Source organism: Tinamus guttatus, unplaced genomic scaffold (genome assembly GCF_059628265.1).
Source record: "Tinamus guttatus ecotype Peru unplaced genomic scaffold, ASM5962826v1 Tinamus_guttatus_pri_ptg000381l, whole genome shotgun sequence".
Lineage (NCBI taxonomy): Eukaryota > Metazoa > Chordata > Aves > Tinamiformes > Tinamidae > Tinamus > Tinamus guttatus.
Genome location: NW_028288915.1, coordinates 588056 through 732234, shown reverse-complemented (window position 1 = coordinate 732234; position 144179 = coordinate 588056). Strand labels below are relative to the sequence as shown.

The window sequence follows — 144179 nt, the reverse complement described above, 5'->3', positions numbered from 1 at the left end:
CCTGCATGTCCTTTCAGATGTCCTTTGCAGGCGCACTCCACATGGGGCTGTGCACTTCACCCCTGCTCTAAGCCTAACCCTAACGCTAGGAAATGGGGTGACGTGGACCCGGACTCATCAAGCCAATGAAAGACGAGATAGAAAAGTTGCCGTAAGGGCACACTGGGTATTGCCGCGTATGTCCTTTCCAAAGTGCTTTATAGCCACAATCCACATGGGGCTCCGTGCTTCATCACTGCTCTAACCCTAACCCTAACCCTACCCCTAACCCTAGGAAAGCAGGTGACATGGGCCTATATTCATCAAGGCAACAGAAGACAGAGAGAGAAGAGTTGTCGTATGGGCAGACTTTGTGTTTTCCCGCGTGTGCTTTGGCAGGTCTTTTGCATCCACATTCCACATGGGCCTCTGCACTTTCTCCCTGCTCTAACCCTAAGGCTAACCTTAAGCCTAGCAAAGGGGGTGAAGTGGACACGGATTCACCAAGCCAATGGATTACTAAAATCAGGAAGTGGCCGTACGGGCAGACTTTGCGCTGCCCCGCATGTCCTTTCAGATGTCCTTTGCAGGCGCACTCCACATGGGGTTGTGCACTTCACCCCTGCTCTAAGCCTAACCCTAATGCTAGGAAATGGGGTGACGTGGACCCGGACTCATCAAGCCAATGAAAGACGAGATAGAAAAGTTGCCGTAAGGGCACACTGGCTATTGCCCCGTATGTCCTTTCCAAAGTGCTTTACAGCCACAATCCACATGGGGCTCTGTGCTTCATCACTGCTCTAACCCTAACCCTAACCCTACCCCTAACCCTAGGAAAGCAGGTGACATGGGCCTGCATTCATCAAGGCAACAGAAGACAGAGAGAGACGAGTTGTCGTATGGGCAGACTTTGTGTTGTCCCGCGTGTGCTTTGGCAGGTCTTTTGCATCCACATTCCACATGGACCTCTGCACTTTCTCCCTGCTCCAACCCTAACCCTAACCCTAAGCCTAGCAAAGGGGGTGAAGTGGACACGGATTCATCAAGCCAATGGATTACTAAAATCACGAAGTGGTCGTACGGGCAGACTTTGCGCTGCCCCGCATGTCCTTTCAGATGTCCTTTGCAGGCGCACTCCACATGGGGTTGTGCACTTCACCCCTGCTCTAAGCCTAACCCTAACGCTAGGAAATGGGGTGACGTGGACCCGGACTCATCAAGCCAATGAAAGACGAGATAGAAATGTTGCCGTAAGGGCACACCGGGTATTGCCCCGTATGTCCTTTCCAAAGTGCTTTACAGCCACAATCCACATGGGGCTCTGTGCTTCATCACTGCTCTAACCCTAACCCTAACCCTACCGCTAACCCTAGGAAAAGAGGTGACATGGGCCTGCATTCATCAAGGCAACAGAAGACAGAGAGAGAAGAGTTGTCGTATGGGCAGACTTTGTGTTTTCCCGCGTGTGCTTTGGCAGGTCTTTTGCATCCACATTCCACATGGGCCTCTGCACTTTCTCCCTGCTCTAACCCTAAGGCTAACCTTAAGCCTAGCAAAGGGGGTGAAGTGGACACGGATTCACCAAGCCAATGGATTACTAAAATCAGGAAGTGACCGTACGGGCAGACTTTGCGCTGCCCCGCATGTCCTTTCAGATGTCCTTTGCAGGCGCACTCCACATGGGGTTGTGCACTTCACCCCTGCTCTAAGCCTAACCCTAATGCTAGGAAATGGGGTGACGTGGACCCGGACTCATCAAGCCAATGAAAGACGAGATAGAAAAGTTGCCGTAAGGGCACACTGGGTATTGCCCCGTATGTCCTTTCCAAAGTGCTTTACAGCCACAATCCACATGGGGCTCTGTGCTTCATCACTGCTCTAACCCTAACCCTAACCCTACCGCTAACCCTAGGAAAGCAGGTGACATGGGCCTGCATTCATCAAGGCAACAGAAGACAGAGAGAGAAGAGTTGTCGTATGGGCAGACTTTGTGTTGTCCCGCGTGTGCTTTGGCAGGTCTTTTGCATCTACATTCCACATGGGCCTCTGCACTTTCTCCCTGCTCTAACCCTAAGGCTAACCTTAAGCCTAGCAAAGGGGGTGAAGTGGACACGGATTCACCAAGCCAATGGATTACTAAAATCAGGAAGTGGCCGTACGGGCAGACTTTGCGCTGCCCCGCATGTCCTTTCAGATGTCCTTTGCAGGCGCACTCCACATGGGGCTGTGCACTTCACCCCTGTTCTAAGCCTAACCCTAATGCTAGGAAATGGGGTGACGTGGACCCGGACTCATCAAGCCAATGAAAGACGAGATAGAAAAGTTGCCGTAAGGGCACACTGGCTATTGCCCCGTATGTCCTTTCCAAAGTGCTTTACAGCCACAATCCACATGGGGCTCTGTGCTTCATCACTGCTCTAAACCTAACCCTAACCCTACCGCTAACCCTAGGAAAGCGGGTGACATGGGCCTGCATTCATCAAGGCAACAGAAGACAGAGAGAGACGAGTTGTCGTATTGGCAGACTTTGTGTTGTCCCGCGTGTGCTTTGGCAGGTCTTTTGCATCCACATTCCACATGGGCCTCTGCACTTTCTCCCTGCTCCAACCCTAACCCTAACCCTAAGCCTAGCTAAGGGGGTGAAGTGGACACGGATTCATCAAGCCAATGGATTACTAAAATCATGAAGTGGTCGTACGGGCAGACTTTGCGCTGCCCCGCATGTCCTTTCAGATGTCCTTTGCAGGCGCACTCCACATGGGGCTGTGCACTTCACCCCTGCTCTAAGCCTAACCCTAACGCTAGGAAATGGGGTGACGTGGACCCGGACTCATCAAGCCAATGAAAGACGAGATAGAAAAGTTGCCGTAAGGGCACACTGGCTATTGCCCCGTATGTCCTTTCCAAAGTGCTTTACAGCCACAATCCACATGGGGCTCTGTGCTTCATCACTGCTCTAACCCTAACCCTAACCCTACCGCTAACCCTAGGAAAGCAGGTGACATGGGCCTGCATTCATCAAGGCAACAGAAGACAGAGAGAGAAGAGTTGTCGTATGGGCAGACTTTGTGTTGTCCCGCGTGAGCTTTGGCAGGTCTTTTGCATCCACATTCCACATGGGCCTCTGCACTTTCTCCCTGCTCCAACCCTAACCCTAACCCTAAGCCTAGCAAAGGGGGTGAAGTGGACACGGATTCATCAAGCCAATGCATTACTAAAATCATGAAGTGGCTGGACGGGCAGACTTTGCGCTGCCCCGCATGTCCTTTCAGATGTCCTTTGCAGGCGCACTCCACATGGGGTTGTGCACTTCACCCCTGCTCTAAGCCTAACCCTAACGCTAGGAAATGGGGTGACGTGGACCCGGACTCATCAAGCCAATGAAAGACGAGATAGAAAAGTTGCCGTAAGGGCACACTGGGTATTGCCCCGTATGTCCTTTCCAAAGTGCTTTACAGCCACAATCCACATGGGGCTCTGTGCTTCATCACTGCTCTAACCCTAACCCTAACCCTACCGCTAACCCTAGGAAAGCAGGTGACATGGGCCTGCATTCATCAAGGCAACAGAAGACAGAGACAGACGAGTTGTCGTATGGGCAGACTTTGTGTTGTCCCGCGTGAGCTTTGGCAGGTCTTTTGCATCCACATTCCACATGGGCCTCTGCACTTTCTCCCTACTCTAACCCTAACCCTAACCCTAAGCCTAGCAAAGGGGGTGAAGTGGACACGGATTCACCAAGCCAATGGATTACTAAAATCATGAAGTGGCCGTACGGGCAGACTTTGCGCGGCCCTGCATGTCCTTTCAGATGTCCTTTGCAGGCGCACTCCACATGGGGCTGTGCACTTCACCCCTGCTCTAAGCCTAACCCTAATGCTAGGAAATGGGGTGACGTGGACCCGGACTCATCAAGCCAATGAAAGACGAGATAGAAAAGTTGCCGTAAGGGCACACTGGCTATTGCCCCGTATGTCCTTTCCAAAGTGCTTTGCAGCCACAATCCACATGGGGCTCTGTGCTTCATCACTGCTCTAACCCTAACCCTAACCCTACCGCTAACCCTAGGAAAGCGGGTGACATGGGCCTGCATTCATCAAGGCAACAGAAGACAGAGAGAGACGAGTTGTCGTATTGGCAGACGTTGTGTTTTCCCGCGTGAGCTTTGGCAGGTCTTTTGCATCCACATTCCACATGAGCCTCTGCACTTTCTCACTGCTCCAACCCTAACCCTAACCCTAAGCCTAGCAAAGGGGGTGAAGTGGACACGGATTCATCAAGCCAATGGATTACTAAAATCACGAAGTGGTCGTACGGGCAGACTTTGCACTGCCCCGCATGTCCTTTCAGATGTCCTTTGCAGGCGCACTCCACATGGGGTTGTGCACTTCACGCCTGCTCTAAGCCTAACCCTAACGCTAGGAAATGGGGTGAGGTGGACCCGGACTCATCAAGCCAATGAAAGACGAGATAGAAAAGTTGCCGTAAGGGCACACTGGCTATTGCCCCGTATGTCCTTTCCAAAGTGCTTTACAGCCACAATCCACATGGGGCTCTGTGCTTCATCACTGCTCTAACCCTAACCCTAAGCCTACCCCTAACCCTAGGAAAGCAGGTGACATGGGCTTATATTCATCAAGGCAACAGAAGACAGAGAGAGAAGAGTTGTCGTATGGGCAGACTTTGTGTTTTCCCGCGTGTGCTTTGGCAGGTCTTTTGCATCCACATTCCACATGGGCCTCTGCACTTTCTCCCTGCTCTAACCCTAAGGCTAACCTTAAGCCTAGCAAAGGGGGTGAAGTGGACACGGATTCACCAAGCCAATGGATTACTAAAATCAGGAAGTGGCCGTACGGGCAGACTTTGCACTGCCCCGCATGTCCTTTCAGATGTCCTTTGCAGGCGCACTCCACATGGGGTTGTGCACTTGACCCCTGCTCTAAGCCTAACCCTAACGCTAGGAAATGGGGTGACGTGGACCCGGACTCATCAAGCCAATGAAAGACGAGATAGAAAAGTTGCCGTAAGGGCACACTGGGTATTGCCCCGTATGTCCTTTCCAAAGTGCTTTACAGCCACAATCCACATGGGGCTCTGTGCTTCATCACTGCTCTAACCCTAACCCTAACCCTACCGCTAACCCTAGGAAAGCAGGTGACATGGGCCTATATTCATCAAGGCAACAGAAGACAGAGAGAGAAGAGTTGTCGTATGGGCAGACTTTGTGTTTTCCCGCGTGTGGTTTGGCAGGTCTTTTGCATCCACATTCCACATGGGCCTCTGCACTTTCTCCCTGCTCAAACCCTAACCCTAACCCTAAGCCTAGCAAAGGGGGTGAAGTGGACACGGATTCATCAAGCCAATGGATTACTAAAATCACGAAGTGGTCGTACGGGCAGACTTTGCGCTGCCCCGCATGTCCTTTCAGATGTCCTTTGCAGGCGCACTCCACATGGGGCTGTGCACTTCACCCCTGCTCTAAGCCTAACCCTAACGCTAGGAAATGGGGTGACGTGGACCCGGACTCATCAAGCCAATGAAAGACGAGATAGAAAAGTTGCCGTAAGGGCACACTGGGTATTGCCCCATATGTCCTTTCCAAAGTGCTTTACAGCCACAATCCACATGGGGCTCTGTGCTTCATCACTGCTCTAACCCTAACCCTACCGCTAACCCTAGGAAAGCAGGTGACATGGGCCTGCATTCATCAAGGCAACAGAAGACAGAGAGAGAAGAGTTGTCGTATGGGCAGACTTTGTGTTGTCCCGCGTGAGCTTTGGCAGGTCTTTTGCATCCACATTCCACATGGGCCTCTGCACTTTCTCCCTGCTCTAACCCTAACCCTAACCCTAAGCCTAGCAAAGGGGGTGAAGTGGACACGGATTCACCAAGCCAATGGATTACTAAAATCATGAAGTGGCTGGACGGGCAGACTTTGCGCGGCCCCGCATGTCCTTTCAGATGTCCTTTGCAGGCGCACTCCACATGGGGCTGTGCACTTCACCCCTGTTCTAAGCCTAACCCTAACGCTAGGAAATGGGGTGACGTGGACCCGGACTCATCAAGCCAATGAAAGACGAGATAGAAAAGTTGCCGTAAGGGCACACTGGCTATTGCCCCGTATGTCCTTTCCAAAGTGCTTTACAGCCACAATCCACATGGGGCTCTGTGCTTCATCACTGCTCTAACCCTAACCCTAACCCTACCGCTAACCCTAGGAAAGCAGGTGACATGGGCCTATATTCATCAAGGCAACAGAAGACAGAGAGAGAAGAGTTGTCGTATGGGCAGACTTTGTGTTTTCCCGCGTGTGCTTTGGCAGGTCTTTTGCATCCACATTCCACATGGGCCTCTGCACTTTCTCCCTGCTCTAACCCTAAGGCTAACCTTAAGCCTAGCAAAGGGGGTGAAGTGGACACGGATTCACCAAGCCAATGGATTACTAAAATCAGGAAGTGGCCGTACGGGCAGACTTTGCACTGCCCCGCATGTCCTTTCAGATGTCCTTTGCAGGCGCACTCCACATGGGGCTGTGCACTTCACCCCTGCTCTAAGCCTAACCCTAACGCTAGGAAATGGGGTGACGTGGACCCGGACTCATCAAGCCAATGAAAGACGAGATAGAAAAGTTGCTGTAAGGGCACACTGGCTATTGCCCCGTATGTCCTTTCCAAAGTGCTTTACAGCCACAATCCACGTCGGGCTCTGTGCTTCATCACTGCTCTAGCCCTAACCCTAACCCTACCCCTAACCCTAGGAAAGCAGGTGACATGGGCCTGCATTCATCAAGGCAACAGAAGACAGAGAGAGAAGAGTTGTCGTATGGGCAGACTTTGTGTTGTCCCGCGTGAGCTTTGGCAGGTCTTTTGCATCCACATTCCACATGGGCCTCTGCACTTTCTCCCTGCTCCAACCCTAACCCTAACCCTAAGCCTAGCAAAGGGGGTGAAGTGGACACGGATTCATCAAGCCAATGGATTACTAAAATCACGAAGTGGTCGTACGGGCAGACTTTGCGCTGCCCCGCATGTCCTTTCAGATGTCCTTTGCAGGCGCACTCCACATGGGGTTGTGCACTTCACCCCTGCTCTAAGCCTAACCCTAACGCTAGGAAATGGGGTGACGTGGACCCGGACTCATCAAGCCAATGAAAGACGAGATAGAAAAGTTGCCGTAAGGGCACACTGGGTATTGCCCCGTATGTCCTTTCCAAAGTGCTTTACAGCCACAATCCACATGGGGCTCTGTGCTTCATCACTGCTCTAACCCTAACCCTAACCCTACCGCTAACCCTAGGAAAGCAGGTGACATGGGCCTATATTCATCAAGGCAACAGAAGACAGAGAGAGAAGAGTTGTCGTATGGGCAGACTTTGTGTTGTCCCGCGTGAGCTTTGGCAGGTCTTTTGCATCCACATTCCACATGGGCCTCTGCACTTTCTCCCTGCTCCAACCCTAACCCTAACCCTAAGTCTAGCAAAGGGGGTGAAGTGGACACGTATTCATCAAGCCAATGGATTACTAAAATCACGAAGTGGTCGTACGGGCAGACTTTGCGCTGCCCCGCATGTCCTTTCAGATGTCCTTTGCAGGCGCACTCCACATGGGGCTGTGCACTTCACCCCTGCTCTAAGCCTAACCCTAATGCTAGGAAATGGGGTGACGTGGACCCGGACTCATCAAGCCAATGAAAGACGAGATAGAAAAGTTGCCGTAAGGGCACACTGGCTATTGCCCCGTATGTCCTTTCCAAAGTGCTTTACAGCCACAATCCACATGGAGCTCTGTGCTTCATCACTGCTCTAACCCTAACCCTAACCCTACCGCTAACCCTAGGAAAGCAGGTGACATGGGCCTGCATTCATCAAGGCAACAGAAGACAGAGAGAGACGAGTTGTCGTATGGGCAGACTTTGTGTTGTCCCGCGTGTGCTTTGGCAGGTCTTTTGCATCCACATTCCACATGGGCCTCTGCACTTTCTCCCTGCTCCAACCCTAACCCTAACCCTAAGCCTAGCAAAGGGGGTGAAGTGGACACGGATTCATCAAGCCAATGGATTACTAAAATCAGGAAGTGGCCGTACGGGCAGACTTTGCGCTGCCCCGCATGTCCTTTCAGATGTCCTTTGCAGGCGCACTCCACATGGGGTTGTGCACTTCACCCCTGCTCTAAGCCTAACCCTAACGCTAGGAAATGGGGTGACGTGGACCCGGACTCATCAAGCCAATGAAAGACAAGATAGAAAAGTTGCCGTAAGGGCACACTGGCTATTGCCCCGTATGTCCTTTCCAAAGTGCTTTGCAGCCACAATCCACATGGGGCTCTGTGCTTCATCACTGCTCTAACCCTAACCCTAACCCTACCGCTAACCCTAGGAAAGCGGGTGACATGGGCCTGCATTCATCAAGGCAACAGAAGACAGAGAGAGACGAGTTGTCGTATGGGCAGACTTTGTGTTGTCCTGCGTGAGGTTTGGCAGGTCTTTTGCATCCACATTCCACATGAGCCTCTGCACTTTCTCACTGCTCCAACCCTAACCCTAACCCTAAGCCTAGCAAAGGGGGTGAAGTGGACACGGATTCATCAAGCTAATGGATTACTAAAATCACGAAGTGGTCGTACGGGCAGACTTTGCACTGCCCCGCATGTCCTTTCAGATGTCCTTTGCAGGCGTACTCCACATGGGGTTGTGCACTTGACCCCTGCTCTAAGCCTAACCCTAACGCTAGGAAATGGGGTGACGTGGACCCGGACTCATCAAGCCAATGAAAGACGAGATAGAAAAGTTGCCGTAAGGGCACACTGGCTATTGCCCCGTATGTCCTTTCCAAAGTGCTTTACAGCCACAATCCACATGGGGCTCTGTGCTTCATCACTGCTCTAACCCTAACCCTAACCCTACCGCTAACCCTAGGAAAGCAGGTGACATGGGCCTGCATTCATCAAGGCAACAGAAGACAGAGAGAGAAGAGTTGTCGTATGGGCAGACTTTGTGTTGTCCCGCGTGAGCTTTGGCAGGTCTTTTGCATCCACATTCCACATGGGCCTCTGCACTTTCTCCCTGCTCCAACCCTAACCCTAACCCTAAGCCTAGCAAAGGGGGTGAAGTGGACACGTATTCATCAAGCCAATGGATTACTAAAATCACGAAGTGGTCGTACGGGCAGACTTTGCGCTGCCCCGCATGTCCTTTCAGATGTCCTTTGCAGGCGCACTCCACATGGGGCTGTGCACTTCACCCCTGCTCTAAGCCTAACCCTAATGCTAGGAAATGGGGTGACGTGGACCCGGACTCATCAAGCCAATGAAAGACGAGATAGAAAAGTTGCTGTAAGGGCACACTGGCTATTGCCCCGTATGTCCTTTCCAAAGTGCTTTACAGCCACAATCCACGTCGGGCTCTGTGCTTCATCACTGCTCTAACCCTAACCCTAACCCTACCCCTAACCCTAGGAAAGCAGGTGACATGGGCCTGCATTCATCAAGGCAACAGAAGACAGAGAGAGAAGAGTTGTCGTATGGGCAGACTTTGTGTTGTCCCGCGTGAGCATTGGCAGGTCTTTTGCATCCACATTCCACATGGGCCTCTGCACTTTCTCCCTGCTCCAACCCTAACCCTAACCCTAAGCCTAGCAAAGAGGGTGAAGTGGACACGGATTCATCAAGCCAATGGATTACTAAAATCACGAAGTGGTCGTATGGGCAGACTTTGCACTGCCCCGCATGTCCTTTCAGATGTCCTTTGCAGGCACACTCCACATGGGGTTGTGCACTTCACCCCTGCTCTAAGCCTAACCCTAACGCTAGGAAATGGGGTGACGTGGACCCGGACTCATCAAGCCAATGAAAGACGAGATAGAAAAGTTGCCATAAGGGCACACTGGGTATTGCCCCGTATGTCCTTTCCAAAGTGCTTTACAGCCACAATCCACATGGGGCTCTGTGCTTCATCACTGCTCTAACCCTAACCCTAACCCTACCGCTAACCCTAGGAAAGCAGGTGACATGGGCCTATATTCATCAAGGCAACAGAAGACAGAGAGAGAAGAGTTGTCGTATGGGCAGACTTTGTGTTGTCCCGCGTGTGCTTTGGCAGGTCTTTTGCATCCACATTCCACATGGGCCTCTGCACTTTCTCCCTGCTCTAACCCTAAGGCTAACCTTAAGCCTAGCAAAGGGGGTGAAGTGGACACGGATTCACCAAGCCAATGGATTACTAAAATCATGAAGTGACCGTACGGGCAGACTTTGCGCTGCCGTGCATGTCCTTTCAGATGTCCTTTGCAGGCGCACTCCACATGGGGTTGTGCACTTCACCCCTGCTCTAAGCCTAACCCTAATGCTAGGAAATGGGGTGACGTGGACCCGGACTCATCAAGCCAATGAAAGACGAGATAGAAAAGTTGCCGTAAGGGCACACTGGCTATTGCCCCGTATGTCCTTTCCAAAGTGCTTTACAGCCACAATCCACATGGGGCTCTGTGCTTCATCACTGCTCTAACCCTAACCCTAACCCTACCGCTAACCCTAGGAAAGCAGGTGACATGGGCCTGCATTCATCAAGGCAACAGAAGACAGAGAGAGACGAGTTGTCGTATGGGCAGACTTTGTGTTGTCCCGCGTGTGCTTTGGCAGGTCTTTTGCATCCACATTCCACATGGGCCTCTGCACTTTCTCCCTGCTCCAACCCTAACCCTAACCCTAAGCCTAGCAAAGGGGGTGAAGTGGACACGGATTCATCAAGCTAATGGATTACTAAAATCACGAAGTGGTCGTACGGGCAGACTTTGCACTGCCCCGCATGTCCTTTCAGATGTCCTTTGCAGGCGCACTCCACATGGGGTTGTGCACTTCACGCCTGCTCTAAGCCTAACCCTAACGCTAGGAAATGGGGTGACGTGGACCCGGACTCATCAAGCCAATGAAAGACGAGATAGAAAAGTTGCCGTAAGGGCACACTGGGTATTGCCCCGTATGTCCTTTCCAAAGTGCTTTACAGCCACAATCCACATGGGGCTCTGTGCTTCATCACTGCTCTAACCCTAACCCTAACCCTACCCCTAACCCTAGGAAAGCAGGTGACATGGACCTATATTCATCAAGGCAACAGAAGACAGAGAGAGAAGAGTTGTCGTATGGGCAGACTTTGTGTTTTCCCGCGTGTGCTTTGGCAGGTCTTTTGCATCCACATTCCACATGGGCCTCTGCACTTTCTCCCTGCTCTAACCCTAAGGCTAACCTTAAGCCTAGCAAAGGGGGTGAAGTGGACACGGATTCACCAAGCCAATGGATTACTAAAATCAGGAAGTGGCCGTACGGGCAGACTTTGCACTGCCCCGCATGTCCTTTCAGATGTCCTTTGCAGGCGCACTCCACATGGGGCTGTGCACTTCACCCCTGCTCTAAGCCTAACCCTAATGCTAGGAAATGGGGTGACGTGGACCCGGACTCATCAAGCCAATGAAAGACGAGATAGAAAAGTTGCTGTAAGGGCACACTGGCTATTGCCCCGTATGTCCTTTCCAAAGTGCTTTACAGCCACAATCCACGTCGGGCTCTGTGCTTCATCACTGCTCTAACCCTAACCCTAACCCTACCGCTAACCCTAGGAAAGCAGGTGACATGGGCCTGCATTCATCAAGGCAACAGAAGACAGAGAGAGAAGAGTTGTCGTATGGGCAGACTTTGTGTTGTCCCGCGTGTGCTTTCGCAGGTCTTTTGCATCCACATTCCACATGGGCCTCTGCACTTTCTCCCTGCTCTAACCCTAACCCTAACCCTAAACCTAGAAACGGGGGTGAAGTGGACACGGATTCACCAAGCCAATGGATTACTAAAATCATGAAGTGGCCGTACGGGCAGACTTTGCGCTGCCCCGCATGTCCTTTCAGATGTCCTTTGCAGGCGCACTCCACATGGGGCTGTGCACTTCACCCCTGCTCTAAGCCTAACCCTAACGCTAGGAAATGGGGTGACGTGGACCCGGACTCATCAAGCCAATGAAAGACGAGATAGAAAAAATGCCGTAAGGGCACACTGGCTATTGCCCCGTATGTCCTTTCCAAAGTGCTTTACAGCCACAATCCACATGGGGCTCTGTGCTTCATCACTGCTCTAACCCTAACCCTAACCCTACCGCTAACCCTAGGAAAGCAGGTGACATGGGCCTGCATTCATCAAGGCAACAGAAGACAGAGAGAGAAGAGTTGTCATATGGGCAGACTTTGTGTTGTCCCGCGTGAGCTTTGGCAGGTCTTTTGCATCCACATTCCACATGGGCCTCTGCACTTTCTCCCTGCTCCAACCCTAACCCTAACCCTAAGTCTAGCAAAGGGGGTGAAGTGGACACGGATTCATCAAGCCAATGGATTACTAAAATCACGAAGTGGTCGTACGGGCAGACTTTGCGCTGCCCCGCATGTCCTTTCAGATGTCCTTTGCAGGCGCACTCCACATGGGGTTGTGCACTTGACCCCTGCTCTAAGCCTAACCCTAACGCTAGGAAATGGGGTGACGTGGACCCGGACTCATCAAGCCAATGAAAGACGAGATAGAAAAGTTGCCGTAAGGGCACACTGGCTATTGCCCCGTATGTCCTTTCCAAAGTGCTTTACAGCCACAATCCACATGGGGCTCTGTGCTTCATCACTGCTCTAACCCTAACCCTAACCCTACCGCTAACCCTAGGAAAGCAGGTGACATGGGCCTGCATTCATCAAGGCAACAGAAGACAGAGAGAGAAGAGTTGTCGTATGGGCAGACTTTGTGTTGTCCCGCGTGAGCTTTGGCAGGTCTTTTGCATCCACATTCCACATGGGCCTCTGCACTTTCTCCCTGCTCCAACCCTAACCCTAACCCTAAGCCTAGCAAAGGGGGTGAAGTGGACACGTATTCATCAAGCCAATGGATTACTAAAATCACGAAGTGGTCGTACGGGCAGACTTTGCGCTGCCCCGCATGTCCTTTCAGATGTCCTTCGCAGGCGCACTCCACATGGGGCTGTGCACTTCACCCCTGCTCTAAGCCTAACCCTAATGCTAGGAAATGGGGTGACGTGGACCTGGACTCATCAAGCCAATGAAAGACGAGATAGAAAAGTTGCTGTAAGGGCACACTGGCTATTGCCCCGTATGTCCTTTCCAAAGTGCTTTACAGCCACAATCCACATGGGGCTCTGTGCTTCATCACTGCTCTAACCCTAACCCTAACCCTACCCCTAACCCTAGGAAAGCAGGTGACATGGGCCTGCATTCATCAAGGCAACAGAAGACAGAGAGAGAAGAGTTGTCGTATGGGCAGACTTTGTGTTGTCCCGCGTGAGCTTTGGCAGGTCTTTTGCATCCACATTCCACATGGGCCTCTGCACTTTCTCCCTGCTCCAACCCTAACCCTAACCCTAAGCCTAGCAAAGAGGGTGAAGTGGACACGGATTCATCAAGCCAATGGATTACTAAAATCACGAAGTGGTCGTATGGGCAGACTTTGCACTGCCCCGCATGTCCTTTCAGATGTCCTTTGCAGGCACACTCCACATGGGGTTGTGCACTTCACCCCTGCTCTAAGCCTAACCCTAACGCTAGGAAATGGGGTGACGTGGACCCGGACTCATCAAGCCAATGAAAGACGAGATAGAAAAGTTGCCATAAGGGCACACTGGGTATTGCCCCGTATGTCCTTTCCAAAGTGCTTTACAGCCACAATCCACATGGGGCTCTGTGCTTCATCACTGCTCTAACCCTAACCCTAACCCTACCGCTAACCCTAGGAAAGCAGGTGACATGGGCCTATATTCATCAAGGCAACAGAAGACAGAGAGAGAAGAGTTGTCGTATGGGCAGACTTTGTGTTGTCCCGCGTGTGCTTTGGCAGGTCTTTTGCATCCACATTCCACATGGGCCTCTGCACTTTCTCCCTGCTCTAACCCTAAGGCTAACCTTAAGCCTAGCAAAGGGGGTGAAGTGGACACGGATTCACCAAGCCAATGGATTACTAAAATCATGAAGTGACCGTACGGGCAGACTTTGCGCTGCCGTGCATGTCCTTTCAGATGTCCTTTGCAGGCGCACTCCACATGGGGTTGTGCACTTCACCCCTGCTCTAAGCCTAACCCTAATGCTAGGAAATGGGGTGACGTGGACCCGGACTCATCAAGCCAATGAAAGACGAGATAGAAAAGTTGCCGTAAGGGCACACTGGCTATTGCCCCGTATGTCCTTTCCAAAGTGCTTTACAGCCACAATCCACATGGGGCTCTGTGCTTCATCACTGCTCTAACCCTAACCCTAACCCTACCGCTAACCCTAGGAAAGCAGGTGACATGGGCCTGCATTCATCAAGGCAACAGAAGACAGAGAGAGACGAGTTGTCGTATGGGCAGACTTTGTGTTGTCCCGCGTGTGCTTTGGCAGGTCTTTTGCATCCACATTCCACATGGGCCTCTGCACTTTCTCCCTGCTCCAACCCTAACCCTAACCCTAAGCCTAGCAAAGGGGGTGAAGTGGACACGGATTCATCAAGCCAATGGATTACTAAAATCACGAAGTGGCCGTACGGGCAGACTTTGCGCTGCCCCGCATGTCCTTTCAGATGTCCTTTGCAGGCGCACTCCACATGGGGTTGTGCACTTCACCCCTGCTCTAAGCCTAACCCTAACGCTAGGAAATGGGGTGACGTGGACCCGGACTCATCAAGCCAATGAAAGACGAGATAGAAAAGTTGCCGTAAGGGCACACTGGCTATTGCCCCGTATGTCCTTTCCAAAGTGCTTTGCAGCCACAATCCACATGGGGCTCTGTGCTTCATCACTGCTCTAACCCTAACCCTAACCCTACCGCTAACCCTAGGAAAGCGGGTGACATGGGCCTGCATTCATCAAGGCAACAGAAGACAGAGAGAGACGAGTTGTCGTATGGGCAGACTTTGTGTTGTCCTGCGTGAGCTTTGGCAGGTCTTTTGCATCCACATTCCACATGAGCCTCTGCACTTTCTCACTGCTCCAACCCTAACCCTAACCCTAAGCCTAGCAAAGGGGGTGAAGTGGACACGGATTCATCAAGCTAATGGATTACTAAAATCACGAAGTGGTCGTACGGGCAGACTTTGCACTGCCCCGCATGTCCTTTCAGATGTCCTTTGCAGGCGTACTCCACATGGGGTTGTGCACTTCACGCCTGCTCTAAGCCTAACCCTAACGCTAGGAAATGGGGTGACGTGGACCCGGACTCATCAAGCCAATGAAAGACGAGATAGAAAAGTTGCCGTAAGGGCACACTGGGTATTGCCCCGTATGTCCTTTCCAAAGTGCTTTACAGCCACAATCCACATGGGGCTCTGTGCTTCATCACTGCTCTAACCCTAACCCTAACCCTACCCCTAACCCTAGGAAAGCAGGTGACATGGACCTATATTCATCAAGGCAACAGAAGACAGAGAGAGAAGAGTTGTCGTATGGGCAGACTTTGTGTTTTCCCGCGTGTGCTTTGGCAGGTCTTTTGCATCCACATTCCACATGGGCCTCTGCACTTTCTCCCTGCTCTAACCCTAAGGCTAACCTTAAGCCTAGCAAAGGGGGTGAAGTGGACACGGATTCACCAAGCCAATGGATTACTAAAATCAGGAAGTGGCCTTACGGGCAGACTTTGCGCTGCCCCGCATGTCCTTTCAGATGTCCTTTGCAGGCGCACTCCACATGGGGCTGTGCACTTCACCCCTGCTCTAAGCCTAACCCTAATGCTAGGAAATGGGGTGACGTGGACCCGGACTCATCAAGCCAATGAAAGACGAGATAGAAAAGTTGCTGTAAGGGCACACTGGCTATTGCCCCGTATGTCCTTTCCAAAGTGCTTTACAGCCACAATCCACGTCGGGCTCTGTGCTTCATCACTGCTCTAACCCTAACCCTAACCCTACCGCTAACCCTAGGAAAGCAGGTGACATGGGCCTGCATTCATCAAGGCAACAGAAGACAGAGAGAGAAGAGTTGTCGTATGGGCAGACTTTGTGTTGTCCCGCGTGTGCTTTCGCAGGTCTTTTGCATCCACATTCCACATGGGCCTCTGCACTTTCTCCCTGCTCTAACCCTAACCCTAACCCTAAACCTAGAAACGGGGGTGAAGTGGACACGGATTCACCAAGCCAATGGATTACTAAAATCATGAAGTGGCCGTACGGGCAGACTTTGCGCTGCCCCGCATGTCCTTTCAGATGTCCTTTGCAGGCGCACTCCACATGGGGTTGTGCACTTCACCCCTGCTCTAAGCCTAACCCTAACGCTAGGAAATGGGGTGACGTGGACCCGGACTCATCAAGCCAATGAAAGACGAGATAGAAAAAATGCCGTAAGGGCACACTGGCTATTGCCCCGTATGTCCTTTCCAAAGTGCTTTACAGCCACAATCCACATGGGGCTCTGTGCTTCATCACTGCTCTAACCCTAACCCTAACCCTACCGCTAACCCTAGGAAAGCAGGTGACATGGGCCTGCATTCATCAAGGCAACAGAAGACAGAGAGAGAAGAGTTGTCATATGGGCAGACTTTGTGTTGTCCCGCGTGAACTTTGGCAGGTCTTTTGCATCCACATTCCACATGGGCCTCTGCACTTTCTCCCTGCTCCAACCCTAACCCTAACCCTAAGTCTAGCAAAGGGGGTGAAGTGGACACGGATTCATCAAGCCAATGGATTACTAAAATCACGAAGTGGTCGTACGGGCAGACTTTGCGCTGCCCCGCATGTCCTTTCAGATGTCCTTTGCAGGCGCACTCCACATGGGGCTGTGCACTTCACCCCTGCTCTAAGCCTAACCCTAATGCTAGGAAATGGGGTGACGTGGACCCGGACTCATCAAGCCAATGAAAGACGAGATAGAAAAAATGCCGTAAGGGCACACTGGCTATTGCCCCGTATGTCCTTTCCAAAGTGCTTTACAGCCACAATCCACATGGGGCTCTGTGCTTCATCACTGCTCTAACCCTAACCCTAACACTACCGCTAACCCTAGGAAAGCAGGTGACAAGGGCCTGCATTCATCAAGGCAACAGAAGACAGAGAGAGAAGAGTTGTCATATGGGCAGACTTTGTGTTGTCCCGCGTGAGCTTTGGCAGGTCTTTTGCATCCACATTCCACATGGGCCTCTGCACTTTCTCCCTGCTCCAACCCTAACCCTAACCCTAAGTCTAGCAAAGGGGGTGAAGTGGACACGGATTCATCAAGCCAATGGATTACTAAAATCACGAAGTGGTCGTACGGGCAGACTTTGCGCTGCCCCGCATGTCCTTTCAGATGTCCTTTGCAGGCGCACTCCACATGGGGCTGTGCACTTCACCCCTGCTCTAAGCCTAACCCTAATGCTAGGAAATGGGGTGACGTGGACCCGGACTCATCAAGCCAATGAAAGACAAGATAGAAAAGTTGCTGTAAGGGCACACTGGCTATTGCCCCGTATGTCCTTTCCAAAGTGCTTTACAGCCACAATCCACGTCGGGTTCTGTGCTTCATCACTGCTCTAACCCTAACCCTAACCCTACCGCTAACCCTAGGAAAGCAGGTGACATGGGCCTGCATTCATCAAGGCAACAGAAGACAGAGAGAGAAGAGTTGTCGTATGGGCAGACTTTGTGTTGTCCCGCGTGAGCTTTGGCAGGTCTTTTGCATCCACATTCCACATGGGCCTCTGCACTTTCTCCCTGCTCCAACCCTAACCCTAACCCTAAGACTAGCAAAGGGGGTGAAGTGGACACGGATTCATCAAGCCAATGGATTACTAAAATCACGAAGTGGTCGTATGGGCAGACTTTGCGCTGCCCCGCATGTCCTTTCAGATGTCCTTTGCAGGCGCACTCCACATGGGGTTGTGCACTTCACCCCTGCTCTAAGCCTAACCCTAACGCTAGGAAATGGGGTGACGTGGACCCGGACTCATCAAGCCAATGAAAGACGAGATAGAAAAGTTGCCGTAAGGGCACACTGGGTATTGCCCCGTATGTCCTTTCCAAAGTGCTTTACAGCCACAATCCACATGGGGCTCTGTGCTTCATCACTGCTCTAACCCTAACCCTAACCCTACCGCTAACCCTAGGAAAGCAGGTGACATGGGCCTATATTCATCAAGGCAACAGAAGACAGAGAGAGAAGAGTTGTCGTATGGGCAGACTTTGTGTTGTCCCGCGTGAGCTTTGGCAGGTCTTTTGCATCCACATTCCACATGGGCCTCTGCACTTTCTCCCCGCTCCAACCCTAACCCTAACCCTAAGTCTAGCAAAGGGGGTGAAGTGGACACGTATTCATCAAGCCAATGGATTACTAAAATCACGAAGTGGTCGTACGGGCAGACTTTGCGCTGCCCCGCATGTCCTTTCAGATGTCCTTTGCAGGCGCACTCCACATGGGGCTGTGCACTTCACCCCTGCTCTAAGCCTAACCCTAATGCTAGGAAATGGGTGACGTGGACCCGGACTCATCAAGCCAATGAAAGACGAGATAGAAAAGTTGCCGTAAGGGCACACTGGCTATTGCCCCGTATGTCCTTTCCAAAGTGCTTTACAGCCACAATCCACATGGGGCTCTGTGCTTCATCACTGCTCTAACCCTAACCCTAACCCTACCGCTAACCCTAGGAAAGCAGGTGACATGGGCCTATATTCATCAAGGCAACAGAAGACAGAGAGAGAAGAGTTGTCGTATGGGCAGACTTTGTGTTGTCCCGCGTGTGCTTTCGCAGGTCTTTTGCATCCACATTCCACATGGGCCTCTGCACTTTCTCCCTGCTCTAACCCTAACCCTAACCCTAAGCCTAGAAACGGGGGTGAAGTGGACACGTATTCATCTAGCCAATGGATTACTAAAATCACGAAGTGGTCGTACGGGCAGACTTTGCGCTGCCCCGCATGTCCTTTCAGATGTCCTTTGCAGGCGCACTCCACATGGGGCTGTGCACTTCACCCCTGCTCTAAGCCTAACCCTAATGCTAGGAAATGGGGTGACGTGGACCCGGACTCATCAAGCCAATGAAAGACGAGATAGAAAAGTTGCCGTAAGGGCACACTGGCTATTGCCCCGTATGTCCTTTCCAAAGTGCTTTACAGCCACAATCCACATGGGGCTCTGTGCTTCATCACTGCTCTAACCCTAACCCTAACCCTACCGCTAACCCTAGGAAAGCAGGTGACATGGGCCTGCATTCATCAAGGCAACAGAAGACAGAGAGAGAAGAGTTGTCGTATGGGCAGACTTTGTGTTGTCCCGCGTGTGCTTTGGCAGGTCTTTTGCATCCACATTCCACATGGGCCTCTGCACTTTCTCCCTGCTCCAACCCTAACCCTAACCCTAAGCCTAGCAAAGGGGGTGAAGTGGACACGGATTCACCAAGCCAATGGATTACTAAAATCATGAAGTGGCCGTACGGGCAGACTTTGCGCTGCCGTGCATGTCCTTTCAGATGTCCTTTGCAGGCGCACTCCACATGGGGTTGTGCACTTCACCCCTGCTCTAAGCCTAACCCTAATGCTAGGAAATGGGGTTACGTGGACCCGGACTCATCAAGCCAATGAAAGACGAGATAGAAAAGTTGCCGTAAGGGCACACTGGGTATTGCCCCGTATGTCCTTTCCAAAGTGCTTTACAGCCACAATCCACATGGGGCTCTGTGCTTCATCACTGCTCTAACCCTAACCCTAACCCTACCGCTAACCCTAGGAAAGCAGGTGACATGGGCCTGCATTCATCAAGGCAACAGAAGACAGAGAGAGAAGAGTTGTCGTATGGGCAGACTTTGTGTTGTCCCGTGTGTGCTTTGGCAGGTCTTTTGCATCCACATTCCACATGGGCCTCTGCACTTTCTCCCTGCTCCAACCCTAACCCTAACCCTAAGCCTAGCAAAGGGGGTGAAGTGGACACGGATTCATCAAGCCAATGGATTACTAAAATCACGAAGTGGTCGTACGGGCAGACTTTGCGCTGCCCCGCATGTCCTTTCAGATGTCCTTTGCAGGCGCACTCCACATGGGGTTGTGCACTTCACCCCTGCTCTAAGCCTAACCCTAACGCTAGGAAATGGGGTGACGTGGACCCGGACTCATCAAGCCAATGAAAGACGAGATAGAAAAGTTGCCGTAAGGGCACACTGGCTATTGCCCCGTATGTCCTTTCCAAAGTGCTTTACAGCCACAATCCACATGGGGCTCTGTGCTTCATCACTGCTCTAACCCTAACCCTAACCCTACCGCTAACCCTAGGAAAGCAGGTGACATGGGCCTATATTCATCAAGGCAACAGAAGACAGAGAGAGAAGAGTTGTCGTATGGGCAGACTTTGTGTTGTCCCGCGTGTGCTTTCGCAGGTCTTTTGCATCCACATTCCACATGGGCCTCTGCACTTTCTCCCTGCTCTAACCCTAACCCTAACCCTAAGCCTAGAAACGGGGGTGAAGTGGACACGGATTCACCAAGCCAATGGATTACTAAAATCATGAAGTGGCCGTACGGGCAGACTTTGCGCTGCCCCGCATGTCCTTTCAGATGTCCTTTGCAGGCGCACTCCACATGGGGTTCTGCACTTCACCCCTGCTCTAAGCCTAACCCTAACGCTAGGAAATGGGGTGACGTGGACCCGGACTCATCAAGCCAATGAAAGACGAGATAGAAAAAATGCCGTAAGGGCACAGTGGCTATTGCCCCGTATGTCCTTTCCAAAGTGCTTTACAGCCACAATCCACATGGGGCTCTGTGCTTCATCACTGCTCTAACCCTAACCCTAACCCTACCGCTAACCCTAGGAAAGCAGGTGACATGGGCCTGCATTCATCAAGGCAACAGAAGACAGAGAGAGAAGAGTTGTCGTATGGGCAGACTTTGTGTTGTCCCGCGTGAGCTTTGGCAGGTCTTTTGCATCCACATTCCACATGGGCCTCTGCACTTTCTCCCTGCTCCAACCCTAACCCTAACCCTAAGCCTAGCAAAGGGGGTGAAGTGGACACGTATTCATCAAGCCAATGGATTACTAAAATCACGAAGTGGTCGTACGGGCAGACTTTGCGCTGCCCCGCATGTCCTTTCAGATGTCCTTTGCAGGCGCACTCCACATGGGGTTGTGCACTTCACCCCTGCTCTAAGCCTAACCCTAACGCTAGGAAATGGGGTGATGTGGACCCGGACTCATCAAGCCAATGAAAGACGAGATAGAAAAGTTGCCGTAAGGGCACACTGGCTATTGCCCCGTATGTCCTTTCCAAAGTGCTTTACAGCCACAATCCACATGGGGCTCTGTGCTTCATCACTGCTCTAACCCTAACCCTAACCCTACCGCTAACCCTAGGAAAGCAGGTGACATGGGCCTATATTCATCAAGGCAACAGAAGACAGAGAGAGAAGAGTTGTCGTATGGGCAGACTTTGTGTTGTCCCGCGTGTGCTTTCGCAGGTCTTTTGCATCCACATTCCACATGGGCCTCTGCACTTTCTCCCTGCTCTAACCCTAACCCTAACCCTAAGCCTAGAAACGGGGGTGAAGTGGACACGTATTCATCAAGCCAATGGATTACTAAAATCAGGAAGTGGTCGTACGGGCAGACTTTGCGCTGCCCCGCATGTCCTTTCAGATGTCCTTTGCAGGCGCACTCCACATGGGGCTGTGCACTTCACCCCTGCTCTAAGCCTAACCCTAATGCTAGGAAATGGGGTGACATGGACCCGGACTCATCAAGCCAATGAAAGACGAGATAGAAAAGTTGCCGTAAGGGCACACTGGCTATTGCCCCGTATGTCCTTTCCAAAGTGCTTTACAGCCACAATCCACATGGGGCTCTGTGCTTCATCACTGCTCTAACCCTAACCCTAACCCTACCGCTAACCCTAGGAAAGCAGGTGACATGGGCCTGCATTCATCAAGGCAACAGAAGACAGAGAGAGAAGAGTTGTCGTATGGGCAGACTTTGTGTTGTCCCGCGTGTGCTTTGGCAGGTCTTTTGCATCCACATTCCACATGGGCCTCTGCACTTTCTCCCTGCTCCAACCCTAACCCTAACCCTAAGCCTAGCAAAGGGGGTGAAGTGGACACGGATTCACCAAGCCAATGGATTACTAAAATCATGAAGTGGCCGTACGGGCAGACTTTGCGCTGCCGTGCATGTCCTTTCAGATGTCCTTTGCAGGCGCACTCCACATGGGGTTGTGCACTTCACCCCTGCTCTAAGCCTAACCCTAATGCTAGGAAATGGGGTTACGTGGACCCGGACTCATCAAGCCAATGAAAGACGAGATAGAAAAGTTGCCGTAAGGGCACACTGGGTATTGCCCCGTATGTCCTTTCCAAAGTGCTTTACAGCCACAATCCACATGGGGCTCTGTGCTTCATCACTGCTCTAACCCTAACCCTAACCCTACCGCTAACCCTAGGAAAGCAGGTGACATGGGCCTGCATTCATCAAGGCAACAGAAGACAGAGAGAGAAGAGTTGTCGTATGGGCAGACTTTGTGTTGTCCCGTGTGTGCTTTGGCAGGTCTTTTGCATCCACATTCCACATGGGCCTCTGCACTTTCTCCCTGCTCCAACCCTAACCCTAACCCTAAGCCTAGCAAAGGGGGTGAAGTGGACACGGATTCATCAAGCCAATGGATTACTAAAATCACGAAGTGGTCGTACGGGCAGACTTTGCGCTGCCCCGCATGTCCTTTCAGATGTCCTTTGCAGGCGCACTCCACATGGGGTTGTGCACTTCACCCCTGCTCTAAGCCTAACCCTAACGCTAGGAAATGGGGTGACGTGGACCCGGACTCATCAAGCCAATGAAAGACGAGATAGAAAAGTTGCCGTAAGGGCACACTGGCTATTGCCCCGTATGTCCTTTCCAAAGTGCTTTACAGCCACAATCCACATGGGGCTCTGTGCTTCATCACTGCTCTAACCCTAACCCTAACCCTACCGCTAACCCTAGGAAAGCAGGTGACATGGGCCTATATTCATCAAGGCAACAGAAGACAGAGAGAGAAGAGTTGTCGTATGGGCAGACTTTGTGTTGTCCCGCGTGTGCTTTCGCAGGTCTTTTGCATCCACATTCCACATGGGCCTCTGCACTTTCTCCCTGCTCTAACCCTAACCCTAACCCTAAGCCTAGAAACGGGGGTGAAGTGGACACGGATTCACCAAGCCAATGGATTACTAAAATCATGAAGTGGCCGTACGGGCAGACTTTGCGCTGCCCCGCATGTCCTTTCAGATGTCCTTTGCAGGCGCACTCCACATGGGGTTCTGCACTTCACCCCTGCTCTAAGCCTAACCCTAACGCTAGGAAATGGGGTGACGTGGACCCGGACTCATCAAGCCAATGAAAGACGAGATAGAAAAAATGCCGTAAGGGCACAGTGGCTATTGCCCCGTATGTCCTTTCCAAAGTGCTTTACAGCCACAATCCACATGGGGCTCTGTGCTTCATCACTGCTCTAACCCTAACCCTAACCCTACCGCTAACCCTAGGAAAGCAGATGACATGGGCCTGCATTCATCAAGGCAACAGAAGACAGAGAGAGAAGAGTTGTCGTATGGGCAGACTTTGTGTTGTCCCGCGTGAGCTTTGGCAGGTCTTTTGCATCCACATTCCACATGGGCCTCTGCACTTTCTCCCTGCTCCAACCCTAACCCTAACCCTAAGTCTAGCAAAGGGGGTGAAGTGGACACGTATTCATCAAGCCAATGGATTACTAAAATCACGAAGTGGTCGTACGGGCAGACTTTGCGTTGCCCCGCATGTCCTTTCAGATGTCCTTTGCAGGCGCACTCCACATGGGGCTGTGCACTTCACCCCTGCTCTAAGCCTAACCCTAATGCTAGGAAATGGGGTGACGTGGACCCGGACTCATCAAGCCAATGAAAGACGAGATAGAAAAGTTGCCGTAAGGGCACACTGGCTATTGCCCCGTATGTCCTTTCCAAAGTGCTTTACAGCCACAATCCACATGGGGCTCTGTGCTTCATCACTGCTCTAACCCTAACCCTAACCCTACCGCTAACCCTAGGAAAGCAGGTGACATGGGCCTATATTCATCAAGGCAACAGAAGACAGAGAGAGAAGAGTTGTCGTATGGGCAGACTTTGTGTTGTCCCGCGTGTGCTTTCGCAGGTCTTTTGCATCCACATTCCACATGGGCCTCTGCACTTTCTCCCTGCTCTAACCCTAATGCTAACCTTAAGCCTAGCAAAGGGGGTGAAGTGGACACGGATTCACCAAGCCAATGGATTACTAAAATCATGAAGTGGCCGTACGGGCAGACTTTGCGCTGCCGTGCATGTCCTTTCAGATGTCCTTTGCAGGCGCACTCCACATGGGGTTGTGCACTTCACCCCTGCTCTAAGCCTAACCCTAACGCTAGGAAATGGGGTTACGTGGACCCGGACTCATCAAGCCAATGAAAGACGAGATAGAAAAGTTGCCGTAAGGGCACACTGGGTATTGCCCCGTATGTCCTTTCCAAAGTGCTTTACAGCCACAATCCACATGGGGCTCTGTGCTTCATCACTGCTCTAACCCTAACCCTAACCCTACCGCTAACCCTAGGAAAGCAGGTGACATGGGCCTGCATTCATCAAGGCAACAGAAGACAGAGAGAGACGAGTTGTCGTATGGGCAGACTTTGTGTTGTCTCGCGTGAGCTTTGGCAGGTCTTTTGCATCCACATTCCACATGGGCCTCTGCACTTTCTCCCTGCTCCAACCCTAACCCTAACCCTAAGCCTAGCAAAGGGGGTGAAGTGGACACGGATTCATCAAGCCAATGGATTACTAAAATCAGGAAGTGGTCGTACGGGCAGACTTTGCGCTGCCCCGCATGTCCTTTCAGATGTCCTTTGCAGGCGCACTCCACATGGGGCTGTGCACTTCACCCCTGCTCTAAGCCTAACCCTAATGCTAGGAAATGGGGTGACGTGGACCCGGACTCATCAAGCCAATGAAAGACGAGATAGAAAAGTTGCCGTAAGGGCACACTGGCTATTGCCCCGTATGTCCTTTCCAAAGTGCTTTACAGCCACAATCCACATGGGGCTCTGTGCTTCATCACTGCTCTAACCCTAACCCTAACCCTACCGCTAACCCTAGGAAAGCAGGTGACATGGGCCTGCATTCATCAAGGCAACAGAAGACAGAGAGAGAAGAGTTGTCGTATGGGCAGACTTTGTGTTGTCCCGCGTGTGCTTTGGCAGGTCTTTTGCATCCACATTCCACATGGGCCTCTGCACTTTCTCCCTGCTCTAACCCTAACCCTAACCCTAAGCCTAGCAAAGGGGGTGAAGTGGACACGGATTCACCAAGCCAATGGATTACTAAAATCATGAAGTGGCCGTACGGGCAGACTTTGCGCTGCCGTGCATGTCCTTTCAGATGTCCTTTGCAGGCGCACTCCACATGGGGTTGTGCACTTCACCCCTGCTCTAAGCCTAACCCTAATGCTAGGAAATGGGGTTACGTGGACCCGGACTCATCAAGCCAATGAAAGACGAGATAGAAAAGTTGCCGTAAGGGCACACTGGGTATTGCCCCGTATGTCCTTTCCAAAGTGCTTTACAGCCACAATCCACATGGGGCTCTGTGCTTCATCACTGCTCTAACCCTAACCCTAACCCTACCGCTAACCCTAGGAAAGCAGGTGACATGGGCCTGCATTCATCAAGGCAACAGAAGACAGAGAGAGAAGAGTTGTCGTATGGGCAGACTTTGTGTTGTCCCGTGTGTGCTTTCGCAGGTCTTTTGCATCCACATTCCACATGGGCCTCTGCACTTTCTCCCTGCTCTAACCCTAACCCTAACCCTAAGCCTAGAAACGGGGGTGAAGTGGACACGGATTCACCAAGCCAATGGATTACTAAAATCATGAAGTGGCCGTACGGGCAGACTTTGCGCTGCCCCGCATGTCCTTTCAGATGTCCTTTGCAGGCGCACTCCACATGGGGTTCTGCACTTCACCCCTGCTCTAAGCCTAACCCTAACGCTAGGAAATGGGGTGACGTGGACCCGGACTCATCAAGCCAATGAAAGACGAGATAGAAAAAATGCCGTAAGGGCACAGTGGCTATTGCCCCGTATGTCCTTTCCAAAGTGCTTTACAGCCACAATCCACATGGGGCTCTGTGCTTCATCACTGCTCTAACCCTAACCCTAACCCTACCGCTAACCCTAGGAAAGCAGGTGACATGGGCCTGCATTCATCAAGGCAACAGAAGACAGAGAGAGAAGAGTTGTCGTATGGGCAGACTTTGTGTTGTCCCGCGTGAGCTTTGGCAGGTCTTTTGCATCCACATTCCACATGGGCCTCTGCACTTTCTCCCTGCTCCAACCCTAACCCTAACCCTAAGTCTAGCAAAGGGGGTGAAGTGGACACGTATTCATCAAGCCAATGGATTACTAAAATCACGAAGTGGTCGTACGGGCAGACTTTGCGCTGCCCCGCATGTCCTTTCAGATGTCCTTTGCAGGCGCACTCCACATGGGGCTGTGCACTTCACCCCTGCTCTAAGCCTAACCCTAATGCTAGGAAATGGGGTGACGTGGACCCGGACTCATCAAGCCAATGAAAGACGAGATAGAAAAGTTGCCGTAAGGGCACACTGGCTATTGCCCCGTATGTCCTTTCCAAAGTGCTTTACAGCCACAATCCACATGGGGCTCTGTGCTTCATCACTGCTCTAACCCTAACCCTAACCCTACCGCTAACCCTAGGAAAGCAGGTGACATGGGCCTATATTCATCAAGGCAACAGAAGACAGAGAGAGAAGAGTTGTCGTATGGGCAGACTTTGTGTTGTCCCGCGTGTGCTTTCGCAGGTCTTTTGCATCCACATTCCACATGGGCCTCTGCACTTTCTCCCTGCTCTAACCCTAATGCTAACCTTAAGCCTAGCAAAGGGGGTGAAGTGGACACGGATTCACCAAGCCAATGGATTACTAAAATCATGAAGTGGCCGTACGGGCAGACTTTGCGCTGCCGTGCATGTCCTTTCAGATGTCCTTTGCAGGCGCACTCCACATGGGGTTGTGCACTTCACCCCTGCTCTAAGCCTAACCCTAACGCTAGGAAATGGGGTTACGTGGACCCGGACTCATCAAGCCAATGAAAGACGAGATAGAAAAGTTGCCGTAAGGGCACACTGGGTATTGCCCCGTATGTCCTTTCCAAAGTGCTTTACAGCCACAATCCACATGGGGCTCTGTGCTTCATCACTGCTCTAACCCTAACCCTAACCCTACCGCTAACCCTAGGAAAGCAGGTGACATGGGCCTGCATTCATCAAGGCAACAGAAGACAGAGAGAGACGAGTTGTCGTATGGGCAGACTTTGTGTTGTCTCGCGTGAGCTTTGGCAGGTCTTTTGCATCCACATTCCACATGGGCCTCTGCACTTTCTCCCTGCTCCAACCCTAACCCTAACCCTAAGCCTAGCAAAGGGGGTGAAGTGGACACGGATTCATCAAGCCAATGGATTACTAAAATCAGGAAGTGGTCGTACGGGCAGACTTTGCGCTGCCCCGCATGTCCTTTCAGATGTCCTTTGCAGGCGCACTCCACATGGGGTTCTGCACTTCACCCCTGCTCTAAGCCTAACCCTAAGGCTAGGAAATGGGGTGACGTGGACCCGGACTCATCAAGCCAATGAAAGACGAGATAGAAAAGTTGCTGTAAGGGCACACTGGCTATTGCCACGTATGTCCTTTCCAAAGTGCTTTACAGCCACAATCCACATGGGGCTCTGTGCTTCATCACTGCTCTAACCCTAACCCTACCCCTAACCCTAGGAAAGCGGGTGACATGGGCCTGCATTCATCAAGGCAACAGAAGACAGAGAGAGAAGAGTTGTCGTATGGGCAGACTTTGTGTTGTCCCGCGTGAGCTTTCGCAGGTCTTTTGCATCCACATTCCACATGGGCCTCTGCACTTTCTCCCTGCTCTAACCCTAAGCCTAACCCTAAGCCTAGCAAAGGGGGTGAAGTGGACACGGATTCATCAAGCCAAAGGATTACTAAAATCACGAAGTGGCCGTACGGGCAGACTTTGCGCTGCCCCGCATGTCCTTTCAGATGTCCTTTGCAGGCGCACTCCACATGGGGCTGTGCACTTCACCCCTGCTCTAAGCCTAACCCTAACGCTAGGAAATGGGGTGACGTGGACCCGGACTCATCAAGCCAATGAAAGACGAGATAGAAAAGTTGCCGTAAGGGCACACTGGGTATTGCCCCGTATGTCCTTTCCAAAGTGCTTTACAGCCACAATCCACATGGGGCTCTGTGCTTCATCACTGCTCTAACCCTAACCCTAACCCTACCCCTAACCCTAGGAAAGCAGGTGACATGGGCCTGCATTCATCAAGGCAACAGAAGACAGAGAGAGAAGAGTTGTGGTATGGGCAGACTTTGTGTTGTCCCGCGTGAGCTTTGGCAGGTCTTTTGCATCCACATTCCACATGGGCCTCTGCACTTTCTCCCTGCTCTAACCCTAACCCTAACCCTAAGCCTAGCAAAGGGGGTGAAGTGGACACGGATTCACCAAGCCAATGGATTACTAAAATCATGAAGTGGCCGTACGGGCAGACTTTGCGCTGCCTCGCATGTCCTTTCAGATGTCCTTTGCAGGCGCACTCCACATGGGGCTGTGCACTTCACCCCTGCTCTAAGCCTATCACTAACGCTAGGAAATGGGGTGACGTGGACCCGGACTCATCAAGCCAATGAAAGACGAGATAGAAAAGTTGCCGTAAGGGCACACTGGCTATTGCCCCGTATGTCCTTTCCAAAGTGCTTTACAGCCACAATCCACATGGGGCTCTGTGCTTCATCACTGCTCTAACCCTAACCCTAACCCTACCCCTAACCCTAGGAAAGCAGGTGATATGGGCCTATATTCATCAAGGCAACAGAAGACAGAGAGAGAAGAGTTGTCGTATGGGCAGACTTTGTGTTGTCCCGCGTGAGCTTTGGCAGGTCTTTTGCATCCACATTCCACATGGGCCTCTGCGCTTTCTCCCTGCTCCAACCCTAACCCTAACCCTAAGCCTAGCAAAGGGGGTGAAGTGGACACGGATTCATCAAGCCAATGGATTACTAAAATCATTAAGGGGTCGTACGGGCAGACTTTGCGCTGCCCCGCATGTCCTTTCAGATGTCCTTTGCAGGCGCACTCCACATGGGGCTGTGCACTTCACCCCTGCTCTAAGCCTAACCCTAACGCTAGGAAATGGGGTGACGTGGACCCGGACTCATCAAGCCAATGAAAGACGAGATAGAAAAGTTGCCGTAAGGGCACACTGGGTATTGCCCCGTATGTACTTTCCAAAGTGCTTTACAGCCACAATCCACATGGGGCTCTGTGCTTCATCACTGCTCTAAACCTAACCCTAACCCTACCCCTAACCCTAGGAAAGCGGGTGACATGGGCCTGCATTCATCAAGGCAACAGAAGACAGAGAGAGAAGAGTTGTCGTATGGGCAGACTTTGTGTTGTCCCGCGTGAGCTTTGGCAGGTCTTTTGCATCCACATTCCACATGGGCCTCTGCACTTTCTCCCTGCTCTAACCCTAAGCCTAACCCTAAGCCTAGCAAAAGGGGTGAAGTGGACACGGATTCATCAAGCCAATGGATTACTAAAATCATGAAGTGGCCGTACGGGCAGACTTTGCGCTGCCCCGCATGTCCTTTCAGATGTCCTTTGCAGGCGCACTCCACATGGGGCTGTGCACTTCACCCCTGCTCTAAGCCTAACCCTAACGCTAGGAATTAGGGTGATGTGGACATGGGCTCAAGAAGCCAATGAAAGACCAAGATACAAGAGTTGCCATGCAGGCAGACTTGGCGTCGTCCGGCATGGCCTTTGCCATATGCTTTACAGTCGCACATCACACGGCGCTCTGTGCTTTATCACTGTTCTAACCCTAACCGTAACCTTAACCATCGGAAAGGGCATAAGAGGGATAGGGGCTCATCAAGCTAGCAGATGACTGAGAGACAAACTTGCCGAATGGGCACAGTGGTGTTGCATCACATGTTCTTTTCCACGTCCTTTTCAGGCATACTGCACATAAGGTTCAGCGCTTCGTCACTATTCTAACTCCAAACACCAACCCCAACCCTAGGAAAGAGGGTGAAGGGGACCTTGCCCCTTTTAAGCCACTGAAGACTGAGGGAAAAGGTGTCATATGGGCAGACGTGATGTCGTCCCACATGCCATTTCTTAGGCACTTTACAGCTGCACTCCACATGGAACTCTGTGCTTTATCCCATCTCTAAACGTAACCCTAGCCCTAACCCTAGAAAAGTGAGTGACATGTGCCCACACTCATCAGGACAAAGGAAGACAGAGAGATGCAGGTTTCCATATGGGGAGACTTGGCGTCATCCCACATGTACTTTTACATTCCCTTTGCAGGCACACTCAACATGGGCGTCTGCACTTCATCACCACTCTAACGCTAGGAAATGGGGTGACATGGACACGGACTCAACAAGCCAGTGAAAGCCCGAGACACAAAAGTTGCCTTCAGGGCACACTTGGTATTGCCCTGCATGTCCTTTCCCATGTGCTTTCCAGCCGCGCTGCACATGGGGCTCTGCACTTTATCACTTCTCTAACCCTAACGCTAAATCTAACCCTAGGAAAGCAGGGAATGTAGACCAGCACTCATCAGGGCAAAGGCAGATTGAGAGACAAAAGTTGCCATACAGGCAGACTTGGTCTTCCCCACATGTTCTTTTAGATGTCCTTTGCAGGTACAGTTCACATGGGGCTCTGCACTTCATCACTGCTGTAAGTCTAACCCTAACATGGACCTGGACATGACATGGACTTTGCCGCTTGAGGCCAAAGGAAGACCGACAGAGAAATTGCTGTGCAGGCAGACTTGGTGTTGTACTGCATGTCCTTTACCATGTGCTTTACAGATACACTCCACATGGGGCTGTGCGCTTCATCACTGTTCTAACCCCAACTCTAACCCTAACTCCAGGAAAGGGGGTGACATGGACCTTGCCCATTTAGGCCAAAGGAAGACTGAGAAACAAAGTTGCCGTATGAGCAGACTTGGTGTGGTACCACATGTCCTTTCCCATGTGCCTTGCAGCTGCACTCCACATGGGGCTCTGGCCTTTTTCACTGCTCTAACCCTAGCACTAACCCTAACTTTGGGAAAGGGAAGGATGTGGACCTTGCCTGTTTAGGCCAATGGAAGACTGAGAGACCAGTGTTTGCATGGGCACATTTGGTGTAGCCCCACATGTCCTGTCCCACAGTCCCATGTGGATTTCTGCTACAAAGGACATACAAAAAGACTTGCGGGGCAACACCAAGTCTGCCCATACAGCAATTTTTGTCTCTCAGTCTTCCATTGGCTTGATAAGTCCATGTCCACATTACTCCCTTTCCCAGAGTTAGTGCTAGGCTTAGAGCAGTGATGAAGCACAGAGCCCCATGTAGAGTGTGCCTGCAAAGGACATCTAAAACGATATGCAGGGTGACACCACGTCTGTCCATATGACAACTTTGTCTCTCAGTCTTCCATTGGTCTATAGGGGCAAGGTCCGTGTCACCTCCTTTCCTAGGGATAGTCCTAGGGTTATGGTTAGAGCGTGATCAAGCACCGAGCCCCATATGGAGTGTGGCTGCAAACCACATGCAAAGGGACAAGGGCAAGTGTGCCAGTATGGCAACCTTTTTCTCTTAGTCTTCTATTGCCCTATGATGCCAGGTCCATGTCATACACTTTCTTAGGGTTAGTGTTAAGATTAGGGTCAGAGCAGTGATAAAGTGAAGCGCCCCATGTGGAGTGTGGCTGTCTAGCACACACAACATGTCCTACATGCCTGGCTACACCAAGTCTGCCCGTACGGCAACTTTTCTGTCTCAGTCTTCCTTTGGCTGATGAGTCCGTGTTCACGTCACTCACTTTCTGCGGGTAGGTTTAGGTTAGAGCAGTGAAAAAGCAAAGAGCCTCATGTGGAGTGTGGCTGAAAAGGACATGCAAAAGGACATGCGAGGCAGCACCAGTCTGCCCATAGGGCAACTTTTTTCTCTCTGTCTTCCTTCACCCTGATAAGCCCGGTTGCACATCACCCCCTTTTCTAGGGTTAGGGTTAGTGTTAGAGTAGTGATAAAGTGCAAAGCCCCATGTAGAGTGTGGCTGCAAAGGACATGCAAAAGGACATGCGAAGCGACACCAAGTCTTCCTGTGTGGCAACTTTTGTCTGTCAGTTTTCCCATTGGCTTGATGAGTCTGTGTCCTTGTCTCCCACAGTGATGAAGCACAGAGCCCCATGTGGAGTGGGACTCCATGTGGAGTGGGGTCCCTTTGCCACATCCTCCAGGTGTCCCTGCTTGAGCAGGGGGGTTGGACTAGATAATCTCTAGAGGTCCCTTCCATCCTCAACCATTGTGTGATTCTGTGCCTGCTGCTGCTTTGCAGGACTGGGATTTTAGCCCTGGAGCTACTGCCTTGCTGCTGTAGTAGCACACCATGTATATTGCTCAGCCTGCTTACATCATAGATTGTAATAAATCTTCAAGTTAATATCCCGAAAACCTTTTTTATGAGACATAGAAATAAGCTTTCCTCCAGTAAGTGATACTTTCTTAGCCTTCCAAAAGCACAGCCTAAACTTTTGAATCCTGAAATAAATTGTATCTGTTCTACAGAATTCCTCTAAACAAATAAAACTGAAGGATATTTTATTGCTGTAATCATTTCTTACTTGCAAATGTTTCAAAAGATTCCCTCAGCAGCATGTGTTAAGGAAATATCCATCTGTTTTTGTTTGTCTGCACAGACATGCATTGAATAGGATTTCTAAATGTTCAAGGCTGTCATTAAAAGGGGTAGCTGTGACTGTCATTTAAAGCATTCCTGATATTGAAATTATAATGAAGAATAGCTTTAGTTCTGTTGCAGTTTGAGGATATGATCTATAGTTGCTTGAAGAAACCTCCTATCAACTGACTTAATGGTTAAAGTTACATTCTGAAACGTGCTTGAGTATTACTGTGACTCAACTGGAAATGCTGTATCAGCAGCATTACTCTTCTCTGAAAATATGGATCATAGCAGCTGTTGCAGCTATGTAAAATGATGAAAAAAATTTAAGAGAACAGTTATATGGCACTTGAAACGTATTTTTCTATATAAGTATTGAAGGCTTTTCAGCTTTGTCCTCCTTTGAGAAAAAAATCTTTGAGACGTCTCTAAGGAAGGCTTCATAGTCTCTAAACTTGAATACAACAGTGTCGGTGGATTGGAGCTTCATGGATGCAGCAGTGGGATCAGCATGAAACAAGAGAGCTGCATATAAGCTGAGAAACCCAACAGATCAATGTATTCTGAGGTGAAGCAGAAAGCATATGCAAAAATGATATGAATGAACATATAATTGTCTATGGAAAGTCTACACACTCCAGGTTGTTATAATTTAAGTATGTGTATTTAAGATACATCTGTTGTATATTCAACAGATAAGAAAACATAATGCGGCAAACAATATGAAACTGTTAAGAATAAAAAATGTCTTAATCCAACCTTAAATGCACTTTTAAGCATAAGCCTTATATTGGCTTTTCGGAGGAAACAGTTTTTCAGAAGCTTGTTTTTCGGATGTCAACCTTACTGAGATTTCTAGATCTACAAAGACGCAAGTAGGTGAAACGGAGTTTCTAAGAAAACAGTTGATTAGGAATACTAATACTGATAAGTGAAAAAAATATGGTAAAGTATTTTTGCCTAGAAAAACCCATGATGGTCTGAACAATAGCACATGCTATATACTTACTTGTGTGACAGAAAAGCATGGACTGTGTGCAAGGATCGTTTTGGTTAGCAAGCATTTTGATAAGCCACCTGCCAGGTTGAGGCCTTCTCCTCATGTAACCGTGGTAATGCTGCTGACGTAAGTGGGAAAGAGTGATTTGCTCAGCCACTAAGAGTGAGACACCTTAATGCATTAACTAGACATGTTAGGAAATTCTTGGAAATAAATATGCAAAATAGGCATAAAAGGTTATTTTGGAATGCTTGGTGTTTTACTTGGGGCAATATTTGCTAACAGCAGGCCCCTTGTTTATCAGGCGAAGGAAAGGAGGAACAAGCGCTGAAATAGATATCAAACTGCTAGGTTCTGCTCTGCTGCGTTGTGTTTTCTGCTGTGCTGCAAAACAACTGTTTTTATAAAAGTATGTTAACCTAAGCCTATGTCTCTGCTGAACAAGACCTGACACTTAGATCAGTGATCGGAAAATCTGGAGAGAGCCAAAAACTAGAAAAAACGTAAAGTTTTAATTAGCCTTTATAGCAATTGCCAGTGATTTACTTTTGTCTTTGCGGATTTGTTACAGTTATCTACCCCTATTCTCCATGTTACTATATTGTTTCCAATGGCTCCCCCCCCCCCCCCCCCCCGCCCCAACATTCCCTGTCCTCTTCACATTTGCCTTTCGGTTGGCCCTCAATTTCATGCTCCTTTTACACCTCTCATTTGCAGCTGATTAGTCTACAACTAATGGGCTTGTTTTCTCCAAAGAGGCCACTATGACCTGATGATGTGTCTTCAACATGAGCATTGACTCGATTATTTTCTACCCTGATGTCAACACAAGTGGCTGCAGAATTGTGCTGCAAATCAAATCAGAAGAGGGATGCACTTTAAAATAAAAAAAAATGGCTCTTCTTCCCTCCCACATCCCTTTTTTAAGCCAGTTGCCTGGTTCACACTGTAGTCCCACAAACAGTTGTCAAAGCATAATTAAAGAAATGCCTTGTGGAATTTTATAGGAAGTGGAAGAGTACGCTGATTACCAATTTGTAGCCAAGTGATGGAAAAATATACATTTATAAAATTGTTACTCCATATTCACACCAGAATGCAATTTGTATGAGAAGAAAAAGGGAGTCTTTAATGACCTATCTCCATAGTCACATCTTGTATTTTGCTTGCTTACTAGTAACTTTGCTTAACATATTATTGTTTCATAAGGGAGTATTTAGATTCATTGTATCTTATTTCACCCATGAATTCCAATTAACACAGGTAGCCCAGGTTGTTGCTCTTGTCTCTGGCCCAATTGTCGCCACCTTCTCCTTATTCTCTCAGTGTTGTTCAGTGTTGTTACCACCTCCCTCCAGAACTTTTGTTCTCAACTCTCACTTGGCTATTTATTTATTTATTTATTTATTTTTACCTTTTGCTTATTTTTCATGATAAGCACCAGTTCTCAGTGGTTCACTACTTTGCCATGCAGCACTCTGCTTTCTGCAGTAGAGCTTTCTGTGTCCCCAGGCTGTCATGTGTTGGATTCAGCATAGAGTAACTGCTAAATTCACATGCGCATTTGCTGCTGAACTGCACTGGCAGTTTTTTGGGTAGGTTGGGGGATGGATGGGGGGAAAGAAAGTGAACTTACATATTTGTACAGAAGCAAGGGAGAAAAAAAAAATTAAACTATTATGACAATGGGAACTCCCTTGTAATAAAGGCTACTATGAATTTGGGGTTATACAGACTTTTTTGCTGTCTCTGAAGCTTTATTTTCTCTTTTATATCCCCACAGTTGTATGGAGTCCACTTGAAATGAGTAGTCAAGGTAAATATCTGAGCTAAGTAAGTTCAGAGTGTATACTTGCAAATAGTGAGAAGTTGCTCAGTGTTCTTGGACCTCTGGATTTTTTTGTTAATCTTTGAGAACAGCAGAATTTAACCTATCAATTATCTGAAATACATGGTTGGTAAAAGAATATTTTGCTTTTAATAACTTGTAATATTGCCTTAAGCTTGAGTGAATCTCTTCAGAATTCTGTGGTTAGGCACAACATAGGATCCACTTCTCAATTTAAAGAAGATTAAAAAACTACTGTGAAGATCTGCTGAATCTTTCCTTTTCTCTGATTTGCTAACATTTGGGATACAAGGTGCACTTGGGACAATATTGTAGCAGAAATCAAGAGACATGAAAGATATATAAGCAAAAGCAGAATTGGAAAAGAAAGTAATTGAATCATCATAAGCAAAGGGCAGCAAACAGCACATCCAGGTACTCAATTTGATTGTTTTGTGTTGAAGAATTTGATTTTGCTGCTTTTTCGAAGTTCTGAAGAAATTCATTATGTTTTCCTCCCATGGTTTGGGACTGCAAACTACAGTAGAAAAGCAGTGGTAGCTGAAAGTTTCCATCTCTGAATAGGAAAGATACATGACGCAGTATATTTTCAATGCCAGGAAATAACACAAAACATTCTTGCCTGTTTAGTGTCTACTCAATCATGGCTAGAAAGTCAAGTGCTTAGCTGGAGTGTGGCATAGATTTCCAATAACTTGCTTTTCCTCAAACACAAATATATGACAACACTCCTGGAAAACTACAGAATGAATCTTTTATAACCTGAAAATAATCTTTTTAGTTTCCCACGACCAAAAAAGAAAAAAAAAATGTTTATTTACTTGGTCTTTTTCTCTGACCTTGCAATTAAGTCTAGTACTGACACAGTTTACTGTATTATTTATGCCTCTAACTACTCATATATAACGATATCTTCTTTGATATTGCGAGCATACAAAATTTATATATTTAGTAGTAATAATAGAAAACCAATACACAGAGTTATCATGCAGTTGTATACGCCACTGCATAATAGGTAGTCACTATTTCTCTATGCATCTGTTCTCTAGTAATTAATCTATCTCTGTGAATCTATCTAGTAGGTAAGGCCATATTCTATTATTGTTTTATGCAGAATAATACTGTCTATATGTGGGATAGCTCTGCTAGGTCGACCCATAGGCTTCCATCACCTGCAGTGTTTTGGTGTTGTTGCCTTATGCCAGAGGAACAGCGCAGGGACATTAATGGGGCTGGATGGGCATATTCAAGGTGTTCTGCCCATGTCCACACCACAGGGACTTTACATCCCCTCAGTACAGCCTGACACCGTGAGGCACCCTCTTAAGATGAAGAGATGCCTCTTGCCAGATATTTATCCCTCAGAGCCTTTCACACATCTCAAAGGCACTGCAAGTGCTGTCCCAAACTCAACTGTCTCAAATATGCTGTGATTTCACTGTACAACAATTTTTGATCAATTAGTTCTGCCCAGCACTGTCTATCAGTGTCCACCTTGCTTTCATTGAGACGAACTATGACAAATTCAACTTGAGATGCTGGAAAGTATGAAGAAAAGAACAGAAATCTGCAGAGAGCATCAGACATTCCCTGTGTGCTCCCCTTGTATCTGAGGACATTTTTTTCTGCTGTGTATATTAAGAGTCTTCATGAAAAGCTGTTGGCCTCCAGCAATGCCTTTACTGTTACCGAGTTTATTTCAGTTACCTCATACATATCTATTTCATGCTTCAGTCATGAACTGACTGCTACTCTGTCACTGATTTCATGATGAAACTGAGCACATTCACAACACTGAAGAGGTAGCAGCAAGCAGCAGGCATGGGCTGCCCCACAAGAGACGGGCTGCTGAGAGCTGAGGGTGACAGCAACCAGGCAGGGACCACACCAACAAGGGCACAGTCCCATGGGACCTGAGTAAGGAAAGCATGGCAGGTCCAGCGATGGTAACCGGGATCAGCCAATAGCTCAGATCACTAGACCCATTTGTAGTGATGAGGCAGGTTCAAGGCCAAGCTAGGAAGTCAAGTCAGTGGCATCAGGATCAGCAATGCACATAGCCACACACAGGCACACCAGGAAGCTCAGATAAATTGCAAGGGCCTGATCTTCAGTGTAGGTCCCAAGCAAAAAGGAGGAGGCCTCCATGAGACATCCCTGAGCTCTTTCCCCAGCAGGCTGACCTGAGGTTAGAGCTGCACATTACAGTTGGCCTGGATCACGGCAGCCAGAGTCCTACAAGGGGTGATGAGATTGCAGAAACCACTGGTGCAATCAGGGTCATGATAGTGGCATGCTTGTTTCCAGTCCTGAATGTAATCTGTCTCTTAAAGGTAGTCATGTTGGAGGTGAGACATGTTCAGGGTTTGGATTTTTACTAGAGCCCGATGAAAGTCTGCTGTGACATATGCTATTTAATCCTCTGCACTCTGGCTATTTACCAACTCAGTGTCCTGAAGACCAGCAGGTTGAGCTGTACCTGCTGCTAACCCTTGGAGGGGACATGTCAGTGTCACAGGGATTACATTCTGCTGTGATGCATCACACCCACCATGCAGGTTCGGCCACGCTAACATTCAGGCCTGAACTGGCCATATTTTGACAAGCACACAGAACTGACCATTGCACCATCACACCATTGTATATAAGGCCTTATCCTGGCAACTTGGTAACTGTCCTTTGAGAGCAGTGATGCTGCCTCAGACTGACATAATGCCAATGTGGAATATAGCTTCAAGATCACCATGGTCTGCTGTGTAGGAGAAATAGTGGGAGAAATAGGAGAAATATTTGTGGAAGAAATAGAGGAGCTTTTTAAAACTGAATGGTACGCAGATGTCAGATGACAAAACCCACAGGAGCCAGCAAGTCTAAAACCCTAGCCCTGCCCTTGGTGGCAGTTATCTTTCCTTGCAATGCCACCTGCAACTACACAGTTTGTGCCTCTATGTGCTCTGTGTACATCTAGGACTTCAGAATTAACAGTTTCCTGACAGCAGCTCAATTGCTCTGTCACAGAAGAGGCCAAAGTCTTCAACCCCAGCACATACTTCCCCGGCACAACATTTGTAGCATTCTGGACTCCTTGCTATTCACCTGCAACTTAAAAGTTCACGATAGAAAGAGGACAGAGAAAGACTGAGTGCTGAGCACTTCTCTTCCCCTTCAGATTAAACAGAGAAAACATTCACCAATAGGTCTGCACATACTGCTGGAAATGCAGTAAGTATACAAATTGAAAAGCTGATACTTTTGACTACAGCCTAATCAGTTTAGGGACTGCACATTACTGAGAGTCACTTTTTACCAGGGCTATCCAGACTACCTCTGAGATTAAATATACTCACAAGCACTTTTTGAGTTATGGCCTATGACAAGTTATCCTGAGGAAAAGAATACTGTAGTACTACTGTACTGCTCATTTTCTCCTAGTTCATTAAAACACTTGAGAAACAGCTCTGTAAAAGCGAAGGCCATGGATCTAGCGTAAGACTGCTCTTGCGCTCGGTAAGAGGACCTGTTTTCTTCAAGTAATGTAATGAGGAGAACCTACGGAAGGCAAAAATTCAACCTAACCCAACATTAAATAATAATTTGAACTTGGTTGGGTACTAATTGGACTGTAATAGAAAAAACAACAACAACAAAAAAACCCCCAAACCCAACATGCTGCACTGCATAATTATATATAGAGTTAAATTACTGAGTAGCAGAGGTGAGAAGTCGTTATTACTTTGGTCTTACAGTATCTTATAGGACATTATTGCTTATTTGCAGTTATGGTACCCAGGACGACTTACTGAGTAACCTCTCCCTTTTCACTCTGTACCTTTCTAAATAAGAATATAATTTCTCAAACATATATATATAATTCAAACTTTATAGACCAAAAGTTAAGTTAAGTTTGGTATAGACCAAAAGACAATGTTACTGGTGTGTAAAGATCTTATTAGAATGTATATAGCTTCATATATAACATTTTGAAGATAAAAAATTGAAAGGGACAATTTTACTGATGTATAAAGATCTTATTAAAACATAAATAGCTGCATATAGTACTAGGTGCACTTTATTTCTTTGAAGGAAAAGACAACTACATTTAATTTTCCTGTTTCCTCTGAAAGAAGAAATCCTTTGACAAATATGTATCAGAGCAATGTGCTAAGCCTTATATGCTGTTTTTGGGTGATTCAGAATATTGTTAGTATTTAGCATGTTTTTGTTTGAGAAACCTGTCTTAAGAGAGAAACCACGGATAAATGAGAACGTTGCACCAGAACTGTTCACATGTTAATATAGTGGCAGAAACTGTCCTGTTGTCAGGGCTTGGAGGGCATCCCTTTATCCCGTTCTAGGAGGTTGATTGCTTAAGGGAAGGGGCTGAGCTGGCCGAGTCCAAGGTCAGCTCCTTTGCTGATGAGTGCAGAGGAAAACTGGAGGCGTGGGCTGCCCCTCTTTCCTTTCTGTGCTCACACCTGCCTTCTCACTGCCCTCTGCTCCCAGAACCCCTTCCCTTGGGAAGCAGCCAGCCCTGCTGCACCCTGACACCTCCTTTTGGTTTCCTTTTGAGAATAAACAGCCCGAAGCACTGCTTACAACATAACACAGCTGATTTACACACAGAGTATTTTTAAACAGCACCATCAACCAGGCATGCATGTAGGTGCATTTGTGCAAGCCATCCCAATGGTTTTTCTCTGAGGTTAACCTCTTCTAGAGATACTGTAAAAAAAGATTTTATATTACACAAATTACTCTGAAGTTAAGTATATAAATTTAATAGCTGTTACTTCTCTCAGGCCTCTTTTTTTTTTTTTTTTTTTTTTTTTACAATACAACAGACAATGGCCAACATTTTAAAGCAGATGCTTGGAAAGGGAAACAGGACCGTGTTTCCCAGCTTCACTGAAATATGCCAAAGTAGGTTATGGATTGGATGCAAAGAGTCTAAATAAAAATTATGAAGAGTGATACAATCATTCATCTTTAATAACATATTTTTCTCTTTTCTCTTTTTCAGAGAAAGACATGTAAACTAGCGTCTTTTACAGTTGTGCTGGAGTCTAAGTTTATTCCCTGTGTAATCCTAAGCGCTCTGATGTTCCTTAACTTCAGCAGAAAATGTTATTTATTCTAAGGGTGGTGCATGCAGAGATCAGGTCTAAGGATGTTTTCTCATGAGCAGATGGTACAGAGGATCTTTTCCCTCCAATTTACAGTTCTTTGACTGTCCGGCAGGCATTGCATTACCTTCTGTTTTACAGTGGACTTGATTATTTGTCTCACATTGCAGCAGGGCTATCAGCAAGCTAGAAACATCCAGGATTGGGCAGTACCTTCTGCTAGCCGAGAGAAACATGCACTAACGGGGAGTTCTCACGGACAGAAATGTGTATGTATTTATACATAATATGTGTGACTTGTCAGAACAGAAGCCTGCAGACCTTTAAGAAGGACAATGTTTGTTACTACATTTTCCTTATAGATTTTGTGCCATGAGGTGCAATAGATAGTCATATGCTGGAGTAATTGCCATATGGTGCGTTGCCTGGTGATTTTGATGAAGATTTAAGTGATTTAAGTGAGCAAAAGCTCCCATGTCTTGAGCTAACTTGAGGTAGTGTATAGAGTGAGTAATTCTCATTATCTTCTTCTCCTTACCTCTTTTTCTTCCTCATTATCTTCTCTCCATTCTTCTATGGCCGCTCCTTTTACAGTTACAGTAATGTTTACAACCTTTTATTGAAAACCTCATGTGCAGCTAGGTGATGCTCTGAATGAGAAGTACTTGTATTTCAATTTATTTTTTTCCTAGCAAGTGACTGATTTGGCAGCACAGTTCTACGTATCTGCTGGTACTTTTCCATGTCAGTAGCTGCTACTGTAAGTCTGCAGCAAAATCAAGGGTGCGGTTCAGCAACTAATATTTGAAGTACCTCTTCTGTTTGACCCTGGGGCGTTCCTCTGTTACTAGCAGAACAGTTCATTTCGTATAGCCATATAGAAGGTATATTCACGGATTGTTTTTTAGTTCACCTTGATATTATCGATACGGAAGTTCATACTCAACTAGAGTCTGTCATTACATGATTGCACAAACTTTGAAAATATGAACAAATCACTTGGTTTTCAGTGCACAAGCCATAGGGCTGCTCGGGCTTGCTGAATTTAATGTAGATGATTTTGGTGATTGCTCTCTCATGTACTTGCATCAGAGGCGTTGCAGTTTCCCAATCAATAATGTTCTCTCTGAGCGGAATGCTCAAGTTTCTGTATTCATCAATAAGGGGGTTTCTCCACAGTTTGGCTGAAGAGCAGGACAAAGGGAGGGGAGACTGAGTGGAGCCATGAGCCGAGAAGGACAAAAAGAGCCATCTGCAAGGAGATGGGGCCTTTACAAAAGAGGGAAATAGGGCAATCCCCCCACATTCTTCAGCAAGGGGGACAAAGGAGTTGGTGAGCTCAGGTGAGAACAGATGGCAGGAGGCCGGAGTTCGGTGTAGGCGGGCCGGGAAGGCTGTAACTTCTGAGTACCTTGGCCAATGGGGAAAAGGAGAGGGCGTCCCTCGGTCGGGAAATTAGGATAAAAGGGGGGCTGCGTCCCCCAGCAATTTGAGAGACCCCACAGGGATATGCCTGGTGGACTGTCCCTTTATTTGAATAAAGTTTTAGGACTCCTCTGTCTCCTTTTGGACATTCAGTTCTTGACAGCGAGATTTTCCGCACACCTCTGCCCATCTCTGTTTTATAAGCCACATGTGGATTAAAACTTCAATGGGTGCGATACTGTTTTGAGATTAGAACATGTTTGAAGCGGTATACGTAATGCGAAATTGTTCATCTTGATCTGAACAATATTGGCCTTGTTTCTTCTTGTGTGTTTTTTTAATTATTAAATGATTTGAAAAGATGCCTAACTTTGTAAAACAGCAGCTAAGTGGGACAAAGCAGGAGCTAGTGAAAACACCTTTGCCCTGAAGTGTATGATCTGCATGGCAGGAAAATACAAGCTAGTAAGAATGAGCGGGACATAGTAAAAGGGTGAATAGTGTTGACTAGCACAGCAGGGGTGACAGCTTGCTGTGTGTTTTACTTCGTGTTTTTTTTTTTTTTTAACTTCTGCTATGAGCGATTTCCAGACTAAGGACAGGTTTCCAGGTGCATCAAAAGAGGAAAACAGCAAGCGTCAGCTTGAAAACGATTCCTGAAAAAATGAAAACATCCTGGGGCTGAGAATGCTCCCTTGGAGAGGGGAAAAAAAAAAAAAAAAAAAAAGCAAAACTTGGTTGTTTGTGAACACGCGGCCGCGCAGGCCCGCGGCCTTGCCCGCGTCAATGATGGCGGCGGCGGCCTCACGGCGGGCGCCGCCTCCGCCCCCGGGGCGGGGAGAAGCGGCGCTGGCGCCGGCGCCGGTCGCGGGCTTTGTTCGTCCCCGCGCGCGCCGCCACCTCCGCGCGTCCCTCCTTGCCTCCCGCTTCCCGGTGCGGCGGAGCGCTGGCCGGGCCCGCCGCCCGCGGAGCGGCGGAAGGAGCGGGCCCCGCTGGGCGGCGCGGAGCGGCGGGAGGCGGCGGCGGCGCCATGGCCGGCGGGGCGCGGGCCGCGCTCTGCGAGGCCGGCTGGTAAGCGGCGCCGCGGCCTCCTCGCCACGCGCGGCGCGGGGACAGCCCCGGGATCCGTCTGTTCCTTATTATTTAGTGATTTATTTTTGTCTTTTAATTTTTGGGGGGTGGGGGGTAAGGGAGAGGGGCGCTGGTTGTGCTTGTCGCGCGTCTCATGCGGACGGCACCGCTGGGAAAGGAGCGTCGTTATTTCCGGCGGGTGTTTGGGGGGGATACAGTTTTACACCCATTTATACCTCGTCTGTCAAAATATTAGTGTCTTTAGGGCTGTTTCTTGGGTAAGTGCATCACATTCTTCAAGAACGCTGTTTCTGTGTCGGGGCTGTGTGAAGTTCAGTGCAGTCCTGTGCTCCCTGCCTGTGGGTCCATAGGAACAACCTTCATTACTGACGTTATTTTTCCTAGTAGAAGCTAGGAAACCCTTTCCCCATGCTCTTTCCTCTCCAGAAAGGAGAGGGCTTTCCTTAAAAGCAACAGTGACTTAAGCTTTCCTGCTTTCTGTTGTGTATTCCAAACTTTATCGTGCAACTTTAAATTGCTTTCAATTTAATGAGCGCCCAGGCCAAGCTGCTTGCAGATACGAGGCGCATCTGAAGCGCTCCCTGTTACTCTGCCCGGGGTGCCCTTCTCCCTCCGGGACGGATGTTATTAATGGCTGTTAATCACTCATTAATCTTAGAAAATGGCAGGGAAGAAGTAAGGGTACTGGCAGGTGATCAGGCTGACGATCCCGTCTGCTGGACACGTGTCCTGGCTTAGGTGCTTTGGGAAGGATCTCCTGAAGGAAAGGGAAAAGGACCCTCTGCTTCTGAGGGAAGTGAGGTGAGGGGGAGGGAAGAAAAAAAAAAGTGCATCAGAAATATTAACTTTAACAGCATCAACTCTATCAGCGTTTCGCTTTTGCGTGTGGCTCTGCTGTCCTTTTCTTGCTAGTGCCACGTCCTGAAGTCCTTTAATGCATGTGCAAGGGAGTCTTCAGGTGTGTTATTTAAGGTGCGTTTCTGAGCTGGGCTCTCAGTTAGGTCATGTTCAGGAGCAGTTTCTTTCCAGTGTTGGTGTCTCCTTGTGTCAGGTGGTTTGCCTCTTAGTGCAGAAGTTGAAGCTGGGTTTATCTGAAACTGGTTTAGTCTGTCCCCACAGAAACGACTGGAACAGATTAAGAAACTGTTGCTCCATAGTTACAAAGCTGCTAGCTTGTGAGGTCCTGCCTATTTTGATTCAATTGCCATAACTTTTGTAGATCTTTAAAGGTAAGAAAACTTACCATAAACACTTGATTATGTGAATTTTTGCAATTAGTTTTGTTACGCCTCTGAATAGTGGCTTTTTTTCTTTTTTTCTAAGTAAAGCAGTGACGTTGTCAATGCAGTACAGTGTACTTTTTTTTTCAAACAGTTAATATTATTATCAAGTTGCCTAGAAAATTGTATCATTTGCTTTTTTGATTTGTTTCACTATATCAGTTATGTATTTAAAGAACTTTTTGGAGGCAGTGTCCCTATGTAGTAAATTTAACAGTCACAGTGCTGAGAACATATGCTGCTGGCTTTTTTTTTCCTTTTTTTTTTTTTTTTTTTCTTTTTTTGTGGGTCGAGGTGAAGCAGGAAAAGGGAATATTTAATGAAAATTGATAGAAGACCCCTGTAGTTTGCAGTTTTTCTGAAGAGGAGGAGATATCCTTGTGTTGTCTTAAATTCTGCACAGTTTTTGAGGTTAGTTCTTTTCATTATGTAGCATACTTTATCTTAGCTGCTGTTTGCCCAAATGCGATCTTTAGAGATTAAATAGGGTGTGGTGAAAAATATTGTTTTGGGGGGGAAGTTTTGTATTAACTCTCTTTTAATTACTAAACATTTATGGAGGGGAGAACTGAGGGGAAGAGCGAAGTCTCTTTTCATACTGCCACAGTATTGAATTTTGGAACAAATTTTCCAAAGCTGCCATTAATGTATAGACCTAAATGGACCCTAAATTATTGAATACACCTTTCTACAACATTTCATACATTTTCTACAATTATTGAATACACCTTTCTACAACATTTCATACATTTTCTACAACTCCAAGCGCTCTAGCAACTATCTATTGCACACAAAGCCCCACAGGACTGCACAGTGCACCCTCTTTCTCAAGCTGTGAGCACTTCTCAAAACTTCCTTTTGTTTGTTTTTGGCAAGCCTCCAAATAACGTTTCATAGGAGAATAGGAAGGCAGTCAAGGAGGTCTTCAGCATCCTAGGCCCCTGCAGAACTTGGGAGTTTATTGGCATTTGGGAGTGTGAATGAACAATGTCTACAGGAGGGCTAGCCTGGGCCACTGATTCCTGCTGTGGTGACTGACTGGTCTCTAAATGTGGGAGAGCAAAACTTGCAAGCTGCATACCTGAGGAATTTCTTAGTCCAGCTAAATAGCCAAAAACTGTTTGTGTAGCTAAAAACTACAAGCAAGTTCCTTGCCAGGTAGTACAGGTTGGTTTTCTTGCAGTATATGATGCTGTAAAAATTAGCAGACCTAAGGCAGTCTCCCCTTCCCCTCCACTATAACCATGTAGTCTTGTGAATTTTGCATGTTTTTGAAGACTGTGTAAATAATGTTCCCACTATGGCAAATAATTGCTAGCGATGAAGTAACAGAATTTCATTGGTTATGTAGAAACATGAGAGTTTTGCGACGTGTGAGAAAGTGCTGACAATCTAGCCTAGAATTTCTAGGCTTTCTTCTTGTGTGTACCAAACTGTCTTTAGCGTGGATGGAAGTAGTTATGTATTGCATAATGGTTAGCTTTAGATTTAAGATGAGTTTGTCCTAACTAACTTTTCTTCTAGGACCAGCCATCTGCAAGCTGTAAAACAGGAGTAGGTGTATGCTTAGAAATTCAGGGAAATGCCAAAGGAACTGACCTAACACCAGCTTCTCAGAACACAGCAGGAATTCAGGAAAGTAGCTAGTTCGAGGATCCTGCAAGATGAAGCCCTTTGCTTTCGTGTCCCTTTGCTGGGGGTTCTTTGGCAAGATCAGCTGTTTTTCATCCCTACATATGAAACAAGCCCAGCCTGCTTAAAACACGTCCCCTGGGTGCAGGGATAACCCAGTGGTTCACAGGGGAGATGTAGCTCTTTTGAGATTTATGACAGTCCTGTAATGACTTGCCTATGTGGTTTATGAGATTTGCTTGTATAGAATCTTCCCAGGATTTCAGGAAACTATGATATGGATATACTTAAGAGTTAAAAAGATACATAGAAGGATAAACAAGATGGAACAGGATGGGGGAGCTAAGATGGAGTCACTCTTTTCTGGGAGATTAACATGTTGGGAACTCCTTAAACTGCAGAAGAGAAAGCTGAAGGTGGAAAATCTACTTCATCTGAGGGCAGTAGGTAAGAGGACAGCTGAGCCGTTGTACTCCAAATCTCCTGCAGTGTTGTTGCTCGATGAGTCCTGCAACGCTGGAAGGAGGAAGCGCTTACTAAGCTAGTATGATTCTTGTTTCAAAGTAGGAAACAAAGTATTTTTACGGAGTGATGGTGAAGGTGTAGGGACAAATTTATTGTAGGGGCGAATTGTATCAGCAGGCTAAAAGGAAATTATGTAATTTTTGTGTACAGTAAGCTTATGAACAGAATTCTAAAGGAAATGGCAAGCGATGTATCCTCTTGTAAACCCAGTCTGCTGCTTGTGAGCAGGTGGCCCAGCTCTTAAACTCTTCCTAAAGATCCTCTCTGCTGTCAAAGGCAGAACACGGGACTACGTTAGCCATAAGCCTGTTCCACCAGAGCATTTCATGCATCCTTGCCAGCAACAGTATTTTAATCTGTTAATTTAAGATATTATTGGTAAAAGAAAAATAGAAGATAGGTAATTCAGCACTGTTTTACTTCTGTGCTATCTGTAAAACTAAAGGTCAGTAAGTCAAACCATACAGGTAAAATTGATAACCCTCCTACAAGGAGGATTATCAGTCCCTTGAACAAGTGTAATGGAGGAAATGGCAAACTTCCTTAACTCTGAAGAATGAAATCGGTCGTTGTGGACCTTTTCAGAATTGTTTGAAGGGGTCAGTGACCACGTAGCTAGGATAGGGTTGCTCTTTGAATCAATCAATGAATTTTCAAAAAAGGAAAAAGACTAGGGACTTTGATCAAAATTTCTTAAATTTTCTTGTTGAGGGTGCAAAGTTATTCTGTGGATATTTGGATACAAAATAAGAAATAAGACAAAGAAACAGATAGTTGCTTCATGATGGAAGAAAGTTACCTGTGAATTTCAGCTGTGGATCTAAGACTTTTTCATATGGAGTAATAGCCTGAAGGAATAATAGCGTTTTGGTGTCATAGTTTGCTGGTATGTATAACCTCAGTTAGTAAAATCTAAACTAGTTGTGTAGCTGCAGAGCAGTGTTAGGAGACCAGAGCTTAGTGTTTTTGGATGGCGAGCACAGTTCAGGTTTGATGAAAGCCAAATGATGCATGTGGAGGGAATACACTGCAAGTCAGTATAAACAGCAATGAGCTCTTGGGTTGATGTTACTTTAGAAAAGGGCAGGGGACACAGAACTGTTAGGTATTCAGAAAGACAAAATGTCCTACCAAATTATTTTATTCTTTATATATTTTGACGATGTATTGAAATCTTGAACAATGTGCGCTAATGTAAACATCCCAATACAGCAAGCAAAAGTTTCATACACTGTGAAAAAGGAGAGACATTGGATCAGAGGTATGGACATCCTGCTGGTAAGGATTAAAGTCTTTAGTTTGGAAAAACAGAAGAATAAGAGGACAAGTGATAGAGGTCTATAAAATCCATAGATCTCAGAGAAATGAGGATTAGAAAACAAGAATAGCTATTTTTCATAGTGCAAGATTTAGACCACACAGTGAATTGAATCAAGCACACTGCTTGATGAAAATTTAAGTATCTACTCAAGCAATGTGTAATTAAATTGGGGAACTCAATTGTCACATAATGTTGTGGAGCAGAAATATGTAAGTGGGTTAAAATACCAGTTAGAACCAGGTAGGCTTAGATCCACCGACTGCAGAGCTTCATGGTGGAATGCAGCTGCTGGCTTTAAAACTGCTGGAAGCTAGGAATTATTCCAAGCATTTCAAGGTCAGGTGTTATTTACATTCACTGTATTTGGCTCGGTGAGGGAGTAGTTTCCTTCTTTCTGTCCCTTTTTGACCTCATGATTTTTGATCTTATATTGAGAAATCTTATTATCTCTAAGGTAAAAATACCTTCTGAATTCTGTAGCTTGATATGTTTGTCTACTCATGAACTAATTGATTATTGTTATCAAAATGAGCTAAATGCGTGTTACACATCTGTAATTCACCACTTTGGGCAGATTTACTTCTTCCCTCTTACGATTTTGGCTTCTAACTATGACAGCATAGAAGGAAAAGTTTAAAAATGTAGTCTTGATGGAGATTTGAGAGAAAGGCTTGAGCAGGATGGGACAGCGGCATCCTTGATTACTGCTGGCTTTTACCCACAAGGTCAGATGAACTTCCCCGTGGAAGAGTGCGATAACGAAGGAAGGGATGTTTTTAGTAAGTCCTCTTTTTCCTAGTTGTCAGCAGCTCTTATGAAGTGATGTTCCTGGGGATTTAAATTATTAACTAGACAACTTGTTCCACCTATAAAGTGGAAATTTGGGGAATCTGGAGTAGGTATGTAGATAGGGGTGAAGGAGGTCCCAGGAGAGAGCTCTTAATGGGGGCCACGCACTCCTGAACTGCGTACAAGGCTCTCGTGAGCTCCTTTGGCTCTGCCCAGAGCCAAATTGTGCATCTCCTGAGCTACAGGCGGAGGGGCTGGGAGTTGGAGAGTTTGTAGTGAGCTACTCTTGTCGTTTGTACTAAAAAAACACACGTTTACTAAAATACTACTCTACATCTTGTTGTAAACAGTGCGTGTAGGAGTCTGTAGTGATACAAAGACATCCTGAAGCTTAATTTAACAGATAGAAGTGCTACTAGAAATGTTAAATTTGCAAGTGTGATGCACATCAGTTAAGTATTTAATGCTTGGTTTGTTAAAGTCTACTATAGTCCTATGTTCATATTTTGATGAGAAGGACGTTTTCTAACTTTCTTTTTTTGGTGGGGGGGGTGGGGGAGTGGAGGGATATGTGAATAAAAAGAGTATATTTAATTCCGTTAAAGATAATTCTAATGAAGGAAAGGCAGTATGGGGATGTATAAATAGTATGTAAGTGTTTTTAATCACATACATACATAGTTAATAAAGTGCATAGTCATGAGGTGTCAGACTAGAGGAAGAATTGACAACTCTAAATCTGACATGAAACCCTTGAGCGAGCTGCTTTGCGCTCATTAGAAAACGTGTTGCTGGCTTGTGTAGTTTTTATAATGCTGGTAGTCATTGAAGTGAGATGGGGACTCTTAGAGTGGCGTCGGTTTGAACCCTCCAAGAAATGTAGCACAGGGATCAGAAATGGAAGCAGTGAGGTTGGCTGAGAGCAAGAGAAGGCTTGCTCCAGGTTAGCAGACGGACTAACATATCTACGTGTGTTTGACAGGGAACAGTATCTGGGGAGTGTGGCTGAGTTGGCTTTTTTTTTTTTCCCTGCTCTTTGCCTCACGTAGTGCTCCAGAGGACCATGAGCTGCTTGGACTGCGTGTCTGGGTAAGGGCTGTTGAGGAAAGACAGAAGAGATCGGCACGTGTGCTTGGACACATCCAAGATATTCTTAGTGCTGCAGCAGCTGCTGCTCTGGCTTGGGCTCAGACATAGAATTCATTTTAAGACAGGCTGCCAGCATTTTCCCAAGGAAATGTGAGTGAGAAACAGTACTGACAGCTTATAGCTCCACAGCACTTTAATAAATTGCCATAGATGAAAAAATAAAGCCTTCTTTTTATCACTGTGGCTTTTGTATGTCAGAGTGCTGTGGCCTGTTACAAATTATGGAATATCAGATCGTCTCGGAGAGTGAAGCATGCGCGGATACTGCCCAGCACTTTGCGGCTGCTGGAGCTGTTACTGGCACCTGCTGTGTTAGAGCAGTGCCACTTGTGGCAAGGCTGTCTCAGCAAAGTTTGGGGGTAGTGAGAGTGTCTTGCCTGCAGCTGCATCTCTGCATGTTAGCTGGAAAAGTTTGGCTCTTGGACGCTGGCAGGCATGCTTGTCTCCACGTCTCTCTTCTGTAGCCCTACGTTAAAATTGCTTGTAATCTGCTGAAGTTTAATTCTCTTATGTTCTTTTACTATTAAAAACAACTGATGTGTTTATCACAATATTTAAGTGATTTTATAGACATAGATGAGGAGATGCCATTAAAACATGGACTATAAATATGTACTGTCCAGAATCCTCACCAGGTGAGTTAAAATATTGTTTTTCTATTTTAGGAAAACAAGCACTTATTTAATTCTCACTGGTATCTCATATGGACAGTATAGTGAATGGGGAAAATAACACTTTAACTGGTAGAATGGTGCTATTGCTTGATGGGACAGAGATGCTCTTAGGGAGAATATTTACCCCTCTTTCTTTTGAGTGATACTGCTGTAATCACCATCAGAGTTGCAGCCGATGGTGGAGAGACTTTCAAAGGCATCGGGGCAGTTAAGTTTCCTGGGTAGTTTTGTAACGTCTCCTTTATTTGTTAAATTGTGATATTGTATCAATAAAGTTTTAAACACAGAGCAGAAGTGTTTCATTCTGAATTACTGTTTAGGTTGGAAACATCAAAGAGGTACCGCTTTTGTCAACTACTTGGAACACCTTGTGCTTTTTAGTTGACATTGCCTGCACGTGCTTAGGCATCCCTTTAACAGGAAGGGAGAGAAGGAAAGAAGAGTCTGTGAAGCAGAAGAGTGGGTAATTTTCAAGATTTGCACTTTTTGCAGATTAGTGATTTCTGAATGAGGCCCGTCTCATGTGGAAGTGTTTTGCTGCTCGGGAATGCTGAGAGGAGCCTTATATAAAAATGTGATCTGCCAAGCTGCACATTTTTGAAAGTGTGTAATGAACGCAGTCATCATTCTTGGCTTTGAAAACTTGCTCAGTTTTTTTAATTCACATATGATGTATAATACGCAGATATACCCCTGTGTCATAGACATAATTATGATAGACTTGAGAGCTGCAGTTCAGCTAGTTTAATAAACAACTTGAAGTTCTTGATTTTCATAGCTGCAAAAATTAAACCTGATCACAAGCAAGTTCATCAAAGAACGTGACTGTATCAATGTGTGTGCTTAATATTTTACCTGATATTCAAAAGCTAAATCAGTTTGGGTTTGCCTGGAAGTCAGTTATTCTTCAAAATGAAAGTGTACTGTGAAAAGATTTCAAAACAGCTTTGGGTCATTCAATAAAGTCATTTTCTATTTTTATTTATATTGAGGACTCTAAATCTCTCAGTGGGAAGGTAGCTTGAAATATTTGTTGCACATTTCCCAGCTTATTTTGAATGATTGGCTGTGAGAGTCTGCGGGATGAACATGTGTCAGCAGAAGCATTTTGAATGTTTTCTATTCTTGACATGTTGAGTTTTGCCGATCCACCCGAGTTTTCAGCCTTTGTCACATTTATTACAGCAGTTCATAGTTAATGCTTATTGTGGTTGTGGACACAGCCCCTTTCTTCACTCTTTTCTGTTTTCTTAGGTCATGTTTGAGTTTTTAACCTAATCGTGCTGTTAGGTGTAACTTTTTTAAATGTGTTGCATTCAGAAGAATATGTATTCTACTGTTGTTTGATCATCAAAATAAAAAAACGTGTTTTTAGTCTGCAGTACTAATAACTAGTAGACACTTGCAATTAAACTTTTGTGATACATTGATTTCCGCCCCCCCTTCCCCTCCCCCTCAGGGACTGACTAGGGGAAAAAAAAAGTCATTTTCGTTCACAATTCTGCGATTTTTATTAAATGGAAGCGAATTAATGGAATTGTAAGCTTGGATTACAGCATAATTCAGAAAGCAGATGAAGGAAGACACTGTTCCTCTCATTTATCCTCTACTTTGGTGGTTTTCATCCTCTGTTTTGATGAATTTAGAGCCCTGATTTCAAGTCCTTTATCTTCCTCACTAAAATGAGGGCACAACTAAAATACTGAACAGAAAATACTAATTAAACCATAGAATGTGAGAATAAAGTTTAGCAGTTAAGGAGCTCCCTGACAAACTTCCTTTTGTCTTTCCTTGCTACTACCAATGTTTTGGTAAGGCATGCACAAGAAGTGTTTCCTGGTGTCTTTCCACATTTCTGTGTTCTGTAGCAGCAATGATAAAAGCTGTTTCTTCCCACTTTTGTTGTTGAAGTTTCTTGTCTGTGAGCTGGTCGTGCTTGGTGTTAATTACAGCAACTTCCTTTGCAGTTTGTCTGTTTTGCTTGTTTCTTTCTTCTTCTGTTTAGCTGCACAGCCTTTCAAATTGTCCTTTGATTTGTCAAAGAAGTCCTTTTTTCTGCATCAGATTTAATATTGTTTAGCTTACAAGTCTGATTTTTTCCTTTTTTTTTTTTTTTAATGTCACATCTGAACTTCTGTAAAAGCAGCACATGTTTTCTCTGTGAAAACTGGTCTTTCAGGTATTAGTAACTTTGCCAAAGTGCTCTAGTGAAGCTTTGAAGCTTCAAGCATTTTTTTTAATGGTGACTAAAACATACTTCTGATCTCATGTTTTAACTACAGCTACCGATAGCCAGCTTTGTTCTGCAGTCTTTTGGCTGATCTCCTTATGTCCCACAGATCTGCAGATACCTGTCGGTCAGCGTCTGGATCATACTGCTAAAGTGCATGTGTTCCAGGTACACGTGCATGAATTCCTACATGGAAATACCTCTCAATGAAATTGAGATCAAATTGAAGGATACAGTAGTATTTTTCATTTTAAAAAATATTTGTCTCTCCGTAGCTGGAACCAGTTATGTTTTTTGGTCCTTGCTGACAAATCTATGACTACTGATCTGCTGACATTCCCCAGATTTTTCAAATATGTAATTGAAATAAAATGTATGAGTTTTAACATGTGTTCCTCTACATTGCATAAGTATGTTTCTCTTCACATTTTTTTTTACTTTCAGGGATCTTTTGCCAGTAGACTATAAATCTAGTTTTAATGATGTGTACAAAGGCCTGTTATAAAAATAAACTTTTTTTTTTTAATAGCTTCTCTCTATGCCTAAAAACTTGCTATGTTCTGTTAAAGTTGTATAATAGGTGTATTTGTGTGATTTAAGAATACATGGCTACAGCTGCAAATCAAATAATTTTCCGCTTAGCATCTTCAGTTAAACACATACTTTTTGTTTCAGTAATGAGTACTCATCTTTCCTTCCTTGTCTTTTGAGGGGGTTGTAACTTCTTATTTTTTTTGTTTCTTTGATTCTTTTTTTTTCTTTCCTTTTTTGATGGTTAGGATGGGTTGTGAGTGGGTTGCCTCCAAAAGATAAGATTTTTTTAGTTAGAGCTACTTTCGTAAGAACAGTTCCCATGACAGCAGCTGTTTTGGGAGATTTGGGGGCTGGTGATATAATTCTTAAAAAAAAAAAAAAAAAAAAAAAAAAACCCACAGATAAAAGTTAAGATGTTTGCTTAGCATTTGGCTCTCTGAGTCAGCAGACGCTGGAGCTGTTAAGCTTCTGTTCTTCCTCAAATTATTATGAGTGTCTTGAAGCAGAAGTAGTCCCGGTTTCTGACACTGATATGGAAGACCTGCTTTAATAACAGAATATCAATTAATAATATTCTCAAGTTTCATTTTGTAGTTTTATGGTTCAGTGCTGTTTTTGTATGGTGATAAAATGAGATTTTACAGCATGAATTGAGAATTATTAATTGTCTCCTTCATGAGTACAGCTGATAAGCTAAATTAGGTGATTAAAAATGATTAAAATTATACTTAGACTACTAAAAATACAGCCTTTCAACCATATTACTTAGTTCACCCTCAATAAATCAACTTTTAAGTATCATTAGCAGAAAGAACACACCAAAATCCTGCAGGAAAGTGTTTTGAGGCATCGCTTCTTACAAAGATTGCAGGTTTAGCTTTTGTAGTAAAGCTGAGGTTGGAGCAGGGCCTCTGTGGAGGTCATACTGGTCCTACCACCTGGTGTAAAATGGGACTACGTCCCGAGTTGGCTCAGCTGGCTAAAGGCCTCCTCTGTGTGAGCATTGAGGATGGGCACGTGGCCTGCTCCAGTGCTTAGCCCTGCCTTGGGAAGGTTCTTTTTTCACTTAGGTCCAATGGGATTTCTGTTGCTTCCACCTGAGCCCCTCGCACCTCAGCGTTTCACTCTAAGTCTCTGAGAACTGGCTCTGTTGCAAACTCTGCTGTCATCTTTTTGAACTCCATGACATTCCTGTTGGCCAATGAACCAGCAGTTTAGTCTACACAGGAAGAATACCTCTTATCAAATTTATCCCGACATAATCACTTTATATGTTTATGCTACTGTGAGCTGTCCTGGTATACAGTGTAAAAGTTATTGTGGTGTAATGTATTTCCCAATTATGGAAAACATGATATACCAGCAGTACATATTAAATTACCTTTACTTTATTTAGCAGGCTATCTGAAATGCATCCCCCCAGTGTGTATATTTGCATTTATTCTGATTCTTCAGAACAAAGTGATAGCTGAAGAGAGATTTAATTCACAGTAGAGTGTCCAAGTAAAACTAATGATGTTAGTTCATGCATCTCAAATGCCTTGTGAAGTATCTGCAAATGACATAAAATAGCATGACTTAGTCTAACCTTTTATTTATGTATTGTGGTAAAAATATAAGAACAGGATATAGGCATTTTGATTTTTAAAACTTTGCTCTACTCCCCAAAACTTTATTTTTTTATAAGCGTTTCGCCTAAAGCAGTATTAAACTGGAATCTGGACTGTAGGCAAAAGAGTGTTTTCTTCTATGGGCTCAATCTCCTGTCCTGATGACCTTTTTTACCCCAGGCATTTTTTCCTCTCTTACTTGGGTGTGATGGTGTCTTCAAAAAGGCCCATCTTACTTCAAGTTTAGTTTCCTAACTTTAGCACACGTGTGTTCAGTTAGTACTTTAATGCAAAGGTGCTCACATTTTGCATAAGACGTTTAGGAAGATTTTTAATAGTTCTTTTTTTAGGATAGTTTCACTGGTAACTGAAATTTAGTCATAGCTGGTGAAAGGGCATTAGTTACTATAATGTGTAAACTCTATCTTTGCATTTTTTACCTTTATTATTGCTTTTGTAATAACTAGAAACAGTTGCTGAATAAAGTAGTCGTCATAGTACAAATGAAACGGAAATACTAAATAAATAAAATGACAAGCATGTTTTTAGATTTTGTAGGCTAGCATATTTCCTGAAAAGAAAGATATAGTCCATTGATGTTAGTTTAAACTGGGAGAAAATAAAGATCAAATGTTTTTAGCAAGATTTCTAGAGCTGTCGTGTGGATTATTGACTATACCCAAGATAAAAGCATCCTGAACTGCGGCGTAGAAAATCCTTAGGAATGGAGTTGCAAGTGCAAAAGAGAATGTACCAATAGGTATAAGAAGAAATTACAATGCAATTTTTTAACTTGACTTGGCCCTGTGTGTGAAGGAATTGACTGCTTTGAGGCTTTGAGGGGCTTGCTTTGATCGTGCTTGGAGGCTTCCCTTTGGGTTGCTTCTGGCGCACTGTGGAAGTCATTCAGTAGAGCCAAGAGAGGATGCTTTCAAGAAGTGCTTAAAAGGAAAATGAGTGGGTTTTTCTTGTTTGTTTGCTTTCCCCTGAAGCAGAATGCACAAAACTTGGCTTCCCTTTGGGTCAGTATGACATAGATTTGTTGGAAAAATAGTAAGTATTGTATGTGCTTGTTTCATATTTACAATTGGGGAAAAAAATATGTATATACACACACACACTTTTTTTTTTTTTTTTTTTTTTCTGAAGAAGATATTCAAGTAGCATAAGATTCACTTCAGAGCTGAAAAAGAACAGCTCCCGAATGAAGTAATAGCTGTGCTGTTACACTCGGGGCAGTTGTTCTGGGTATATGATGACTTAATTAAGAAGCTGCGATACCTAAAGCCTGTTCGCACATGATGCAAGTATAGTATGGAAAGGTGACAGTTTTGGATTTGTTACTTTTTTATGGGGATAGTTTGAGTCATCTATTTGGCACTTTGGATAGTACAGGTGTGATCATTTAAAAAGTCAGTTCTAGAACATATTCTACTTGTTTTATTTCACTTTTTTTGTGTGTGTGTGTCTCCATTTTTGCAGTCTACAGTGTATGATGCTCAGTTCCATTTTTCTTAAATGTTTTACTTGGAAGTTAGTAGTGGTGATAAAATTAAATACATTGCACTGTTAAATTTCTTTTTTGTAAAGCAAATGTGAATGTATAATTCAGTCTGACTGTCTGGAAGACTGAAGTTACCGTTATTACACTTTCAAAAATGGAGATCTTTTTGGTAGGAGTTACTGTTATGGTGAATGAGCTCTTCATTTTACGCAGAAATTTTGAGCGAACTTTGTGGCAAATCCAAGAAGCTTAAGCCGAGCGCTTCCCCATGCCCAACTTCCCTTGTTCAATGTCTGCAGTCGATCTCGATCCTGCTCTGTCCTTTGTAGATCAAAGTTTCTCTCCTGAGTTTCTCTCTGTTTCTGAACACATCTAATACTAGAGTCTGTCTAGGAGACTGAGAGTGGGACAAATATGCAGGGATGATTCCTCAAAATATTCTCCCAGTTTTGACTTTCTGAGGCTCAGCAGTTTTCACAGCTGGATATTTTCTTTGTTTCAAATAATTGTTTTCTTCCATTAATCTATGCAGTTGTTTTTTGAGCCCATGTAAAATGTCAGCAGCAACAAATCCAGAAGAAAGGTATCCCACAACTTTATTGTATGGTGGGGGAAACAGTCTTTTCTTAAGTTGCTAATTCAGACACATTGAACAACAAATGCCTTTTTATCACCTTAATGTCACTCGTGACTGAATAGATCAGTTAAAAATCTCCTCAGTCTTTTTTTTTTGTAGGGAACAATCCTATTCCATGTAGCTATTCCTTGAAAGGAAGGTGTTGGGTACCTTGGATGTCTGCTGCTGTTGTGCTATGAAGGAGGGCAGAGGGCAAACAGAAGGCCCTGAAAGCTGGGAGAGCTTAAGAAAAGTGATCCTAAAAGGAGGAGGAGAAAGAGCGAATGAGGACAGATGCTTTGCAGATCTATGTTGTTCAGGCTCCATCATTATAGAAGAGAACACAAGATGATGGAGGACTTGGTGATGTGATGCAGATGTGGCACTAATTCTGCAAAAAGACAAAAGAAAGACAATTAAGAGTTCGTTAAGCTAAATGCAGTGCAGAGTAAATTACATCTGAGTTTCAAAATTGCAAGTGCATGGTCTTGGATGTGGTGACTTTAGTCCTGGAGGTGTTTGTGCGTTTGGGTAGAAGAGTGAGTATAAAGGTATGAACAGGCATTTGCAGCGTAGCTTGTAACATGCATGTGAGGCTTGGTGGCTGGATGAGTGCGTTCCCAGACCATTAAGCATGCAACGTAACAGGATTAGTTTTATCATGCATCTCTCTCTGGAGATGTTTTACCTGTTTTACCTGTAAGCACGTGAGTGCATCTGAGCAGCTCTTGCTGGAGGAGCTTCCTGCTTCTCAGGTGCTTCCTGCGTGTTTGCAGCATCGTGAGCTCTGTTGCAGTCCTGGTGCCGCCTGTGCTTCAGCTGTGCGGCTGCCGCTCTGCAGGGATGAGAGTCGAGTTGTTCCCCTTTTACGCAGTGCCCATCTGTGTGTTTTGCTTCTGCCCCGCTGCCAGTCGCTGTGCAGCTCAAGGGGACTCGGTGTCTTCGAGACCTCGGGTTCTCTGTCAGATTTGGCTGCAACGGCCAGCACGATTAGAAAGAATTGATGTGACAGGGCTGCTGGAGAGACTGCGTGAATACTGTAATTGTTGTTGTCCAAGAGTGATTGAATGCAGCTACTTTTTAAAAACTTCTGGATTTGTTAGCTAAAACAACAACAACGAAAAGAAACTAAATTTGATGTGAAGTCTTTTGTTTGATCTCATGCAAAGTGTTTGCTTTCTTCAAAGCCTTTAAAAGTAAGGAGAAATCTGGTGAAAGTGTTTTCCCCTTGCAGCCCTTAGTTCAGGGGCTGGACTATTTCCATATCGGTAAGTGGATACACTTCTGGCCACAGGGATTTGAATCATGTTTTCCGTCTTCTGGATTGGTTTGTCTCCTAATCTGTAATATATAGAATTTCTTCTTTTAATGCTATTCTTCCTTCTGTAAATAGTCCAATTTCTTTAGAGTTGGCACTGTCTCCCAGGGATGCCACCTCTTAGGCTCAGTGAGTCACTCCCTTTCCTTGTCACTGTGGGTATTTTAACAAGTGGAGTGACTCCAAATGAAGGAAGAGATGAGGGCTCCATTACCTGGCTAGGAAACTGCAGAGAGATGCTGATGTTCATGAATACAGACTTTGATTTGAATTCTGATTTTTGTACACCATGTTATATATTGAGCAATTATGCAAATACTGCATTTATTTGTCGCTTTGAAAATGTGCAGGGTGTTTCACATCCTCTGGTCATGATTTTAGAGGCAGAAACCAGGCTTGTTTTTCAAGGCAGATTGGAAGCCACCATTTCTTGAGAGGCTTGTGAAGTACGTATGATTTCAACAGCTGCAGAAAGAGGTTTATCAGAATTCATCCAAATAAAAATGACTAAAATGAGTAAAAAGACTCCTCTTACTATTCAGTTTATAGGTTTCCAGCTGTTACTGACAGATACTTATTATCCGAAGTGCTAGAGAATAATGTTTGAAGAAGATTCTCTGTTTGATAATGAGATATAGAAAACAAGTTTCAGTGCAGCTCCTCCTGACTGGAGCAGTGCCTTCAAAGTAAGGAAAATAGTGTTGCTCAAGTTAGCATTGCAAATCCTGCCTTTTCCCAGTTGATATGATGAGGTAACAAGACCTGTCCTAACTCAGTCAAGTAGTCCTGTCCTTCCTAGGAATCGGAAAGCAGAAGTTAAGAGCTTACCTGCTGACTTTATCCTGATGCACTGAGTTTTCTCTATACCAGCTCCTGTCTTAAACAGCCAAGATCCACTGTTTTGGTGGTACATGTTGCTGTGCTATTTTGTAAGGTAAGCACAGAGATCTGGGTTTATATTATGTAAAGACAGTGATCGGATTTCTCTGAAGCAGATATAGGGGTGTGATTACACATGCAAAGTTAACCAAATCACATGGGTAAAGAATTGTGCTGGCTGTGGGGAGAGCAGGATGATGCCTGGCTCAGGAGAGAGCCTGTGAATAAAATGACCATTATCTGAGCAAATCCGTGTGAACAAAGTTGGTGTGTGCGATCAGTATGTCGAGTTATGTGGCTCTTTGACCAGGCTTCAGAACCCAAAAGCCAAATTTCCTCTCGCCAGCGTATAGCTGTCCTTAACTTCCCAGTGGCCACTAACTTAATAAGGACAGAAGGTGGCTCTTGATCTTGTTACTGGTCTCCTCAAAGAGATGGGGGCAATCTTATTTGGAGAGGAATGTGAGACTTGCCTCATGAGCAACTTTTTCTGTGGAGGCAAAATTGGTGGAAACTTAAAGGAACCAATGAAGATAAAAGGAATATTTGTGCATAAAGTTGAGCGGTAAGGGATTGATTCTGTCTTTATATGAACTGTCATTACCCACAATCTGAGCGTGCATGAAGGCAAATAAAAAAAATAAAAAAAAAAAATTAAAAAAATCCTGTACTGAACACTTACAGCTTGTCAGTAGGATACAAAGCTGGGGAAAGGGAAGTGCTTTAGGTTTAATCTTTCGGTAAATTAGATCAAAAATGTTTTCCTGTGCCTGGTGTGAATTAACGAGCCCCTGGTTCTGTTGGGATAGAAGCAGAGAGTTGAGGATTGCTAGAATTGGAGTTTCCCTGAGTGCGGAGCTCACAGCTCTCCAATGCGGAGTTCTGCGTTTGTGAGAAAGTACCGATTTCTCGGAGGAAAAACCTGTGCAGTTGTTTCAAGCTGGGCATTCAAAATTAATGTTGCTCTTTTTGACACGTTTAGTCAGAATCTAGCTGTGCTTAATTCCTTATTTTGAAAGGGAGGTAATATCATCCCACCTGAGAGAAGCACTTGAAGGCAGGTTTAATTATTTCCTGGTGTTCACTTGCATTCTCCACTGGCAATATCCTAAGCAGGAAGAAATAGAAAAAATAGCTTAAGATTAAGCTAATAATTTAGTATCAACTTTAAATACTGTGGGTTTTTTTAACTAAAAGTGGTTGTGATGTTGTGTGTGCCCAAAGTGAAGTGAGGAGTGGTGTAGAAATATTGTAATTTCACAAAAGACTAAACCGTAAACAGCTACAGATAATTTGTTTATGAAACCTCAATTTAACCGTAATGTTTGTATTTTCTATCCCTTTTGGTATTGCCTTTGGAACTTCAGTGTATATTTACTATCCTTTTTATGTGCTGTAATAGATACTTTTGAAATCAAACTGTAGATTTTTGATATATCCATTTGGATAAGTTAATGGGAGCATTATTTTTCTTTTCCTCGATTTTGTATGTCTACATGTGAAAGTATGGTTTTAAAATTGATGAGGAAAAAAAAAAAAAAAAAAAAGAGAAGCAGTGCCAGACAAGAGAATTGTTTATTTTTATGGTGCTCATTCAATGTCACAGAATGGAAACTGTAAAATTACAGCCACGGTGGTAGCCAGTGACAGGACAAGGGGTAATGGGTACAAGTTGAAACACAGGAAGCTCCACCTCCATGTGAGGAAGAACTTCCTCACTGTGGGGGTGACAGAGCCCTGGAACAGGCTGCCCAGAGAGGTTGTGGAGTCTCCTTCTCTGGAGATCTTCCAAACCCGCCTGGATGTGACCCTGTGCCACATGCTCTAGGTGTCCCTGCTGGAGCAGGGGAGTTGGACTAGATGATCTCTAGAGGTCCCTTCCAACCTTAACCGTTCTGTGATTCTGTAGTTACATTATTGCTGCTGTTAAGTGACTGTATACTGTTTGCTGCAAATTTGAGTTACAGAGAATAGGAACTTAGGCTGGCATTTTTTTCAGTGAAAAATAGCATTTTTTGCTGAGAACATTACAATTAGCCGAAATTTGGAGGTATTCCAATTGTGTGCGTTATTCAGTGGACACAGTCGTCTTCCTTTGATGTCAAGGCATTTATTATTCTCCTCCATTTGAGGAGGATTTAAAATGTTTTGTTTTGTTTCTGTTAAAATTGTCAGTATGTAAGCAGAAGGAAAAGTCACTATATGTCAGTAGGACATGTAGCTCATCAGTAGAAGTTCTGTGACTGAAACTTTGCACTTAAACTTTCACAGTTGCTCTCTTAGAAATGCTGTAGTACCAGACACAGGACTGAATTTGCAGCTGCTGTCCTGTTACAAATTTAGTCATGGTAAGCATTTTAGGAGGAATAATAAAGGAATAATGAGAGCTTCCACTAACAAGTAAATATTTGATATGTCGATTATGTAGAGAGGGAATCAGTATAGTTTTGGTAGGGGAGATTGTGAAAGCTTTTTTCAATTTTACTAGTAATGTTTTGAAGTTCCTCCGTTTTTTGAGTAAATTATTGTGAAAGGTTATTTCTTTTTTTTCTCCCTTAAAATAGGAAAATGGGTACCTCATGATTCTTTTCAAGTATGTGTTGCACGTAAGGCCCACTGTCCAAAACTGTAATACTAGAAATTTGCAATGAGGGTTTGTAACAATAGTCTGATAACTTGTTGAGCCTTGAACTTTGGGTCGATGGTAAAGGTTGAGGATGATAGGTGAGATGTTTCATGATCTCTGGCTTTGCCATGTATATATTTTTTAAATTTTTTTTCCTCTTAACGATTTCCAAAATCAGTAGTCATAGATAACAGACATTCAAGAATGTCTGTTCGCACTGCAATCCCATTGTAGTATTTATGGAGAAATATTCTTAATTGACATCCTTTCTGATGGTAACATAGGTGATGCTAGAATAGAATGCAAGCGCTTTGTGGCTATACTTGTTCTGTCAGCTGTGAGTTGCTGTATTGAGTGTGCCTGGAGATGATTATTTCCATGGATGACATAATTCTGTCATCCTGCCTCAACACCACCTCACCTCTGCACACTTTCCAAATCTGTTCTAGCATCTGTCACCAGGACTGTAGATGTGAAAGAAGTGTAAGTAGTAGTTTCCCTGTCATCATCCGTATATGTGTGTGTGTGTGTGTGTGTGTGTATGTACATATATATATATAATTTCTAATGGATATATTATCTATCTCTTTTTTTTTTCTTTGTGAGCCAGCAAGTTCAGTTATCAAACTGGAGAACTGTAAAATAATTCATTGGTTCTTTAGGTATGTGCAGAGCAAGATTGTCTGTGAACCAGCTGTTCTCAGAGACAGAATAGTTCAGTGAAGCAATAGTTTAGTCCTTTTACTGCAAGGACTGCTTCTTTGGTACGCAGCAAACCTTAGGGGATTTCCTGGGTTGTGTGTGTGTGCATATAAACAGAAAGCAAGTGTTTATATTTCATTCTCTGACGTACTGAAAGGCTATCTTGCAGTTATTTTTGAGTATTAGGCAGGTATTATGCTTCAGAATGTTTAGCTTTTGTTTTGATGCTTGTTGTGAAGAACATATAGCAGAAGAGTTGTGCTCCAGCAGTAGACACAAAGTTTGATTCTTCTGGCCAGATTTATTTGTCTAATAAATTAGATGCCTCTTTTGAGTTAGTTACTCTAAGTTTTCATTAAATTTGCAGAAATAACCTCCAGCAGGCCATTCATCTCTTTCTAAGTTAGGTGTCCAAGATAAGAAAGATAAATTGCTGCCTTGACAACCAATAGAGCCAGGAGTGACTAGTTCAGACTTGCACATCCAGCCCAGCCTCCGCCGCTGGGGTCACTGCATCTCCTCAGAGCTGTTCAGGTGGCACTACTTCCCCTGCAGCCGGTTGCTTCCTGTTTCTAGCAGTGCATTTTTTATTTTGTTTTTAAGTGCAATTCAGCCCTTATTGTATGTTTTTGAGGCTCTGGGAGTTTGGATGAGTTACTGCTGCTTGCTTCACTTTTTGATTCTCAAGACCCAATTCAGTGAGTCTGTGGCAAGTTCAGAAAGTCTTTCTTTTTACCAAAGGAGCTTTGCTTTTTATGTTTAGACCATAGCTAAGATGGGTGTATATTAATAAGTTTTCTTTTACTTTTTTTTTATCCTGACAATGGCAGGCACTATTAATTGTTTCTGCTTTTTAATTATGTTTTTAATTATAGCAACAGATATAATAAATCACTGTGCATAAAATAAATGTGCTTCTTTTTCCCCGTGTCTTTTCCTTGGAGGACACAGAAGAAGATAACAGAGGAGAGAATGTGCTCATGTGTGTTGTTTGTGCAGTATTTCTAAATTTGAGGTCTAATAACTTGCTTTGAACATTTAGTTGCTGATTAAAAACACTACAAATTTTGTTCATCAAAATGCTCCTTTTCTGCATCCGAGTGCTTCCTGACCTTTAATTCATTCTTCCCATCAGTGTACTTGTGAGGTAGTGAAATAAAGCAGAAAAAGGAGCCGTCTGGGCTTAAGGGCTCACCGATGTCACCTGAACGTAGAGGTGTCTAGTGCCCGGTGAGATGCCCGAGGCTACCTGGGTGTAAGAGCTGGTCGGGATAGCACAGGACTTACAAGCATCTGCTCTGCATCCAAACGGTCGATCTGCTGGCAGCTCAGACGGTCTCAGATACCTGTGTGTAAGGAGTTAGGTCTAGCCAGAGACTGTGGAGGACGTAGCTGGTCCCTATGGAGAACTATTTAAACTGACTGTGTTAACTGACTTAATATTGACATGCCTTGATTTTTGCATATGGTTGTTGTCTTTGAATACCTCGATTTCTGGCGTGGGGAGGGAGGGCAAGAATGTAATCTGAACTCAAGATTTTAGATGCTGTCTTCATTGAGTAATACTTGGAAATGAATTTAGTTTTAAAGTAGGAAACTCTGAAGCTTATAGAATTAAAAAAAAAATCTGCAAGCATAGGCTGCTCCGATATGTAAAAACCACATGAGAGATTGTGCTGTTAAAATTTCTGTGTATTATGAGTTGAAAAAGTAGGATGACTTGGTGCCAAACTTTTAGTAGCTCACTGTGCTGTGACACTGTAATATTGTAGCTGATATGTAGAGAGAGCTATAAATGAGATAAGCACTTGTGTTGCGGTGCATTTTCACATTTTGGATATTTTTGGTTTCTCTCCCGTGGTTTAAGACTCAGCCAAATGCAAAAGTTTCATTTCTTAACTACAGTGGCCCAAGTGAAATGGCAGACCTTCTGGGCATTAGGTTTTGCTGACACCATCTGTGGAGGGACGTGTGCTGTGAGCGCATACACTTCCTGAGCGACTACCTTGGGAAAACAGTCAGGCTGCCAGCAAAAATGGGGACGATGCAGCAGAACCTTAAATAGATAAATTCTTAAAGCCTGAAAGAAATCATAAAACCCGTTGTACTATTGGCAGGTATTCTGATGGTGTAGCTCCTGTTTCAGCCCTTGTATATAAAAATAGGAAGTGTCTATTCCAAAGCCTGAGGCAGTAACCTGCGGTGAGGGTGTCACTGGTGGAAGCAGGGTTAGAAGGACCATCAAAAATGTTTTCCCCTATGTCAAGTAGTTCTGTAGAGCACTGGTTCAAAACCAGCTCAGCAGGAATCTTACAAAAGTTAATGAAATTTTTGAGTCAAGTACTGGATGTGAAAGATGAAAGTTATAGTTAGTAATATCAAAATTCCCATGGAGCTGTCGAAATCTGAAAAATGCAACGGATTAGGGCATTAGAGAGCTGCTGTGGTGGTGGGACACCCCTCTGCCTTCTTCCCCTAGCCCCAAGGTGCTTCCTGGAGAAGAGAGACTAAGAGAAGTGTTAACTTAGTTAAAATTCCAGTAAGTCTTGTTTTCTTGCTGAGATGTCTAAACTACGAAATTTGTTAAACCTTGTGCATCTCTTCTCAAAGAGAAGACTATTTCTTGTGTACTGTCACTCGGCTTCCTGACTGTCAGCAGCAGTGAGGACTTGCTGTTACATCATAATTTCTGCTGATTTTGGATCTGTTCCAGTGTAAGTTGTGAGGAGAAAGTAGCTCTTTTTTTCTTCAGCTGCAAAATTTGAAGTTTTATTTTAGTGCTCTGCAACTTTTTATTTATTTATTTTACTAATACAAAGGTATACACAGTCCAATCACAGTACCAGTGTGATTGCCATTGCCTCTCTCTATATGCTCACTGTCACAACACCGTGTGTCACCATGAGGGAATATGTGGGCCAAAGCCAGCTCAAACCATTGCCCTCTTCAAAATACCTGTGTGTGGTGTTCAGGTTTTATACCCTGTGTTGGGCTCACCACCTATATGCTTCCTTCAGGCTGGTCTGCCTGACTCAGATCCATTTACATTAGTTTGATCAACTCAATGCATGCACTGAACAGATACAGCTGCTTATTTAGCATGAGGTCCACCTTGGTGCCCTGTGTGTGGAGATAAAGCCAGTTCTCTGCAAGAGCTGTGTTTAGTGAGTTAGATCCTACAGGATTTCTCAGTTTTGGGATCACCTTGCCCTTCTCCTTGGAGCCTTCTAGGGTTTTTTGTTTGGTTGCAAGGGTGAGATGCCACTGTTTTATGGGAAGGTAAAGGAACTTTAAAAGCACTTTGGGAATCTCTTACGGGAATAAGGGGTCCATGCAGAAACAGATCCAACAGCATGTCTATCGCTGCATTAAGAGTGATATTATAGCCATAGGATAAAGAAAGAGAGATATGTAAAAAGAGGTAATGAAATCTGGGGTGGAGGAGAGGGAAATGAGGGCCCAGAATCCTTGCACTAGCTTTTAACAATAAGTGCATGTAAGATAAACCCTGAGGAGCTGTAGATACAGTTATTCTGGATGTCTCGGTAAGCTCTTGTGCTCCAGATCCCTTGAGAGAAAAGGTACTTAAGCATCTAAAAGGCAGAGGAAGGAAAGAAAGGTTCAGCTGCCTAAAGAAGGAAGTAGGGGCAGTCTTGGCTTGAAGACCATGGGTCTTTCTGAGGATGGTTCTCCTTAGCATTTGGGAGGTTTTCTTACTGATTGTTTGAATTCTTTCTATGGTCTTGTGGTTTAATTTCATCTGTAAACTGTTTTTCTATATGTTGAATTTCTCAGATGTGATTGCTGTGACATTCAGTGCCTTTACTCTAGGATCCTGATAAAATTTGCCTCATGAACAGCGTATCTGAGTGTAAAATTGTAGAATAATGTTCTGAAATGCCATGCCATGATCTTGACTTATGCTTGATGTAAAGAGGATAATCATCATTGCTGCACAGGTGCATCCCTCCCACAGCGCAGAGCTGTTACGCTGAAAATAAACCTGCTTCAGTTTCTTCCCGCCTGGTGTTAGTAGGCTGAGAATAGGAATGGCCCTTGGCTCAGGCTAGCACAAGGGAGCGTTTCTTCTCTTGTGCTGTGAGAGGGTAGGTTAGAACTCCTGTATTTAATACACTTGATGCAAAGCTTCAACAGTGTCCTTCCAAAAAGGAAGAGAGAGGAGAAAAGGGGAGGAAAAAAACCCAAAACACCTCAGAGTACCTTGCATTTGTAAAGAGTGAGTTTGGGAAAATGTGCTGAATTACCTAATGAGCTTACAAAATAGCTTTTACAGACCAGGATACTATACAGCATAAATACACAGCTTCCTTGGATAAAGGAAGCAAATAGATTGACCTTTTTGTAGCTGAAGGTGGTTGTAGCTGTGTGACCTATCTGCTGCTCTTTTGGTGGTAAAACTTCCACAGAGAGGCTTGGAGCTACTGTGGAGAGGTTCCACCCCGGATTGTGCTACTCCAAATAGCCATTCCCACCCCAGGGAAACACATACTCCTTATTGTACTGGCTCAGCCACCTGCATTCGTCACAGTGAAACATTTGCTGTAAAAAGCTGCCAGCGACTACTTGGCTGCCGTCCTGCAACAAGAATAGCCTGAGCCCTGGCTCTCAAGCTGACTCACGGGTAGGTTCACCTTGTCACCCAGCCCAAGCATCTTAAGTCTCCAAATCACTGGGCCACTGGATATAGATGTGTAAGTAAGGCATATGTTGTGGAAATAATTTCCTAGACAGGAGCTAGTTGCAGTTTGTGTCTTTTCACATTCATCTGGCGTGTAACGTGAGTGATGACTGGTACTTTTAGGTGAAAGATGTTGCAAGCCGTCGTGCGAGGTGTCGTGGGAGGGATGCAGATGCCACAAAGCCTCCTGTGAGCCAGCAGCAGTTGCATTTCAGATCACGGTGCTGAAAGCTAGCACCTTATGCAGTCTAACTGTTCAGAAATTAGCACCAAGTTCCCTTAGTCCAAGTGACCAGGTGTTCTTCAAGATCTGAATTGTAGGAGGAATCTTTTAGAGAAAAGTCTCCCAAGTTTTTTTTTTTTTCTTTTCTAATTTTTCTTCAGTTGGTATAAGAAACAGACTTTTTTCATATTTTTAATTTTTTTAATTTTTATTTCTAGAATAAGGCAATTTTTTATTCCCCCCTGTAATAAAGGAGCATCATAAAAAAACAGGTTAAGATAGGAGTCTTACATATGAAGTACTTCTACCTTCTCATCTGGTTTGTCTTGATGCAGATTAGGCTAAAATTGTTGGTTTGAAGTTGCATAACAAGATTACTTCCGCAAGGCCTGCTTTTCGTATATATAAAACTGAATGATTTCTGTGTGATGATTTTTGTAAATGTGGCAGAAGAAAAATACTGGTAGCAAAGACCGATAGGCTTTAGCCCCTGTTACTATCCCTTCTGTTTTCTTTTTCATGTGGAAATGAGAATGTTGAAAGTTGGACTAATGTTGCATTCTATAAACAGTTGAATATTTTTTTTTTCCTAAGTAAATGTAATCATCTGGCAAGCAACAATAAGCACATTTAAGAACAAAACATGATAAGTCATAACAGGTAGTCAAAAAGCTGTAGTCTTGTATTTTTAATACAACTTTTGTTCTTTTAGGTATATGCTTAGGAGAAATTGCACTTTATGTAGGCACAGTTATTTGTGTGATGAGGAACTGTTTACCAGTAGGAGACCGAAGCAAACCTGGGGAGTTGCAAGCACTTCAGAGGATAAGTCTTTAGTATTTAAAATGATCTTTGAAAATAGTATAGAACTGAAAGATGCTCTGAAAGAAAGAAATATTTTTCAGTGAGGATATTGCAGTTTTTGTGCCTGTGAGTAGGTAGGATTATTCAACTGTTTAAGATAATAACTGCTTAAGTAGCAGTTTTGTAGCAAAAGATTGATTTTTTTTTAATATTTATACTGTTTATTGCACACAATCTGCAATGGCATGCTATTGAATGTGGTAGAGAAAGCAAATGCTCTGTTTTTCAATCAAGAGTGATGTGGTAAGATACCTGGAGAAGTCCTTTCATTGTGGTCAGCCCTGTCGAGCATCATCGCCCGGGCTTTGTGCCCCGTTTGGATCCCACACTGTGTGGCAAACGAGAGCGGGGAGAAGGGGAAGAACAACAAAAAGACTGAGAACTGGCAACCAGGGTGACCTTTTAGGGAATATTAAAACAAATAAATAAACAAAACCTGGGATGGTTTAACTTAAAAATATCTGTCCTCAAATATATGCAAATTATTCTCTCCTTATAGATCACTATGATATTTTAAGGTCTTCAGTATGGTCCTGGAACCTGTACCTGACTTCCAAAGAACGGGGAGACAAAAAGACTTGCATTTGCACTTACCTTTATGAAGTGTATTTGGATAAATTTATTTTGCTGAAGAATTCATGGGTGATGTAAGAGACTAATACTAAAAAATATAAGTAGTAGCACTGAATAAGTAAAGCACTATGCCAAAAATACTGCAGTAACACAAACTGCTTGCTAATGTGTTTATATTAGGAATCCTTTATCTCCTCCAAGGAAACTGTGAACTGCACATTTGACTGCTGTCTCATCATGTCTTGCTCATAAAATCTTGGTCTCTCCCGTGTCCTCTTGCATATTATTCTGCAAGATAATTGCTCGCTTTTTCTGCAGTTATTCAGCTTGAGAGTGTTTAGATCCATGGGGAGAAGAAAGAAGATAGTAGAAAAGAGAAATAAGTAGAAACAAGCCCTTACACAATTAAAATTTCTGTATATGCTAATCTCATGGTTTTGAATATTTTATGTGAATGAGGAATCACCTTATGTTCATGGGTTTTACTAAAAATGGGGATAAATAGGACATGAAATACCATAATACTTAAAATCCCTGTTGAAGACAAATGAACAAAAGTTGGCAAGAGAGATGCTTGTCTGTGACTGACTTTGGTAAGGGGAAATCTGCTTTCTTGGAATAAACTTTCACTGGAGGCTTTAGTTTTGAGGGAATATTCAACTTAATTATTTTCCCTATGGCAGTATTCAGTTTCAGGAATCTAAAATACAAATTTTACAATCCTCCAGATTAAGAAGTACTGTTGTTTCTAAACAACAATTCAGACTTCAGCAATAACAGATTATTTTAGAGAGAATTTTTCAGGAGCCCGGGGGTGGGGGGAAGATATCAACTCATGCGTTTGTGTTCATTGGAGCTGCTTTTCTTTTGCCTGAATTTTGTCGTGGTTAATGGAACTTGGTCCTTATTGCCATGCTTCATGATTTAGGTTTTAAAATGTTTCCTTTTGTTTTGTCAGAGAACTAACTGTTCTCCGGTGCTAAACTCGGCTTTTCTGTGCAGTGGCATGCCAGAAACAGCAGAAAGCAAAGTCTCATGCTGTACTTTGAAGTAATAATTTAGCATAAATACCTTAATTGCTGTATTTACCTTCACTTTATAATCTAGAAGTGGCATGAATTTAAGAGGCATTTACCTCAGTTTGATTGCAAGAGGAAAAGAGAAGCAATGCTGAAGACTAGTCGTGACTAGTGAGGTTGATAGATTTGAATGAATCATTATGATCCCGAATCTTGGCCAAATGAAAACAAAACCTCAAAAAAAAAAAAAAAAAAAGTACCTAAATATCAATGGCAGAATTGGATTCAGATTCTTAAAAGTGGTTATAAAACATTAAGAAGTAGTAATTGTGACTGTGATGAGAAGAGGGGAAAAAAAAGATCAATACCAGCAACACAAAGCGTGAATTGCCTGCATTTATCTATTTGATAGTTTCTTGCAGGTCTGTTTCAGAATTGGAACTGTTATTGATTTCTGAATCTTCCACAGACCATTAGTTGATGAAAATACACACTATGGTCCTGTACAGTAAATTATCGCTTGATTAGTAGCATTGTATAAGCCGGTCTTGTTTAATTCTTGTCTCGCTTTTTATAGGATGCTAAGCTGTCTAATCTGTCATGTAATCAGCTTGGTGGCGCGGCAGGGAGGCCCCATACCCCTTGGCTCTTTACTATGTCTTATAAATGCCAGGAGACCAGGACATTACATTTGAGTATTTCATAATTTGAGGATGTAAGGCCTGAACTTCTGCTTAGTGATACAAAGTAGGGCCCTTCATGGAAATGCTGCTGCATAGGTGTGCTAAGTGCACCCTGAGCTGGAATTTGCGCTCCTGGAACTTATCTCTTACCCGCACTGGCTGCTGGCTATTAATTCCATTTGTATTTATTTGAAAAATGTCTATATCTTTAGAAAATAATTCATTTCTCAAGGATGACTAAATGAGCTCATTGAAAGTAAAGCACTTTCTGTGAAAGGAAAAAGGCAGACAGATCTAAAGGATTGATGCTGACGTCTATGAAAAGGCGCCAGAATTCCAAGTGAATTTAAAATCATGAAAATAAAAGTGAATATATTTCAAAAGTGTGCAGAAATAACAAATAGTAAAAACAAACAAAAAAACCCCAAAAATCTACTCAAGCAAGGATTTTGGGAGCTGTAGCTTTGTCAGTCTGAGTCTTCCTAAGGTCCAAGGATGGAGGCCCCACAGCTAAATCGTGAGCTTTATGTACCTTTAAAAACTGCAGTATGGTGCTTGCGGTTTTCAGCCACTGCAGCAGAATAGGTCCCGCTTTGGTTCAGAAACGCACCTGGCCTTGCATACATGGTGGTGGGATGAGTGATTTCTGTTGCTGTGGTTACTTTTAGGTTGTGAGACTTGAGGGCTTTTTTCCCTTCCAGGAAAGGAAGTTGTGTCTCTGATGGGTCTGTCTCTTGTGTTTATGAGAGACTGAAAATGGGAAATACAGTAATATGTGAGATGGGCAGAAGTTATTTCTAGCTTTATGCTAAACAGTAGGTGGTTTTATTTTACAATGCCTTATTTGTGGAAAATTCTGTTGCTACTTCTTTTTCTACCTCCTCCCCATCCCCCCAAATCTACTTAATTCCTCACTTCCAAATAATGGCTCCAGTTTTTGACATGCTTAATATGAAAAAAATATTTATTTTTTATTAGATGATATTTAAATGTAAGTCATCTTTCAAAGTATTGATCTGTACCTTTTGTGCTTTAATGCTGACAATAGAATAGCTGTTTATATATGTTTGTATAAGCCTCAAAGGTAGTTACCACTGCGTACTCTGAAAGTGCTGTTAATGCAATTTGAAAGTGTATCACAAACAATACCCTAAACATGCTGCTTTATAACTTACTATCACCTACCATGTGCAAATGTGACAACTTAATTGGTAGCTTTTATCCCATCCATCAGCAATTTCTTACCCATTCAGCTTTCCCCTGGTTGCAGGTGCCAGTGAGAAGAGATGAGCACTCTTGGTGAAGGCCGTTCTGCTCCGAGCTCGGCGAGGAGGTAAATCTGAGAGCAGCGGCCCAGCAGCTCTCCTCGTGTCCGCGCATGAGGCTTTGGCAGGCGCCCGCCTCCCCTTCCAGGGCCGTGTCCGCGCATGAGGCTTCGGCAGGTGCCCGCCTCCCCTTCCAGGGCCGTGTCCTCGTGTGAGGCTTCGGCAGGCGCCCGCCTCCCCTTCCAGGGCTGTGCCTGGAGGTGAAGAGCCGGGGCTGTCCCCAGAGCAGCCTCGTGCAGGCCTCGTGCCTCACCGGGCGCTCTCCAGGCTCAGCGCGTCCAGATCTTGTCAGGACTTCACAAATGATTGTTTTGTGTTTTGCCATTGGTCAAGAGAGATTCCGTTCTTGATTGGGACAACTGGCTCTTGATTTTAGCTTTGCCTACAAAGATGCAGCACTTGGTTTCTGATGGTTGTAAGGAGATGGTTACTGTTGCTGTAAGGGTGTTGCAAACTTATGGCTGGTTCCAGTGCAAAGTTAAGCTCTTCCTAACTTTTCACTGTGACTGTGAAAGAGATGGTGGTGTCATAACGTGGTGTATCGTAACATGGTTTTAAACCCTTTTGTGTTTAAAAAAAATAATTTTCTGACCCTAGGAGTAGGAATTTTATAGGAGAAAATAGACTTGGAAAAATACATGCTAGGCTATAAAGGACATTGCGCTAAAGCCCTCGGTAATGAAGGTATTACAGTTAAGTGTCTCAAAACGTGCATCCTCTGTGCAAGAACTTGATGCAAATGCATTGGGACCTACTGACGCAGGGATGAGGTGGCTCTTTCTCCCTCCACCGTGATGCTGTAAAAAGCCTGCTGGTTTGGGAGGGCAGTTGCTTCTGGCCAGGGCTGAGAGGAGAGGGAGGCAGTCGGGTTTGCGGGGCCAGGAGCGGCGCTCCTGCTCTGGAGGTGTCACCGTTCCCTAATTCTGGTGGTGCCGCCGGGTATCACTTGTATTTCAGACTGCAGCGCTAATGAATTGCTGGCCTTTATCCTGCTACGACTGAAGGTTTCTTCCAGCTGGCAGAAACAACCTAGGACGAAGCTGCTGCGCTGTTTTTTGCTTAAAGCGCTTCAGTTTTTTTTTTCTTTTTTTCCGAGGCTCTGGGGGTTTGCCTTGTTTTCCCAAGTCCTGATTTTACTAGCAAAATAGTTTCTTTTTACTGCTACGTAATTATGTTTACTTTCTCACTGTAAAAAAGGGAGGAAGGGAAGCAGACATTTTATTTTTACTATATAATGTTAAAAAAAGTCAATTTCTTTCTTTAGTTATAAAGTTACATTGGCTTTCTTAGCTGGCTTCTCTTTCATTGAAGAGTGCTTGTGCATGTGCAAGACGTTAGACTTTAACCTTTCTCAGCTAATGCATAAGAATTTGAGCAATATGAGCTTGGGAGTGCATATTTTATGAATTCATTTTTGGAGTTTCAGGTTGACTTGGGTTGGAAACCACATTAAAAAAAATAGTAGTGAAAGTTAGTGAAAAGTTATGTAGCTAGGACGGAGGTTTAAATGTCTGGGGATATGAGATGCTGTAGTGATTGTGCAGCAGTTTTGAGAATATCAGTAGTATTTAAAATATATGCTTAAATATATATGTACCTTCATTTAGATACTGGCCTAGTTGCAACCAAGATCTTGTAATTCTTGTCATGCTTTCTGGATGGTGTAAAATAAGCAAAATTTTTACTAGGAAAGGGTCTGCTTTAAAACTTCCCCCATTTTTACTAGTAGTGTAATACAGTACACTTTTTTTAACATCTTGTTTCTGCATCTTTGAGGAGTAACTTAGGGAATTGCTTCGTGTTTCTGCAAGGCCGTTACAGAAGTGGCTGGGCCATGCTACAAAGCGAGGTTGCTCGTGGCTCCCTGTCAAAATGCGGGGCTGCGCGAAGGCATCTCCTCGGGCAAGCTCCGTTTGATGCTCTCATTAAAGACCTGGATGACGGCGCATGAAATATTAAATGCAGGAGAAGGCTGCATGGGAATGTGAAGACACTACTGCTCAGGGTTAGGATTCAAAGAGATGTTGACAGGTTGGAGAAATTATGGGGTGGGAAAATAGGCTTAGCCAGTAATAATCCTCCATTTAAGAACAAGATGTAGAGCGGTGCAAGAGACAATGTGAGTCTGAAAATGTGGTCGCCAAAAGCAGAGGCAGAATCTGTTCTTCGTATGTGTGAAGGTGACAGGCAGCAATGGAAAGCAACACAGCGAGGTTGATGTTGGCAAAACCTTCACGAGCTTGGAGGTTTAGAAGAGTAAAAGTAAGATTGCCAACAAGGCTCCTGAGTCTGCGTTAGAGGTATTTGTCATTCTGGACAGACATTTGCCTTGTGGATAAAGAAGGACCTAATCCTAATTTGGCAGAACTCTTCCAAAATCATCATCATTTCTTTTTTACCCCTTAGTTGTGTTTTGTTTTCTCCAGTAATCTGTGTACTCCTACGTTACTCTCTAAATAAAAAGCTCAGAGTCAAAGGCAAGAGCAAGTTCGGTCCCCTTGTGCTGATTGTAGGGCATGGAAAAGTCCCTTTCTTCAAATGTGCTTTTCATGTTTAGCACAATGATTTTTTTTTAAATGAAAATGTTTTTAAAAACATCTTTAATGATAGCCCTTCAATAAAATTTTCAGTGTTGCAGCATAATTCCTTTATACAACCGAAATTGCAGACCGCTGTGAAAGGCTGTTAAAGAGTGCGTGGAGTTTAGAAGAGCCGATGTAGAAGATGCTGCTCTGTCGTGTGGCAACACTGGCACCCAGTGGCTGGTCTGGGCTGGTGCCTTCTCTTGCACTGCCTTCTGCTCATGTCTCCAAGAGTTGCAGTGTTAAAATTGTTCTCTTGTCTTTCGTGGCATTACTAAGTACGTAACACACCGGAATGCTCTCCACAAATGATTATTTTACTTTAAAAGCCTGTCTTCTGTGTGGCATAATTATACAAATGTGAGTCAGGAAGCAGTGGAGAAGGATTATGATTTCTGCCTGCGCACATGGAAGGTATATAGGTTTTTTTCTAAAACTCATGATTAAACTTCAAGATTGCTTCATGTGGCTGACATTTAGTTACAGGAAGTGCCATTAAAGCACTTTACGTTTTCTGCTGTGATGAAACTGCTTCTGTGAGGAGGTGTAGCTCTGAAATAACATTAATAAGCACAAGTCTATAAAATTTAACTTTCACTATTTACTTTTTTCCTTTATCCTTGTAGACCTAGTAGTTGATTTTTAGAGAAAAATAAGGTAGCTGGAGGTTTTTTTTTTTTTTTTTTTTTTTTTTTTTGTACATAAGTCATAAACTACAGTTAGTGAAAATCTTACATGATTTTCAAGAAAGCTGTCTGTATAAAATAAACCTTTTTTTAGAAAAAGTTGCTTACCTTGTAGATTTAATTTTAGAATAACACTTGTATTTTAAACCTTTTTATTTGGGTATGTACATGCTTACCTGCACAGAAATTATTTGTTTTATGCAGCAGTACTGAGCAGATGAAAATGCATCTTCCTTTGACACCACTGATTTCTTCAGTGTCTGGAGTTCAACTCTGTCTGGTCTATCTAGTGGTGTTTTTTTTTTTTTTTTTTTTTTTTTTTTTTTTTTTTTTCTGTGTATTACCTAAAATGGATTGCTGAAGCCTGGCTTTCTAAGAATTTTATAGGGCACCTTTCCACAGAAAAAAATCCAGATTTAAATTTATATGTGACTGGGTCATATAGAAATGCTGGTTCATTACTAGGGATTTTTTTTTTTTTTTTTTTAATAAGAGCTTAGTTGTGATTCCCTGGAAGGTGCTGGGAGTCTCTGTTCTTCCATCCGTGCTCTCCTGACCAAAGCTCCTGCAGGGAGGATTGGACTGTTACATGTCTTAGGTGAGTGGGGGCGCTTCAGGGAGAAATAGGGAAGGAAAAATATTCCTCAGGTTTTAGGATGTATAATGCAGAAGGATTGCAGCAGAAGCATTTATTTTTTCTTACTTTGCCCTATTCCCTGGTCTGTTCCCCCAAGAGATTGTTCCACTAAAAAAATAATAATAATAATAAAAACCTATTTGAGGGGCTTTATGTCCCTTTTTTGTAAACTGTGTGTTTTTGTTTTTGTCTTTTTTCCCCTTTGAAATTTGTATTTGTGTTCCAAGACTGCAAAACTCCTATTACCTGACATGATTTACTGATCTGGTGTAAAGTAAATGATCTACAGTCCTTCAATTTGTAACCTTTGAGATCGTTCTTGGAGATGTTTGAGAGAGAAAGATCCTCTTTCTGTAGGATCCAAAGGCTGTTGCAGAGTTCCTTGGTGTCCTTAACCTTCTTGTAGAAGCAGAAGTTAAGTGCTTGCCTTCTCCCCTTCCCCGATATATGATATGGGGAGATCCCACTGGGATATGGAAGATTCTCATGGATAAAGCCAAAAATGAGGCTGACAGTTTGAGTGCGTCTGTCTCCTGTTATGACTTACAGCCTCATCTTCATCAACACAGAATAGTGTTATCCGAATTGCATATTATGGAAATAATAATTTGTCTAATTGCTGCCAGCATGCAAGGATATAGATGGATATCTGCTGCTGGCCAGTCTTTTCTTTCTTAGAAAGCTGTATGGAGCTTGCCTTTTTTCTCACTCTTTTTCCCTCATTTCCTTGTTTCTCTATTTTATCATTTTTCTTCCCTTCCCTTGCTCTTTTACCTCAGCCAAACGTGCATGATTCTGAAACGCTTGCTCAGAGCAAATGTGGAGGGAAATCTTAACCGTGGTTGCACCATTCTTGTGCTGGGCTCATCCCCATCCTACCTCTTTTCCGTGCTCCAGAGGGGAGAGGCGACATGGGATGGAGTTGCGGAGAGCCTGGATTCACCTCAGATGTGCCTGCAGCAGACACATCCCGAGCTCTGTCCAGCAGCTCCAGTACATGGAGGGCTGAGGGCTGCTCCCGCCTTGGGCTGCTCGACCGGGATCGCTCCGTGCTCCCCCTGCCCTGGATAGGGCTGGGACAGGGCCTGGCATCCCGGAAAACTTGTGCAATGAGTCAAGCAGGTTTCGTGAGGCACTTGAGCAGTGTAATACAAAGACACGGGGCCCTTCAGGGCTCTTCTCTCTGACTTCTGAGCAGCATTTTCCGTTTTTCCTGCATCTTTTTCATTGTTTGATATAGAGGATAAAAGACTGGGTGGTCTTGTGCTGCGCGGGCCCTTCCTGCAGCATGTGTGTCACATACCCCTACCGAAAGCACCTAGCCAAGGGGCCTCTGCTTTCTCCAGAGCCTGCAAAAACAATTGGAGAGCTTAGAATCCAAGTTTTTGGGGAAGGGCCGTGGCAACTGAGGGATTCATTTGGCAAATTTTAACTACCTTTTCACATTGTGCATTTGAGAGAGGTAGTGTGTTTCTCTGTAATTAAAACGCTTGCAGTGTTCTTCAAATACCAATTTTAGTTTTTCCTTAAATGAAGCAATTTGCAGGCCTGTAGCAGGAAATGCTCCAAGTTAAACGAGAGGGGAAAAATAAGGTAATTTAACTTCAACAAAAAACTTTCTATAAGCTTATTTAAAAAAATCTAAATGTATTGTAACTATTCAGCACTGCGTGAAGCAGTCTGTATCGGAGAGCTTGTTAGGGCAGAAAAGAAAAGAAAAGCTTGGCTTGGTATATGTACCTTCCACGCTTCCCTAAGGGAAGGAGCAGTCTGTTCTGGTTGGTTTCAGCATATTAAGTTTTTTTGGTTGAGTTTGGTTGCCCCCCCCTGCAATTTGCATTTCTTGCACTTGTAGGGCTGGGTGCACAGATGCAGAACCTGGTGAGCTATTGGAAAGCGCTTTTAATTTTAATTTCATTTCATTTTGGTTCTTCCCTGTAGAAGTTGTTCAGTGGGGTTGTGCTAAGATAATGGTTGATTTGCTCGCTCTTCTTGAGGAAAATACTTATGCTCCTGAAAATTGTTCTTATGAGTTTAAGTAATGGATGCTTTCATGTAATAAATACCCATAAAAACAAAAGAAAGAGAGAAAAAAAAAGCCTCACACTTGTGAGTTTAAACATGATATTTATAGATGTTTGGAAGAATATTTTAGTAGCTGCGTTGGTCTCTTTTGGTGAAAGCTGCAGTGGCTGCTTGGAGCAAGCTGGCAGGTGTCCCCCGAGGGCGCTCGGCATCGATGCCCTGTGGCGCTGGCAGAGGTTTCGGGCGGGCGGGCAGCGCTTTGTGACGTGCTGCAGTTCGTTTAGCGCGTGTCAAAAACGAGTAGCCTTTTCCAGTATTTTTTTAATTTTTTTTTCCCCCAGCAGCAGTATGCCTGATGTTCACGCTCGTGCTGAAGGTAGCATAAGGCGAAGTCATGGGATTTATGATACTGCTCTCTTGCGGAGGTTTATGGCTGGTGTAATTAAATCCCACCTGAAGCCTCCAGTGTAGGGTTTTGCCTGCAGGATGTATCTGCTCCCGTTTCTCCCGGCACCGAGGGCGGGAATTGTGCACGGCCCGAGTTAGCAGGATCCAGCTGCTAATTCCCAGCAGTTGTTGTAACCTGCGCGGGTCGTCGTGTTTGCTCCATGTCGGTGTCCGCCTTGAGTGGGTTGGGGCACATCAGGTGCCTGGACGGGCACACACAGGATCCTTTGTTACTCATCATATTTATGTCTAATATGCTTAATACAGATTATTATTGTCTCTCTGTTCTTCAGGGAATGGCAATTCCGTGCCAGGCACTTCGGGCAGTAGCTGTTAGCTGGGCAAGTGTGGTGCAGGCCCGGTATCTAGTTAACATATTGCATTAAAAAATCGATATTTAATAATGTAGGATCTATTAGATAAACTCAAGAGCTGGGGAGAAGGCAGATGCCCAGCCCCACAAGCATGAAAACTGGGAAATATGAGGAAATATTAGGAAAAATGAACAATGAAAGTCACAATTTCTGACCACACAAGTCAAAATTATCCTTTTAAAAACAGGTCAGAATAGGTCAGCCCTTCTGGCTTGAATCAAATACTTTTTTTTTTTTTTTTTTTTCCTTGGATTTCTGCTGAAAATATTTAGTGTGTGCTGACAGAATTTCAGCAGGAAATTACTGATGATCCCTGACTACCAACATAAAGGTCACACATTTTTGAACATGATCACATAGGAGGCTTTCTGCTTGTGCTGAAACCTCTCCACCATAGCTAGGTTTTGGTACAAAACTCTTCTACTGTTGCTAGCTACTTTGTAACCCAGGGAGCCAAAAAAAGGATAATATTGCTATATGGCCTAACCTTTCTGGACTTTACTGTACAGTCTTTAGAAATGATGTTGCGTATTGCTTTCCTCACTTCTCCCCTTCATCCTTTTTATTTTCTGGCAAGTATGTGAGTAGAATTTTGCCACTTAAATATCGTGAGTAAAGTCCAAAACTGTTGATCTGAAAAAAGTCCTTGATAGGAGCAAGGGCCATGTAGGAGTTAATGTGGTTGAAGGCTATACTTTATTTGTTTTCTTGCTTTTTAAGAACTTAAGGAAAAAGAAATCTCTTAATGTTGTCTCGGTATAAGGGAATTGATTTCATGGAGCCCTCCTTCAGGTTCGATGGTTTTCTCATATTTCTGTTAAGGTGTGCTTTTGATTTCACTAGCATAGAAGGTACAAACTAAATACAATAATCTTGCCTAGTAGTTATTTATGTGATGTACTAACATGTATATATATTTTTTTCTCAACAGGTATCTTTCAGATGAAGGAATTGAAGCCTGCATTAGTTCCCCTGAAAAAGTCAATACAAATGACATTATCCTAGTTGCCCTTAATGTAAGTTATGATTGTGAGCTTTTTTTGACAAATTATTCTAAAAATCATATCTATAATTGCTCAGGTGCACGTTTTCAGGCAAATTAAGTTAACAGACTGTGTGATTTACGTTAGAGGTTAAAGTGTTGTTTTTTCCACCCTGGAGGTCTGCAATAACGTATGTTAGTTTAGAATATTATTTGGAAATGCACCCGTCGCAAATGATGAAGCTTGAGGGAGTTTAATGAACATAACATGTGATAATTAAAATGTTTTTACATTTGTGAAATAGTTATCCGAAGTCAAAATACAGGCAAATAGAATTAAAAGTGTTGTGGACAGACAATGGTATGAAATTATAGTACAAACTACTATAACTACTACTAGTTATGGTGAGTAACATGCACCTATATTATACCTTTACCTTCTGGGCTTGACATTACTTAAAACATGCAATCAGATGATGGGTTTTCTATGATACTTATGTACCTACAAAGAAGTTTTTTGATTTACTGTAGAAATCTAGATTAGTAGTCATCTATTCCTACCAATAAATAAATACCTTGAAAAACAAACATTTAACAGTTTGAAGCACTCGTGTTAGTAAGTATTTGTAGACTGTTTCCTGCTAAGAACAATGAAAAGAGGGCAGTCATTTCAGCTCTGCATTTTTATTTTATTCTGTCAATATTATGAGAAGAATAATTTTTCTTTTAAGTAGGTCTTTCAAGTCACCTGTGTCCAGAAGTATTAAAGCTTTTATGTGCCCTAGATAGATTTATGTAAACTTTTTTTTGGTAATAATTATATGTAGTTCCAGGAAGAGAAAAGAGAAAATGCTATAGTAGAACACTTGAAAAGCTAATAGTTTTTAGTGAAATTGTGGTGGAGAATTGGCAGGAATTGTTGTGTGTGTGAAAAAAAATTTGTAAGCCCTCCAAAACTTGTTTTAATTGCTCTTAAATATTTGTCATCAAGGCAGTTATGGTTCTTAATGGTCAGAAAATTAAGACGTCTGTTGGCTAAGTAGGAATAACAGTATGGTTTGGAAGAAAGTGCAAACCGTATTATCTCTTAGAAAATTAATACCTTCTGCTGGCTTTTAGAATAGCATTTTGGGCAGAATAAACCAAGAAGTCAATTGATCTTTTTAGTGAACATTTTAAAAAAAATTGCAAATAGATGTAAACATGTTTTAGTCCTTCAGATATTTTTAGCTATTGTAAGGTAATGCAAAGCATCTGCAAAGGTTGGCTGCACTTCCTGCTGCTGTGATTTGAGGGCATCTCGCTAGAGACTTAAATGGATATGGAACATTGTGGGAACAGGTTATACATTTTTTGTGTGGTAATTGGAAATAAATAAGTGCAAGATGACGGGTCAGTTCCCTCCATGTGTGCTCATATTGAAAATGAAATGTGCTTTATCGTCACTGCCCCAGCATCACATCTTGTGCCACAGAAAGTGAGTGGGCGCTTATTCCCTCGTTATGCAAAAGAGCATCCCATGTCTTATTTTTTTTGTCTCCAGAACATCAATGTTTTGTACTGAAAAGAAGCATGAAACGTTTGTTCATGCTGTTTCAGATGCTAAATTATAGTGATGCTCAATTCTAGGTTGGGATGCTAGCCCACTGGCATATGTTAATGGCAAATCAACATACTAACTTCAAGTAATAATTATATTTGGTCTTCCTTCTCTTGGAAACCTTTATGATCTTGTGGTATGAAAATGTTAAAAGCATTTGGCATTGAATAATGGTGGAAGGAGCATCTTTCTTTTTTTCCTGTTTTATGGTAATAGTTCTTTTTTGAAATAGGATATTTTAGGTTAATATTTTTTTGTCTATTTTAATTTCAGACAGATTTAAGAACCATTGGCAAGAAATTCCTCCCCAGTGACATCAATGGTGGAAAGGTTGAAAAGGTAGACTATGTTAACTATCAAATTCACTTTTTCTGTCTTCTGTGATTTCTGTGTGATAATAATGTTCTTTGCTGCATTATTTTGTTTTTTATCATTATTCCACACTCAGACAAAGCTTAATAATTGATAATATTAATATATTAGTATAGTACTTTGCCCATTAGACTTTATGGAAAGAACTTTTAAAAATGTTCTCATCTTTGAAAACTTAGATAAATTTGAGTATTCCTAGCACCTTCACTCAAAAAAAACATTTAACCTAATCTTGACATGATATCAGAAGTTCACAAAATATTTGTTTTCCTCCTTTATTGTTGCAAGAGCAACGAAACAGGCAAAGAGTGGAAGCAACGCAGCTGTATCATTATGATACATGATGATGTATGTTGATAGCACCTTACTTGATTTACCCATTAAAATACCTGATTAAGATTATAAACCTTAACAAGTTTACCTACAGCTGTTTCGTGTGGGTTGTATGGATAAACCGTGTAAGATGATGTGGCATTTTGCATGCGACAGTCGTGTTGCACTCAAAACTTGGATGTACTAAATTTTCAACCTACATATGATATATTTAGAAAAGAATTAAGCTTGCCCCTATTTGTATGCCCTTCCTGTTTTCTTCCTTGCGTTTAGCCTGCAGAATACATAAATCAATGAGTTTTATTTTAGAACAAGTGGTAGTTTTCAATTCAAATCATTATTCTTAACTTCCAAATATTGACAGCCTCTATCGCTGATGTTCTTGGGAATGTATTTCATTAGCGTTGAAATTCAATATAGTAATAAATCAAGGCAGGCTTGTTTTTAGAAAGAAAAAAAGATTGAGAAGCTGTTTGCAGCTGTTTGGATTTGCTTTTTTTCTGCAGATATGATTGTCTGAATGGAGCAGTGAGTGGTGTAACACAGTCTACAGCTGTGTATTTTTCCCCTTCAAAAAAAGGGGGCATCAACATCCTCAGCTTTTAAAAGCTGGATTGCATGGATAGATCATAGTCTTTAGTCAGATGGCAGTCTGTGCATGAAACAACTTTTTCCTCAAAGTTAATTTAATGATTATAGTTTTATTATGTGGAATTATTCTTGTGAGTTTGTAAAAGCATTCTATGAACAACTTGGATTTTGTGAACTATTACTGATTGAGTGTTGACCTGTTTGGGTTTTCGGACAGCATACTTTTTGAGATATTTCATCTTCTTTTGATTTAGCTGTTTCCCATGTCTATGGTTTGACTATTTTTATTCCCTTTCAGTTTGCTGCTCTTGAGCTCTGGAAAACACACAGAACAAATTATTTTCTTTGCCAGATGCTTTAGCAGTTTTTTTTTTGTTCCTCAATTGCTTAATTGAAGTATTGTGGAATTTTGTTTTTCAGATTATGTGATGTGGACCACATTAAATGATTTTGTGAAACATATTTCTCAAAATAAGGGCAGTGCTCGCCTTAACTTTGCAGCTGAAACATGGTTTAATTTCTAAGTGATTTGTAATTGTTTTTTCAGAGTTTTGTCGCATGATTTTTTTTTTCCAGAAAAAAGAATCTAATAAGGCTAGAAGGAATACATCTATCTCTTCAAGGATGAATCTCAGTTTATTGCTATTCATCCTAAAAAATGCTAAGGAAATTTATGAATGTGGCAAAATTTAAGATGCAATATTAATTTGACTTGTGCTTATAGGGAGGATTACATGACCTTTAAATTTACTTAGTTCCAGCTTAGATTTTGGAGGGCTCTCAGTCCTGCTGCAGACCAGAACTCTGTGTTTGGGAATGAATGCAGAGGAAAGAGACCTGATGTTCTTACAGAAAATGTTAAAAGTTCCATGTGGGTGTGAAAAGGTCAATGAGTAAATTAAGAGTTGTTTTTGACAAATTTGCAGGTCTGAAAATACAGTGCTGAGACTATCACAGATGCTGATTGTATCATGTTGGTCACTGGTTTAAAGAAAGGTAAAAATTCAGGCATGGCGAGTACAGAGGTTTATTAGGAATGTGAAAGAGCAAGTTGAAAGAGCTTGCTGCTCAGTCTAGCAAAATTGAAACAGGGATGGGGTATAGAGTTTTTAAGCACATAGAAGGAAGGAAAAAAATAAAAGGGGACTAAGATTATTTTAAGTTAGAGGGCAGTTTTGTAAAGCAAAGTGTATTTAACTAGTTGTGAAGAGGTGTGGGTTTAAAGTGGGAAAAAAAAAACCCAATATTTGATAATTAGGCTATTAACATTCTGGAACCTATTTTTTTGGGGTACAGTTGCCAAGACAAAAAGCCTTGCTGCCCTTAGAGGGAGCTTGATAAATTTCTGAAAGGGCTTAGGCCTTACGGCTGAAGGTGGTGGAAGACTTGGTGTTAGGATTGAATGACGTAGGAATCCAGCCCAATACAAAATCTCCTTTTGAAGCTTGTTTGATTCAAGGTATTTTCTGTTTCCCAGGTTGTCAGGTAATTGAGACAGATCAATGGTGATAGATTTTTTTTTTCTATTTTTCATAATTAAAGAGTGAAAATCAAGGCTGAGGGAAAGAACTTTTTCTTTTTTTTTTTTTTTTTTTTTTTTTAACTTGTAGGGAAAAGATTCCTGACATCAGTTGCAGGAGCTTCAGGGAGCTGGAGGAAACAGTCAGGATCAAAATTATGGCACTTCATGGTCTATGTTATGGGACTTACTAAATTTGGGGAACTTGCTTACTTCTATCAGTACTGTTAAAGACTTTTTACAAATTATCTTTTTTTTTTTTTTTACTTTTTTTTTTTTTTACTTTTTTCAGCTTTTTTACTTTTTATTTAGATCATAGATCTCATAAAATAGTAGTGATTGCAGAGAAAAAAATCAATGTTCCTGACTGACCTTTGTTTCTAATTTTTAGCTCAGACTGAATAGTAAGTGGATAGTAAGTGAAATCTTTGCTTTTCTAACCTTTTAAAGGTAAAATAAAGCAAATCTGACTACTTAAAAAAGGTAATATATAAACTGTAGGATGAATGGAAATTGCTAATATTACATAACTGCACATTTAATGTAGAAAACATAGCACTTGAGTATTTATGCCAGTAGGGAATATGGTTGAGACAGGAATGGTTTGTTTATATAATCTCTCAAAAGGAGGTAGTCATTTGTAGTTCAGAAATGCTTCAGAAAGCAACAGAAATTACATGCTACGCTTGTTCCTCTCCTGTGCGACAAGGATCAGCACTGCTTTTTTTTATGCGGAGAACACAGAGGGTATTTCCTTATTTTCCAAGGAAAATAACTTTTATCTTTCGGTACTAATGCAGTATGCAAATATTTGTGTAAAGATGACATGCAGTATGAATGTGAAACAACCTGGATATTTGACTGCTATATGTGATTGTCAACTTCAGAACATTTTTATGCAAAGACTACACTATTCGGTTATTGCATTTGTTTTGCATGGCTCTAAAAAAAAAAAGTGTGTATCAGTATTACCAGCGTTAACCACAAGATGGCCATGTTTGCATAGGATTCTAAGAAGCTGCTCCCCCCTCTGCTGTCATGAATATACATGAAGTCTTTTTAATGGAATAAAAATGCAAAGAAGACTATATAAAGTTGTAAAATGTGAAATTTATTAGTGATATTACATTTATGACATAATTTACTTTTCTTTTGAGCACGATAATGTTCTGTTACGATTTAAGCATTCAGCCCAGAAGTGCTCAGAAAGGTTTTTCTTGCTGAGATGAGAAGGATGCTTTCTGAACACTGGCCACTTGATAGTAGCAAGTTATAACTTGCTACCTATCCTGATGACTGTTTAAAGTTACTCATAGACTTCCCACTGTTTCACTCATGTGCAATTAACTGTTGCCTTTTACCTTTTCTTCCACTGTGGATTTCCATTGGTTTCCTGTAGACTTTTTTCTTTTTAAGGCATAATCATATTTGTAGTTCCATCTACAGCTGATCTGTATTTAACCAAGTTCAGTCTCAGGGTTCTCACCTTTACGTTCTTATGGTAGTGCTACGCCAGATCTCCTGGTGTGACTTTGCTTCAAGCTGCAGGTATCCAAAATTACTCAGTCCAAACATGTCTGTAGTAGATATTTTATTCAGCTGAACTTATTTTGACAGGCCTGAGTTAATGTGGTTACCCGTGTAGTAATACTGACAGATCTGATCTGGTAATACTGTAGCTGTTTGGTAGGTAAGCTGTGGGACATCTTAATCCCTTCACCTTGAAAAGTATTTGATGGTCTCATTCCTTAATGCCTGTTTGAAGAACCTTTACAAAGGCACAATTACTTTGTGAAAGACTTTTGTTTTGTTTTCAGTCCAGTTTCAGGGTGCCAAAGCAATGCTTTTAGGAAGACAACAACAATCCTGGAAACAATAGAATACTATCTAGTCAATATGTTGCAAATGTTTTTAAAAATTACTAGCTATTGCTGGTCATTTTAAATGCTCTGCACAGACTGATTGATCAGAACATTTTTCTACCTTGATGATAGAATTTTGTTAATGTATTTCTATACGTTTTGTCGTCCTGGCTTGATTTGAAACATCTGTTGCCTCTCATTCTAAGGAGAGCAGTAATGATTTAATTTCTGCTTTTACGTAGATCATTGGTGACAGTTAGAAGTGCTGTCTGAAGAGCCCTGATCTGGAATAGTTATAGCTTTATCAGCTTAGTCCCCTGCAGCCAATGTGTTTATTTTATTTTAAAAATGTTTTTGTGAACATGGCTTGGAGTAGATACTTAGATACATTTCTTAATGCTGAAGTTACTTCAGAAGTTACTTCAAAAACCTGTAAGTTAACTACAAATGAGTGAATTATGTTTTATTTATGCTGTGATTAGAAAGATGTGAGCATACTCTCTCATGCAATAGTGTGGATAATTATTTACTCGGTTTTTCTTTCTATGAGATATATATACATGAATATCACTGAGACACATGGATAAAGAAAATAATGGAATTATTTCTCAAAAACAAAGGCTTCTTGGACTACATGAGAATGTGTATTTATGTACACACATGACATCCTAGATAAGTTGAGGAAACGTACTCTTGGTGTAATCATGGACTGCTTGAAAAATTGCTCTCAAAGTACATATCCTTCACTGCCAAATTAGGAAGGCATTTCAAGGTGGTCCTACAAAATCTACCCCTGAGTGCCATTTTGATGGATAGTTTTTGTTAATGGCTCAGTAGAATATGAAGAACAACAGTGAAATTTGTAAATGACTCCAAGGAGAAAGATGATGTACCGAAACGGTGAAGTAGACAGGAGTTTGGGGCCTAGTTTCCCTAACTGGGAAAGATTTCTCAGGATTTCCTTCTTTTTCTTCTACTGACTGTTTTTGTTCTCTCATACAATTCTGGATTTCAGGATGTGAAAGACATCCTTCTTGTTGTCTATCACATGCTTTTAGTTTTTTTATTCCTTTGCGTTTTGTACTGATCCTTAATACCTTTTCAGATTTCTGATAGCTACTTCTTCTTGATCTTAAAATGCTGTGCGCCGTAGAAAACAGTAGCTTGTTCCACAGATTCGCTATCCTTGTTATCATGATATACCTTATTTCTATCTTTGGATTTATTAAACCTGGGTTTCCGCTCATCTGTCTTGTACCTCTTTCTGCTGCTTTAAATTTCAGAGCTGCAACTAATCCAGTGTTTTAGGCTTGAATTAATTTCAAAGCTAAAATATTAACATTATAATGGGAATATTCTTCTTTTTTCACCTCTGAAAGGTAAGGAAATCATTAATAATCTCTTTATAAAACACACCATCATTCCTCAAATCATTTTGCTTATATTCGTTATTTTAACTTATTTGCTTCCTAGAGAATCTATTTTTGAAAGCTGCTTATAGTATTACTGATGTTGCACACACAAATGTGAGAAGATGAGGCTGGAGGGATTGGGCAAAAGGACCTGGATGAGTCAGCTCAGTGGCAGTTTATCTGCCTCCAACCAGCCCCTTCCACCCCGTTTCCACCTCGCTTTTCCACCTCTGTTCTCCCTCAAATCCACCTCTGTCCCTCCTTTTTCCAACCTCAGTGCTCCTGCCCTCATCAGGATTATAAGGCACCCTGTAGTAAGTTTCTAGTAAGTAAGTTCTGGCCGTCGTTGCTCTTGCCATTATCGGCTACCCGTTGGTGTTCGTATATCTTCGTGTTCTGTTTATTACTTCTCCATCTCTTGTCTTATGCTGAAGAGCTGCTAGCCAGATATCTTTACAAAACAGGTACCCTTTCATTTGATATCCTTAGAACTTTGTCAAATTTCAATCCCTTTTTTCTTTTTTTCCCCAAAGGGTAGAGATTGTAGTAGTATTGAAAGAACGTTGTTTTAATCACCAGCCACACATGTTGTCCACTTTCAGAACTAATTAAGTTGATCTAGCTGATAGTATAAAATGTTTTTTTTTTTTTCCCTTCTTTTACTGTCTCGGCTGCAGGGGAAAAAAATCATAGGCGATGCCAATTCTTTGGCATGTTCTTCATGTTCTTAAGTGTACTTCACACTTAAGCAACTGAAATGAAATTGTAAAGGAGGAAGGAAATGTTGAACTGAGGCTGGCAGACGTGGAAGCTCTAAGGCCCTGATTAAGGCCATAGAAATAATTGTCGTTAATGTGGTAGGTTTTCAAAAAGCTACAAGCTCTTTATTTCAGTTTTGCACCTGTTTTTTCAACAACACGTAATGTCCTTGGTGGACGAGTGTTAAAGAATGAGACTCTGTTGTCCAAACTCAGCAAATGTGCAGCTCCACCTTGTTTTGGGCTGTGCTTGACTGGTGTGCACATGCCTGTGGTGTATGCACTGGTGTTCATTTGCTACTACAGAAATGATCTTTTTCTGTAAAACTTATAGAAGAGGGGGGAAAAAAGTGGCTTCTTTGCTGAAGTTAATCAGTAAAACGAAACTTGTTTTCATGCAATACATTGATCCGTTGGAATCAAGGGAATAAAGAATTCTATTCACATCAGAAACAGAATTGGTCATATAATTATACATAACATACGTAAGGCTCATTCAGAAATGTCTAAAACTCAATACCGTTACCCCTTATTTACATTATTTTTTTCAAACTCTCAATTATTGAAGAAAAAAGACACAAAAGATTCAGGTCTAAGTAGATTTCAGATAAACATAACTTACTCCCTTGGGCTTGCCAGAAACCATCTGTCCAAAAGACTCCCAATATATTGTGATTTTATTTGAAGGCCTAAAAGGTGCAGCATCCTTCAAAGAAGTCCCTCTTTCTTCGTCTACTGTGTTTTCCCTAGTCTCACTACTGCTGTTCTTATTTATTCATTTAGCTCTTCTTTTTAGATGTATTCCCATTCTGGTTGCTTGATCTGACGATATTCTTCTAAGCTACCTGTTCTGTTCCTCAAAGAGAAGAAGCTGATGAAAAGTGCTTTCTTTTTCATCTTTTTCTGCTGTCTCTTGGGTGCTCGAGATCATTTTGGAGGCAGCAGATTCTCAAAGGGATCAGAATAATCCTACATAGTGAAAGAGTAAAGACGACCATCATGATTACTTACTCTGCTGTAACCCAAACTTTGAGCATTTTTCTGTTTGTTTGTTTTCTTAAATTGTTTTTTTTTTTTTTTTTTTTTTTTTTTAGCAAGATATCAGTTGTGGTGGTGGATATGTCGTGTTTTTAGGTAACCAAGAGACAGAGATGTCCCTTGAGGTTATTACACTACACTCTGGCTGAAGCTTTATTTGAAGAAGCTCTGTTTCCAGTCAGTTTTTCCAAGACATTTGTATTGGAAATGTAGTCTTTTTATGACCGATCAGTCTTTAAGGGTTGTTGTTGCTTCTGCAAAGTGAGAACTGGCAAAGAGAATTTGTGGTCATGGTGTGTGAACTCTTATCCATACTCTGTAGTATTTTGGAAGTATTTAGTGGGTATATAGGTGCTTTTTTTTTCTGCACGTTTCTCCTTAATGTGCATTTTTCTTATATTGTGGAGTTCATAAAACATAGTTATTTCTCTGAAAAAGCAATTTTTACATACGGTATTTTCTACATCATGACAAGTGATAGAAATTGGGCTTGAGTGTCTAATCAAAATACATTGTTTTGCCTGGGGGCTTCCGTTAGTGTGTTTAGATGATATTATGTGTTTGTTTCATGGTGTGAGCAAACGTTTTTGTCTTTCCTGTTTTGCATGTATAGCTGCAAGGGCCATGTGTTCTGCAGATACAAAAAATCCGCAACGTTGCTGCGCCAAAGGATAACGAAGAATCTCAGGCTGCTCCCAGAATGTTGCGTTTACAGATGACTGATGGGCACACAAGCTGCACAGCTATCGAATACACTAGCATGTCCAAAATAAGGTGAACAACTTTTTTCACTGTTTTTCTTAGCACTTAAATGTCCTTATCTTAATGGAAATGTGCTTACTAATATGTGAAAAGCTCCCTGTTAAAACAGGTTTTAGACTGACAGGCAGCAACTCAAAGGACAAAAATTTAGCTATTTCCTTCTTTCTTTTTTTAATTAGCTTTCTGCTTTAATTTTCAAAAATAATGCAGTTTTACTGTGTCTCCTCTTTGTTGTTCACAAGGCTTCTGTGTTCTTCTGTTCTTGTTCCATATCTGACCCTAATAAAGGAAAAAGAGAGCTTTGCTGGAGTGTTTCCCTCATGATAAATAATAAAAGAAAAGCAAAACACCCTGTTTGTCACTCACTCCCCTCTTTCCCCCTGCTATATGCACACTTTTTGATAAGATTTTGATTTGCCTATCAAATCTCCAGTTTCTGAAAATCTGTAGTGAAAAGGAACCTGTAAAGTAAAGAAATATTAGGTACACCAAGATCTCATAAGAGGGGAGCCAACAGAGGAGTGCAAGTATGACTAATAAAATATCTTATATATACTGATGCGCTTTGGTTAGAAAACACTTATTCTTCCCTCCTTCCTAGATTTTGTGCTCTTGTAAGGAGAGCCTTAAATTCAGCCTGCACAGGTATATACGGGTATAGTTTACAATACTATTTATGCTCAAGTTTATACTGGAAGAAAGGGGATTTGAATAGCCATCTATCAGGTCAGAGTTAACAAAGCAAGTGGCTTTTTGTGTGCATGTAGACTTGAGTTTCCATTTTTCAGTAATAGCAGAACTTTCACCTCACTTTGGTAACAAGAATATCACAGGCTTGGCACCTCACCAAGCACCTAGAGCCACGTTACTGTGACAAGGCTTTAACTTGGAGTGAATTAAGTATCTCTTCAGTTAAAAATGGAGACATAATAGATTTAATCGCTGTTGAACATGAGCAATTTTTGTGTGTCTGGTCATTTGGATGCTGAAAATCCCCTCTGGGTTCTCATGTTTTGCTCTTTCCTGTAGGCCAGTTTATTTTGGTTTTTCAAAAAATCTTCCTTCATCTTTCTCTGCTAACTGCAAAAGCTGAACATAGACCTTTTAAATGTCTTCTTTCAATGTTAACCTACTAGTGAGTAGAAGCCCCCTTTCACTTTAGAGTGATAATCTTTTAAAAGGTAGAACCATTAATGATATTTTAATTCTGCCGTTGAGTCATCAAGACCTTGGAATACCATATTCCAGCATAAATATAAAAGGGCAGAAAAGAAAGTCAATAGGCTCCCATGTAAGTAAATTCCATATCACACAATACTTGAAGAAGAACACCTTGTAAAAGGCATCATTTGAAAGCTTATAGATGGTCTGCAAAATGTCATGGAACTCATCACTCTGTTGTAATGAGATAGGTGGCACTTTTTAGGTAATCCTGTAGGAAATTAAGCCTGTGATGTGAGTATGTGACTGTTTCAGGTTTCAAATTTTGAATAATACGCTGTTTCACAGCACAGTGTTTCCTGCTGAGCAAAAGCACAGTTTGCTTTTAAATGAGAAGTTCTTGCTCTTATGTGTGGTGTTTTCATTTACCCTTCCCTATGAATAATTCTCCTCTGTTGCCCAGTTTTTCTCATCTTTTTTTTTCCTGATCTTTTATTAGAACAATAAAGAAAATCGATTAATATTAATAAGGTTAATATCATTAGTGCTAAAATTGGCTGACTCCACCATGCCTGTTCATCACTGCATGGTGAGCCCCAATGGTTGCAGTAATAGTGTTAGCAGATTTTACTGTCTGTCAGTTGAAAGGTTGTAACTGATTGTGTCTTTTTTTTTTCTTTCTTCTTACAATAAAAATAACTGTTTTCCAGATATGTTACTTCTCATATCTTTCAATTATGACTTGGAGATCGATGATTCTTTTATGCATCTGCTATTTTTCAAAAAGGCGATTATATTAACAAAAAGAGGGGTGCCACTTTGTAGGAGCTAACCACAGGCAGCAGCCCTGTGTTTTTAAAACAGAATAATGAGAAAAAAAAACACTGCAAGGCGCATATCTTATGTATTAATTCTGGGCCAATCATGGATAGTAGTAACATGCAGGGTGTGTGTGTGTGTTTTTTTTTTTTTTTTTTTTTTTTTTTTTTTTTTTTTTTTGTCCTAATGGCTGTCTGTTTTCTCCCAAGTTAAAAGTCGAAAACAAATGTGACAATTAACCATCTGGAGAATCTCTGTTAACTATAAATGGGTCCTAAGATGAATAACTTATTATTAGACAGCTGACTTTGAGACATCTTCTGTTAGTCTAGACAAATTGCATCCTAGTTTGGTGGTGTTAAAATAGATTTTAACCAAGCAGACGATTTGCAAACATTCATCTCTGTTAGACACCATGTTGCAAATTAGATCCTTTCCGTTAGGAACGGGAAGTGCTCCAAAAAAACTACTGAAAACTACTGTGCATCGTAAAGGAATGTTTGCAAAGATTTTTTTGATGCTAATCTTTTATATTTGCAGTATAACAACAACGGAGTTTTATTTTGTGGCAGAATATTAATAAAAAAAAATTGTCTTTTGTGTCTACTTTCAGCCTGAACACTCCACCTGGAACAAAAATTAAGCTTTCAGGAATTATTGAAGTGAAAAATGGATTTCTGCTTTTGGATGACAGTAACACTGCAGTTCTCGGAGGTGAAGTGGAGCATCTTATAGAAAAGTGGGAATTACAAAGGGTGAGGTAACATCACTGGAAATGCTTGTCTTACAGGATACAGATTATATTTAATGAATTCATGCTTAATGTTATCTGAGAAATTCAACCTTATTACTTTACTGTCCAGATGTCTTCTTGCATGAGGCCAAATATGTGTAAATAAATCTTTTATATAAAGGTTGCAGGTAAAGTGATCATAGACACCATTTCCTTCTGTAGTCCAAAATTCCTTCCCTAAACAGTGTTCGTTTTGAGTATAAAGTCTTCTGAGTACTCTCATTAGAAAACCTTCAATCTTAAGGTTGATGGGAAAAGAAACTTGTAGAACCAAGAAGTTCTTAGGTATATATATTGGGAAAAGAAGGGTCAGTAAAATCAGTTAGGTTTATGAATGATATTTTAAACACTTTTTTGCTTTTTCCACCTAAGCTTCAAAAATAAATGCTATTCCATAAATGATTAATTTGTTTTTGAGTTTGATGTCAGGAAATAACTACAGAACTTGCTCTGATTACATTAAAGACGACCATCAGCGTGTTGCTGACTCTTGACATAGAATCATAGAGTCGCAGTGGTTGGAAACCTTCAAGATCGAGTCCAACCATAAACCCTTCAACACCATTACTGCTAAACCATGTCCCCAAGTGCCTCATCTACATGTTTCCTGAGCACTACCAGGGACGATGATTCCACCACTTCCCTGGGCAGCCTGTTCCAAAGCTTCACCACTCTTTTACCATGTTGACATCTTTCAGTATGTTGCATTAGCTAGTAGTGCTGGCTATGTTCAATAACAGAAGTTACAAAGTACTTCCAGTTTTAGTCTGTTTAGCTGCAGTATAGAAAGTGAATTATTTCATGCAGATATCAACAGAGTTCTCTGCTTCCATCTTTCAGTTTGTCAGAGAATAAATTTCCTTGTATGACTAGTTCTCACTGAACTTTGTAGCGTAGCTCGCAGTAAAAAAAAATTATACTAATGTAGTCGTCTCCAAATTCCCAGCGAGAGTGTGATCAAATCAACAAACCTGGAGGTGACAAGGAATCATCTTGAATGGGTGAATTGTGACCACTGGGAATCGTGGTTCCCGTTTATATCCAGATTGACATCTGCGGAGATAGGACTCAAATACAACCGTAGATGCCAGATGCTATTTAGATGGCACTTTCTCCATGAACTTGATGTGTCCTGTTCAGAAAGCTTTATGGAAAAGAACGGTTGATGATAAGCAAGATTGTCAACTTTGAAAAGTGTTTGAGCAAGGACATTTCTGCTCCTTGTCTAATCTTGCTAGTGAGGATTAAATCAAATAGTGAACTATGTCTGCTTAAACAGACATATATTTGTGTGTCTATTTTTAAACCAATCTTTTTTTCTCTGCACTACTATGTCTGAGAAGCCTTAATTGGGCTTTTTGTGTTGAAGATGAGTATAAGTTTCTTTTACATTATTTGATTTCAAATCATTAACTTTTTGAGCAATGTTACAGGGTTGTTTGTGCAGTCTTAAATGATTGCCCTTGTGCATATCGATGCAGCTTCTAGTTGCATAGTTGCAGTGATATTTAGAAGTGCTTTATACTGTTTTGTTCCATTTAGTATGAAGCTTGAAATTGCTCTGGGGAGGAATCTCGTTTTGCTAATAAAAGACTTGTACTACAAATGTGGTCCATGTGGAATGAATGTAATGTTCTCCCATTACAAATATAGTTTATGTGGAATGAATGCAGTGTTCTTTGTAGCATTTAGTTTCATCATAGGGTGATTCTTGTCTGGAAATGTCTTTCAATTTTTTAGATGTCATATATTGAACAGCAAATGAGACCTGAGAAGACAGTAAATGAAAAATGCAAATGTTACTGTGTGATCTTTTTTTCTCTCGATTATTTGGAAATGTAAGATATATTATGTGACAGGCTTCTTTAAATAAAAGTACAGTCTAAATAACGATTGCTTCATGGCATTCCCAATGTTGTGGTGATAACTGGCCCTTCATTTGGTGAGGACTGCTGTCAGCTGAGCCTCTTTATGGACAAAGAGATTTGTGTATTAGTTTACTAATCTATTGATCAAAATCTGCAAGTAAGGCTGATAAAATAAATTTTGCTGAAATGTTTAGTGAAACTCTGTGGTATGTTTTTAAACACAGAACCCATCAAATTATGGGTAATCTGGTGGGAAGAACTCTAATATACTTTATCATTTGGTTTTGGTCAATGTTAGGCTAATTAGTTTGTTTACCTGATGGGAAAAGGTGGTTTTGTATAAAGTTCAAAATTCATAGTAAAAAGAAGCAAGAGGGGACGGAGTAGTGTATAATATCTGTGTGTTCAGCCTGGTTTTGTAAATCTGGTCTGTTAGAAGCTTCCCTGAGAAATAAGCGTTAACAGCACAATCCAAATACAGCAGAAACGGTAGAAGAAGCATTCCAAATGCATTACTAATAACGTGTTAATTCCTACCACAAACACGTTTAACTGTAAGTTAAAAAACAGTGCTTGTGTTGCTGGTTCACACTTTTATGCCAAGTGGAGTTTAAATTCCGGAGCAGCTGTCTTGAGGAAGCAGGAATTTTCACAGGAACCAAATCAACCTCAAACAGAAGGATGCTGTTATGTTTGTGTATTGGTGTTCACCTAGCAGGCACATCCTTTCATCCTGGATAAAGTTTAGTTCAATCAGTAGATTTGATTCAAAATCCTAGCTAGTGTCAGTAAATATGGGGTTTTTGGTAAAATTCTAAGTGCTTTTTTGTTTTCTGCCAGTTTACTTGATTCATTAATAATTCAGAATAGTCTTTTTTTATGTTTTTGTATTGGTTCTGGCCTGGGAAAGAAAGAAATGAAAATGTGAACTTAAGCATAAGCATGTTCTTTCTGATCACGGGATATGAGGTCTTAATTATGGTCAAGTGCTCAAGTTCCCAGATTACATATAAATATTTTTATTATAGATGAATTCAGGGCTGTAGGTCATTCTGAATTTGCCTATGTTTTTCTGAATCCAAACCGAGAGGGGAGAAAAAAATAGTGTTTATGGGACTGGATGGTCTACTGAGAAGATGCAGAATTGTACGAAGTGAGCTGGGCCTGTTTAGCCTAGAGAAGACTGAGAGGAAATCTGATCAATATGTGCAAGTACCTGAGGGGAGAGGGTAAGGAGAATGGGGCCAAACTCTTCTCAGTTGTGGCCAGTGACAGGGCAAGGGGTAATGGGTACAAGTTGAAACACAGGAAGTGCCACCTACATGTGAGGAAGAGCTTTCCTAGGAGGGTGACAGAGCCCTGGAACAGCTGCCCGGGGAGGCTGTGAAGTCTCCTTCTCTGGAGATCTTCCAAACCGACCTGGGTGCCACCCTGTGCCCCGTGCTCTAGGTGTCCCTGCTGGAGCAGGGGGGTTGGACTAGATGATCTCTAGAGGACCCCTCCAACCTCAGCCATTCTGTGATATAGGGTAGTTGGGCCTTCTGTAGGAGATTGGATGGTAGTTTTGTTGTTTCTGGTGTGTGTGTGTGTGTGTTTTTTCCCTCGTATGGGCTAGAGGGATTATCATGTATATCATAGATCTCTGAGATTTGGTGCCTTCTGCAGTAAGTATAACATTCATGGTGCCTAATGGTAGATGATGTCTGTAATGTAAGATGTCTATTGGAGTTAGTCACCCTGAACTCCTATTTTAATCAGTGGAGATGAGTAGATTCTAAGCCATGGCATGTCTGAGGGGTGACATAAACCCTTAAAGTGACCATTTTGTCTCCAGTGGCTTTAAAATGGAGACTGTTTTGTCTCCATTGGCTCTGAAAGGAGCCTGAGGTCACTAACTCTGTTGCATTGTAGATGCTATACAAAGCCAGATGAGAGGAATCCCGCCCAAAATGCCAGACTGCGCTCGGGCCTTCAAGGAGCGCTTCGCTGTTGAGGCTCTTCCAGTTTTGTCCTTCTCCTAGGGAGCCTTTCCTGGCGGAGCAGCCGTATGTTGGAAGGCAGAATCCAACCGTAGCTCGTAGGTGGGGGAAACCATGAGTGTGCTCCCGTGAGCCCTTGTGTTGGCTTGTGAGTCTAAAAAAGCCACTTCTTGTGGAGTGAACTGTTTGGTTCTAAAGCTAAGTTTTCTGGTTTCTGCACTTCTAAGTGCTTTTCTTTGAATAATTTGTAGAATATGTTTATTAATGCTTTTGCTCCGGGCCCAAAGTTGCTTTTTAAAAAAAAAAAAAAAAAAAAAAAAAAAAACCTTGAAAGGAATTAATAAGCGCAAGTGATTTAGAATGGTTTTTTGTTGGCTCTTGGATAAAAGCAAGCAAAAAGCCGTGATTTTGGACTTGGTTTAGTCAAATTAATATCTTTGTCTATTTCATGAAATTCACTGATAGAACATCAGCTCAAATTATAGTCACATGTTTATCCTGTAGTTTTCACATAGTGAAACTAAATCTATTTTGCATCAGCATGAGAAATACATAGATTAATATTATATAGAGACTTAAGTAATTAATAATTTCACTGCCAGCGATCGATAATAAATGATGTATGTAATTATGCATGACAGCCCCAATGAAGAAAAATCCATAGCAAACTAAATCCCAGACAACAAGAAATGGAGAAGAAGATAAAACTTGTAGGAAATATATTTTAGTATTTCAACAGCCTTAAGCATCTTTTCTTCCTTTTTTATTTTTTTTGCAGTTATGAAACCAAGTATTTCTATGTAATATTTATGTAATTATGTAGTAATTAAGAGATATCAAAGCATAGGTTCCAGAGAACTTCTTAATTATTTTGCAGCTTGTTGCTGTTGTCAGAATTTGTAAAGAAATAGGAGCAATGCTTCAAAAATAAATAGATATTTTTATATAATATTTTACAAATCAATCCTTTCTCCATTGCTGTTGGCTAGTAACTTATATTAGTTGCAATCTCATTTTTTTCCAGGCTTAGCTGCTTGATGACCTGATTTTGGCCAAGGATTTAAAACATTTCTATGAAGAGTAGTCTTTCAGTAAATGTAGATGAGTACATGAATTTGAACCCTTTCCATGTATCTTCAGTGTCTACTACCTTTTTTGCTGGTTTACTAACCAGGAAGATCTTCCTTATTCCTCACGAGGAGGAGATCTTCGATGTTTGCACAGCACTGGGTTTTCTAAAGGAGTCTGGTGTCGTCTGTAAACTTGGCAGGGTCCCTGGTGATGCCCTGTCCGCTGCCCTGTCCAGGTTACTGAAGATGCTGAACCCAACCGTCCCCAGCACGGGGGTCTCATGAGACTGCGCTGCTGACTCTCCTGCATCTGGAAATGCTGCTTCCTATCCATTAACCTGTTTTCGGTCCATAAAAGAACCTTTCCTCGAACCTCATGACAAATTTTATTTTAATCATTTCTGTGGAATTCTGAAGAAGACTACTTGAAAATCTTTTAAGCAAACAGGCAAAACTCCAGCACCATATAACTCTATTTTGTTAGAGAAAAGCTACAGAGCCGGGTGGGCTCTTTTTGAATTAACTGTGTTTCTCCATGTATCTGTTGGTCTTAGGCTTTGTTATAAAAGCTGCCATCTTAGCAAGATTAGAAGTCAGACTTATCTGTAGTCCCCGGAGTCTAGTAGAGTCCTTTTTAGCGGATTGATTTAATGGTTAATACAACTATTACAACTAATACTTAGTTGTATTAGTTCAGCTCTAATTATGGGAAGGCCTGCATGTGTAACTGTACAAGTGTGATATAGGACAATGAAGTCCAAGAGCTGTGATTCATGGTGAAAATAAACTTTTACTGAGGCATTTGGCTGAAAAATTTACGTTGACCTAACTGTATAACACCAGGATTTATTGACTGTAATAAGAATTTGAGCAGCTAAACGCAACTGTCTTTACCAGGAGATGAGTCTCTCAACTAAGCTGCACTTTAATAAAAAAAAAAAAAAAAAAAAAAAAAAAAAAAGTGAAAAGCTGGTTTCCAAATATTTCATTTTTCTATTTTTCTGAATTAAAATAAATATATATGATCATGAATTAAGGAATCAGAGGTATAGGCTGTCATTCAGTGTTCCCTTGCTGAAATTTGCAATATAACTTTTAAATTGTGCAGACCGTTTTAATTATTTTTGAGCGTTACAGGGAAGGCTGCTGTGCTTATTTTTCAGTTTGTGAATGCTGTTGCTATTAAGTGGTCTTGGCATAATCATTTCCAGCAAGTGTTCCCTACTCAATTAGGTTATTTTATCTCTTTATCCTTTCAAAGTCAGATCAGGTAATCCATGCTTCAGAGCCTTGTCAATATTGATTTGTATCTCTGACTTTTTCATTTATGTATGGGTTGCTGTCCTGGTTGAGTATAAACAGGGTTTAATTGTTGCCTCAGAAACTGAAAAGTTAACAATAAGAGCTACATGTTGCCGATTCCCTTGAAATGTGGGTTTCTGCTGGCTGACAAATGTTTAAATAAATAGCTGTGTAAAATAGCTGGCATTTTACAGTTCTTATCTAATTGACACTGAATACATACTCATTTCTGGACAAGCCAAATACTTGACTAAAGGATTACCATCTTTTTTTTTTTGTGCTCAAAATGTTTATTTTGCGAGTTTCATGTTCTGAAATGGAGACTGTTACCAGATAATCATTTTTTGTTTGATTCTTTGTTTTTTCATTTTTAATTTATTAATCAACAATTTTCTTTTACAGAGTTTAGCAAAACACAATAGGAGTAACATTGGAACAGAAGGTGGCCCTCCCCCTTTTGTGCCTTTTGGGCAGGTATGGTGAACTTCTCTTGGTCATTGAAGTGTGGCATAAAAATTGAAGTCATAACATTTGATAAAATAACCTGGATCATGGTATCTTAGGGGCTCTAGTTCCATTTGCCTAGAGGCTACCAAAACTCTTTAAGCCAAGGTGACCTGGATCCAAACAATTTGTTCATTTGTTCTTTGAGTGGCCGCAGCTTCCCAGGAAATCACTGGTATTAATCTTAAAAACAATCAAACAAACAAACAAAGCCTCTTGTGATAGTTGGATCACTATGAAGTAGTTAATATTTTTGATTCTTCCTGCATTATCTAGCCAGCATCTTTCCTTCTTACATGATAAGGATGTTTACAAAAATAGTGTTAGTCATATCATGAAATAAATTGTGAACGTAAGTATCATTCTTTGGCCTTTCCTGTGAATAAGATGCTTTGTTGCCAACAGAGATAGATAAATGTCCTCTGTGCAAGTTTTTGTGATCACATAGGTTTTTCGAAAGTTGTGCTACTGTAATGGAGTAAGGTGTTTTTTTTTTTTTTTTTTTTTTGCAAGTGACAGTAGAAACATTACTTACAACTTTCTTTGTTCTGCCAGAAATGTGTGTCTCACGTACAAGTGGACAGCAGAGAGCTCGATCGCAGGAAGACTCTGCAGGTGACAAATACTGCAAAACCTGTTGCTGACAATGATGAATTTGAAAAGCAGAGAACAGCTGCAATTGCAGAAGTAGCAAAGAGCAAGGAGGTGAGAATGCATGCTGTGCAACATTTTGCTTACTGTGCTTGGTCTTTAGTTGTTATTTTAAGTATTTCTCTCTGATCAAAAGTACTTTCTGATGTTTGTCTCCTTATCTATCTCCTTAAAAAGATGAATCAAAAGCAGTGGATCCTTTTTGGATTGAAGAGTGCATTCTTATTTGAATTCAACTAATATGGTGAACAAATAGCTGTATCACAGAATGTTTTATTGTAGATATGATTTTGATAGCAGTATTAAAATGTGTGGATTTTGCAATTAAAATAATGAGATTAAGTAATAAGTGCAGATTATTATTTTCAGTCTGTGTTTTTGGTTTTCAAAAACCCTTGATTCCTTGAGTGCTGCTTTATAGACAGAAGCTAGCTATAGAGTAGCTAGGAAATTTTGTTACCTCTAATGCATTAGGTTTTTATGTCCTCCTTCAGTTTTCTATTTTAGCCTACTGTTATGGTTTAAGTAACTCATGAAAACTAGAATTACATAACCTTTTTTTACAGCCTAGTCGGGGCATGGTGGCAAAACGAAGTCCTACAGAATAAATTGTGCAGATTAGTGCTTTATTTGTTGATATAAAGCCTAATCATAAAAAATACAGCTGCAATAAGTTTACTGCACTTTGTGTAGTAACTAAATATTAAGGCTTATTTTCCTAAGTGTTGTTTACTGAAACGTTATTTTTGTGCTTATCTAAAGACCAAGACGTTTGGAGGAGGTGGTGGTAATAGCAGAAGTAATCTCAGTGTGAGTGCTGGAGGGAATCGAAACAGGGAACTGTTCCAGAAAGAGAAGACAACAAAACCTGAGGGAAAAAATGAAGGTGTCTATCGAGAACTGGTAAGGTTAAAGACTTTAATGAAACCTTAAACGTGTGTACTATTAAAAACAACAACAAAGCCCTGAAGAATAAGACTTTCCTTTCAATTTATTTTTAAGTCTGTTTGGAATGATTAGGATGTGTTGTACCTTACTGAGGTAGTTAAGGTTCAGCATTATTCTCTAGAACTTTGCCACCTTATCTAGTAAAAACTAAAACAGTGTCCTCACAAAGCAGAGTAGTTGTACATGCAGCATAGCTCATTACAGTATAATGTTATTTTCTCATTTAAATGAGTGTTGCGTGTTAAGATGGATTAGGCATTTATTAGTTTTAGGCAGGAAACTTGCATTTCTTAATTTCAGCATGCCAGATAACGTTTTAGTGTAGTTTTTTTTATGTTAATTTAATATTCATTTACAAAAATCTGATTTAAACCATTCATTATACAATTACTTGAGATGTCAAAGTAGAAATACTTCTGCTGTAGCATATGAATGTCATACTGACATGTCACAGTGTTTTGTTTTCAGTAAGGTGGCTGTTACCACTGGAGCATCCAAACTATGCTTCTTGATCTAAAATGTCACATTTAAATCTCTTCCATAACTTTATATTTAGTAAGAAGTGTTCCTTGAATTGAGTGGGTATAGGATAAGCAGTCCTTGAAACTTTGGGTTGGTTGCTTAGCCAAACTAAAAATTCACTGTAGAGATCTTATTTGTAATTGAGAGAGACTCCAAGATTTCCAAGTACGCAGAAACAATTAATGATTCTGACTCGAGTGAAGAAAGGAGACTGAAAGAGTGGTCATGATGATATGAGAACTCAATATACCAGTATCCAAACACTGATTATAGATATCTGTTACTTACTGCTGAATATTTTCAAGCCTATTTACTTTTAAGATTTAACTAGCACAAGAAAAGACATGTAGGAACTGCATAACAGTAAAACGACATGGTTTCTTGTTTGTTTGTTTGTATTGTGAGTGCCTTCTACTTTCAACAAGATGGCTGTTTCCAGCACCGTGCTCAGAAGAGCCAAATACAGAATTGTAGGAAAAAGGCTGAGAGTGTGCCAGGATGCTATTTAATCATTCCTATGCCCATAACAGTGGTATCTGTCATTCCTGAGAATAGCACGTTTACCTAGACAGACTACTTAAAGCTTTAGCTATTTTCTAAAAAAAAAAAAAAAAAAAAAAGATAAGTTTTGTGTTTTTTTTCTATGACTTGCAAGGAAATTACATTACACTGCACTGTAAATAACAATATTTCCAACTTAAGGAAATGTGAAATAACTTGATAATTGCTTTTTGCAAGAAGCAAATATGAACCCAGTAAATCTAGAAACTCCTTTCCATTTCTATGGAGTCATCTTAGATCTTAAAACTGGTCTCAAGTCTCTTTGAATTGTGTCATCAAGTTTTTCTGATTGTTCACTTGTATGTCTCTCTATTTTAAAGAGTAAAAATTTTTTGATCCATTCGATTGCTCTTAGGAAAACCTGAAGCACCATATCTTCACAAACAAAATAAGAAACAAAGAAATAGTTTCCTTTATAGATAGATAGCAGAAGGCTTAGAAGGCTTAGTCATCCTGCACCCTATCGTCCTTCTAGTATATGTCCTATAAGCCTAAGGTTTGTTTGTTTGTTTGTTTGTTTTCCTCCCCTGGTTTTATATTGGAGATTGGCAAGATATGAGCTGTATCATAAAATTGACGGGAATGATTTTGACATCCATAGAGGCCTTAAATATGGCCTTCTTTTTCTAACAGTCTTTGGTCTGGGAGATTGCCTCTCCCGTGGGTTTCAAATCGGGACCTCCCCAGCTCAGGGCAAAGGTCCTGTGTGTCTGAATCTTCATTTCCTGCCAGTGGTGAACACAGGTGTCATGTGCCTCTATAGAAAGAGAAGCTGGCGAGTTTTGACCACTGAAAAGATGTGGCACAGGAGCAGTGTAAGCTACAATTTCTCTTCTCATTCAAACGGGCTGCTATTACACTGTCTATACCTACTATACCTGTATCTACTATAAGCTACACCCTGTAGATATTTACACAATCTTTCTCTCCCATTGGACCTTGAAGACCTCAGTAGTTGCCATTTCTTTATTTATTCAGTTGTGGACGTTTGATCCAAGAACACTGTTGATGAGTTTGGGAATCAGGTAGGGCACGCTAAACAGTTGGAGTTAACTCAGTCAAGCTTGTAAAAGTGTTATCCAAACTCTAAAATGCTACATATTGCACGTAATAATTTTGGATAGCTAAATATGGTTTTGAAAGTTATTTGGATTCTTACATCTGGATTACTAACACAGCTGTTTTGAGATAACAACCACAGGCTCCAGTTTTTGGTTCTCTGCCCCAAATGACACCTGCATAAATCTGTGGTCCCAGAGCACACAGTCTGTCTTGAACTAAGAATGGATATATCAGGATATAGTCATATCAGGAAAGAATGAGGGATTAAGTAACTGCATCGTAAAACTGGCGGCAGGGAGAAGAAGGGGATAAATTTTATCTGTTTGTCAGGACTTTTACCATCCTGTTATATGTTTTTGTTACTAAAATGATTCAAATTCTTTTAAGCAGTGGATGAAAGAGGAGCTGTGTGCCTCAAAGAGTGAGTTTGTTGGGTTTATTGGCCACTGTCATTCTGGCACTTGTCTGCATGTTGCATTGATCATAGGACTCCAGTTAAGAATGTGCTTAGGTACAGCTGTTGCAGTGGATGGATAACTGGCTTCAGTTTGGTTGGCTGTGGGATGAGGAAGGACAGAGGGCCTGAGAGAGAGGTCTTTGAAAAGCAGGATTTTTTTTTTCCTTCTCCTCTCACTTCATTTTCAGTGCATGTATCTCTGCAGCAGAATAGGTAGCAGCTGAGTCCTTTAAGCACAGTGAAGATGTGAGGTTATTTTCTATAATTCATGTTCTGTGATTTCTACTTTACCTTTCTGTCACTGTATTCTACACAACTTGGAATAAGAAAGCCTGTATTTCTGAAGAATAAAGTTACTTGTATTTCTTGTTTTTCTTCTATGGAATAGTGATTATGTGTTCTCCATGTTTTAAGAAATATATAACTGTTTTTTTTGTATTGTTTGTAAGAGCTGTGGACAAGTTCAAATGGGAACAAAAGGCTTGGTTTTCTACCAGCACTGCTTTGAGAGCTTCTTTTACTTTTCCTCTGAGAGAAAGTGTATTACTGTTCGTCAGGCATTTTGCAGTGACAGAAGAGGCAGAATAGGGGAATTTGTGTTTGAAACCACCTAATATTAAAAGTGAAAATCAATAAATTAAAAAATAATGAAACAAAATCTCTGCTAGCCAACTTTTTATACCAAAGAAAGCTTATTTGTAAAGATTGTATAAAAGACTGAAATATTTATCATCAATGAAATATGAATTAGTGTTTTAATTAAGTATTAATGCGTAATTACAAATCTGGTGGTTCTACAATCTCTGCTGTAACTTATGATGAGTTCTGTGTATATCTTTGTTTCAGGTCGATGAAAAGGCTCTAAAACACATAACAGAGATGGGTTTCAGCAAAGAAGCAGCAAGACAGGCACTTATGGATAACAGTAACAGCCTAGAGGCAGCATTAAATTTTCTTCTGAACAGCAGTAAACAGAAACCCATCCAGGGACCACCACCTAGAGGTATGGCTTGCAAAGAACTAACTTGCTTTAGAACAAAACATTCATGAGCAAAGCACACAGCACGTGTGTGGGGGATTGATGTAATTACATAAGAACATATCTACATATTGTTTTCCCACAAGTTATAATGCATTGCAAACCTGAGAGCGTATACTTGGAAAAGATATCCATGTATTATATTTTCATGGTTTTTTAAAAAAATTTTATGTCATAGATGTAAATATTCTTAAAATATCTAGATTTATTTTGTCTTTGGTTTTTAAGGACATTTTAAGGAAATACAAACATTTGATAGGTTAAGTGTACTAAAATTAAATGTGTGTTCTTTCCTGTTTTTCTTCATCCCTGGTCCCCAAATAACTTTTGTTTGATGTTTGCAGGTAAAGGAAAGGGCCGAGGCAGAATAAGACCTGAGGATGAAGAAGAGCTAGGGAATGCCAGACCATCTGCACCAAGCACATTGTTTGATTTCTTAGAATCCAAAATGGGTACTTTAACAGTAGAGGGTAAGTTACTGAAATTAATATATCTGGAACCAGTATTAAGCAGTACTGGTAGAATTCTTTGTCCTAACTTGATCATATAAAAATGAATGTAAGAAGTTCCATTGCAGTCAGCAGTGAAAAATGAGGAGGACTAATAAACTATTTATCTCTTCTGAGGAAAGGTCAAATAAATTGCACCATGAAGGCTTGAATTTCTCATTTTACTATAAAAGAGTTTGTTTCAGCCTTACATATCTAAAACTCAGTCATTCTGAAAATAGATGAGATAAATCTTTGCTTGTTAATCTAATTACTTAAAGGCACTTGCAATCTTTGTTGACTTTAATGGGCTTTCTTGTTGTTAAGAAGTAATTAAAAGAAAACAAATACCAATCCTTCTCCCTCAGCTGATAAATATTACATTCTATCTGGTGCTCAATTAAGAATTTAGTAATGGTAGAAATCTGAGTTATTTTTCAGTTCCCTTAATCTGACAAAGATTTTTTTTTTCCCTGTGAAATATTAAATGACCATCTTCTCATGGTTTGTCTGTTTAATAACTTTAGAGACCGAAAAAATCCTAGAAAGAGAAGCCTAAAAATTTCAAAGATTTCATGCGAAAATTTCTTTTCTTGAATGTCCTTTCAGTCTTTTCTTCAGAGACCGCATAAGGATGTAGTTTATATACTTGTAACTTAATATTTCTTCATAATTTGGAAACAGTAACAGGTACATTTAAAAAAAAAAAAAAAAAAAAAGGAAATTCCAGGCAACTGGAGGTCTCTAGAGATTGCTATAATATTAAACTCTCAGTAAGTTGTTGTTTTGGGTATGGTCTTGAAGGTGTTGCAGTGGCCAAGAAATGAAAATGTCTTTGTATATTAACTCCATATTCACATGGATTTTTATTTTTTTTCTCTGTAAGAAACAACATGCTTTCAAAAAATTTATGTGAACCATTTGATATTTTGCAATTCTGTAAGGAATTAATGCATCCAAGGAATCCTTTTATGTAAGAATTTCAATTTTAAAGTTTCCAATTAATCTTTCAACGATTAATAATGGGTCTTGACTCTTTGTTTTGTGTATTAAGGCAAACTAGTGGCACTTTCCTACTAGCTGTTAAAGGCATGCAGGAAATTGCCAATGAAGAAAAGGGAGTTAATACCTATGTTGAAACCTTAAAATGTTAAAGAACAGCTAAGTGTCGATGACAGATTGTACTCGTTAGTAGCTAGATTGATTTGGTTGATGCGGTCCCCTGAATTTACCTTAAAAGGATTCTGATGGTGTACTAAAGAGACCACTGTTGAGTTTGTAAGCAAATAAAATAAAACAAAAATTTAAAGTAACTTGTTAAACCAGATGCATTCCCAACTCTTTTGGTAGAAATATGACCCATATTAAATTGTCGTCAGTTCTCTTTACCAGCTCTTAGTCTGGCAGCAGTAGTATAGTAGAAACTTAGGAAAAGAATAGGAACATGTGAAGCAATGAAGCTTTTCCTAGGCCTTTGTAGTTTTTAAAATGCAAAGAACTGTATGGCCAAAACTGAATGGCTGCAATTTATAAGTAAAAGAGATATTTATAACTTTCAGATGGAAGTAATTTTTCTCTTAGGTGTATATACAATTCTACTTAATGTTAATGAGGTTGTATGTGCTCTGAAGGAGAGAACAGATCTGTATGTGAGTTGGCTTTCCCATTTAGCATGGATGCAAATTGCTGAAATGTTTCTCTGCTTGATTTTTTTACTGCAAAAAATAAACAGTAGGTGACTGCATCTGAAATTCAGCAAGTTATAATTATCATCCTAGTTAAAGGAGAGGGATCTTTTTGACTGTTATTCCTGTTTTTAGCTTATTTATATTATAAAACATGCCCTTTCTTGCTAACATAGTGTGTTTATGTTTATTTTTCTAGGTGTGTATTTGTGCTTGAGGAGCACGTTATTAAATTGGAAAGGCCAAGTTGCATAGAGTGTATTAGTGCATTTAAAAATAAAATAAGTTTTCTGCCAGAAACATTAGGATTATCCACTTCCCATTAAATGCATGGAGTATATTTTTATGAATTATTTTTGTATAATCATTCAGGCCTTCAAAACTGTGCACTTACCGTTGCTACCCCTCATGCAGGGTACCAGTTTGTATTGACATGGGGCGAGTATTTCTTGCAGCCTGTAGCAAGTCAGCAAATTCAGGTGGGAGGAAACAGCAGCCTAGAAATTGAGTTTCTGAAGCTGTGCAGGAAATTCTATGCAGGGAATGCCCTTTTGTAAGAAAAAGGAAGTAACAGCAAAGGAAAAGGGCACACGCTCTGCTTTAGTAAACCTGGGTCAACAGTGGGGCCCAGGGGCCGGTGGAGCAGCTGGCCAAGGCAGGTGTCTCGCTACTGCGGTCAGTGAGGTGCGCTCGGAGCCCTGCTGGAGTGCACCAAACATTTAATGATGTGCTTGGGTCTGCTAAGGGAAGGGCATTTGCTTAGAAAATGTGATAGCTTATAGTGCTCCGGATAGTAAATACTGTGTGCACTGAAGCTAGGTTGAGTCTCATTGCAGCTGTCTCTTTTTAGAGAGACATTGTATACAAGTGGAGGAAAAAATAGCTCCTTTTTAATGTATGTTGTGTATACAGTTTGTAGCTGTTTTTATATCCAGAAAACAGGATATGGCTTACCAGTGCTTTTTTCACTCAGTTTGATCCTGTCAGTACTTATGGGGATAGACAGGTAGCTCTTCCTTAGCATTAGAAGAGTAGCGGTCAAAGACTAAAGGTGTTTCGGAGGAACCATTGGAAACGACTCCCATATGCTTGGAGATTTGACATGACATAAGGTTTCGTCAGTGCTCTTCTGCAGAGCACCTGCCCAGGCTGACAGGCTTTCTGTCTTTGCATGGGGCACTGTGCCTTTTCCACTGAACATGAAAGGTGCAGGGCTGCTCTGCAGTGCTCTGTCTGTCCCGTAAAGCCTCTGAAATCCCAACATGTTTTTTAATGTGTTTAAACAGATGGTCTTTGTGGAGGGGCAGTTGTTGTGAATAGAGGGCACTCCTACCATTACACTAAAGCATGTGATAGGAGCGTACGATTACCTAACGTGAGCGCATCTATCATTATCTGTAATGTTAGTCTTGTGTGCTCTTAGGACAGCTTTTAATATCTTCCGAATAACTGTCTATGTAGAAGCCAAAAAGAAGCATTTTATAAACTGGGATAGATGCTTTTTAGTTCTATGCTGCCTCACATTTTCTTCAGAAATGGTTTATGGGATCTGGCAAGGAAAATGTTTGGAAATAAAAGTAGTTATTTCGCAAACACAAAGTTTTGATTTATGTGATCATCTCTCCTTGTTTTTCTTATCTACTGGTTCTTACTCCATCTGAAACCTAGACTCTGTTGATTGTTGAGAATTTATAAATTTACTTTAGAATTTGCAATTGCAAGGCTAGGTGGCTCAGTTCATGAGTAAAACTACCAGCAGTTGTTTAACTTTGATTTTGATACCTTTCTCCTATTTGGACTAAGCAAAAGAGTATTCATGAATTGCAATAGATTTGCATTGTGTTCAAGAGATGCATATTTTTCTTTTAGAGATAATAATGTACATGAAGGCTTTTTTTAGTAAGCATGAATTAGCTAGAAAACATAATGTGCACAATCTTCTGTTAATGATACCCTTTTTTACATTCTCTCATTTTTCATTGTTAAATATTGTTTTGCTTTTCAGTAATTATTGCTGTCAAAAATATTTAATAACCGCTTATAATCAACTAGTTATTTAATAGGTAAAACATAATATATAGTAAATATAATTTCTTTAAAAGAAATATATGTAAAAATATATGAGGGGAAAAAAAAACACAGTTGTAGTTGTATCCCACTGATTTTTTTCTTTTGCTATACATTTTTTTTTTAACTTTGAAAAGTATTTTTGTGTTGAAAGCAAATAGTCTGAGATTTCCGCCAGAGAGAAACCTACTAGGTATGCACAAAAATACACACACACACGCACGCAAAATCTTTCTTTCTTTTAGGAAACATGGATTTTTAGGAAAAACAAAACAGTGCCAAGAGATTCTGAGTGAAGAATGAGAAAGAGCTAGACCCAAACAAAAATACTGAGAAACCTGACTGTGTTTCTGATACTCAACTCTCTCTAGTTCTTGGGGATTGAGAACAGGCTGCTGCTTCATCCACTTTGCATCTACATTCATGAAAACTTCAGACACCTACCTCCAGAGGAAGTGTGGGAGGAAATAAAGATCAACTTACCAACTTTAGAAACAATTGTGTGTTTTTGTGTTATATATACAGATATACTTAAAGGCAAATCATAGTGGTGTGCTCATAATGATTATTCTGGTTAGGACATTAACTCATGATATAGAAGGTAAAATTATTTTCACTTGTTGAAAATTTCCTTTTTCATCCTTCAAGAGACAGGGTGTGCTTGAGGTGGATACTTCGTGTCTCTTCTGTAAAAATGAAACTCTGCACAACAAATGGAAAAATTAATGGGATCACGGGGGAAAAACAAAACAAAAAAAAAGTAAGAGAGAAGATGTCTTTGTAATGCATTAGCAAGGTTACCCCAAGAGATGGTGCAAGTCATAAGCTGTAGTAGGCTGTAGTCTCTGCTTTCTGCTCTGACAGTTGGGCTTTGATTGATGTACAAATTTAGACACCCAGTTTCAATTTACACGTGGTGAATTAATTGTATTATGACATTGTTTTCACTAATTACTAAAATCACCATTTCAAAATAGAATTTCTGATGTGAATTTTTGGTATTCTTCTTCTAGCTGCAGTATATCATTAGGGCCTTTTCTAGTAGGTATTGATAGAAAAGTAATACTTAAGTTTTCTTTTATCCATCAGCTACAGATGGTTGTTTGGGTTGAGCTTTCCTAGACTCTCATTAAAAGACTTTTGCTGGTCACCTTTTAGAAAACAGCTTTTGCTTGCTTGAGCAAAGTTAATCAGTTTTCTTCTTTGAGTTTCTATTCCTTAGCTAAATACAATACTCCTGTAGTGATTTGAATGATGCTTCATTATGTCAACCTGCTGCTTCTATTTTGTAGTCAAAATAAGAGGAGAGGTGGCTGCAAAAACTTAAAATTGTTGAGGGGTCGGAGGCTGGCAAAATGGCCTTGAGAATGGTGGGTTTTGGACTCGTATTTCATCTCACCCCATATCTCACCTACTTTAGCTGCATTTATCCTTGTGTCCTTGGTTGCCACTGGTGTCCGTAGGAGGTTTGTGCAAGCAGAGACCTTGACCATCCAGGAGGCTTGCGAAGTATTGCCTCTAGCAGAGACTTCCTTACTGTGTCATATTATTCTTAACACCTCTCCAAATGGCCCCTCAGAGGACATCTCTGCTAATGGAGAATGAGCACTTAGCAGAGGCAGCAGGCCTCGCACCAGAGCACTTAGAGAACCACCCGCAGGAGATTTTCAAAGAAACAGGGCACTTCCATTCTTTTAATTTACCTTCTGCTTAAATTTTTATGCTCGAGAAAAACTGTTATGCTTTTTGGAATACACTAGCTTGTATTTTTACCGTAGACGACAGTCTGGGGCCGGCACCTCTTATCTAATCTCAACAATATATTTTATTTTCCTTTGGTCCATTATACTTTATAAATTACCCTAATCAATCGAAGGTTTGAAATGTTGTAATTCACTAAAATATAATTTTAAACAATCTGTTTCATTTCCTGGTAAAACAATCTATATAAATAATCAGAGGAGAAAAAAAAAAAAAGGAAAATAAAACATGAGTTTGAACTCTTCTCTGAGTTGAAGAGAATTTTTCTAAATTTTGAGTTCAGTGCTTAGTAGTAAGTTTTCAACTAATACGTTACTATTGAGTAAAACAGATGCAAAATAAAATACAAAATAAAGGCATCCATTATGAAGATTTATTTCTAAAAATTCGATTTCACAGAATCACAGAATGGTTGAAGTTGGAAGGGACCTCTAGAGATCATGTAGTCCAACCCCCCTGCTTTTAGTCAATCTTATTGTTACTATCAATGAAAGCAAACTCATTGCTCTCGTAAAATATATATATATATATATATATATATATGTATAAAATTATACATATTAGCAGTGCAGATTAGGAGGCTTTGGTATTCTGTATCTTCAGATAGAAAGAAATATATTAAATTTCATATTTGTAAATAGCAATAAAAGGTTATGCTGTAGTTCCTGTCCATTTTTTTAGTCATTTAATGCCATAAATTTTCATTTGTAGTGACTGCAACTATAGAATCATTTTCACCATTCTCTCTATTTGTATGATTTTTACGATAGTAATGTAGACAGCTTTCACTTTTTTTTTTTTTTTTTCTTCTTTTTTCTTTTTAAGGGGGGCACATAACTAAGGTTCCGGTTCCTCTGTTTTCCTTCTGGATTTTAGAAATGATTAGATTGATAGTGTGTATTGAATTTGACAAGCGCTATCTTTTTACAGAATCACAGAATGATCAAGTTTGGGAGACACCTTTGGAGATTATTTAGTCCAATCCCCCTGCTCAAGCAGGGACACCCAGTGGCACAGGGTGGCATCCAGGCAGGTTTGGGACATCTCCAGGGAAGGAGACTCCACAGCCTCTCTGGGCAGCCTGTTCCAGGGCACTGTCACCTTCACAGTAAAGAAGTTCTTCCTCATATGGAGATGGAACTTCCTGTGTTTCAGTTTGTGGTTGTTGCCTCTTGTCCTGGCGCTGGCCACTGCTGAAAAGACTCTGGCCCTATCCTCTCTACGTCCCCCCCTTAAGGTATTAATATACACATTGATCAGATCCCTCCCAGCCTTCTCTTCTCTAGGCTGAACATGCCCAGCTCTCTCAGCCTCTCATCACATCAGAGATGCTGCAGTGCTCTCATTATCTTTGTAGCAGGACAGGCATGTCCTGCTTGTATGGGGGAGCCCAGAACTGGACCCGGTGCTCCAGATGTGGCCTTCCCAGATCTGAGTTCAGGGGGAGGATCACTGCCCTCGTCCTGCTGGCAACGCTTTTCCTGCTGCGCCCCGGGATCCCATTGGCCTTCTTGGAGACACAAGTGTGTTTCTGCCTCATGGTCAGCTTCCTTTCCAGTAGGACTCCCAGGCCCTTTTCCACAGAGCTGCTCTCAGGCAGGTCAACCCTCAGGCTGTACTGGTGCATTCCTGGGGTTACTCCCCACTAAGTGCAGGAAATTTGCCTTTGCGGAACTTCATGAGGTTCCTCTCTACCCATTTCTCCAGTCTTTCAAGGTCCATCTAAATGGCAATACAGTGGTGTATCCATTCCTCCCAGTATCATCAGTGACCTTGCTGAGGGTACACTCCGTCCCTTCATTCACGTCCCTGCTGAATCAATTGAACAGGACTGGACACAAAACTGAACCCTGAGGCCACTGCTAGCTACAGGTGTTCAACTAGACTGTGCCAGTGATCACAACCCTGTGAGTTCTGCCATCCAGCCAGTTCTCAGTCCACCTCTGCTCATCTAAGCCAAACTTCTGGAGCTTACTTGTAAGGATGTCATGGGAGAGAGTGTCAAAAGCCTTGCTAGAGTGAAGGTAGATAATATCCACTGCTCTCCCCTCATCTATCCAGCCAGTCACTCCTTTCTGGACAGCTATCAGATTGGTTAAGCATGATTTTCTCTTGGTGAATCCATGCTGACTACTGATTTCCTGCTTGTCCTCCAGATGTTTAGAGACAGCATGCAGGATGAGCTGTTCCATCCCATTTCCAGGGATGGAGGTGAGCCTGACTGGCCTGGAGTTGCCTGAAACCTGTAGTTTTAGTAAACAGAAGTTTTACTCTGAGGCCTATGAAAGTGTGCTATTACTTCCCCTCTAAGTCTTGAACCTTCTGGCCAACATGAGATACAATTTGCTTTGGGCCGGTGTTTCAAAGAAATACTTTCATCAAGTTGCCTAAAAATAGAAGTCAAGTTGGAAAGAGAAGGCCGAATAAGTGCCACTGCTATGGGAAAGGCTGCTGCCTTTGAGGGTTTAACCACATAATTAAACATGAGAAAATCCACAGGAAAGAGCTACAGGAAACCATACTTCATAAGTACTAAAATTCATGGAGCCATCTTTATTTATTTATTATTGCACTGACTGGCATTGTTTCCTGCTGGTTTCTTCTAAGAAAAGACTATGATGGTTTGTGTAAAGTCTTCTCAGCAGCATCACGTACAAAAGCTTGAATGACTGAAAAGTAACTGAGTGACAGTTTTTAAGTGAGAAGTTCCAGTAGCTGTCTTAAAACTACCCATCAGAAGACAAAAATCTTGTCATTAATTTCAAAATGGCATTTTTTCAGATGATTTTGTCAAACTTCTAGTTATACCAATAATAGCTGGGGTGATGTGTCTTGCTGTTTGACAGAATAGCTTAGCATTTTTTTCTGCCAAGTGCCAAATTAATAGTAGTTTTCCTCTGCTGTGGGAAAACTTACTTTTCTGGGAACTTTAGCTAATGGTTCGTTGGTGGTGGGCAAGAAGAAGAAGCGAGGAGCAACGCTACTGCAAGCAACTGCTGCTACCAGGACAGCACATTTCTGATTAACCTCTCAACTTTTTTTCTTTTTTTTTTTTTTTTTTCCTATTAAAGAGCTGAGATAAGATTAATCTCATTTTTTTTTGATGATCATGTTAGATGTCACAGATACATTAAGAAAGTGTTTTTATCAATCCATAGATTTTTTTTGTTGATTGAGGGACAAATTAACATGTACCATTATTTAGCAGTTTCCTTTGGGAAAAAGGATGGTGCTTGAGCATTTGGTTAGTGTATCCTGCTCATTCAAGGCCCTTGTGTAGAATGATGTAGCCCACTAAGATGCCAGTGTGTTTTTAACACAGTAGTTGGATGTCCTTATAGGACATCAGTTTACAACAGCATCTTGATGTTCGTATATGAGAATACTTCAAATGTTTTATAAGCACCCTTTGCATGTCACAGTAAACAGGACTAGAAGAAAAGATGCTTATGTTTTTTCACTGTTTTGAAAGCATCTAATCTCTTCCCATGCTGTTTAACATTTCAGTACTCTTTTAATCTTCCTGAACTGTTAACAAAATAATCTCTAAGTGAAAATTCAGATAGACTTTAAAATAAGGTCGTTGCTCTTATATCATCATTGCATTATATTGGGAAGAAGTCATTTATTTGAATAACCTGTTGTCCAACTATTTATTTGCAATCACTATATTAGATAGTTGTTGTTTTTTAAACAAATGTGTAACAGTTGGCATTTTCTGTTAACAAAAAAACTTCTGCTAAACCTGCTAAACCCTGCTAAAACTTCTGTTGCTTGAAATGAGGTTATATAAATTCTATAAATTCTTCCAATAAGTGCTTAATTCTGGATGACCCTATTTGTGTCACCATTTAAACATGATGCTCTTTTTCTCCCCCCCCCCCCCTTTTTTTTTTTTTCTCCCTCTTAGCTGGTACACTGGCTTTAAATCCTCATGCTTCTTTGAAAAGTAGTAGCTTGTAATTGTAAATGTAACTTGTTTTGTAAAATCCTATATTACAAGTAATTCTCGTAACAGTAATTACAAGTAATTCTTAGGTAGATGAACAGCATTTGAATTTTGATTTTATTCCAGATTTTAAAGACTTTTTTTTTCCTGCAGATAGGAATACTGTCTAATATATAAGAATGTGTGTTGCTTTTTACTGGAAAGAAAGTCAGAGAGGCTGAAGAAAGGGTAGAAAGATGAATTTTCTGTATCTGTAGTACAGCTGTAGGTTGCCACTCGGCCATGTCAAGGGGCAGTGAGGACTTCTGCCTCTGTGTCTCTACCTGCCTGTTTTGATGGAATGTAACAAAAAAAGGACACAGGTTTTCTTATATACCTTTTAATACCCAAGAGTGCCTCATATTTTATGATTTATCCCTTAATATCTTTTCTAGGGACTTCGTAAGCTTAATAATGCCCATCATGTTACTCATGTATGAAATTAATGTGTGTGCTCAAAGTTAGGCATATAATTGAATATGTTTCTAATTTATCTCCCTGAAATACCATCTGAGCTACAAGAACATCATAAGTAGTCAAGAAATAAGCACACGCCCAAGAATCTTAGCGAGATGAAAGCATGGCCACAATGTTTATAGAATATTACAAACTTACATTCCCTTTCTGGTAGATGACCTTCAGATCGATGATCTCTGCGGTATCTGATTTCCAGTTCTCTTCTAGATCTCCATCTGTCCCATTTGCCAGTTTCTCTAGCCTGAAATTTGCCAGCAGATCCAAAACGTGTCCATATATGCACACACAGTAGAAGCTGGTCATCTAGAAAACAGTCTGATTAACTAGCTAACGTAAATAAGAGGGAACAGAACAGGTGCAGGAGTTGGCCAGATCATAATGCTGAAAAAAAAAAAAAAAAAAGCCTATTTATTTGTGACTGCCCTGTTTTATTCATTCCTTCTCCAGGCCTGCCCCTTCTAGATTCACCTCCATTTTTTCCTTCCATTTTTTTTCCCCTAAATGTCTTGTAATAAGTTTCATACAATCTTAGGATCTGTCTCTGCTCTGTCCAATGAGATCCATGATAATCTTGTTTGTCTTCTCATCAGTTGAAGTTCTGGTTGACTCCCCTGAAGTTTAGGCTTGAGTGGCTCCTTTTGTGACCTGTTGGTCAGAGGCTTAAGAGTAGTGCACGTTGTCCTCATTATCTTTAGTTTGTGCTGAATAACTGCTGTTAAGAAGCTATTTTTAAGTCAAGTTTCAGTTTGGATAATAAATCTTTCCCCTCATTTTCCTCTCTCCTCCTTTCTCCTCACTGGAATTCTGCTTCTTTCACTTAAGTGACTGTTACTCAGCAAGTTACTGATGTCCATGGGGAGAAATGAGTAATCTCCTGTAAATTTATGTCCAGCCTTTCACATACTCGTAGTTTATTTGATTCTAAGTACTGCGGAGGGATATATGCTTTTCATAAATAAAGAATTGCAAACTACAGTTCAGATGTCTTTTCTGCTAATTCTTAGTTTACATTACATTTCTCTACCACAAATATAAATGCCACTCACCTTTTCCAAAAAGCAATGCTATTGCTTTTTAATTGATGTCTGAAACAGTATTTCTAAAATATTTTCATATGAAATATTTTAATAACTGAAATAATATCTTTTTCTTTGTAGAACCAAAATTGCAATTTCAGCCACCACATCAGGTCCAACACAAAGTACTGAATGCAGAGCAGAATGGCATCAGAGACACCCACCCGAGACACATGTCTCGCAATGACATGAGACAACCGAGGAATGAGAAACCCCCTCGTTTCCAAAGGGATATTCAGAATTCAAGGCAGGCTTTGGAAGGTGGTGGATTACCAAGAAACAGAGGTCCTGAAAGGCACAGCTCTTTAGAACAGTGGACAGATGAAAAAAATAAAAATGACAGACATTATCCCAGAAACGACAGGCCAAAGGATTTGGGTTATTCCACTCACCAGAGTGATGTTTCTTTTAAAAAAAGGGATTACAATATGCAAAACAGAATAGGAAAAGGGGCGTCATTCACAGAACTCAAGGAGAACTCTGCTGCTCAAGATATCACAGACAACAATAACCTGAAACGTGGGAAAAGGGAAAACCAAATACACAGTTCTGAATTTTTTTGTGATAGGAAGGCACGAACAATCAGTAATGAAACCTTTTCATTAAAAAGTGAGCATCATTTTGGAGTGAATAATGATTACCAGAATCCTGCTAGAACGGATAATTTCAGCACTGTACCCAATGGCGACAGCGAGCACCATCAAAAGGGAAGACGAGTAGGACCTATCAAATCATCAGGACCCACCACGATTCCGTCTTTTGATGACAAAATGTTATATTACAACACTGGGCCCAAAAGGAGATCTGGGCCCATCAAACCAGAGAAAATATTAGAACCACCAAGTCATGTGGACTGTGGGAAAAGCTGGAGACCGGGAGATGAGTGTTTTGCTCTTTATTGGGAAGACAACAAGGTATGTCTTAGCCACATAAGTACTTTTATGTAACTTTCAGGTTTTCCTTTGTACTTAAGGGAAATCTAGCACAAAGGGCTTGTTTATAGGTGTGTAATTTCCCTCTTGGCTAGCATCCTGGGCTGTTTATGAGAGATGGAGATTGAATTCACTGCATGAATCTACCTGCTTACATTAACTTACTTGGGGGCAGTTGTGTTGCACTGAGGTTGAGTTTAGGATGTTTAAACTCCCAACTTTGATACAAGTGCCTAAAAATTGAAGGGTTGCATATGGATTGCATATGCAATATCCCTTTCTTCTCTGTCCTTGCTTTAAAGAGTTTTTGTTACTTATGTCTTCAGGAGTTTTCTGTTATTCTTCTTGGATTGTTTTTTAAGTTTTACTTCTTTCTGGTGGTCCCAAGATGAGAACTACCTTAAATATGTTTTTTATTCTTTGAATAGGTTTTATTCCCAGCATTTTCTGCCGTCTTTTTCTTCTTCTTTTTTTTTTTTCCTCCTTCTGGAAGTAGATGGTCATACCTGAACACTGTTATTTTCAATTTGCTTGTTTGACTAAGATAGTAAAGCATGCAAAAAAAGCATGAAGAAAGCTCTTGTGATAGAGAGAACAGGCACATGGAATCGGTTGACTCTTAAAAATATGAATATACATTTGGGGTAGATTGATCAGTGTGAAAATACGAAATCTGCAAAATATGGCTGGGCTTACCTCATTTTAACTGATCTGCAGAACATTCATTGTTTCAAGTTTTTTTTTTTTTTAGAATTGTTTTGAGTAGTCATTATTGAGTTGTATTTGAGTAGTATTACCACAGCAAGATGGCATAGCCTAGATTATGCTGCTGCTCCTATCTAGAACAGTTTTGTAATTGGATGATAAAAATACTGAGTTTAACTGCTGCGTTCAGCAAAATTAAAAAGTGATTGGATATGTTCTGATTTACTTTTTATTGTTTGGATAAATGTTGAAGTCAAGTTTGGAATTGATGAAGGAAAACTTTTTGATGGCACAGCATTTTATATTTTGTTTTAGTTCATTTTTTAGTATGGCAATGCCATATGTTAGAATAAAATATCACACGTAATATACAAGAGTATATGTATAAGTGAGTGCTGGTTAGGTATGTATTTTTTAAAAAAGTTCTCCCTATGCAACAGTTTTATTTTTCAAACAAATGCCAAAAGGCCTTTTAAATTCTAAATTCCTAAGTTGCATAAAATCTCCATGATTATTGTAAATTCATTGTTAACCCACAATTTTTATTATGCTATGACCGTGCAGTTATGGGACGTTTAAAACTGATGTGAAGTTCTGGTATACAGATATCTTACTCAAATTCAAATACTGACAACGAGAGTAAAAGTTTATGTAAAAAGGAAAAAAAACTGTTTGTAGTCTTTCAGGTAGTATTTTGTGACCTCTGAAAATTTCTCTTTTAAGTTCTACCGGGCAGAAATTGAAGCTCTCCATTCTTCTGGGACAACTGCAGTTGTCAAATTCTGTGATTATGGAAATTACGAAGAGGTGCTTCTCAGCAACATCAGGCCCGTTCATGCAGACACGTGGGTATGTGACAAATTGCATACAAAGATATAAACTACATATTCAATACAAAACATGTAATACTTCACAAATTAGTGCTATTAGTGCACAGTGCTACTTTAAAAAGTGTGACAAAAAATACTTAAAAAGCCAATACACAAAAAAAACTTTCCTGACTTTTAGCTATCCATATGAAATTTCTTACTGATGATAAAAATGTAGTATTATGTGGTATTTTTCATGTATAATAAATTGAAATTGTATCATTTGAAAATGAACACTGATCTGTCAGATAAAATGTTTTATTCATATTTTCTCTCTAAAAGTTGTGCTTACTCTATTAAATACAAAGTGACTCTTATGATTTCTGTTTTGTGTACGTTCATGTATGTATTTTGTTCTGTAAAGATCAGAAAAATCAGAAAACAACCTTTTAAATTTATATTCTGAAGGTTTTTACTATATGTGTATGTATGGCTAAAAATAGACATCTGTCTGTATCATTATTTTATTTTGTATCATTATTTTTTCTTGTTTCAATTATTTCTTCTTTGCCAAACATTATGGTGGAGGTTAGAACTTAAAAGTTACTTTACCAGTTTTGGAATGTATTTGCCTTATAAAAGCTGAATTTTAAAAGGCTTTGTGAATGTCATGGAAATAGCATTACTCTTTTCTTTTTTTTTTAATAGGAATACACACTTTGCTGCTTATTTTTTACTATAAAGGCTGCACAAAAAGGAATCATATTTGTATATTGATTTCCTTTCTTAATGATGAGTTGACTGTGCTTATTTTCATTTTCTACCTATAGGTCACATAGCCATGTTAGTACTGCTGCAGAGGCTGAACTGTCAAGTACTGTTTCCTGCTAGTGGTCTTTAACCTTGATTGCTGCCTGTAGCTCTTAGGTGCCCTTATGGCCTCTCTTTTGTAGTTCAAAAGGCATCTGAAATTCTTCCCTGCTGATATATACTGTTCTCACAGAAAAATCATTTTTTATTTATTTATTTTACCCCCATCCTACCAGCTGAGTTGTGAGATGCCAGCCTTCCATCTATAGGATGGTTGCTCTTCTTTTGACCTGTGCTTCTGGGTTAAAAACCAGCTTTTCCTTTGCATTTTTGGCAATATTCATAAGAAGTAGCATTTCTTCAACTGGAAGTTAGTCTTCACAGTCTAAGAACTTGCCTTAAACAGCTGCTAACCTGAAGCCATGCTCCTTCTCCATGCCTTTTCAGCTCATCTCTGACCCATGTTCTTCTTTGCCCCTTTCTTCCATGTTGGATCATTCAATCACGCAGCCAGGATGAGTTTAATGGTTTTCTTCAGGGTTAGTTTATTAAAGCTGACATAAAGTGGAGGGGCAATGTGTGGAGGGAAGGTTCTGCCACTGACCTAGCATAGTCATAACATGATGTTGCATCCTAATCTAGTCTTTGAGGTTCCTTTGTTGTTCTTGGGGAGAAATAAGCATTTTTATGGGACTTCTCAGAGTATTCTGAGATTAAGGCTACCCTTTTCAAAGTGCCTTTTCTCTCCACTCATTCTTAAGAGAACCTAAATTAATAACTTGAAGTCAGACAACTAAGTTTGGATGGAGAATTATAGTCATGCAGGATTAAATGCCACCCAACGATTTCATGGTAAACAAAAGTTTTATGGTTTCTTTCCAAAGTTTTACTGTTTTGTTGCAAGTACAGGATTTTGGCAGGATAAAGTTGCACCTTGTTCTTCACTTTGCTGTATTCAGATGCTAATTCTAGGTCTCACTGTGCATTTGCAGGTTACCTGCTCACTCACTGGAGTCATGCTCTGATACTCAGGGTTCTCTTTTAAGCTGAACATCGTTGATCACTTTTCTAATCATGTCAATATAGAAATATAGATAGCACACAATGCTAATGAAGTTCTCATGCTGCTTACTTTCTAATTCTTGGTCATAAGATGTTTGTAATTTTGTGATATTTACTCCTTATGGGAAAAAACATCAAATTTATAAACTGCATTCAAAAGTATCTCTTCTGCTAATCCATATTATCAGCAACAATGACCTTGTTTTATAGAAGTGTTCTGCTGATTTTCTTTCAGTTCTTCCACATAACATGGTTTCTTAGCCATCTCAAAGACTTGTTAGTAACAAAGAAATATGCTATTTGTGAAATCTGATGTCCCAATATTGCCTGTTTTTCAGAGTCCTTTTTGAAATAATGTTAATGTTAGAAAAAGCTTTAGTGGCTTGATTTACATGCATGTGTGTGTGTTTGTGTGTGTGTATACATACAGCCTAATTTTTAGGTAGTCCCTAACTGTTTTATCCAACACACTTTTTTGTGTTCTGCTTTCCAACTTAATGGAAAAAAACCTAGCTAGATGATCTTAAGATTCCTTAATAATTAATTACATAGTGTCTGTTGCCCTGGGTCCTTGTGGATTTTAAACCCCCTCCATGCTCCTATTTATCTTTCACACTCCTGGAAATGTAGAATATAAAGGTGTGTTTCATGCAAGATAAATCAAGCAGCTGGAGGAGATCTTTTTTAATAATTGTGTGCAATACCCATATATGTAAGAACACTATTTTTTTTTCTTTTGACTTAGCAATTGTACAATATGTATTAGTTATGCGATTCGTAAATATTTTTAATAATAAAATTATGTTTAGATTCCAAACTTTTATAGTTCTTTGAGCCTCCTGTATGTAAGATTACAAACCTATATCCTTCTGTTTCCTTATATGTAGCGGTGGTCACTGAATGAAAGTATTATAGTCCCAGCAAAAATTTTGGCAAAAAGCCATTGTAGAAATAAACTGCTTGTTCTCCTTGTAAAAGATGTAAGATTGTACTAACAACTGAAAAGCGTGGAACTTTAAGGGCCTTCCTGACTCACTTAATAGTCTGTTGTGTGGAAAAGATTAAATAAAGGCGAGATAATACTTTAAAAACTTATAAGTCTTTATTTTATTCTCTGAGCCGTAGGAGTCTTTTTTTTCCTTAATAAATTATGAAAAAGTGTAGCTTAAGTGCTTATCCTGTGATTTTTTTTTCTCCCAAAACATTATTCATTTTTTTTCTATTCTGTTTTTCCTTAATCATTTGGTAGGTTTTGTTCCTCAGATTGCACTTATGTTTATACTTCTGTGTTTTCTATTAACGTCTGAGGGAAATTAAACATTGTTCTTTTACCAACTACATAAATATCTGTGGTTCCTCTCAGGGTGAGCTAGAGGTGAATTCATACGAGCTCTTTCCTTATATTACTTTTAAAGAAGGAAAAAAAAAAAAGCAAGTTACAAATGATGTCTGTAGTTTAATCTTCTCTTCCCATATCTTGCACTATATTTTTCTAAAGAGATAAGAAATTATTATCAACATATCTATACTTGTAGTTCTTCCACAACCTAATGCACTTTGCGACTCATTTATTTTGGACCCTCCAATGAGGCAGGAGTCAGAGAGGAGCAGTGTCTTGAACTACAGTTAATATATGCCAGCAGACATTTTGTTTGCAAAGCTGTTGAGAGCACAAATAATGTCACAAAGCCATACAAGCCTCTCCAGGTGTTGACTTCTCTTAAAAAAAATAAAAATAAAAATAAAATTGAACACAATTCCAGAGTCTTGATTTGCAATAGACAAATATTTTGAAGGACTTAGGTGCCATTTTTGGTGGCTACTCCAGCTCTTTGCCCTAGGTGTTCTTAGTATGACACCATACTCTTTTTTTTTTTTTTTTTTTTTTTTTTTTTTTTTTTTTTGTATTTTCGGTCAAGAAAGAAGTCTTCATGAGTAGTCATGTAGATGAAGTAGGTAAGAGATTCAACCAAGAGAGAAATGATTTATCTAGCATCTGTCATTATTGAGTATACCAGAATTGGGCTGTTAAAGTTTGCAGTCTCCATAACCAGTTTTAAGACTACTGTATCAAAACTATTCATAAATAGCTGCATCAGACTGTTAAATGTTTTCACTTTTTTGGCTTCCATACCATTAGGAGAATCTCCATTAAGAAGCATTGTATAGTTCTTAATTATTCATTGACTACATGAAGACTGTGGGTGGTTTGTTGTTCTTGTTTTTTGTTTGTTTGTTTTCTTTTTCAATAGTTTGGACTACCTTTCCTTCTGAATGGTTGCATGTATTTATTCATTACTTTGTTCTTAATCAAATATTTGCTAGGGTAGCCTTGGTTTATACAAATGACTTGTCATCTTCTTTTAAAACTCTTTAGATTTGGGATCTTATTTTACAGGGATGTGCTTTGAGATCTCATTTTGCATAAATAGGGTGATTTTTGTTGCCACTGTCATCTTAAACTAAGACTAAAAGGTATTGGTCTTTTATAGTTTCTCCTAGGCTTCCCTCCCCCCCTCCATTTTTTGCCAAAGATTTTTAAACTAACTGGAAATGTCTCCTTAAATTTCACCACTTCTGAAGAGCATTTTCATACATTCCATATACATGGAATCAACCTTCAGGTTATGTCTTGTCGTTTCTGTCAGGAAAATTATTTTCTTTTTTGCTTCTATCTGCTTTCAAGAGGCAAGAGTTAGACACAAATGTTGTAGAAAAACATTTATCCTGCTAAACCACTAGTAAATACTTTTTTTTTTTTTTTTTAGTACCTCTATTCTCTGAGAAACTACATATTTTTGAGATTTTAGTTTGGAAGAGACACAGATGATCACAAGTTATTTTCTTAAGTTAATACTTCTCCAAAAACTTCTGGCCCTTAACAGAGCTGTAGTAACTGACCCTTGAAGGTGGTGAAGGTAACACATTTTACTTTTTAATAAAGTCAAAGTGGGCAAACTTCAGTTGAGAGGAAGTAATTTGCTGTTGCTATAAAACAAGAGCTTTCAATTTTTTGCTTGTACCATTAGGCAAATGCGTATCAAGCATTGCAGAATGTGTTTTAGTTTTCCACTCAAGCATTTCATATTCATCAGACTATAAAATAGCATTACAAGCTACTGCCAGTAATTAAGGTCAGATTAAGAGCACATTCTTCTTGTGATTTGTAATCATTGGGAGCAGTTGAGACGGTTAAAAAATGATACTTGAAGCATTACACTGATTTCCTTCCTTTTCTCTCTCTCTCTCTCTCTCTCGCTCTCTCTCTCGCTCTCTCTCGCTCTCTCTCTGTTTGCTCAGTTTTGGTACTGAAAGTAATTGTGTTCCATGTCAGGCGGTTCATTGGTGCCTGCACCATAGGGACTCCTTTTGATGCACTGTGCCTTAACCTGTTTTAAGTATTGTTTTTGATCCAGCTGACATTAGATAAGAGTCCTTGAGATTCTCATTTTGTGAGATTTTTGGAGGGGTTTTATATTCAGATTACTCTGTACAACATTTTTTGAGGCTGAACACAAGTTTGTCCTATTTTAGACACTGTGGTTTTTTTCTTTTAACTTCAAAACATGCCAACGAAGTCTGACATTTAAAAATATCTGGACTATACTTGACATATCCATTTCTCTTCAGATTTCCTAGTCTTTTCTACATGTCAGTTTTCTGACTTTATTCGATTATTAATGGGTTAATTCAAAAGATTTCTTTAAAGAGGAAATTAGAGGATCTGATATAATATTCTTAAAAATTGTCTTCTTGGGAAGAAAGACATGAGACTGAGCTGGTGTGGTAGAAGAGGTGTTATGTCAAACCTTATTTCTAGCGGAGTGTGTGTATTTGATTCTAGATGTTATCCCCTCTTATGGGAAATTGGCACACATTGAATAGGTGCATTACATATGGAAAAGATGCACTGAAGTTTATCTAGTATAATTAAATTTTGTCTTTTTTTGCTATTTAAGTTTCAGCTGCTAGATGCTAGAGTCCTGTAAAAAACTTCATCAATCTAGAGCCTGTGATCAGGACAGCCATTAACTTTTTTGCTAAATTAACTAGATGGTGCTCTTGGAGCCTTTTACAATAAAGCATATTTTGGCTAGTAATTTCACTTCTTTTATAGCTCTGCTTTGGACCCCAGTCTTGTAGTGGCCCAAATACAGGGAGGCAATATGTTTCCTAATAGTAATGCCAGGGAAAAGCCTATGTTGCTGTGTGTCTGTTCATCCCCCCTTCCCGCTTCTAGCATGCACTAGAAGAGGATATAGTTTTGTTGATAATGTTTAAGCATTATAAGGTGTAGCAAAAAAACCCAGCACAATTAAGAATGTGGGTAGCTCTTGCTTCCTGTATGAAAAAATACTTTGCAAAAGCTAATAAATATGCTATTACTTGTTTCTCGACATACTGGCAGACAGCGTGGCAGCTCTTTGTACCTGAACCAAGAAAAACCTTACATATACATGGAAGAAGGATGTCTTAGTTCAGTCATTATTATAAAGTTTGCAGGGGTGACTGTTGGATATGGAGTGTTCTCCATATCTCCATATCCACTAGATCTCCTTATTGCTTTCTTCAACCACCTTCTACTGAGATTCCAGGACAAATAGATATAGAAAGATATTTAAATGATATATATATATATATAGTTGATACATATACCTAATTGATGATATAGTTGTTGTATGTTCAAACCTAGGTTGAAATAACCTCCTAGGCCTCTAATTCTAAGTCCAGTTTTGAAAAGGATCAAATATCTCTTCATATATTCTAAAGTTTAAAAATAGTCAGATCCTTGTAATATTGGGCCCTGGATATGTATGGCATACTATTAATAATGAACAACATATTCTTCTGCTGTTAATTAAAAAACATGTACATTACATTTTTCAGTTACAGAATGCTGAGTCTTTAACTATATCATAATGTGTTAAGTGAACAATAAAATTCTATCTTCCTTCCAGTTCCAACTTAAATAGTTTAAAAAAAAAAAAAACAGTGGTTGTATAAGGTCAGCCTGAATTAAACCTTTTTTCATTGTATTTTCTCAAAAGTATATTTTACTGTAATCATGCAAAAGTATATTTTACAATAATTACAGTACAGTGATTTTACTGTAATTTTACAGTAATACACAAATACACTAACCGTAGTCCTATAAAACGATTTTTAAGTATATATGTGGGAGGAAGACATTTACATTTTTACTGAACATAATTCTTTCAGAAATGTTGTTTAGGGTTAGAAATGCATAGTATTACTGTAATAAACATCTATACTTTAAACATCTGCCAAAAATTGAATGAATTATAATTTATTGAGAGAGAAAAAAGCAGAATGTCAAAGATGTTCAGATTAATTCCATATTCTTTTTAAAAAACAAGTGTGATGTTCAAGAACTCTTTGCCAAAGTGAAGTAATCCTTTATCTAAGAGTAAGAGCCAGTTGAGCAATAATTTTTGATGGCTATGTATTTTTTTTTCTTTCATTTTTCATGCATTTAGTATCTATTTGCACATACTGAGTGTAGGACCTTCTAACTTGGATATGCTATCATGCAGGAGATATAAGAGAATACTATAATTGCTCCGAATGATGATTTCAGATTCTCCTATGGATAGGAAGTACAATTATCAGTTTCTTATATTTATTTTTTCCTCATTACCCTATAATCTAAATATTTTCTAGTAAGACCTGGTTAGAAATGTAATTCCTGACTTCTTGCTTGGAATCTTTGAACTTTTTTCACGTAGCTTCATTGCAATAGGTATAAAAATAGTAGTTTCTTGCTGAAATGATCAAAAAGGTTTGTATAGCTATTTTACAGCATCCTATCTTTTTTATTTTCTCCCCATGTTGATCTCATTTTCTGTCATCCTGAGTACTTCCTTTCCTTCCCTACTTTATCTTTGCTCTTGTAGGACATCTACTATGGGCCAAGTGACGTGTAGGAGAAAATGAAAGCGGGAGAGTTTTGCTAGTGCAGTAATGTTTGGTCCTTTCCTCGCGGAGCCTTCCTCAGGGTACTTTCTCTAGGACAGTGGTGATGAACCTGTTTGAGTACTGTGGCCAAATGAGACATTTTGCAAGATCCTGGATGTGGATTTAGAGGGGTTGCCGTCTGTCCTTCCTGTCCCTCTTGGCCCATCCTGGTCTCACTGCTTCTCCCCGCTCACCTAATGACTCCTCTCCCCAGCAGCGAGGAGGTTCTGCTTGTCTCTCTTGCTGCCCTCTCCTACCCTTTATTTCAGTCTGTTGCCTCTGCTCTCATCCTGGCTCTGCCTGACGTGGCTGGGGTTGCTGGGGTTGTCAGTGCTGCCTGGGGCCCAGCGTCGCTGCCGCGCAAGGCCGGGCCTCTGCCTGAGGCCGTCGCGGTGGCCGCCCTAACAAATGGCCTCACAGGCCCCAGGGCTTCATCATCACTGCCCTAGGTGAGGAGCTGGGTCCCCAGTGCGAGAACCCCTGGTTTTACGTGGCAAGCCCCAGGCCAGGGAAAGCAGGGGAGCTACTGAGCAAACATTGATGTCTAGACCTGAAACGAAGGACTTCCTAGCACCGTATCAGTGGGCGAGCTTCACCAAGGAGGGAAGGGCGGTGCTACAAACGTGAGTAAACTTTGGTTTTTCGGGATTTTCATTACGCAGTGCTTTGCTTCTTGTGCAGACTGAGAAGTTCTTAGCTTTGGTCCTAACCCAGTGACTAATTACACGTAGGCACGGCAGATGTGTTCCAGACCAGGTTTAGAACTTTCTTCTTATATCTTGTAGCAGTTGGGTAATGTTTATAAAGAGAATATTTTGCCCACTGTAGTTTTTGATCCTGTCGTAGAACTTGCAGGATGACATAGCCTGTTTATTACATTTTTTTAATACCAGTTAAAAAGTAATTTGAAAGTTGGTGAAAATACAGCTGCTTTACTTTTAAAATTTAAATGTTCAGCATTTATATAATAGAGGGCTACGACTTTCAAGGTAAGATTTTGGAGGAGGGGAGAGTGTTGTTTAGAATCATTGCATGGGTAGTTTAATCTTTTAGGGCTTTTTAGGACTTTTTTTTTTTTTTTGCCTTTTTAATTGCTATGGATATGCCCCTGCACCATCTGTAAGCTTTTTTTTTTTTTTTTTTTTTTTTTTAATTTAGCATGTGGGACGTTTTTGTGTGTTTATAATTATTGTGTGCATCTCTTTTTTTTTTTTTTTTTTTTTTTGCTGTTTTTTAACCCCAAGATTTGTTTTTGTGTAGTTAGGCATTCATAAGTATAATCATATACACGCTTACTGTGTATATGAACTTCAGTTTGCTGTTGATATTGGGGATATATATGGAAAATTTAGGCACAGCCAAGTGTGTGTGCATGGAATTCCTTTACCTGCAACATCACCAAAACTCCTTGATCTCCTCCTTTTATTTAACTGTTGATATTCAGCTTCTGCCCTAACAGCAAAACATAGACTATTTCATGCTATTCCGTAGTGCTTTCCTCATTCTGAGTTTTCTGCCTACAGTTTTCTGTTTACTTGCCAAAAAGGAGTATGGAAGGTGTGTGTTTATGTACCAGGGAGAGATCAACCCAGCGTCTGATTTTAAAAACTGACACACTTGCTGTCATAACTCCTGCTTATAGTGGTTACTGTTATTGGTTTCATGTCTTTAGGTTTGTAAAGTATTTTGTGAAAAAAGTATCTCCATTTCCAGTTTGTGGTTTTCTTGCTAAATTAAGAAAAATCTGACTGTTGGATGAATATGCTTTTCTTTAGTTCTCACTTCAGTGTTTCAATTTTTCTTTTAGATGCTATTAGATATAAAGCTATTAATATTTGTAGTTTGATATTTGTATTGCTCAGTATAAAGAAGCTTTTGTGAACCGAAGCTAGAACTCTTATGTTAAGAAGTTAACATAACCTATGGTTTTGGTATACGGTATGAATAACTTAAATTTGTATTTACATAAGACTTAAAGTTCATGATGTTTCTGTATTGGGAGCATTATGAAACTTGCATCAGGGAGTGTTTGTATCACAAGGACAAACCTTACAGGAAGATTCCTACGTTTATTTTTTATTTGCCACAGAGCAAATGTGTGATTCCAAGTAAACTGTCGTTGTTGCTTTTACCAATCTCACATTTCAGAATATGATTTTCCCTCTTGTCCATCAATCTATTTAATGTTCCTTAATCTTCCTGAAGAATCTTCAAGTCGTCTGTCATTTGCTCATTGAGGGTTTCTTGCCTCACAAAAATAAGTGTGCTCAGAATGAATATTGTCCTGAAAGAATCTGTTAGAAATTGTAACTGTAGAATTGTTAGAAACTGAGTAAGGCTTGGCTGTTTTTCTCACAACTTAGGCTGCTGCACTTTCTCAGTGCCTGTTGACAGCAGTGAGGGGTTGATACTACACCAGTCTGTGGAGATAAGAAAGACTTAGTGAGCTAGGCCTGTTTAGCCTAGAGAAGAGAAGATTGAGAGGAGATCTGATCAACATGTACCTGAGGGGTGAATGTAGGGAGGATGGGGCCAAACTCTTCTTGGTGGTGGCTAGTGATAGGACAAGGCGTAATGGATGCAAGTTGAAACACAGGAAGTTCCATCTCCATGTGAGGAAGAACTTCCTTACTGCAAGGGTGACAGAGCACTGGAACAGACTGCTGAGAGAGGCTGTGAAGTCTCCTTCTCTGGAGATCTTCAAAACTCGTCTGGATGTGACCCTGTGCCACCTGCTCTAGGTGTCCTTGCTGGAGCAAGGGGGTTGGACTAGATGATCTCTAGAGGTGCCTTCTGTGATCTCAACCATTCTGTGATAACCCCGAATCACATTTGTCCCGCTTACTCACATCTTAGCTCAGAAATCGGTATGAATATGCAATTTATAGGCCCCTTCTAATGTAGCCATGTTGTGTGCAATGAAAAAAATCTGTGTCCACACTAGAGAAAGGCACGGTAAGAGTACTCTGAAAGCGAAACTGTTATTTTAAATAATATGCATAATTTGCAGAGAAAACTGATCAAGAAAGAATATGCTGAATTATTCTGTGATAGACACTTCAAAAAACATTGTTCCTACAAATCCAGTACTTCTCTAGATCTTAGATCCCGGAAAAAAAATTACATTAGTGATGTTTCTGCTTGTAATGTTTGCACCTCATTTGACAGTCATTTCTAAAATTATGCCCTAATTTTACTCTAGGTTGATATAACTTAAGCATTTATTAAGAGCAAAAACTATTTTTTTTTTGCAATTAAGTGTTCAGATAAAACCTTATTAAAAGTTTAAGGGAAATTCTAGGTACTTTAACCTACATGTTTTCTTTCAAGTATCGGATATGTAACTTAATTTCTAGTAAGTAAATAAACTGAGGTAAATAACACCTTTAAATAACAAAAATAGTTATCCTCCTCTTCAGTGTTTCTCATTTTAGCTTCTTGTATATTATGTAATATAGTGCAATTTAAAAGATTAAGTTTTGCCCTTTTTATGGGAAAATTGATTTTTTCAGTATGGTTTTAGTCTGTTTGTGGGATGAGTTTTGAGTGGCCTTTTTTGACACAGCAGGGGAATCTCATAGTCTACTTTTACAAAAATCAAAAAAATCAAAGCTTTGAGTACTCTGGGAGATCAGCAGTGGCTGACTATGCAGAAAAAGGGAGACTTAGGAAAAGAATTGAGCCAGAAAACCAAGATCCCACTCGGGGTTCTAACAGCAGGAGGTGCCTGTTGCTGAAATACCAGGCAGCATGAAACAGGCACAAAATCAGGATGAGGAAATGGAGTTGAAATGCCCATGACAGAAGTTAATTTTGCGAGGACGGAATACTCTTTCTAGTGCATCCAGCAAGTTTGTCATGCCTTGAGTATGTGAGTGAAGCTTTAACTGATAAAACAGCCGTTTCTTTTCCATTTCAGGAATAGAAATGTCTTAGGCTATTGTTGCCCTGTTTCTTTTTTGCCCCATGTCTCCTGACCACACACTCCTCTGCAGGGCCCTCCTTGCACAGGCTACCGGGCTCCTCCCTTACTAGCCCACAGAAAACTGCACTTTCTTGTTGCTAGAGTTCGTTGTGTGTGAACAAGCTGAAATCCTGTAGCAGAAGGGCTGGAGCAGAGCTTTCTGCACCTAAGCAGCAAAGGAAAAAGGCCACTTATTTGTAGCTGGAAACTGAAGGAGTTGCTAAGCCTATATAATATGCAACATCTTAAACATACCTGAGCAGAACGTGCCACAATAAAAGTTTGTATGTGTAATCCATAACTTCTGTCCTGCTCTTTACTGTCGCCACCCATTCCTTGCACTGTAAGTCTGGAATTGTACAAGCAATAATGAAAGTTATAATACATGTAACTACTCTGATGTCTAGCCTCAGACTTACTGTATTTGGATCACTCTCCGCATGCATCTTTTTTCTCAAAAGTTCAGAAGAAGTTATTCCAGGCACTGTGGGTCTGACTCCAAACAAGGGCTCACCTCAAGGACTGCGCTTACATGAAAGTTACTAAACATTTTATTTGAATGGCCTAAAAGAAGCTTTGCAAGTGGAATTTATTGAGAAAGCTTTTGGTAAGATACTCATTTGCTTTGCAAATTTATTTTTAATTTTATTAATATCTTTTTAACTGTTGGTGTTATAGCTGCATTCTGCAGTTGTGAAATCAATTTAATTTTTTATTGATAGCGTGGGCTGACATTACCTCTTTATTCACCAAGATCTGCTCATAAAGTACAGTGGGGGTACAAGCTCTTCAAATTCAGGATATATGCAAATAATGGATTATTATTCTGAACATGTATATCAGGTATATCCTGGTTTACATACAGTTATGCATACTTTTTTTTTTTTTTCTAGTTTGACCTACCAAGAGGTTGTGCCAGTGGTAACAGGACAGTGTCTGCTCTTCCAGGCAAATGATACAGATACTGCAGCTGAACTCTGGTCCCAGGCACTGTTGGATCCAAACCTGTTAATATAACGCTTGTGTTAAAACTGCAGATGTACTTTCTATTTTCAGATTAGTTGAAATCTCAACAGCATATGAGGGTATTAAAATAATAGCCTTTGTTGATCTTCATAAGCTCTTAATGATAATTTTTAGGGGCTATTTATAAAGTCTTTTTTCCCCTAAGCCTTTACAACTACTTGGTTATAAATCAGATTTTTGTCTTTTTCTGACAAGATGCATTTTTTTTTTGGTATTCATTCCTATTCAAAGAAAATCATCTGCTTTTGGAATAGGGTTTAGGTTGTAGTACTTCATGGATAGTACTTCATACACCATTTCAAATCCTTAAGTCACAGGCATTCATAGATGAAGTGCTTGATGCTGAGGACTTAATTCTTGATAAAGGAAGTTCATAGAAATCTAGAAAAAGACACTGTGCGATGGATATGTCTGAGCTCGGCTGTTTTCAGTATCTCAGTTGTAAATACTTGAAAAATTCAGATATGCAGCCCGCCTCTCTCATACCATTCTAACTTGTTACTACAATGATTTTCTTATTCATTTCCTTTGCTTTGCTTTTGTTTTCTCTCCTTCCCTATCAACCTGTCAGTTTTCAGGATTTCCTGCAGTTGTGCTAAGTGTTAGTAGTTGGAAGGGCAGGGAACATTGCCCTAAGTGGGCATCGTGCAGGTACTAGAACACACAATTCCTGTTCCCAGTATGTTGGGTAAATAGTGTACAATAAACTAAAGAGATGACAATAACAAAAATATATCTTGCTGGAGTAATTCACTAGTATAAAACTTCTATTGATAATGGAAGGAGAATGGAAATAGCCTAGGAGAGGAGGTGGGAGGGTACAGAGGTTTGTGGCTACCTTGGCTTTATGAAATGCAATCCAGATGATAAGCAGATAGGAAAGGAATAATTCAGAATAAGTCAAAAGCAACAAAAAAATAAAAAACAAGGTATGTGACCTAAGTGACTGCAGTTATAATGGAAAAAAATGTGGATGATTGAAAATTGTTTTAGGCATAAGAATAGAAGAAACAAAGAGGTAAATATTAAAAATTGTAAGTTTTGACTACATGGAGTGGATGCTGTTCTAGAAGAGGGAAGACAGTTTTGAGCATGGAATGGGGGGATTTTACAGTAAAGGAGATAAAGGAGATGAGCCCAGAAAAACAGTCAAATAGGATATAAAATGAAGTAGCAATAAAAGAGGAGAACAGAAGAGCAGTGGTGCTTGAGAGTCACTGATCTAATAATGGTGGAAGAGAAGAGATAGAATTACTTTTAAAACAAGAAGCCATGCTTAAAAAAAGATAGGGCTTGGCAAATTATTATTTTGAAGAATATTGGATCCTATTTGAGATAAAAGCAGTAGACCAGAGAAACAGATGGCATGACATGAAGATGGGAAAAACTTCCAAGAAAAATGATCAGTAATAGTGTGTGTGTTTGGGAGGGGAGCAGCTACACGTAGAGTAGTAGATAACTGTTGAAAGGTGTTCTGCTGATAATTTTTATTATCATTTATTGCAGTGCCTATTTTTATTACACTCAGAGCCTCCAAAAAGTGAATTTGATTTTCACATTTCACTACTGCCTGAGCTGAAAACTGCTTGAGCAGAAATGCCTGTATCTGGAGTGTTCATTCAACATATAAGACAAACGCATCAAAACAAATACATGTAAGACAAATTCTAATTTTAATTTGGCTTGATTAAGTTTAAAGGGTCAACTTCTGTGAGGTTTGAGGAAGACTTGCTGCTTCAGAAATTGACCCTGATCTACTTATTCTCAGGAAGCGGCTGCGTTTGTTTTGGGTGAAAGGTGATGCAGTAACCTGTTTAATTTCCAATCTTTTTGAGCAAAGACTGTCAAGGTCAGGAAGAAATTGCAATGTTTGATTCATTATAGTCTCTTGAAAATGTCAGTATATATTACGAAACTTTCAAGCATGTGTAGATGTCAATTTGTTGTCTAGTTTTGGAAAAATCCAAATATTTAGCAGATGAAAAATTTATTCTTGAGAAGAGTAATCTCTATTTTAGATTGGAGCTTTGGTAAACAATTTTAATTATTATTAATTTTAATTATAATTAATATACTCCAAGCAACTTGAACAGTTGAAGAAAAATATTATTTGCCAAGGAATAAACTACAGATGTATTTATACTGTTTAACCATCTAAATTGGCTTTAAAAATTTAGATGATAGTTTTTATAAGTCTTCTTGTCTGTGATAGGAGATTATTTCACATGCTAAATCGGACTAGACCTATGAAAGTCACAGCGTAAATTCTCCTAAAAAAGTTGATGAGTGGAAAGGCCACAACATTTGATGATTGTGCAGGTAGTGTTAGGGCTAATGGGATTGCAAAACACATATGCCTGCATGTTGTCTTGGGATTTTTTTTTTTTTTTTTTTTTTAAAGACAAACGGATTCATTACCTTTAATTTAAGCATACCATTTACATAGCAAGCAGTTCTGTGGTACTGAGAAACTGAGCTGAAAAGGCAAATCCAAAAGGGACTTTTGGCTTGACAGTGCTTTTTCTCATTTTGATAATATTTATAATTAACCAGGTTCAAACATCTTCACTAATGTTAATTAAATACTGCAACATTAAGTTGACATGTTCATATGCTTAAATCTTATCACCTTAGGTTCTGGGTTAGTGATATAAATATTCTTCTCTGTTCAAAAAAAAAATAGAGGTAGGAACAAAACTAGAATCTCTATCCCATTTTAAAACTTTAATTATATAGGAAAGTGTCATTGCATGCTGTTCTATACATTTATTATGTTATCACTAAAGTCCAGAATCTCTTCAGAGATGGAAATGGTTGCAGCTTAAGGATAGTTCTCCCCTAATTAGAGAGTGTCTCTCTTTCAGCGCTGTGCTTCTGTTTAACCCATGTCATTTGCTTATTTCGGGAGTTTGTTTTAGCCTTAGCATAAAATAGGAGCAGTTGTCCAAGTGCTGAAAAACTAAATCTTTTCTTTCACGTCATACTGCTACATGAGCCTTCCTACTCTTTCTGTAATTAGTATGAAAGTCATATGTCAATAATGTGTTACCAGAAAACATTTCCTCATACTCTCTTTCTTTCTTTTGGATAATCAGTATCTCTGAACTTCTCAGGGAAGGTTTTTATAGCACTGGATGCAGTAAAAAAGACACACCACTGACCCGCGTTGAGGTTTGTGGCAGAATGCCACCCTTCTCAGCACTTGGTTACGGTGAAGCTGGAGGATTTCGAGCAATTAGCTCAGATGTGACTGTGATGGAAGTCTGTTTTCACTTCTCTTCAGTTATTGCAGAGTGTCATCCTATGTAGCACTTCCAGAAGTGAGTTCTGGGAGTCTACCTGACCACAGGCATGTCTTATACATAGTATGAGACCTTAGCCTGAAGAGGAGGAGTGTGAGACATTTATTTTAGAAATGCGTGTTTATCAACATTCAGGTTGATTCTGAACTGGAATCGTTGCTTGAGTAAGACTGGACTTTTTCAAAGGAAAGAAAATTAGATTCTGGTCTTTCCTTTCTATCTCTTATAATGAAGGATTTTATGGCTGTGATTCCCTTGCTGGTTATTAAGTGCAAGTGGGCTGTAAGACAGCTCATAGATGTTGGAGTTGTTGATAAGCTTTTATGAATCCTGAGCTGTTCTTGGTGTATTTCCTGTATGTTTCTGTATGTTCCTACTTTCTGAGTCAAAGGGCATTTTGAGTTATTTTTTGCACCATATTGCCTCTAGAGCTAGTATTTCTTTGGAGACTTTTGCTAATTTTCACTATACCAAGTTGCATGTTAGTCTTCTCCTGTATGTGTGCAATTGCAGATTATATCGACTGAAGACTCAAGTCAAAAGGACCTGCCACCATCTATCAACATACACAGTTCATTACCACGAATCTCTTGTTCAATTTAATGGACTCTGTTTGACCAAGAGAGTATTGGATTCTGTTGGAGGGGCGAAACGGAAGGCAGGAATTATCATGATCATTGAGAAGGAGAAAAAATGGAAACAGATCTGTTAGTTTCCAGTATTTCATTATTTTCTGCACTACAAGATCTGTTGCCCTCTGAAGTCTAATTTTAGGATAGTAAAGATATTTGCAGCCGCTTCCCTAAGAAACCATTTGACAATGGTATTCTCACATTCAGGACCATTTCCTTGACAGTCAACCTAAACTTTTGTTTTTCTGTTTCTTTGTTATAAAATATAGTACTCTAAAAATTCTTCCCTTTTTTAAATGTATATCCCCTTAAAATATTTTATCACGTGAGTAATTTCAGTATTTCTTTCAGTACTTCCAGTATTTTTTTTTTGGTGTTTGCTTTCAGTATTTCTCAGCCAAGCAAAATATTTAGATATTTTCATCTTCCTTTATAAAATGTTCTGTGGACTCTTAATAATTGTTGTTCTTCTCTGAACTTCTGCTAATTTGATCTTTGTGGTATTAAGATACACTGGAGTAAATGCAGTATTACATTGCTTGGACATTTCCTCTTCTCTCATTATTCAGAGACTATGTTTATTATTGCTTCATCTAGCAAATTCATTTTAAAAGTGCTTTCCACTATTACTTGTAGACTTTTTTTTCAATATTTTTGCTTCACGGATTTGTATCTTCTTCTGTTTCAGACATGTGCTTCTAGGATATATATTGTATGGAGCACTGGAACAGGCTGCCCAGAGAGGTTGTGGAGTCTCCTTCTCTGGAGATCTTCAAAACCTGCTTGGATGCAGTCCTGTGCCACGTGCTTTAGGTGTCCCTGCGTATGCGGGGGGGTTGGACTAGATGATCTCTGGAGGTCCCTTCCAACCCTAAGCATTCTATGATTCTATGATTCTATGATTGTCAGATTTTTTTTTGCTTGCATTTTGATTCCCTATTTCTTTAATTTTCCACGCATTCTGCAACTCCCCAAAGGTGATTTTTCTCTTATCCTAGCAGGTCATGTAGGTTACCTTACTACTTGGGATTGTTGCCTGTATGAGTCTTGGAAAATAATTTTTGCTCTCCTTCATACACTTTCTTGCAAGTATTTAATAGCTTCTGCCACTGCCTGGGGAACTGGGTTTTGAGATGCTCCACCTTGCTTTTGTTAGCTTTCCTAGGCTGGAAAAAGGGAGCCATTTGTTCCCATTATGTCACTGATTTTTCCTAAGTGGTCATCAGCACAGAAGTAACAGTTCCTGTGCATGCATTCATTCATGCCTGTTTGTGTGTGTGCATATATATGTATGTGTGCATATATATGTGTGTATGCATAATTAATTTGCCTATTCTTAATTTAAAACAATGCTATTTACCTGCAGGAGGAAGATGAAGAAGCATATGAACAAACTCTGGAGTTTCGCAGAGGTGGTGATGGTCAGCCGAGACGGTCCACGCGACCTACTCAACAATTTTATCAACCCCCAAGAGCTAGAAACTGATTAATAAGAATTAAAAAGGTAAATACATGATATTCACATTTTATTTATGGGTCTAGATTTCCAGAAAAGCACATTGGAATTGTTATATATTTCAGTGTTCCTCATTCTTTGTGATGTTTGTAAGAGAGCTTCCCACAGCTTTGCCAGGAGTAGGGGCTGTCAACATTGAGTTGAAAGTAATGGAACATATTGAAAAAAAAGAGACCGTAGTTATTATATGAATAGAAAACTGTTTAAAATTCACAGAAGAATGTTGTTTCTGATTTTAAAAAAGTGGCAGTAAGCAAACAGTAAGGTTTAGGGGGTTTAGTATGCCTATGTTTAGTAATGGCAATCTATTTATAAATTGTAAGCCCAAATGCAAGACCTATTGATGATACCTCTGTCTTCTCATTTAAGTGAAAGATTCATAATTGTTCCTTCTCAGTTTAGAAAGCCCTCTTTGCAGGCATCTATGTAGAAGATGCATTTTGCAGTTGGTCCCAATTTTTTGTAGACTAAGACATGCATATCATTTTTTTCCCTCTGGATTTTCTAACTGTAGGGAGAGGCTAAATATATCTGTAGGAAAGAGAGAGAGAGAGGGAAAAAAAAGCCTTGGAAAATAACTATATTCTTATGTATTATGGAGAGACTTGTGTGCATAAGCAACCTTTTACCTGATAATTTTACACTTTGTAGCAGCAGTGATTTTTCTTTTTCTACATACACTGGGCTATCTGTCTTCTTCCCTGAAGCACATGGATGCAGTCCCTCCTGCATTTGGATCATCTACCTCTGTTCATGCTCTGATACGCTAGTTTTAATGAACCATGTATGTAAATAATTTTTGCTATCGTTATGCTTTTTCATGGAAAGTAAAATTTGCAATTCCAATATTAAAATCTATGATTTGGTGACCTTGCCATTGAATGATGAGATACAGGTCCTAACAATATACACTATACTCTGAAGCTTGAGGATATACTTGAAACTATTAATTAGTCTTCCCATAGTAATAGGGGATGTCTCTGATATTTACAGAGACATTTAAATGTCTCTGATATTTACATTTAGAAATTTTAAAAGGCCAATCAGATAAACCAGTTTAATTCTTTCACTAATCAAAAGTACTGCATCCATCTTCCTTGTGCATCTTCTAAATGCTTTATTTTAAATGGTTTCTTCAAAGTTTGTTCTAAATAAAGAAAGCTTTGTGAAGTCTATCTTGTGAGCATTTACCGTGTATTTTCATCATGCATCTATTTTTTCTATTAGCTTATTTTTACTCAACTTTTCTTAGTTCCTTTCATTGCTGTAATCCTCCATTCATGTGACTGAGTGGGTGCTGTGCGTCTCTACAGCTTTTGATATTTCTGACGTGTAATAGCAAAAGATTTTGTGTGTTTAATCGTATAATAAAATACCTTAGTTTGGGGAGTACTAGCAATGTAAGGAGTAAAATTCATTCCTGGTTCTTTTTTTTACCCTGTAATATACTGTTTTTGCTCTTACCATTTGATTTTCTATTTTAAGTAAGTATATTCATCACCATCAGTAAACATAAATTATGTAATTAAGTGATAATTAGATATTAAGTGATAATTAAAAAATGTGATAATTATAAACCAAGCAAAAACACTTCTACCTATGCCTTGAATTGTAAACTAACTCTCGCTGGCTCAAAAAAAGTGTCATTTTATTAGCCTCATTTAGAGAACATTCAGAAAGATTTTTCATGTTTTTAGATAATTTTGGTATATCTCTAATTTTACAATGTAAACCTGGGAAAGTGTTTATGGCTTTGGTCAGCTGAGAGGAGAGATATCCAGATATCCAGAGAGATTGATAGTTAGCTCCTGTGTCCCAAGGAGAGTGAACTAAATGTTCACAGGTAAGGAACAACTGTACTAATCTGTAGATTGTTATTCTTTGTAGATTTTCTTACACCTTGCTTTGATGATTCTAGCGGGATCCTAATTTAAATGGACTGCCAATACCATTTGTCAAAGTATATCACAAAGGGGTTAAATTGAGGTTGTGAATAATGTCAATAAAGCAACGTTAAATGTAATATTTGTCAATGATCTTTTTTCAGAAAAAAAAAATCTGGCAAGAAATTGAGAATCAGGAGATGTCGTCCGTATAGGAGATGTGATAGGGAGGGAGGTTTACTTAATCTTAGCTAGTTTTCTATACTAGTTACAGTCAGAACAATCCTTTATTTAACCTAGAATTTGAAATGGGGCTTTTTTTTTTTCTCTCTGTCAATGTGTTATAGTGAATATTTTGAAGGCTGAATGACGTATTCCTTTCCCTGGCATTTGCGGTCATCTCTGAATCACATCAAAACATGAAATTTTGCTTAAGAACACTGTATTACAATCTTTTTGAGGATAAAGCTATTGTAGTGCTGTATCCAGGAGCTGAGACTACCTTTCCCCTGCAAGATTTACTTTCTGAATTTTCTGTGGAGTCCAGTAAAACTGAACCCCTTTAAAGCATCGAGTTGAGAGTCCTTGACCTCATTGTAGATTGTTTAGGATATGAGTGAAATACTAGTTTTGACAGGTATATAAAATAAGAAATTCCCCTAGAGAGTAAAGATACAAGAATTAGAAATTAACTTCAATAAACATACCTCCTGAGATTAAAGTTCCTGGGTTAGAAGATCATGATAGAATGCAGGAGAGGAGCAAGTAATCAGAAATTCATGTTTTGAAGGGCCATTGCTTTTGGAGCAGCTTGACAGGACTTGAGATTTCTTGTTCGTTATTTGTTTCTTGGGTTTTCCTTTGCTCAGTGACACAGTTAATCTGCTCCTTGTCAAATTTGCTATAAAATCTTTACTGAAGTACTGAAGAAATCACATTTTTGTTAAGAGTCATTGCCTAAAAGTGTTCTTTCCATGTATTACACCAATCATATCTATTGCATTAGAGTGCAACCTTCTAATTTAATCTTTCAAAGACTCATATCTCTGTAAGTACAAAATAATAGACATACCTACTCTTTTGGAGAAAAAAAAATGCAGTAAAGCATATGTTGCACAAATTTTTGTGCTTATTTATTGTAACTTTTTTTTTTTTCATTTAGCAATCTTCTTGGGGTGAGGGGAAATTCACTGGCAGCTCCAACTTGCTGAGGACTGTAGAAGAACTTCTGATTTTTACCAAGAAACAGGGTGGAACAAAGAAAGCTGGTGTGAGTGGAAGAAGTTCAGAGGTGACATGTCAAAAGAGACTTTTTTAAAGTTCTTAGTTATGTGAAGCTGAATACTTTTTACATATGAAAGAAGCAGATTGTTATTGCTGCCATCAATAAAACCACCATGCACTATTCTGTTCTTTGCCTTGTATTCTTTTTACTGAGCCTCCATTGTTAGTTTACATAATAATTATGGTTATTATGTATTATGATTTGTGTTAATTTTGGATTGATTTTGATTCTAATCCTGCATCTGGTAAAATACAAACTTCTGTTGTGTCAAAAGCAGACAAGATTGCTCCTTTAATTTAGATCTTAGGGTAACATTAATAAATCTAAATTTATAAGTAAATTTAATAATTTAAAATTCCAGCTAATTATTGTAAAGTGAACTTCTGAATACATTTGTGCAACTTCAGCAAAGATACTGAAGGCCAATAAAAAGAATTTGTCTATTATGTTGCTCATGAACACTGAAAGGTGGATGGAAAAAAATATTAGGCAGTGTTTCAAGCGTTTTCTTAAATAATTTTAAGTACATATTTTTGGAAATATTTATGTCATAAAAATAGAAACATTTATACTACAGCAAAGTAGTTTAAACTTGAAGACACCAAAAATGCATATGAACATTTAAAACATAAATGTGTATGCATGTGTGCTCATTTCCACTCATGCACTTACCCCCCGAAACAGACTGTTGAAATGTAGGTTCTGGGGATTTTTTGTACCTTTAAATTTTGCTTTTGTTGCTTCGTATTACTAGGATTTCTTCAATTATCCATGAAACTTGAAGAATCTTATATTGCAAATTCTACTTTTCATTCTCAGATATATGTTTGGGGTTATGTGATTATGACCAACAGTTGAAACTTCACTATTTCTTGAACTGAGAAGCGCCACAAGATCTATGTACCACACAAGTCCCTTGTAGGCTTTATTTTGATGGCTTCATGAGGATTGAAATGGCACATATGTTTTGATACAGTTCTGTAAAGACAGAATTTTACTTGAGATATGTATTGATGGTATACAATAAGCTGTACAATTAATTTTACAGGTTTTTTTCTGAGTGTTTATACAAAACTGTTTTGATGGGAGAACTGGGTTTGCTTGGATGAAAAGAAGTTTTATATTGATGATGTAATTAAATGTATTTGCAGTGCATAATATGGATTCATGTCCTACTGTGGTCAAATCTTTTCAAGCACCTAAATATTTGCAGAATAGTAAGGAATTGAATGTTTTTCTGCCTTAATACATCTTAATGCATCTTAAGCATCTTCTTGAAAATTATAATGCAAATCATTAATAAATTTTAAGAAATTTGAAAGTATAAAAAATGACTGCATAATGTTGAAGTTTTTCACTGTCAAATGGCATACAGCAAGCTTTATGAAGTTTTGCAGTTTTAAATTACAAACCACTTTACAAATACGATGATCATCCAAGTCACTTCTGCTAAATTGTACTAGCAAATAACTAAACTGCAGATCTAATACACTGATGGATTTTGGATGCTTTACTTCCAGAGTTATTGCTAAGAGCATTTATAGCAGCTATTCAGCTTCATAGCTCTATGTGGACATAGCATTTTTTTTAAAAAAAAAAACAGGGCTTTTTTTCCCTTTATTAATGGAATTTGCGTTAATCAAGAACCTTGTAATCAGTGTACCAAAGCAATCTGTGAAATTGAAATCCTTTTTACCTTCCCTTGATTTTTCATTCTTGCTTTGAACATAAATCATAAAATTCAGAAAAGTGCAGTCTAACTGCAAATTTAAAAACAAATGCCTATCTATGAAAATTTGAAGAGTGCAGAAATACAACTCAAAATTAATCTGCAACAGCTCTGGATTTCTGAAATTACCAAAAGAATGTGCAATTGTCCATCTGCAAAAGAAACAGTCAAGAACATTGTTACTGTTTGTAAAACAGTAAACCAACATCCACACCCTGCTCTGATGGTGCTGAGCTATTGGAAAACCAGCAAGCAGCTGGAGAATCTCTTTGACAAGACATGTTTTCTTGGTGTGTCTCCATCCTGGCTTCGACTGAAATAACCTTTTTTTTTTTTTTTTTTTTTTTTGAAGAGTGTTCTCATTCCTTTAGGATCTAGAATATCAGTGATTGAGCAGCTAAAAACTTTTTGCATCAACCTGTTCCTGAAAGGAATACACCAGTTCACTGGAACATGATGATGTTCCAAGCAAGACTACTTAAGAGAGACCGATAAGGCTTTGTATAACTGAGTGTTATGGAAAAGATGAATAAGGACTGATTGATTGCAAATGGCTAAAGACTGGACAGATGTTTTGGAAGAAGTATCATTGTGTGTTTACTCATTTTGCATGCTCTTCTGTAGGCACCTTCTTCTGCCCACTGTCAGGAACAGTATAAGGCTAACTAGACTTTTGCTCTGATGCACTGTGGCAGATTCTTTTTTTTTTTTTTTTTTTTTTGTTAGTAGCAATGTCTGTTAGGTCTAGAGACCTGATATTTGTAGGCTAGAGGCCTTAGGAGCAGAGGGATAACTGATGTTTACTAAGTGTCTGCTGGTTGAGATGCTGCTTCTAGGAAATGCAAGGTTGACAGTACTTTCTTAAGACATCTAAGCACATTTTACAGTCATCAAAAGCAGATAACTAATAAGGTGATGTACTAACTTCATGCTGTAAAGAAAATGGAGAGAGAAGAAAAACAAACAAACAAAAAACCAAAAAACAAACAACAACAAAAAACCCTTGTGGTCCTGTGGAAAAGGGAGAGAAGACTAAGAAGCACCATTTCCAGATTGCAAACTTTCTTTTGTTGTATGATCTGAAACCTGCTCAAAGAACAGAAATCTACTTGTGCTTTTGCCCACTTGTCTTGAAACCAGCCACGTCTGCAATTCATTCATTTGTTGTCTTGCAAATTGGTGTCCTTTTTGCTTGAGAATTATTTTGGGGCTTCCTTATGATGAGAGCTAAAACAAGGTGGTTTCCTCTGTCTTTTCCACAGCAACTGTTTAGTGTCTACTGTCAGCTGTGTGAAATAATTTTGCTCTATTAGCAGCCTAAATATTTGTTTAACTTAGATTGAGAATTGCTAGTATTGAAGTAGGCTTTATCTCCAGTCTCAAGATTAGAGGGTTTCTGGGGTCTTAACCCACATTTCTTGTCTGAACAAGCTTATCAGGATAAACACTTGTACCACAGAGAGCTCAAGCTTTTGAGAAGTCTTACTAGGGATAAAGCAAATCAGAGTTGAAGCATGCTCCATTTGTGGTATTTGCTGATTTAGTCAGGTAGAATAAGCCTGAGGTTGCAGGTTCTGAGTTGCTGGTATCAAGAATTTTGACAAGCCTTCTCTGTTGCTGCCATAGGCAGAAAGGTCTGTTAGCATCCAACAAAAGACTGAAGCATGCAAGACTTTCTGGGAAACCTGTAACAGAATTTAGGATTAGATTGCTTGTCAGTAGTTGAATTATTTTTTCTTTTTTTGTGTTGCTAAGTGACACAAAAGCACTTCCTTAGTAGGCCTTAGGCAATGGCCATACAAAGCTGTTTGAGGTTGTGTTGTGCAGATGGCTCTTCCATGACACACGTCCTTTCTAACACTAAGTGTGGGTGGAGTGGATTTCACATAGGAAATCTCCAGTACTTGTGTGCATGGATGAACATGTCAGTCTGAAGGGTTGTCTACAGATACATTGATGAAGGAGAATCACAGTTGAATTTTACTTTCATTGAGTGACTTGATCTAGCTGAAGTAAAAGATCTTATTATCTTTAATTAGAAGTTTATAAGCCTCAAGAATGCATTACTGCACAATTTAAATAGCTCTGTTCAGTTTTCTACTTGCTATAAAACTGTTGAGACATTCTCCTGCTTTTTCTTTTGAAAGATTTCAGAGCAGCTGGTTCTGGGAGAAAAGCTACTGTGGAAGGTGCTCCAAAAACCCAATACACTGGCTCTCTTGTGAAATTGCATATATGTGAAAACCATTGTGTATTAGGAGTCTCTACTATTGTTTCAA

The 144179-nt window shown here is 40.9% G+C and overlaps 1 protein-coding gene across 1 annotated transcript; it reads left to right on the top strand.

The window, feature by feature from the left end:
- Positions 1-43115: 43115 nt before the first annotated feature.
- TDRD3 (tudor domain containing 3) lies at positions 43116-136989 on the top strand. Its single transcript, XM_088530533.1, has 13 exons — positions 43116-43215; positions 79694-79778; positions 81618-81683; positions 89843-90003; positions 92585-92726; positions 99386-99457; positions 100043-100192; positions 100901-101041; positions 104535-104691; positions 105072-105197; positions 116351-117183; positions 118630-118755; positions 136854-136989. Exons 1-13 carry the CDS (start codon positions 43175-43177, stop codon positions 136971-136973), a joined length of 2220 nt encoding a protein of 739 aa, XP_088386659.1. The 5' UTR covers positions 43116-43174; the 3' UTR covers positions 136974-136989.
- Positions 136990-144179: the final 7190 nt, after the last annotated feature.

Excerpts from the sequence above, each read along its gene's own strand:
- TDRD3 (XM_088530533.1), top strand. The coding sequence starts at position 43,175 with ATGGCCGGCGGGGCGCGGGCCGCGCTCTGCGAGGCCGGCTG. Across the intron at positions 101,042-104,534 it reads AAGGTGTCTATCGAGAACTG|GTCGATGAAAAGGCTCTAAA; the intron begins GTAAGGTTAAAG and ends TCTTTGTTTCAG. Across the intron at positions 105,198-116,350 it reads GGGTACTTTAACAGTAGAGG|AACCAAAATTGCAATTTCAG; the intron begins GTAAGTTACTGA and ends TTTTCTTTGTAG.